The sequence below is a fragment of the Hordeum vulgare genome, chromosome 3H (genome assembly GCF_904849725.1).
Source record: "Hordeum vulgare subsp. vulgare chromosome 3H, MorexV3_pseudomolecules_assembly, whole genome shotgun sequence".
NCBI classification, from domain to species: Eukaryota; Viridiplantae; Streptophyta; class Magnoliopsida; order Poales; family Poaceae; genus Hordeum; species Hordeum vulgare.
The window spans coordinates 110,101,938-110,246,116 of NC_058520.1; positions in this window are offsets into that span (position 1 = coordinate 110,101,938).

The following is a 144,179-nucleotide window of genomic DNA, read 5'->3' on the forward strand; positions in this document are numbered from 1 at the left end:
TATAAAGGTCGAGTCCTTAGGGTTTACAAGGGTCCTTTCCTTTACACAAATCGTGACTCTTCCTGTCTCTAGGTCGCCATCTTTCCAAGACTTGGAGACCTTCTCCACTATGGATTCCTCCCGAAGGTCCTGAACCGCCATACGACTCCCGGCCTTACTGGGCCAAGGCCAAAACCACTTGGAGATGAGTCGCCAGCTTCGGTGACCCGGCCCAACTAGGGCGGGTTACCCAACGGATAATATCCCCAACATTAGGCCCCAGATTGACTTGAATTTCTTTCACGCCAATATCCTCACTCAGTCAGGGGCGATTTATCTTCACTCTTCTTATGCACCATACACTTAAACCGCCATCTGTTGCGGAAAAACTCAAGTCGCCAAATTACCTCTTGTTGGCGCCTTCTTATCCCTTGTATCTCAGAAGAGATGATGACGTAATCTCCAACGGATCCTTCGCTATGGTTATCCCAAAAATTTCGGGGCGCCATCATGGAGAATCTTTATCTTTTGGCAGTTCCTGCTCGTGGCGCCTCGATCCTAGCGCTCGACCTGATAAATAGGCGGGAGGAAGGGACAGGGTACATTTCACCTACCCATCTTGTCCCCCTTCTCTTCCTCGCCGTCGCACCGAAAGCCTTATCACCACCCGAGAGCTCCGCCACCACCCGAAGACTTCGACGTCATCCGAAAACTTCGACGCCGCCCGAAGACTTCGTCGCTGTCGAACATCTCGTCGTGGCCGAGCATTTCATCGCCGTTGAACGCCTCGCCGCCGTCGAGCACCTTGTCGCCCTCGAGCACCTCGTCGCCGCCCGAGATCTTCGCGTCCGTCCGAGATCTTCGCCGCCGTCCGCGCAACGCTCGTGACGAACCCCTCTTCGGATGCCTCCAGCCATATCCACCAGGTCAGCTTCCCGCCATTTAAGGCAGATCCAAGTTTTTCGAGGTTCATGCCTACTGTGTTCTTGGTACATCCCGAATGGCTTTGTAATTCCTGATTAGTTGGCGGTGATGATAGCGAGCACAACAATGTTTTCCATACCTTTAGTTGTTTGGCCTTGATTTGCATACTTTAGAAAAGGTTTCACCAGATCAACAGTACTGTTCCAAACCTTTTTCGCATTCATTTCTGTCTATCCAGTAGATCCATAATCTATCGCTTGTCGAGTGAAATCGGTTTATAATCTCATAATTCACCATCTTGGCAAATACTACTGAAGCTCTGAAACACCTCTCCTTTAAGTAGTAAGAGTTTCATAAGTCGCCCTGGCAGCCTGACTCGGACCTTCATCGGCCGGTCAAAAAACTCCCTCAGTCATCAGGCAAATTGTTTGGCGAGTCAAATGAACTTGTTTCACCATTTTCAGTAGATTCTTGGCATTTTGATTTACCCGTAATTTTATCCCTTTGTAGCGTGGGCACTGTTTTCAAAAGTGATTGGCTCCCAACCAAGGTCAATGATGCTATACTTAACGACTATGTAAAAACGGGGAATCTGGACCCTCAAGAGGTTATCGGTTGGCGCACCGGGTTAGGAGAAGAAGTCCCCAATCCGAAGGAAGGGGAGATAGTTGTTTTTGTTGAACACCTTGAACGGGGCTTTAAGCCGCCCAGATCGAAATTTCTCAGAGATGCCATGACCTTTATGAATGTACGCCTCCAGGATTTAGGGCCCAACTCGATAAGAAATTTATGCCAGTTCCAAGTGTTTTGTGAGGCTTACTTGCGGATGGAACCCTCAGTTCCTTTATTCTGGTTCTTCTTCCATTTGAATCTGCAAACAGAATTTCACAATGGCCCTAGTCTGGAGCTTGGAGGTGTCAATGTTCAGTGCCGCAGGGATAGTTCATTCCCGTCACTCGCCATGCCAAGCCATCCCGAAGGCTGGGGTGAGTCTTGGTTTTACTGCTGGGAGACTTCGCCTGAGGGCGAGAACAAGCTTCTCGGTTATAGGGAAGATCGCCTTCCAACAAATTTCAAACTCCCAGACAAGCTCACCGAAGAAGAGGAGTCAGACTTTATCTCAGTACTGTCCGAGTTAAGATCTCTGACAAACAACGGCCTTACTAGGGTTGACTTGATCCGCTGCTGGGTTGAATGGCGTATCCTCCCCTTAAGTCGCCGGGACGGATTAATGTGTGATTTTGACGGCACCCTGGATCACCCTCAATGCTACTTCCACACGGCTCTGACAGAAAGTCATATTGTAACCATCATCAAGAAGTTGACCGGCGAACCCGCGGCAAAATGCGGCCAAATAGGTCTTAAGCCGTTCTGTAAGATCAACCCGGCACCAAAGGTAAATAACTTAACCCGCCTCTTGTTTTATTCCTTACGTCTTACTTGAACTATGACCTCTTATAAAATATGCCATTTCAGAAAGGTGATAAATTCTGGTCCAAGAGGCCAAAGAAGTCGGCCATGAAGCAAGCTAGGCCGCCTCCAAAGAAAAAGTCCAGGGGCAAGGGCAAAGCCACCATCACTGAGCCATCTGAAGCCGATGAATCCCAAGTTGGTGACGTACTTTCAGAGGTAAAAAATCCATCCTCTTTAACTCGCCATTAATTACTGATAGTTTTGTGTTTACACCTCTATATCTGTTGTGTAGAATGAGGACAATGATAGCTAGGAAGACTCCGTAGAGGTAATTTCTGTTTCCTCCGACTCATCTTCTCCTCCACCTAAGCCGGCCAGGCGAATTTGTGGGAAAGTTCCCTTCTCACACCAAAATGTTTGTTTGGATCCAAATTTCCTTTTGAAGAAAGTGCACCATACTTCAAATCGGAAAACTCGGAGTCATTCTGGAGACTTGGTGTCCGGGTTACCAACAAGAACCAAGAAAAGGCAAAATGAGGTATCTTTTAATAACACTTCTTCATGTCCTTTTGGATCGCGTTTGTAACCTGCTCATATCTTTGAAGTATTTATTTTTGCAGAGTTCTCCTCCCACATCCGGCGACTCAGTGATGTCGGTGCTTCCACCGATGATCCGTGTCCCTGGGTAAGCCTTTGACAACATTTACTTTTGTTCTGATGGTGGTAATATCCATTCCTTTAAACGCACCCCCTTCTCCTTTTAGGGCACATGCAAAGAAAAGGAAGACTGGCGGGGTAACTCCCATTACAGCTTCGGAGCCTATTGAAAAATCGGCGCCGATCTAGGATAACCCGGACCAAGACAAACCTAAAGATCAAGTGGATCTCCCCAGCTCGCCCAAGGAAACCATGGAAGCGCCTAACCCGCCAAGTCCATTGAAAACAGCAGAAGACCCAGGCGGTGTAGTTATCACCGGTACTTGCTTCTCTAAGCCGGCCATAGCGCTTTTATCGAAGCATGTATCATCATCAGCTCAACCTGTTTTTGAGCATGAAATTTCCAAGGCTAAGCTCTCCCAGTATGAGAATCTAGAATTCAAAGAACTTTGCTCTGGCTTTGCAAGTCGCTTGGAGGCGAGTTATGAGATGGAGAAAAGTCTGCTTCGATTGCTGAAGAAAAAACATGAGGTACGTCTTATTGCACACTGTATTATCCTCATTAACCCCGAAGGGCCGGGTCATCAGTAAAAAGATGAGCCAGGTTTTGATAGTAAAAATGAATCTGTCAACCTGTAACCCCAAGGGTCGTGTCATCTATAAAAAGATGAACCGGGTCTTGATACTTGAAGAAAAAACTTTCGACCTGTAACCCCCAAGGGCTGGGTCATTTGTAAAAAGATGAGCCGGGTCTTGATAATTGATGAAAAAACATTCGACCTGTAATCCCCAAGGGCCGGGTCATCTATAAAAAGATGAGCCGGCTCTTGGTAATTGAAGAAAAAACTTTGGACCTGTAACCCCCAAGGGCCGGGTAATCTGTAAAAGGATGACCCGGGTCTTGATACTGTATAATTTTGTCTAAAAAATTATACATTAGCCCCCAAGTGTTAGGGATGTTGCTTCCAATAATTCTGAGACTTGACCCTTGACTATATATTTCGACAGGAATCACTTATCCAAACTGAATATGTGAAAGCAGTGATGGGCGCCAAGGAACCCATAACATCAATAAAGAAGATGCTTCGCTGCTTATCTACTCTTCCTCCTCAAATTGGCGAGCTAACTCAGTCAGCCGCCCGAAAAGGAGCACTGACTACGTTGAGTCGGTGTTTGGCGTATGCTCCAGAAATAAACCCAGAAGAAGTAGCGGCGGGCTTTCCCTTGCTCAAGGATGACGGGTCAGCATTTGCTGAAGAAGACTACCAGCATGTTCTTAAAGAATCCCGTTTGGCGGCGAATCAGCTTGCTGCAAGCTTGGATTTATCAAAATACCAAGCCGCCTATGACAACAAGAACAAGAAAGTTAACCCGCCAACCTTTGTAACGACCAGCTTAACTCCGCGTCGACCCAAGAATCCTTTTGACTTGGAGGCGGATCTCTCATCAGTGCTGAACGATGAAGATGAGTTCGCCGCGTTATCCAAGTGTAAGTGGATACTTGGCGACTTGCAAATTGAAGTCGGCCAGAGCTCGCAGCAGGCTGATCCGAGGACATCAGCAGAATAAAACTTCATAGATTTGGCCATGAGAGCCATGTAATAAGTCTTTTTAGAGATCAAACTGCTTCTGTGATATCTTGAAAAATCCTTATGTCGCCCTTAAGGCGTTTTGAAATGCTTGATCCGCCCTTGAGGCGTTTTTATGATGCTTGACCCGCCATGGCTAGAATGATTTTGATCATCAACCTGTTAAGCTTGAAAACATATATCAAACCATCTCAGTGAGTAATGGGTGATAATAAATAGCAATCGGCCCAAGATATTTGAGGCGAGTCAGGAAAAAAAGTCTGAAAAACCTTGTGGCAGTGCTAGGAAGGTAAAAAATAGCAATTATGTCGGCTAATCGGGTCGCGACAGGATAGGACGAGTTAAGTAAACTCAAGTGCTAACCAAGGGAGACTTTTGTATCAAAAGCTCAAGTATTTAGACCGGCTGATCAGGCACAAGTCAAGCTTCAGTGAAGCGGGTTCAATGAACCAATGGTTTCTCTATTTTCCATGTGAGGCGCTTGTCGGTACCAGACATGTTTTTACCAAGGCGAGTTCATGGTCTATGAGCAGAATAACTCGCCAAGAGTTCACGGGTCCATATGGCGATTCGGCCAACACACAGTCCAGTATAACAATTTGTAATGCGGTAATTTTTCACAGGCCAAGTGGATAGTAAGGCTGATCTCAGTGAGAGGAAGCCCCCAAGTGACCTATGATTAAGGGAAAGACCGTCATACGATTGTAGAAACGTTTACGCTATTACCACAAAACGACTTGAGAACAAATTGTCCTCAAGTAAGCCGGCCTAATCCACATAATCATATAAGGCGCATATATTTGAATCGCGCGCTTGTGGCGACTTCGATCCTCTTTGGCTTATCGATACCCAGTTTTGTAATAAGGGCATCATGGCGACTTAAGCTCTTTGGTATGGATAGCGTCCATGCTTGGACGACTTCTTGATGAAAAAATAAAGATCCATGCCTTTCAATAAGATGAATTAGCAGGAAAGCCCCCAAGTCGGGAGGCGTTAATTTTATTGCTTCATAAGAAATGAAAAAACTTAAAAAACGTAGAGCTAATAGCTCAAGTGTAATAAGGCCGCAAGTGGGCTATATTCCAGGGGCGAGTTGACTCAGCCTCCGTGGTTGGCCGATCAGGCCGTAGATCCACCAGATAGTAGGACCCGTTGCGAAGGTTTTTGCTGACGACGAACGGTCCTTCCCATGGCGATGATAACTTATGCATGCCAGTATGATCTTGTATCAGTCGAAGCACTAAGTCGCCCTCCTGAAAAGTTCGGCTCTTGACCCGGCGGCTGTGATAACGTCGTAAGTCCTGCTGATAAAAGGCCGATCAGGCTGCAGCCAAATCACGTGCTTCCTCCAAGGCGTCCAAAGAGTCCTGACGCGCCAGCTCATTGTCCTGTTCCACATAAGCAGCGACTCTGGGCGAGTCATGCCTAATGTCAGTGGGAAGAACGACTTCTGCTCCACAGACCAGAAAGAAGGGAGTAAAACCCGTAGAACGGTTCGGGGTGGTCCGGATGCTCCATAGTACTGAAGGCAACTCCTCGACCCAACATCCCGGGGTACGTTCCAAGGGAACCATGAGTCGGGGCTTGATTCCTCGCAAAACTTCCTGATTCGCCCGCTCCGCCTGTCAATTAGATTGTGGGTGAGTAACCGCAGAAACATCAAGCCGGATGTGCTCACGATGGCAAAACTCTTGCATCGCTCCGTGAGACAGATTAGTGCCATTATCAGTAATGATGCTGTGTGGATATCCGAACCGGAAGATCAATTTTTTCAAGAATTTGACCGCTGTCTCCGCATCGCAAGCTCCAACAGGCTCTGCTTCAACCCACTTGGTGAACTTATCAACCGCCACCAACAAATGAGTTTTCTTGTTGCACGACATCATAAAGGGGCCAACCATGTATAACCCCCAGACCGCGAAAGGCCAAGTGATGGGTATCATCCTTAGTTCTTGAGCCGGCACATGGGCCAATCGCCCGTAACGCTGGCATCCATCACATCGACGAACTATCTCCTCTGCATCTGCATGGGCTGTCAACCAGAAGAAGCCATGACGGAACGCTTTTGAAACCAAGGAGCGTGACCCGGCGTGATGCCCATAATCTCCGGAATGAATGTCATTTAGAATTATACACCCTTCTTTGGAGGAAACACATCTTTGGAAAACCCCGGAAGTGCTCCGTTTATATAATTCGTCATTGATGATCACCATGGATTTGCTTCGCCAAACGATTTGGTGAGCCAACACTTCATCCGTAGGTAACTCGCCTCGGGCGAGATAGGCCAGATACGGAAGAACCCAATCTGGCATAACATGGAGAGCCGCCACGAACTGGGACTCAGGATCTGGTATTGCCAACTCTTCCTCCGAGGGCAACCTTACGGAAGGATTATGCAGAGTATCCAGAAAAACATTGGGGGGAACCGGCTTACGCTGGGAACCGAGATGTGAAAGGGCATCAGCTGCTTCGTTAAGGCGCCGGTCGATGTGATCGACCTAATAGCCATGGAAATGACCCGCCACATCAGACACAACCCTCCTTTAAGCCGCCATCAAGGGGTCCCAAGAATCCCAAGTACCTGAAACATGCCGAGCCACCAAATCAGAATCGCCAAAACATCTGACCCTCGTAAGGTTCATCTCTTTGGCGAGTCGCAAGCCATGAAGCGAAGCTTCATATTCCGCGGCGTTATTGGTACATGGAAACATGAGTCGGAGGACATAGCAGAATTTGTCTCCTTGAGGCGATATCAGCACCACGCCAGCCCCCGAGCCTTCCAACTGTCTAGATCCGTCAAAATAAATAGTCCAGTATGTAAGGTCAGGCCTGTCTTCCGGGATCTGTAACTCGGTCCAATCATTGACGAAATCAACCAAGGCCTGAGACTTGATAGCCATGTGAGGGGTGTACCGCACGTGGTGCGACCCAAATTCGATCGCCCACTTGGCGATTCGCCCTGTCGCCTCCCGATTCTGGATGATGTCCCCGAGGGGAGCGGAGCTAACAACTATGATGGGCTGCTCTTGGAAATAATGTTTGAGCTTCCGTCTTGCCATAAAGACCCCATAAACTAGTTTCTGCCAGTGTGGGTATCCCTGCTTGGAAAGAGTTAGCACCTCGCTGATAAAATACACCGGGCGCTGCACAGGATATTCCTTCCCTTCCTCCTTCCTTTCGACGACCACCGCCACACTCACCGCTTTGGAGTTTGCCGCAATATATAAAAGCATGGGCTCTTTCTCAGTCGGGGCAGCCAAGACCGGCGGGTTGACCAGCTGCCGTTTTAATGCTTCGAAAGCTTCGTTGGCTTCATCTGTCCAAACAAAATGGTCAGATTTCCTAAGCAATTGATAAAGGGGAATAGCTTTTTCTCCCAGATGGCTTACGAAGCGACTTAAGGCCGCAATACGACCCGCCATCCGTTGGAATTGATTAATATTCACTGGTTTTCCAAGGGAAGTAATCGCCTCGATCTTGTCTGGGTTAGCTTCAATGCCGCGCTCGGATACCAAAAAGCCCAACAATTTCCCTGCAGGAACACAAAAAACACACTTGGCAGGATTAAGCTTCATCTGATATACCCGCAGATTATCAAAAGTTTCCTTGAGATCTCCTAGTAGCGTTTCCTTCCTGTGAGTTTTAACCACAATTTCATCAACATAGGCATGGACGTTGCGTCCGATTTGGCCTCGGAGGCAATTTTGGATGCAGCGTTGATAAATCGCCCCTGCACTCTTGAGCCCGACCGACATGGACACATAGCAAAAGGCCCCAAAGGGGGTTATAAAAGCCGTTTTCTCCTAATCTTCCACGGCCATCTTGATTTGGTGATATCCGGAATAAGCGTCCAAGAAGCACAAACGTTTGCATCCCGCCACTGAATCAATAATTTGATCGATGCGAGGAAGAGCGAAAGGATCCTTTGGACAAGCTCTGTTAAGATCCGTGTAATCAATGCACTTACGGAAGGTACCGTTCTTCTTGAGCACCAGGACCGAGTTAGCCAACCATTTGGGGTGGAAGACCTCTACGATGAATCTGGCAGCCAATAGACGGGCAACTTCCTCCCCGATTGCCTTGCGTCGTTCCTCATTGAACCTACGAAGATATTGCTGAATAGGTTTCGCCTTTGGGTCAACATTAAGATGGTGCTCAGCGAATTCTCTCGGCACACCAGGCATGTCAGAAGGTTTCCATGCGAAGATGTCCCGATTCTCACGGACAAATTCGATGAGCACGCTTTCCTATTTGGGATCCAGACCCGTCCCAATAGTGAACTGCTTGGTTGAGTCGCCAGGGACGAAATCCACTGTCTTAGTGTCATCTGTTGGTTTGAACTTGAGGGGCGGCTCAGCATCTGTCGTTGGCTTCTTTAAAGGTGACATATCAGCCGGATCAACATTGGCCTAGTGATACTTCAGCTCTTCCGCAGCACAGGCGACTTCTGCGTAAGCCGCATCCCCTTCTTCACACTCCCTTGCAATCCTCCTATCGCCATCAACCGTGGTGGGTCCTTTCAGACCAGGCATCTTGAGTTTAAGGTATACATAGCAGGGGCGAGCCATGAACCGGGCGTAAGCCGGTCGCCCAAACAGCGCATGATAGTGGCTCTTTAACTTGACCACCTCAAACATAAGCGACTCACTCCTGTAATTAGACGTTGTTCCAAACGCAACCGTGAGCCTAACTCGGCCTATGGGATACGCCGATTTACCTGGGACAATCCCGTGGAATACCGTGGTTGAGGGCATCAAATCTTTCTCCAACAGGTTCATCCTTTGGAAGGTGTCGAAGTATAATATGTTGATGCTGCTGCCACTATCCATCAGTACCTTGGAAAAAGTATGTCCTCCAACTTGGGGAGCCACGACCAACGCTAAGTCGCCGGGATTGTCCACTCTTGGCGGGTGATCCTCCCTACTCCATGATATAGTCTGCTCGGACCAGTGGAGGTATCTAGGGAGTGCCGGCTCAGATACACTGTTCGGTCGGTGACTCACCTTTTTATCACGCCTGCAGGCATTCGTGGTGAAAACGTGGTACTGCCCATTGCTTAACTGCTTGGGATTATTGCGGAAGCCGCCATTGTCGTCATGCCCCTGCGAAGCCCCCTGTGGGGGTGGTTGCTGAAAAACTCCAGGCAGACTATACCGTCGCTGGTGATGCATCGGATGCTGGCCACTGCTTGGCTGCGAGCCACCCTGAGCCCCGGGTTCGGTGAAACCGCCGAAGGGCTTCTGGCGTTGATTAGGTGCGCCGAACTATTCCTGCCGTTGGTCCGGGTGACCGCCTTGCCCTTTTTTTATCGCCTCCGCCCAAAACTCCCGCATCACGTAACAATCCTCCCAGGAATGAGTCGCCGGTCCATCTTCCATGGCGTGGTGTGGGCAGGGGCCCTTGAGTAACTCATTAGAGTTGCGCGGCTTTTTGCCACTATAACCCCTATTCTTTTTCTGACGCTAGTTGCCATTATTGGTGTTGGTGTTGGCGACTAAGTCCGAAGACTCTTCCTGTTGCCTTCTCTTGCTATTTGCTTCCTGATTATGGCGGGCGCGTCCCTGGAACCGGGTATGATTTTTGGATGACTTGCCCTTCCTTGGAGAGTTAGCTTTACCACCATCCTCGCCGAGATCTTTGGTGTTGTCCGCCTCAGCGTACCTAGTGAGGGTGTCCACTAGCTCCCCCATGTCTTGGACCTTTCGCTTGAGTCACCCCAACTTCTGCACCAAGGGCTCGTAGTGGCAATTCTGCTCGAGGATCAGCATAGCCTGAGCCGCCGTAATACCGTCCGACGAGTGAATGATTTTCGTGACCCGCCGCGACCAGTGGTGGGCCGACTCATCCGGGCGTTGAACGCAGTGCTATAGATAGACCATTGTCATCGGGCGTTTGCAGGTTCCAAGGAAGTTTTGGACGAAACGCTCTTTCAATTCAACCCAAGTCTGGATGGAGTTGGGGGGAAAGTTCTTTAACCAAGTACGCGTTGTTCCTTCGAGCATCATTGTGAAGTACCTAGCGCAGACTGCTTCACTTACATCGAGCATGTCCATGGCGATTTCATAACTCTCGACCCACGACGCCGGCTCAAGGTCCGGAGTGTAGTTAGGCACCTTTCTTGGCCCTTTAAAATTCTTGGGCATTCGCTCGTTGCGAAGGGCGGGGGCCAAACACGGCACCCCCACTTGTCTGCCGCTTCCAACAAGAGGCGCTGGGGCGACTTGAGTGTCCGGGTGGTCCCGACCTGGCGAGTCTCGATGATCAGGCGAGTTGACCTGGGGAAAGGGTCGTGGTCCGCTGGTTATAGCAGTCTGGTCATCCGACCGACTCCTGGTGCGGCTCGCCTGGGGAGTGGAGTGCAGCTGATCTAGGCTGTGTGAGAACTGGGCATTTTGCACCACCGCCGTCTTCAACATCTCAATGGCGTTCCTTGCCTCTATCTCGGCTGGCGTGTTGCCGTGAATCGGAAGGGATTCTAAATGGTGAGTTGCGGCAAGGACATTGTCCACCGGGTTGGAAAAGTGACCTTGAGGTGTCTGGAATAGGGGAACGTGATCCGCAGCTGGCTGAAACGGCGGGTTCGGTGGCTGGCCCTGCCCTCCCCCCGGGGCGACTCCTGCCCCGGGAGTTCGTGGAGTGTCGAACAGGCGGGTCGGGTTGAGATCAGGGGGCAAGCGACCCTGGTGCCTCCGCTGATGGACAACGTCAGATGCGCGCTGGTGCCTTTCGAGCCGCCAGTTGTCGGTATTCAAGCGAGCTATCTCAGCGGTAATTTGAGCCTGTCGGGTCTCGATCCTGGTGGCCTCCACCTTAGCGTCCCGCTGAGCCTTTGCCACCCCTTCTCTTAGCTTCGTCAGTTCTATGTTTACCGCCTCCTGTTTTTCCGGTGTGATGGGGGTCGCCATGAGCCTTGTTATTTCCGCTGCTAACTCCACCAAAATCGCGGCCGGGCTTCTAGACATCTCGCCAGTTCCATCTCCGCCTGTCGGTTTTGGCGAGGGTTCAGTCGCCCGTGCCATGTAAACAGCGATCTCACGGCGAGTCCAGTCAAGAACTTCGGGGTCCATGGCCAGTGACAAGCCCCCAAGGCAGCCCCCGTGTAGAGACTGGATTAAATCTGAATCGCCCATGGACGATTCGTCATCAGTGATGACTGGCGTGGTTTCGTGGGTCGTTGAGTGTTCTGGCTCCTCAGATCCTTGCGTGAATCCAACAAAGACCGAACGGGTTAGGTTTGGCGTCACGACAGGGCAGACGTACCTGGCCGGCTCGACGATGTCGGAGGAGGTGTCCGGCTGAGGCACGGGCGATCCAATCATGCCGATTAAGACGCTGATCTTGCCGAAGGGGACCCTGTAACCGGATTCGATCGAATCGGCCTCTGGTCCCCATTGCAAGTTGTTGATGTAGTACTTCCCGTGGCGGCTCCGAGTCATGAGCCCTGCTGCGTAACTCCAAGACCCTGGTAGGGCTCCCTGCGTAACTCAACTACACCGTGCGCAGGCCCAACGGTGGGCGCCAACTATCGTGGTTTTGTCACGGCAGATGTCCTCGTGAAAGGACTTAGTGTTGGAGCCATCGCACCTTGGTGGCGACTCAAAGGGGTTGAACGGGAGCGAGAGAAAGATTTACCCAGGTTCGGCCCCTCGTGAGGAGGTAAAAGCCTACGTCCTGCTTTGTGTTCTATTGATGGTGTTTTGTTTACAAGGAGGGTGTAACTCGCCTGACCTAGCACTCGATGATATCTAACCTGCCCTCTCCTTCCCTGGGACTCGCCTTTATATACAGGTCGAGTCCTTAGGGTTTACAAGGGTCCTTTCCTTTACACAAATCGTGACTCTTCCTGTCTCTAGGTCGCCATCTTTCCAAGACTTGGAGACCTTCTCCACTATGGACTCCTCCCGAAGGTCCTGAACCGCCATACGAATCCCGGCCTTACTGGGCCAAGGCCAAAACCACTTGGAGATGAGTTGCCAGCTTCGGTGACCCGACCCAACTAGGGCGGGTTACCCAACGGATAATATCCCCAACACCTACCAACCCTTCCCCTCGGAGTATGCGTTTAGCACTTTGTTTCGATTACTAATAAAACCTTTCGCAATAAGTATGTGAGTTCTTCATGACTAATGTGAGCCCATGGTATAGATGCACTTTCACCTTCCACCATTGCTAGACTCTCTAGTGCCGGGCAATTCTCGCCGGTGCACAAACCCACCAAATTCCTTCCTCAAAACAGCCACCATACCTACCTACTATGGCATTTTCATAGCCATTCCGAGATATATTGGCATGCAACTCCCACCATTCCATCTCATGACTTGTGCCATCACTCTGATATTGCAATTGCATGATCGTAAGATAGCTAGCGAGATGTTTCAACGTCATACGCCATGCTAGATTGTTGCACATCCTGGTACACAGCCGGAGGCATTTCCTATGGAGTCATCATCATTGTGATCTTTGAGGTGTGAGTAAATAAAAGTGTGATGATCATCATTATTAGAGCATTGTCCCATGAGAGGAAAAAATAGAGGCCTAAGAGCCCAAATAAAAAAAATAAGAGAAAAAGAGAGAAGGGACAATGCTACTATCTTTCTCCACACTTGTGCTTCATGTTAGTACCTTGTTCTTCATGATTGAGAGCTTCTTGCTTTGTCACTACCATATGCTAGTGGGAATCTTCGTTTTATAACTTGGCTAGTATATTCCAATGATGGGCTTCCTCAAAATTGCCCTAGGTCTTCGTGAGCAAGCAAGTTGGATGCAGACCCACTAGTTTTCCTCTTGAGCTTTCACATACTTATAACTCTAGTGCATCTCTTGTATGGCAATCCCTACTCATTCACATTGATATCCATTAATGGGCATCTTCATAGCCTATTGATATGCCGAGTCAGTGTGACCATATCCTCCTTTTTGTCTCACAACCACCACCACACTCTATTCCACCTATAGTGATATATCCATGGCTCGCGCTCATGTATTGCATGATAATTATAAAAAGTTTGAGAAAGTAAGAGTGCGAAAACAATTACTTGGCCAATTCCGGGGTTGTGCATGATTTACATTAGTTGTGTGAGGATGATGGAGCATAGCCAGACTATATGATTTTGTAGGGATAACTTTCTTTGGCCTTGTTATTTTGAAGTTCATGATTACTTTACTAGTTTGCTTGAAGTATTATTGTTTTCATGTCAATAGCAAACTATTGTTTTGAATCTTACGGATCTGAACATTCATGCCACGTGAAAGAAGTTGCAAAGGACAACTATGCTAGGTAGCATTCCACATCAAAAATTCATTCTTTATCACTTCCCTACTCGAGGACGAGCAGGAGTTAAGCTTGGGGATGCTTGATACGTCTCCAACGTATCTATAGTTTTTGATGGTTTCATGCTATTATCTTGTCAAACTTTGGATGTTTTGCATGCTTTTTATTTATTTTCTGGGACTAACTTATTAACTTAGTGCCAAGTGCCAGTTCCTGTTTTCCATGTTTTTGACCCCTTTTAGAGGAGATTTTGAATCGGAGTCCAAACGGAAGAAAATCCCCGAAAAGATTTTTTTGGAACGGAAGAAGATCAGATAACTTGGGAGCCAAGCCAGAGGAGCTCCAGGGGCCCCACAAGCCCCCACCCCGCAGCCAGGGGGGCCGCGCCATCCAGGCATGTGGCCCCCCTGGAGGTCCCCTGACCTTGATCTTTCGCCTATATAATCTCATAAATTCCAGAAAAAATCAAGATATCATCGCAATCGCTTTTCCGCCGCCACAAGGTTCTGTCTCCGCAAGATCCCATCTGGGGCACATCCTGGTGCCCTGCCGGAGGGGGGATTCGGATACGGAGGGCTTTTCATCAACACCATGACCTCTCCGATGATGCGTGAGTAGTTCACCATAGACCTACGGGTCCATAGCTAGTAGCTAGATGGCTTCTTCTCTCTCTTGGATCTTCAATACAAAGTTCTCGATGATCTTCATGGAGATCTATCCGATGTAATCTTCTTTTGCGGTGTGTTTGTCGAGATCCGATGAATTGTGGATTTATGATAAGATTATCGATGAATCTTATTTGAGTTTCTTCTGATCTCTCTGTGCATGATTTCACATCCTTGTAATTCTCTTTGAGTTGTGGGTTTTCTCTGGCCAACTAGACCTATGATTCTTGCAATGGGAGAAGTTCTTGATTTTGGGTTCATACCGTGCGGTGACCTCACCCAGTGACAGAAGGGGTAGCGAGGCACGCATCATGTTGTTGCCATCAAGGGTAAAAAGATGGGGTTTTCATCATTTGTTTGAGATTATCCCTCTACATCATGTCATCTTGCTTAAAGCATTACTCTGTTCGTCATGAACTCAATACACTAGATGCATGCTGGATAGCGGTCGATGTGTGGAGTAATAGTAGTAGATGCAGAAAGTATCGGTCTACTTGTCTCGGATGTGATGCCTATATGCATGATCATTGCCTTAGATATCGTCATGACTTTGCGCAGTTCTATCAATTGCTCGACAGTAATTTGTTCACCCACCGTGATATTTGCTATTATGAGAGAAACCTCTAGTGAACACTATGGCCCCCAGGTTCTACTCCACTCCATGTTTTCAGCCTTAAACTTTTTACTTCGTTGCACTTTCCACCTTCAGATTTCACTTTGCAAACAATCTTGAAGGGATTGACAACCCCTTTGAAGCGTTGGGTGCAAGCTTGTTTGTGTTTGCGCACGTACTTTGGAATTGACGAGGCCCTCCTTCTGGATCGATACCTTGGTTCTCAAACCGAGGGAAATACTTACTGCTCCTGTGCTGCATCACCCTTTCCTCTTCAAGGGAAAAACCGACGCAAACCAGAGAAGTAACAAGAAGAATTCCTAAGCGCGAGGGAAGGACTTTTGTTGCCGTAGCAACCCACCATTCCTTGCTCCATAAAAATAATTATGTCAGAACTGCTTTATGTGATCTTGGTGCAGGAGTGAGTGTTATTCCTTTCTCTCTTTAAAAACATGCTTTGTTTAGATAACCTAATCCCTACAGATATTTCTCTTCAAATGGATGATAAGTCAACGACCGTTCCTGTTGGTATTTGTGAGGATGTTCCTGTTGAAGTTGCTAATTGTTTGATCCTTACGGACTTTGTTGTGCTTGACATGCCCAAGTATGGGAGCATGTCTATTACTCTTGGTAGACCTTTTCTTAACACTGTAGGTGTTATTATTGATTGCAATAAAGGAAAGGGACTTTCTATGTTAATGAGAAGGAGCACACGGTATATTTTCCGAAGAAGATTTATAAAAGACATGACCTTAATTCTATTGAGAATATTGAGACCGTGAAGGTTGGAGAGTGGGATTATCCTCTACATGTGCACCACAAATACAAAACCATTATGGTGGGTACAATATCCATTAAAATAACGGTACCATGATTGCTTTATAAGAAGTGAAACTTTTTGCTCGATATAACACCTGTTTGCTAGTAAGACTTGATCAACCTTGCTAACAAATATATTTTATATGAGTAAAAGGAGAAGCTTGTTATGTTTTTATGTCTATAATCTTTCATCCTCCTTGCTGCACCAAAGTTTTATGTTTCTGAAGCTTCATATGTTTAACCATTGCTTCGAGCTTTCTCGAAGTTTTCCAGCTTTGGGTACTTAGAATTTTTTTCAAAAGTGAAGTTGTCAGAAAAATTCCAGAAAAATTATAGTAAAAATTTTGATTAAAAAAGAGACGCAGGGGCACCTGGGCCCCCCTGGTCCAGGAGGCCAGGTGGCGCGGCCTAGCCCCTGGCCGCGCCCATAGGTCGCCTGGGCCCACCTAGTCCCCTTTCTAGGTACTTCCTCTTCCCTTCTCTCTCTCTCTCACTCCAAAAATCCTGATTTTTCTCCTGGAGCTCGAGTTCTTGCTGTTCTTGGTGGAAAATATCGATCTCTCTCTACAGCCCATCATTTGCATTGAGAATTTGAGCATTTGCTCCTTGGTATATGACTCCTCCACTCCTCCAATTAGAATTTTTATTGGTAGTCTTATTTGTGAGTATTTAGGAGTTCTTGGTGTTGTTCATATGAGCTTGCATGCATGTTTAGAATTTATTTATGAAGTTTTGCCGCAAGCTTATGCATCGGGGAAGTGAGTAGAATAGTTTGCTCCAACTCATTTTTTGCTTAGACCTTCATTTTTATGGTGCACCAAAAATTTCAGAAATGAGTTTGTTTGGAAAAGCGAAAGGATGGCTTGGGAAGAAGAGACCCGAGCCTACCGATAGACTAACTAGAGCTACAACTTCACCTTCTACTGTGAGGACAAGTTACAATGATGATATCGTGCCACCAGAGTTCCTCCACGAGACGGACACGGCACGTGCCATGGCATACTCGTGTTCAGATTTCCTTACGGTGGCAGGTATTAAGGATGAGTTTGATAACCTCTGTGCAGCTGCAGGTTTGACACGTCTCGTAATACGACGTGTGCCACATTATGCAAAACTCACCTATTATTTTGTCAACTGGTTTAGATATAATGATAAAACTTCCATGATTCAATTCATATTATATGAGGATGTCTTTACCATGTCTTTGGCAGATTTTTTGACGTTATAGGTGTGCGGAATGTCAGGAAGACGACCAAAATGAAAGTTCAGCCCTATGAGCTGAAATCCCTATTCGCTTCCCTTTGCAGCAAGGATCCGCGAGACATTCACCGGGGGAAGATCTCCAACATCTTGTTCCCCCACATCAGGTATTTCACATACTATATTGCTCGAGGGGTGTTAGCTCGTGACAATACGAGCAACATTTCAGCTCCGGATCTTGCTATCTTGGCAGCCGCCCTCTTAGGAGATAACACGTATAATATTGGTGCTTTGATTGCTCATCGCCTCGTTGCTAACAGCGGCAAAGGGCCTCACTTTGGTGGCATTTATGCCATGCTTATCCTCGAGAACCTCGGGCACACTGTACGCACGGATGATACGCCTTTTTCATTCATAGGTTTGATCTTACCACTATGAAGAGGCATGAGTTTGTTACTAGGACTTCTGAGTTTGGTAACCTTGTTTATATTATGAGGTTTGGCGAGCTTACTACTCGCGAGATCTGTCTACCTGCACCACTTTTGTTTGATTACACTAGCAGGAACGGATGGTCCTTCACCTCGATTGAGTTGGACGAGTTCGTGATCCAGCAGCAGTTCCACAACCCCATGGAGGGGGTTGTTCCCGAGAAAGACGAGCCTTCTTCTTGGGAGGACAGTGATTCGTCTCCAACGTATCTATAATTTTTGATGGTTCCATGCTATTATCTTGTCAACTTTGGATGTTTTATATGCATGAATATGCTATTTTATGTCTTTTTTGGGACAAACCTATTAACTCAGTGCCAAGTGCCAGTTTTTGTATTTTCCGTGTTTTTGACCCTTTTTCAGACGGAGTCCAAATGGAATGAAACTTTACGATGATTTTTTTGGGACCAAAAGAGACCCCCGAAGCTTTGGAAGAAGACCAGAAGAGCCACGAGGAAATCACAAGCCCATGGGGCGCGGCCTACCCCACTGGTTGCACCGTGTAGGCTTGTGACCTCCTCGTGGGCCCAAATGACGCAATTCCACCACCATAAATTCCTATAAATTCAGAAAACCCCAGAAAGAATTCTAGATCGGGAGTTCTACCGCCGCAAGCCTCTGTAGCCACCAAAAACCAATCTGGAGCCCGTTCCAGCACCCTGCCGGAGGGGGAATCCATCTCCGGTGGCCATCTTCATCATCCCGGCGATCTCCATGACGAGGAGGGAGTAGTTCTCCCTCGGGGCTGAGGGTATGTACTAGTAGCTATGTGTTTGATCTCTCTCTCTCTCGTTTTCTTGATATGTCTTGATCTCCATGTACCGTGGGCTTTGCTACTATGGTTGGATCTTATGATGTTCTTCCCCCTCTCCCTTCTTGTAATGAATTGAGTTTCCCCTTTGAAGTTATCTTATCGGATTGAGTCTTTGAGAACACTTGATGTATGTCTTGCACGTGTCTATCTGTTGTGATCAACTTGCGGGTTTGTGACAATTGGGAACCTATGCATACTAGTCGTGAACCCGTGCATTCGCACGGTCTAGCCTACAAATGTAAGTTTCTAACTTCAATTTAATGTTTAAATAACTTGGATTCATCAGGTGGCCTGAGTCGACAACATTTCTTCATTATTTTATTCATTATAGAAGGAAAGTTCGGTAAACAAATTAGCATTCAACAACTGAACTAAAAAATGCAATACTTCTTAAATATGACATAACATTGTTGGCCAATTTTCTTTTCTGTGTGTGTTTGTTTTCCAACTGTATGTAATTTGCCTTTCTAGAATGTATTTTCAATTGCCAATTAATTTTTGTTGTGCCGAGCACTTGCAAAAGTTGCTCGTGCACATCAAACCTCTCTGGTTTGTATGTAAAAAAGATTTTATATATGCGGTAGAATAAGGATGGTGAGTGTAAATGTCAAGAAGTCCTCATGTTTTTTTAAGATTTCCACTCTTTGATGGATATTCAAATCCATCGTTACCATCAAAATTAAAAAGGCATACTCTAAAATTATGGAGTATATTTTCCGTCATTAATAATTTGTGTTCATGTAGCAAACTACGTGATCGATTCTTCACCAATTTGTTTAGCGTAATCTATGCGATATATCTTGTCTACATACGGCAACAGTAAAAGTTGTCAGCACCTAATATACACCACTTGTGTTTTAGGACACCCAATTCACAACCTAATTTATCTAATACAATGATGTCTTGTTATAATTGAAGCTTCATTACTATATTACTAAAGTAGCAAATCATGTTAACAATTACAACATACGGAGTCTTGAGCTTTCAAACATCCATGATGCTTATCTCGAACTTTGGCCCCAAGCAAAAGATTTAGTATGATTTCACTTTTGCCCAGAATTACAATAGTTGCCAACATAAATCAAAATATTTCCAATCATGTGTGCCATCATTCCTGTATCTATGGCCAAAATATGCCTCGTGTCTTTTGCAACATCCCATTTCATTATGTCATGTACTCTTGCGACAACCATATGACAAACTTAGAATATATATATATATGTATACTTCTAACTGTATTGCATATTAAAGATTAAACCATAAGTTTCCTACTTGGGATATTGTTGGTAAATATTTTTGAGAGTTACCATGTACAACTTTTTCCCATGTTGTTTTTCAAACAATGTACCGTGGTATCCTGTGCAACAGTAATAATGAAGTAAGAATATATATTTCTCTTTAATTAATACTTCTAGTAGTTACCTATTGATGAAAAACATTTGTTTGTATACTTCAATAACAACCTTAGGCACTTCAATAAAAAATAAAGAATATAATACACAAATCAAATGTCTCCTTCTATTTCATCGGTACCTTGTATGCGTCCAATTTTATAAACTCATGGACAAAAAGATGTCAGAATGGAACAATCGCCAGATCACTTTGTTGTACGTAATTGGACTTGCTCCATCTAGACTCTTGAGGCATGGCTCGATGCGTTATGAGTACAATGATAACGGCGTAGATTAGGACACTTGAAAAACTGCTTTTACGTCTTGGCGTATAACTTTGTGCCCATCTACGTCAAGGTCAAAGAAAGTCAGGTCATGATCATAGTGGAAAATTAATCATATAGGTTAGTAACCGTAGAAGAAACTTCATAAGAATTCTAGTAGGTTCAATTCTTCGACATGAGAAGAAAGAATATGGGAAGAAGAAATAAGCTGCGGTACATCGAATACTTGATAATCACGCGAGGTTCTGAAGGAGACCATATCATGTGCATAAACTAATATTCATGTTCAGATTTTTTTTACATATTAGATTTTATATCATGCATATATGGTGCCACAAATCCATCTCCAAGACTCAATTCAGTATCATAATCACCACACAGATTTTAAATGGATTCCACTTCCTTGTGGTGGAAGATAGATGCCATTGTGAAAGATCTATTGATCAGTAGAAAGATATGATTACAACAATCAATAATAACCTATTGGCGCCAGACGTCCTAGCCTGCTGATCACATTTCACCTGTGTACACATATATGCATGCATCAATGACATGCATGATGGTTCTGCTATGGAGATGGATGTAAGAAAATTGTGTGCAGTTGCGGACGATGGTGGTACTCCTCCTCGAATGGGAGGCAACCACCGCAAGGCAAGAGAAATGAAGATCCGGTAACTGACATGATAAAGCTTGTATGCATGAGCAATTGAGATCAGACAATAGATGGAGGATTAATTAGTAATACCGTGGTAGAGAAAAAAGTTTTTTTAATTTAAAGAAAAGACTGTGATAGACTGCATTATATTTTTCCAAATGCACCAGCGGTACATACAACACAGTGTACCCCAAGTAGAGAAACCGACATATATATGATTCAGATAATGCTTATATATATATGCGCGCTTGCAGCCATGATGGTATAGTACAGTAAAAATTGCTATGTAAATTATGAATCCTATTTGTGTATAACAGATGATTGCATACCTCAACATTTATGTATGAAGATCGTGATTTTCCTGGTCTATTTAAGGGCACGGAAGTAGGCTTGGCTTGTGGAACAACGCATCCGGCAGACGGCAGTGCTTCCTTGAACAATCTGAGGTTGTCTGACGTCTCCATGTCGTATGGCGCCGAGAGTGCTAGGCCTCCGATGCTGTTTCTATCTCATGCTAGAAATTGTTCCTTATAGTGCATATACTTTTCTGCCAATAATAAAGAGACAAAATTCTGCACAAATTTGTTTTATGAAAACTCTGCAATAAATAGAATAATAACATGGGAAAAAAACATCTAATACCTGTTTTTTGTTCCAATTAGAGAATAGCATAGGCTGAACGTGCAGGTGTTTGGGGATGGTTCTTCGGCTGCATCCTAGCCTACCCCGGACCATCACAGATGTCCAGAATGCGGACCAAAGCATGGACGTTGGTATATTGACCTCGTAGTTGGATGCCAGGACGTACTTTCCAACCAGCCTGGACAGAGAGCCTTCCACGGAGTCATTCTCCAATTTTGATCTAGGTCACTACGACGTGGTTTGGTAATTGACTGGTTGATGCATCCTCGTGTCGAGAATTGATCCGTATCGTGAATGCAATTCTGCGCTAGGCTCCGAGCATAAATAAGATCTGCCATTACTACAACGAAATTGGAGGCACGCATAACCTACGATGAGAGAGGCCATAGGAACATAGAGGTCACAACTCCTCCTGGAGCGGAAGAAACGGAGATCAATCAGAGTCTTTGGAAACTGGGTGGCAGCAGGATTAGAACCTATTGCTTATCAAGACTCGAGAGGAGGCGATGGCAGGGGAGATTGGTTTCGCATATTTTCTGGATCCAATCGTGCTTCATGACTTCGTCGGGAGGAAGGAGATAACGGGATGACGTTATGATTATCTTATGGGATCTCATGCTTCATCCAACAGTTATAGATGGATCTATAAATGGCAATTACTTTTTTTGCAACACAGACATGATACGATTATAACCGTTGATCTACATCGTAATAACCCGGTCCCATCAAATTAACGACTCTTAATTACTAATTAATGTAGGATTTTCTAGGGAGTCTAGAATTAGTATAGGTATAGATGCGTTGGCACACGTGGATTCATGTGAGTACTCGATGTATGTTTTGGTGATCAACTTGCGGGTTCGTGACATTGGGAACCTATGCATAGGGGTTGGCACACGTTTTGACTCTCCGGTAGAAACTTTGGGGCACTCTTTGATGTCCTATGTGTTGGTTGAATAGATGATTCTGAGATTGTGTGATGCATATCGTATAATCATGCCCACGGATACTTGAGGTGACAATGGAGTATCTAGGTGACATTAAGGTCTTGGTTGATATGTATCTTAAGGTGTTATTCTAGTACGAACTCTTGAATAGATCGATCAGAAAGAATAACTTTATGGTGGTTTCTTACTCGACAATAATCTCTTGTTTGTTCTCCGCTATTAGTGACTTTGGAGTGACTCTGTGTTGCATGTTGAGGGCTAGTTATCTGATCCAATTATGTTATCATTGTTGAGAGAACTTCACTAGTGAAAGTATGAACCCTAGGCCTTGTTTCCACGCATTGCAATACCGTTCATGCTCACTTTTCTTACTAGTTACCTTGCTGTTTTTGTGATTTCAGATTACAAAAACCTATATCTACCATCCATATTGCACTTGTTTCACCATCTCTTCGCCGAACTAGTGCACCTATACAACTTATCATTGTATTGTATGTGTTGGGGACACAAGAGACTCTTTGCTATTTGGTTGCAGGGTTGCTTGAGAGAGACCATCTTCATCCTACGCCTCCCGCGGATTGATAAACCTTAGGTCACCCACTTGATGGAAAATTTCTACTGTCCTACAAACCTCTGCACTTGGAGGCCCAACAACGTCTACAAGGAGAAGGTTGCGTAGTAGACATCAAGCATTTTTCTGGCGCCGTTGTCGGGGAGGCTAGGTAAGCGGCACTCACCTCCCGTCAGCAAAGCATTTTTCTGGCGCCGTTGCCGGGGAGGTTAGCGCTTGAAGGTATATCTTTAGATCTTGCAATCGAATCTTTTTGTTTCTTGTTCTTTCGCTAGAAAACTGCAAAAAAATGGAATTGAGGATGCCTCATATGCTCCATCTTTTCAATGTCTTTCGTGAGCATGATGGGAAGGACAATTGTGCTCAAGTGCTGAAAGAAGAATTACATAGAATGCTTGGCATAGAATATGTGAATGATGAGAATGATTGCATTGTTGTTAGCATGAATTCCTTGAATACCCATGATGCTAATGATATGCAAAGCCACAAGCTTGGGGATGCTATATTTGACAAATATGATCTTTTTAGTTCTTCCACTTTGAATGATCAAAATCGTTTTGATGAAAGCATGCCCCCTATCTATGATGATTATTGTGAGGATACTTATGCTTTGAAGAAGAGGGATGATAAAACTTATCATACTTTCGAAAACCCCTTTGCTAAACCTTGCTTTTTCATTGTGGACACAATTTGTAGTGCTCAATTCTTTTACGATACTCCTACTACTATTCTTGAGAATAGATTTCCTTATGTGGAGAGTAGTAAAATTCCTATGCTTGTAGATCATGAAAAGAAAGCCTTAGGTGCTGGTTATATTGTTGAATTCATTCATGATGCTACTGAAAATTACTATGAGAGAGGATCATATGCTTCTACTTATTGCAATAGTATCAAGCTTCTTCTCCATGTGTTGAAATTTTTGAAGCTATGCTTGTTTTGCCTTCCTATGCTAGTTGATTCTTGCTCCAATAAATTGTTTGATCACAAAATCCATATGCATAGGAAATGGGTTAGACCTAAATGTGCTAGCCACATGCTCCATGATGCTCTCGTTGTGTTTCAATACTTACCTTTTATGTGAGCATCATTGAAATCATGCCTAGCTAAGGGCGTTAAACAATAGAGCTTGTTGGGAGGCAACCCAATGAATTTATTTTTGCTTTTTTCTTTCTGTTTTGCTTTGTCCACATCGTCATAATTCTGTTACGATTGTGTTTTTTGTGTTTTAATTAGCATTTGTGCCAAGTAAAGCCTTTATGATAGCGTGGGTGATAGTTGTTTGATCATGCTGGAAAAAGACAGAAACTTTCTGCTCACGAAATTATTTTTAATTTTTATTCAGAAAGAGATTTTGAGTTGATTCTTTTTGCTGCAGATTTATATGCTTTTTTCCCAGGCCTTCGTAATTTTTCAGATGTTTTGAGGTAACAGAAGTATACGAAGTATACATATTGCTTCAGACTAGTCTGTTTTTGACAGATTCTGTTTTTGTTGAGTTGGTTGCTTGTTTTGATGAAACTATGGTTAGTATTGGGAGGGTACTAGCCATGAAAAAGTGAGAATACAGTAGCCCATCATCAATATATATAGAATTCAAGTTTGCTACAGTACCAAGATAAGTGGTACTTTGTTTTCTTGTGTTAATGTTATCACGAGTTCTTGTTTAAGTTTTGTGTTGTGAAGTTTTCAAGTTTTGGGTGATGTTCTCATGGACGATGGAATAAGGAGTGGATAGAGCTTAAGCTTGGGGATTCCCAAGGCATACCAAGCCATATTCAAGGATAACAAAAAGCCTAAGCTTGGGGATGCCCCGGGAAGGCATCCCCTCTTTCGTCTTCAATCCATCGGTAACATTACTTGGAGCCATATTTTTATTCACCACATGATATGTGTTTTTATTGGAGCGTCTTGTATCTTAGGAGTATTTTCTTTTTTTTTGGTCACAATAATCCTTGCTGCACACCTTTTTGAGAGAGAGAGACATGCACTCATCGTGATTTTGCTAGAATGCTCATAGTGCTTCACTTATATCTTTTGAGCTAGATACTTTTGCTCTTGTGCTTCACTTATATCTTAAGAGCACGACCGTGCGTGATTTGGTAGTTGGCTTATGCTATGAAAGTAGTCCCAAATATGATAGGTACCCAAAGAGGATGCAAAAACCTCCATCTTCATGTGCATTGAGTAGAAAGAGAAGTCTCGATTCCTCTCAATTAGTTTTGAGACGTGGATTCGGTAATATTATGAGTTATGTTAGTAGGGTGTTGTGAATCTAGAAATATTTGTGTTGAAGTTAGTGCTTCCCTTAGCATGCACGGATGGTGAACCGCTATGTTAAGAATTCGGAGCATAACTGATCTATTGATTTTCATCCTTTGTGTTGAGGTCGGGATCACGCGATGGTTAACACCTACCAACCCTGCCCCTCGGAGTATGCGTTTAGCACTTTGTTTCGATTACTAATAAAAACTTTTGCAACAAGTATGTGAGTTCTTTATGACTAATGTTGAGTCCATGGATTATACGCACTTTCACCCTTCCACCATTGCTAGCTTCTCTAGTACCGCGCAACTCTCGCCGGTGCACAAAACCACCATATGCCTCCCTCAAAACAGCCACCATACCTACCTATTATGGCATTTTCATAGCCATTCGAAGATATATTGCCATGCAACTCCCACCGTTCCGTCTCATGACTTGTGCCGTCACTCTCATATTTCCATTGCATGATCGTAAGACAGCTAGCAAGATGTTTCAACGTCATACGCCATGCTAGATCGTTGCACATCCCGGTACACTGCCGGAGGCATTTCCTATGGAGTCATCATCATTATGATCTTTGAGCTGTGAGTAAATAAAAGTGTGATGATCATCATTATTAGAGATTGTCCCATGTGAGGAAATAAAAAAAGAGAGCCGAAAGATCCCAAAAAAAAAGAGAAAAGGAAAGAAAATAAAAAAGAGGCCTAGGAGCCCAAATGAAAAAGGGAGAGAAAAAGACAGAAGGGACAATGCTACTATCTTTTTCCACACTTGTGCTTCATAATAAGCACCATATTCTTCATGATTGAGAGCCTCTCGTTTTGTCACCACCATATACACTAGTGGGAATGTTCATTATATAACTTGGCTTGTATATTCCAATGATGGGCTTCCTCAAAATTGCCCTAGGTCTTCGTGAGCAAGCAAGTTGGATGCACACCCACTAGTTTTCCTTTTGAGCATTCACATACTTATAGCTCTAGTGCATCCTTTGTATGGAAATCCCTACTCATTCACATTGATATCTATGAATGGGCATCTCCATAGCGTTTTGATACGCTGATTCAATGTGACCATCTCCTCCTTTTTGTCTCACAACCACCACACTCTATTCCACCTATAGTGTTATATCCATGGCTCACGCTCATGTATTGCGTGATAGTTATAAAAGGTTTGAGAAAATAAGAGTGCGAAAACAATTTCTTGGCCAATACCGGGGTTGTGCATGATTTAAATTAGTTGTGTGAGGATGATGGAGCATAGCCAGACTATATGATTTTGTAGGGATAACTTTCATTGGCCTTGTTATTTTGGAAGTTCCTGATTACCTTGCTAGTTTGCTTGAAGTATTACTGTCTTCATCTCAATAGCAAACTATTGTTTTGAATCTTACAGATCTGAACATTCATGTCACGTGAAAGAAGTTGCAAAGGACAACTATGCTAGTTAGCATTCCACATCAAAAATTCATTATTTTTCACTTCCCTACTCGAGGACGAGTAGGAGTTAAGCTTGGGGATGCATGATACTTCTCCAACGTATCTATAATTTTTGATGGTTCCATGCTATTATCTTGTCAACGTTGGATGTTTTTTATGCATGAATATGCTATTTTATATATTTTTTGGGACTAACCTATTAACTTAGTGCCAAGTGCCAGTTTCTGTTTTTTCCGTGTTTTTGACCCTTTTTCAGACGGAGTCCAAATGGAATGAAACTTTACGATGATTTTTTTGGACGAAAAGAGACTCCGGAAGCTTCGGAAGAAGGCCAAAAGAGCCACGAGGAAGTCACATGCCCATGGGGTGCGGCCTACCCCCCTGGTCACACTGTGCAGGCTCGTGACCTCCTCGTGGGCCCAACTGACGCAATTACACCGCCATAAATTCCTATAAGTTCAGAAACCCCGAGAAATAAACCTGGATCGGGAGTTCCTGCTCCGCAAGCCTCTGTAGCCACCAAAAACCAATTTGGAGCCCATTCCGGCACCTTGCCGGAGGGGGAATCCATCTCCGATGGCCATCTTCATCATCCCGGCGATCTCCATGACGAGGAGGGAGTAGTTCTCCCTCGGGGTTGAGGGTATGTACCAATAGCTATGTGTTTGATCTCTCTCTCTCTCGTGTTCTTGAGATGTCTTTATCTTGATGTACCGTGGTCTTTGCTACTATAGTTGGATCTTATGATGTTCTTCGCCCTCTCCTTTCTTGTAATGAATTGAGTTTCCCCTTTGAAGTTATCTTATCGGATTGAGTCTTTGAGAACACTTGATGTATGTCTTGCACGTGTCTATCTGTTGTGATCAACTTGCGGGTTTGTGACAATTGGGAACCTATGCATATGTGTTGGCACACGTGGATTCATGTGAGTACTCGATGTATGTTTTGGTGATCAACTTGCGGGTTCGTGACATTGGGAACCTATGCATAGGGGTTGGCACACGTTTTGACTCTCCGATAGAAACTTTGGGGCACTCTTTGAAGTCCTATGTGTTGGTTGAATAGATGATTCTGAGATTCTATGATGCATATTGTATAATCATGCCCACAGATACTTGAGGTGACAATGGAGTATCTAGGTGACATTAGGGTCTTGGTTGATATGTATATTAAGGTGTTATTCTAGTACAAACTCTTGAATAGATCGATCAGAAAGAATAACTTTATGGTGGTTTCGTACCCGACAATAATCTCTTCGTTTGTTCTCCGCTATTAGTGACTTTGGAGTGACCCTTTGTTGTATGTTGCGGGCTAGTTATATGATCCAATTATGTTGTCATTGTTGAGAGAACTTCACTAGTGAAAGTATGAACCCTAGGCCTTGTTTCCACGCATTGCAATACCGTTCGTGCTCACTTTTGTTACTAGTTACCTTGCTGTTTTTGTAATTTCAGATTACAAAAACCTATATCTTCCATCCATATTGCACATGTTTCACCATCTCTTCGCCGAACTAGTGCACCTATACAACTTATCATTGTATTGGGTGTGTTGGGGACACAAGAGACTCTTTGTTATTTGGTTGCAGGGTTGCTTGAGAGAGACCATCTTCATCCTACGCCTCCTGCGGATTGATAAACCTTAGGTCACCCACTTGAGGGAAAATTGCTACTATCCTACAAACCTCTGCACTTGGAGGACCAACAATGTCTACAAGGAGAAGGTTGCGTAGTAGACATCAGACAGCCGGGCATCAGTCTACGCGCCCGAGGCCCCGTACGATTCTTGGAGCTACCCGTACCACCGAGGAGCCGGACGGAGCTCCTGGAGCCCGCAGTAGCCAAGCCCAATTTAGGCCAAAATCCTAAGCTTGGGGGAGTATGCACCGTTCTCCCCTTTCATTATATCATTCGTGGCTTCCTTTTTAATCTTTTCAGAGTTTTTGCATGTTCTTCTTTGTTCTTTCTTTGCAAAAACAACAAAAAGATTTCTCTTTTCTTTTGCTTTCGTTTAACCTTTGGAAAACCCAAAAAGATTTATTTTCTCGCTTTAGTTTGCTTTGTTTGAAGAGTTCAGAGCACATCCATGGTTGCAATTGCACTTGATTATATCTTTCTACGTTCGATCGTGCAACTGACGATGCAATAATGACGAATATCGACGGAAGGGATGCAACAAGGAAAGCCGGCATGAAATCTATTTGTTTCTCCTTTGGTACATATGCCTATACTTATGATCTAGAGACCGGCTTGTAGCGACATATATGCTTCCCCAGTAGTTCATGCTTTCTTTGTGACTTGTCTCAAATAGATGGAGTGCATAATGTGTTATTGAAATGATTTGGATGCATTGCATTGTTCATGGTTTGGTATATTGGATTGGTATTTCCCTTCGTTGAGTTTTTGGATTGACTTGGCACATGCTTGCACATGTATGACTAGAAGTCTATCAAGCCTTGATGATCTTTTTTATTTTGGAATAGTTATACCACTTTCAGGCCCGATTAAACGTTGCTTTGTCACTCTGCATGATTGTGACCGTTATGGCTCTCTAGCTGGTCGCTTCCCCATCTTTTGCTAGCCTTCGCCTGTACTAAGCGGACTGACTGCTTGTGCATCCAAAATCCTTGGAACTAGTTCCGCCATATGAGTCCACCATACCTACCTATATGCGGTATTTATGTGCCGTCCTAAGTAAATTTGCATGTGCCATACTCTAAATCTTCAAATAAATATTTTGTTTTGTATGCCCGAATCGCTCATGTAGCGACTAGGGGCTATCATTATCTTCCAAGCTAAGTGGGTTATTCTCAAGATATGTGTTGATTCACTATCATTCACGAGAAAGTGGCTGGTAACCGAGATGCCCAGTTCCATGCTCAAAAGTCAAATCAAATTTAATGAAACAAAACTCCCCCAGGATTGTTGTTTGTATGGACGGTACCCGTGGATTCGGCCCACTGTGGAGTGTGATCAATTGGTGGAGGGGGAGTAAAAACTTTACTATTCTGTTTGGGAACCGCCTATAATGTATTTAGCATGGAAGATATTGAGATCTTTTAGTTGTTACGTTGACAATGAAGGCATACCACCCAAATTTTTTATTCATTTCTGTTTTAAAAGCTCAAATTCTGGCACCTGTGCAAATCAATGCTCCCCTCTACGAAGGGTCTATCTATTTTACTTTACTATTGGGTCGTCCTCTTCTTATAAAAAAGGCACCAACTATAGAGAGCATAATTGTCATTGTGAGTGTAATGTGCATTGTCCCAAAGTACCACATTGTCTTCTGCATGATTGTATTATTACTTATTCTGAAATATTTATTTCTAGTCTCCTTTAAGACTCCGAAGGAGTGTCTGCATTTATGTTTTGCTTCACTCTTGGGGGCTAGCGAGATACCACTCTAGTATGTCGGAGTCATGTGCATTGTGATCTCGTCATGATTTTCAGTTGCATATTATTCATTCTTAGTAGTTTGAAACTCTTCACATGATCGAAGGATTGCTTCGTGTATTGTCTTTGTAGCATTGATTCAATACTTGTTGGACCTGTTGGACTTGTTTGTAGCATTGCTTCAATACTTTGTAGCATTCTTTGTGGCCTCTAGTTCGCTGAACTGAATTGCTTGAGGACAAGCAATATGCTAAGCTTGGGGCAGTTGATATGTCTCAAATGTATCGACTTTTCCAAACACTTTTGCTATTAATTTGGCCTCATTTTGCATCATTTGAATGAAACTAATCCGGGCTGATGCTGTTTTCAGTAGAGCTGCCTGTATGGTTTTCTTGTGTGCATTAAAATGGATTTTTAGGCATCCCGTAAAATTCCAATAAAAAATAGAGAAAATCCATGCACCGGGAGGAACCCTTGGCCAGAAGATGGGCCAAAGGGGGCCCACCAGGCCTCCAAGCGACCTGTGGGCGCGGCCTGCCCCTGGCCGTGCCAGGAGGCCGCCTTGGTGGGGCCCACTGATACGTCTCCAACGTATCTACTTTTACAAACTCTTTTGCCCTTGTTTTGGACTATAATTTGCATGATTTGAATGGAACTAACCTGGACTGACGCTTTTTTCAGCAGAATTGCCTTGGTGTTATTTTTGTGCAGAAATCAAAGTTCTCCAAACGTCCTGAAAATTTACGGGGAGCTGTTTTGGAAAATATGAAAAACATCTGCGCCAAGTTCCACCTCAGGGGGTGGGCCAGTAGGCCACAAGCCCCTGCTCTGCCACCTCCTCCCTGGTGGCGGTGGGCAGGCTTGTGGGGCCCACAGGAACCTTCCGCCCCCAACTCCAGCTCTATAAGTTGTCTTTCGTCCCAAAAAAATAAAAAGAGAAGTTTTTGTCGCGTTTTCGATACGGGGGCGCTGCAACCTCCTGTTCTTCATCTAGAGGGAAGATCTGGAGTCTGTCTTGGTCTCCGGAGAGGGGAAATCTTCGCCATCGTCATCATCAACCTTCTTCCCTCTCCAATTCCATGAAGCTCTTCGTCGTTCGTGAGTAATCTATTCGTAGGCTCGCTGGGCGGTGATGAGTAGGATGAGATCTATCATGTAATCGAGTTAGTTTTGATGGGGATTGATCCCTAGTATCCACTATGTTCTGTGATTTGATGTTCCTACTATTTTGCCATGTTTAATGCTTGTCACTAGGTCCCAAGTGCCATGATTTCAGATTTGAAATTATTATGTTGCCACCAATATATGTGTGTTTTAGATCTGATCTTGCAAGTTGTAGTTACCTACTATGTGTTATGATCCGGCAACCCCGGAGTGACAATAACCGGAACCACTCCAGGTGACGATCATAGTTTGAGGAGTTCATGTGTTCACCAAGTGCTAATGCGTTGGTACAGTTCTTTATTAAAAGGAGAACCTTAATATCCCGTAGTTTCCTTTTGGACCCCGCTGCCATGGGAGGGATGGACAATAGATGGCATGCAAGTTCTTTTCCCTAAGCACGTATGACGACACACGGAATGCATGCCTACATCACATTGACGAACGGGAGCTATCCACTTATCTCTCCGTGTTATAGCTGTTGCATGATGAATATCATCCAAACAAATAAATAACCCATTGCCTACGAGTTTGTCCTACTGTTGCTACTGATGTTACTTGTCTTGCTCTGCTGCTTCTACTACTATTGCTACTGCTGTTATTTGTCTTGCTCTGCTGCTGCTACTACTGTTGCTACTGCTGTTACTTTGCTTCCTCTGCTGCTGCTACTACTGTTGCTACTACTGTCGCTTGCTACTATTGCTACTTGCTACTGCTGTTCCTTGCCACTGCTATTGCTCGTTACACTGCCGTTACTCGCTACTTTGTTGTTACTACTGTGCTTGGAGATACTAATCTTTCAGGTGTGGTTCGATCTGACAAATTCAACTGCTAATACTTGAGAGTATACTCTCACCTCCCGTCGTGCGAACCAACAAATTGGGTCGAATACTCTACCCTCGAAAACTATTGCGAACCCATGCGCTGGTGGGCCATCAACAACATTCTTCCAGTCTCATTGCTGGGGAGTGCTATCAGCATTCGTCTGGTGCCGTTGCAGGAGAAGGTTCGTTGTTATAAGCATTCGTCTAGCTAACACTAGAGATTGCAGGATCAACACTTTTCTGGAGCCATTGCCAGGGAAGCACAACTGACGTCAGCATTTTTCTGGCGTCGTTGCCGGGGAGGTATTGCTATATTCTTTGAGTTACTTGGGATTTATATCTGCTGACGACTATGAAGAATCTGAAGGATCCGAAGACCAAAGTCTTTCCCTCAACTACGAGGGGAGGTAAGGAATTGCCATCTAGCTCTGCACTTGATTCACCTTCAGTTATGAGTAAGTTTGCGACATCACCTCCTGCTAGAAATCTTGATATGTTGCCTGTGCTTGATGATGCTTGCGATACTACTGCTAGAGATGCTATGCTTGATACTATGCCTGATGATACTATGCTTGATACTATGCTTTATACTGCTAGAGAAGCTATGCCTGATACTGCTAGAGATGATATGCTTGATACTGCTTTGCCTGATGATGCTAGAGATGCTATTTTGCATGATGATGCTATGCTTGATACTGCTAGAGATGCTCCTTTGCCTGTTCCACTAGGAGTGTTCCTTGATGCTCATATTGCTAGAGTTACTGCCAATGCTCGTGATAGTTCTGAAACTACCGATACTATTGAGATAGAACCTGCTTTTGCTCCTGCTAGATCTAGCTCTCCTAGATATGAATTGCCTGATATACCTGAGGGTTACGTTATGGAGGGAGAGATAGCTGAGGATTTTCTTGCGTGTAAGGATGCCTATGACGCTGAGAAATTAATTCTCAAGTGGAAGGAAAAATCTCGTGAAGCCAGGATGAAAAATGACCCGAAGTTTGCCACTTCGCCTATCTTTGTCACCGATAAGGATTATGAATTCTCTGTCGACCCTGAGATAATCTCTATAGTCGAATCTAATCCTTTTCACGATTATGAGTCTGAGACGGTCATAGCCCATCTTGCCAAACTATCCGAAATAGCCAACCTTTTCACTAATGAGGAGAAGATCCGCCACTACTATATCCTTAAGCCGTTTCCTTTCTCTCTAAAGGATGACGCTAAAGCCTGGTTCACCTCTCTTTCTCCTGGATGTGTGCGTAGTCCCCAGGAGATTGTCTATTACTTCTGTGAGAAATATTTCCCAGCCCATAAGAAGCAATCTGCCTTGCAGGAAATATACAACTTTGCTCAACTCCAAGAAGAGAGTCTTCCACAAGCTTGGGGGAGGCTCGTCCAGCTACAGAATTCTTTGCCTGATCACCCTCTTAAGAAGAACGAGATACTTGATATCCTCTATAACGGACTTACCGATGCCTTTAGAGACCACCTAGATAGTTGTGCTGGTTGTGTTCTTAGGGAACGAATTGTAGAACAAGCTGAGACCCTACTGAATAACCTCTTAATCAGCGATAATGCTTGGACTATTCCCGAACCACCTCCTAAGCCAACTCCTAAGAAAAGAGGTATTCTATTCCTCAGTCCCGAAGATATGCAAGAAGCCAAGAAATCTATGCAAGATAAAGGCATTAGCTCTGAAGATGTCAAAAATGTACCACCTATCGAAGAGATCCATGGTCTCGATAACCCGATACAGGTAGTAGAAGTGAATTCTCTGTGTAGGTTTGACGAGAGTGATATTCCTTTTGATAAACCTGCTAGCCTATCCTTTGATGAATTTGACAACATTGTTGCCAAACAACAGAGTTTCAATGATTATGTTAGCAGACATTTGGAACAAAGTGCTCGTATGCTTAGCCATTTAAGTGCTTGTGTAGACAGAAATGTCAATGCTCTGAAGCTTCTGAGTAAACATGCCTCTATGATTACTACTCCGGTAGAACAAGTACTTAAAGCTCAAAATGACCTGCTCAATGAATTAGTTGACAACTCTATCACATTCATTACTAGAGGAGGCAAAATGACTTAGGAACCTTTGTATCCTGAAGGTCATCCTAAGAGAATTGATCAAGACTCTCAAGGAATCAATGCTGATACACCTAGTCATCCTAAGGAGAAGAAGATGGATGATAGAAACATGCATGCCAGTTCACCAAATACTGTCACACCTGACGAGCCTAATGATATTTCTGCGTCTGATGCGGAAACACAATCAGGTGATGAACATGAACCTGGTGACAATGTGGACAGTGATGTTCATAACAATGCTCAACCTAGCCATGATGAGGATGTGGAGATTGAACCTATGGTTAATCCTGATAATCCACAACCTAAGAGATACGATAAGAATGACTTCACTGCTAGGAAGCATGGTAAAGAAAGAGAGCCATGGGTTGAGAGACCTATGCCCTTTCCACCTAAGCCATCCAAGAAAAAGGATGATGATGATTTTGAGCGCTTCGTTGAGATGATAAGACTCGTCTTTCTGCAGATGCGGTTAACTGATATGCTCAAGATGTCTCCGTATGCCAAGTACATGAAAGATATCGTGACTAATAAACGGAAGATACCAGATCTTGAGATCTCCACCATGCTTTCCAACTACACTTTCAAAGGTGGAACTCCTAAGAAACTTGGTGATCCCGGAGTGCCCACTAAACCTTGCTCCATTAAAGGAAACTACGTAAGAACTGCATTATGTGACCTTGGAGCCGGTGTTAGTGTTATGTCGCTTTCTCTTTATCATAGACTTGAATTGGATAAGTTGACACCCACTGAAATTTCTCTGCAAATGGCCGACAAATCAACTGCTTTCCCTATCGGCATTTGCAAGGATGTGCCTGTTGTGGTCGCTAATACCACTATCTTAACAGACTTTGTTATCTTGGATATCCCCAAGGACGATGCCATGGCTATCATCCTCGGAAGACCCTTTTTAAACACTGCAGGGGCTGTTATAGATTGCAACAAAGGCAATGTCACTTTCCATGTCAACGGTAATGAGCACACAGTGCACTTTCCGAGGAAACGATATCCACTACATTGCATCAATGCTATCGAAAAGACTTCATCGATTCTCATTGGGAGCTTTGAATGCCCTATTCCTCGTGTCAAGATGAATTATGGTTTGCTTGTTGGGGAGATCCATATCCCCATTGAGGTGACTTAGTGGCTATTCGAAAATTCTTCGTTCTCTCTTGCGATTCGAGAAGGTTTTGTCATAAGGACTTGATCAACCCCATTGACGAATTTCTTCCGATGACCATGAAACAGATGAATCAGAGAGTCACATGCCTTTGTTTTGAGTCTTCATTTTCTATTGCTTAGAAGAAAAATGATGGAATTAGTTTAGCTTTTCCTGTTTTCTATTTTAGCGTCCCGGAGAAAAATACGTCGAAAATAAAAGTTCTCCGATGGTCCTGAAAATTTAGTATGATTTTTTCTGGAATTTTTGAAAGTTTCTGGGCCTCAGAGCTCGTTAGGGGGCCTGACCAGTGGCCACAAGCCCCCCCCCCCCACCGCCACCTACCCCCTGGTGGCGGGGTGCAAGCTTGTGGGGCCCACAAGCACCCCCTCCACTTACTCCAGCTCTCAGCCTCTTCTTCCACCTCCAGAAAAAATTGTTTCGCAGATCAAACCCGTGTTCTTGCTCATTTGGCTGTGATTTTCGATCTCCTTCCTCAAAGCACCATTCTCCGAACTGTTTTGGGGAAATTACTCCTTGGTAAGTGACTCCTCCATTGGTCCAATTAGTTTTTGCTCTAGTGCTTTATCCTTCGCGAATTCTTGCTACCTTGGTGACGCTGTTCTTGATCTAGAAAATTTGATTTTAGCTGGTCCCAAGTAGTTTTAGCGCATGATACGGTCTCTAGGCACTAGTAGGAGTAGTTGCTACAAGGTGTGGTGGGTCTTTATTCACTTTTCTCTTGAACTTCAAAAATTTCAGCAAAAGGAAATTATGTTCAGGAGGAAGTTTCATGGTGGTTCCTCAAGTAAGAAGGGTCCTCATCTCTCCTTTCGGGAGCCCGAACCTTTTCAACTAAGGGACACACCGGTTCAACCATGTGAATGGCCTTCCGATGAGTTCATGATCGAAGCAGGCTTCAAGGATGAGTTCGATGCACTTGTCCGCAATGCCGGGTTAGAAGAATTCCTCTCAGATAAATGTGAACAATATGCTATAATCACTGCCTGTTTCGTGCATAGATTTAAATTTTTAGCTGGGCATGAATCATCCATACTGTTTGATATGTATGATAAATCCTATACCGTGGGTCTGGAGGATTTCAATAGGATTTGCAAGATACCCGATGGAGGTAGTGTTATTGATCCTCCTAAGTCTTCGGTCAGAGACTTTGTCTCCAATATAACCGTGGGAGAAACCAGAGATATCACGCAAACCACCATAGGCAGCATCCATTTCCCTGCCTTGCACTACCTTGCCCTCTTCATAGGTAGGTGCATTAACGGCAAGGGTGCACATTGTCACCTATGCGCTTCCGACCTTAGTATCCTTAAGAGCGCAGTAACAGGTGACAGGAGCTTCAATATGGGAGCCATTATAGCAAGGAGGCTGAATAAAAATGCTAGTGAGGGGGATTTCTTTGGTGGAGTTTATGCTACAGGCTTAGGAAATTTTCTTGGGGTATCCATCCGTCCAAAAGACCCTCCTCTTCGTACAACGTACCTTGACCGTGTCGCTCTAACACACTACGAGTTCCTTGGGAGAGATCATGGATCCCTCCTATACCGCTTGATATTTAACCGGCAGCGTGTTTTCCATATTACCCTTCCTGCTCCTGCTTTCTTTGACTTTCAGGTTAAACAAAGATACTACATAACCATAGGAGAGGCTGAGGAGTATGAGAGGGAGGCGACGGCTGCTCGACTTCGTGAGGCAGCTATTCAGGCATTGGCTGCAGCACTCTCGTATAACACCCATTATGACTTTGGGTTTCGCCAAGATCATCCATGGGAGTAGACCAAGCTAGGCCAAAAGCCTAAGCTTGGGGGAGTACGTGTTCTCACCGACTTTACATTCATGCTTATGCTTTCACTTTGTTAGCCGTTGTTTACACTTTGCAACTGTACTATCCATGCTATTTTCTTTTTGTTTTCTTGTTTTCTTGTTTTGTGTCCTTTTGAGAAAACCCAAAAAGATTTTTCTTTCTTCTTTTGCTTGTTGGGAGCTTTCCCGTGTAAATAGCTTTCTTTTTCTTTGTGTCAAGGTAGAAGATATTGGTTACAATGCTTAGTGGTTCTTACATGCTTACCTGTTTAGCTTTCAAAGAGCCATATTATTTTGTCTTCTCCTTTGTGTTTTCCTGTATATTCAGCTTAGTCCAATGCGCTTATTATCGTTTTCATCGTTCGATCGTGCAAATGAAAGGCAACAATGATGATATATGATGAAGTGACTGAGACTGAAAAGCTGGTATGAACTCTATCTATTTTTTTTTGTAAATATGACTAGCTTGTCGAACCAGATTTAGCTTTGTTGTGTGAGAACCATGTTTGCAATGACAACTTAGAGATCATAGTTTCTGATGCCATGCTTATTCAGCTGAGAGCTTATAATGGTTTGTCTTGATTGCCAACATAGATTTTGAGATGACTATGATGTAGTATGATAGGATGGTATTCTCCTTTGAATGTTTCAAGTGGCTTGACTTGGCGCATGTTCATGCATGTAGTTGAAACAAAATCAACATATCCTCTATGATGTTCGTGTTCATGGTGATTTATATCATGTTCATGCTTGCATTTAATGTTAGTCAAACTCATTACATCTTGATGACTGTTGTCGCTCTCTAGTTGGTCGCTTCCTAGTCTTTTGCTGCCTTCACTTGTACTAAGCGCGAAAGCTGCTTGTGCATCCACTTCCATGAACCCAAAAGTTTTTCCATGAGAGTCCACTATACCTACCTATTTGCGGTATCTACCTGCCTTTCCAAGTAAATTTGCATGTGCCATTCTCTAAACCGTCAAGAAATAAATCTATTTTGTTTGCCCGAACCGCTCATGTGGTGACAGAGGGATATTGGTATCTTCCATGCTAGGAGTGTTATCCTCGACATGTGTTTATTCACAGTCCTTCACGAGAAAGGGGCCGGTATTTGGGATGCCCAGTTCCATGCTTAAATCGAAAACATAACTGTAAAACAAGGCTCCCCCCGGATTGATGTTAGTATGGACGGTACCCGAGGATTCGGCTAGCCTTGGAGTGTGATTGATTGGTGGTGGGGTAGTTAAAACTTTACTTTTCTGTTTGGGAACCGCCTATAGCATGAGTAGCGTGGAAGATATTGAGAACTCTTGGTCATTGCGTTGACAATGAAAGCATGCCACCCAAAATTATTATCTCTGTTTTCAAAGCTTGAGCTCTGGCACCTATGCAAATCAATGCTTCCCTCTGCGAAGGTCCTGTCTATTTATTTTCCTGTTGAGTCATCCTCCTCTTATATAAGCACCAATTAGAGAGCACCTCTGTCATTTTTATGCTTTGCTTTTGATTGATATTGAGTATGACTATGACTAGATCTTCGTTGCTATGAATTACAATGTTTAGTCAGCTCTTGAGCTTTGAAAAGTGCTATGCATTTATGTTTTGCGGTCTCAGAAAGAGCTAGCGAGATACCACCTATTCATATTGCTTCATGCTTGTTTTGATTGAAGTGTTGGTATTTGAAACTCATTATGATTTGCTCGTTAGCTGATTATGCCATTGATATTAGTTTACCGTGAGACCTTTGTGTCATTTGCTTATGTGGTTAACTTGTGATCTTGCTGAAATTCTGGTTATGAGTTAGACATAGTTGCCACAACAAGATCAAACAGAGTTTGTCAAAGTTTTTCTTTCTCTCTCAGTTTGTCAACTGAGTTGCTTCAGGACAAGCAAGGTTTTAAGCTTGGTGAGTTGATACGTCTCCAACGTATCTACTTTTCCAAACTCTTTTGCCCTTGTTTTGGACTATAATTTGCATGATTTGAATGGAACTAACCTGGAGTGACGCTGTTTTCAGCAGACTTGCCTTGGTGTTATTTTTGTGCAGAAATCAAAGTTCTCCAAACGTCCTGAAAATTTACAAGGAGCAGTTTTGGAAAATATCAAAAATATATGTGCCAAGTTCCACCTCGGGGGTGGGCCAGTGGGCCACAAGCCCCTGCTCCGCCACCACCCTCCTGGTGGCGGTGGGCAGGCTTGTGGGGCCCACATGCACCTTCCGCCCCCAACTCCAGCTCTATAAGTTGTCTTTCGTCCCAGAAAAAATAAAAAGAGAAGTTTTCGTTGCATTTTCGATACGGAGGCGCCGCCACCTCCCGTTCTTCATTTGGAGGGCAGATCTGGAGTCCGTCTTGGGCTCCGGAGAGGGGAAATCATCGCCATCGTCATCATCAACCTTCTTCCCTCTCCAATTCCATGAAGCTCTTCATCGTTCGTGAGTAATCTATTCGTAGGCTCGCTGGGCGGTGATGAGTAGGATGAGATCTATCATGTAATCGAGTTAGTTTTGATGGGGATTGATCCCTAGTATCTACTATGTTCTGAGATTTGATGCTGCTACTACTTTGCCATGCTTAATGCTTGTCACTACGGCCCGAGTGCCATGATTTCAGATCTGAAATTATTATGTTGCCACCAATATATGTGTGTTTTAGATCCGATCTTGCAAGTTGTAGTTACCTACTATGTGTTATGATTCGGCAACCCCGGAGTGACAATAACTGGAACCACTCCTGGTGATGATCAGAGTTTGAGTAGTTCATGTGTTCACCAAGTGCTAATGCGTTTGTCCGGTTGTTTATTAAAAGGAGAACCTTAATATCCCGTAGTTTCCTTTTGGACCTCGCTACCACGGGAGGGATGGACAATAGATGTCATGCAAGTTCTTTTCCCTAAGCACGTATGACGACACACGGAATGCATGCCTACATCACATTGACGAACGGGAGCTAGCCACTTATATCTCCGTGTTATAGCTGTTGCATGATGAATATCATCCAAACAAATCACTGACCCATTGCCTACGAGTTTGTCCTACTGTTTCTACTGTTGTTACTTGTCTTGCTGTGCTGCTGCTACTACTATTGCTACTGCTGTTACTTGTCTTGCTCTGCTGCTGCTACTACTGTTGCTACTGTTGTTACTTGTCTTGCTCTGCTGCTGCTACTACTGTTGCTACTACTGTCGCTTGCTACTGTTGCTACTTGCTACTGCTGTCACTACTGCTGTTCCTTGCCACTGCTATTGTTCGTTACACTGCCGTTACTCGCTACTTTGCTGTTACTACTATGCTTGCAGATACTAATCTTTCAGGTGTGGTTGAATCTGACAAATTCAGCTGCTAATACTTGAGATTATACTCTCACCTCCCGTCGTGCAAACCAACAAATTGGGTCGAATACTCTACCCTCGAAAACTATTTTTACCCATGACGGAGAAATCCCACAACAGGTGTGGGACATCAACAACATTCTTCCAGTCTCATTGCCGGGGAGTGCTATCAGCATTCTTCTGGTGCCGTTGCAGGAGAAGGTTCGTTTTTATAAGCATTCGTCTAGCTAACACTAGAGATTGCAAGATCAACACTTTTCTGGAGCCATTGCCAGGGAAGCACAACTGACGTCACCCACCTCCTCTTGTTCCCTACCTTGGCTCCTATTTTTACCCATGACGGAGAAATCCCACAAGAGAAGTCGTTTGTCAAGTTCTCGATGCGGAGCCGCCACCACCCTTGGTTCTTCTCAGCGAGAGCTAATATGGAGGTTGCCTTGGCCTCCGGAGAGGGGAAATCGTCGCCATCGTCATCACCATCACCACTCCATCACCCTTCCATGGCTCCCCCCTGCATGTGTGAGTAATTCTCTGCTATAGGAGAAGGGAATGGTAGGGATTGGATGAGTTAGATCATGTAATAGTTCGTGAGATTGTTGGGGGCATGTTGCCTATCATCTACTATGGTGTTTATCATCTTTGCTACTACTTGTTACTCTTAATGCTTGACACTTTGGGCTCGAGTGCCATGATTTCAGATCGGAATACCTTATGTTTTCATGAATATACTTGTGTTCTTGATCCTATCTATGAGTAGTATGCACCTATTATAGTCCAGAACCGGCGATCCCAATGGTGACAACTTGGGACACCAAAGGGGATAGACTATGATTTGAGGATTCCATGTATCCATTGATTGTTAATGCTTTGTTCCGGTGCTCTTTGACACGAGCACCTTAATGTCTGTAAGTTCCTTTTGGCCCCGTTGGTAGCGGGATGGTAGGACAAAAGATGTTGTGCAAGTTCTTATTGCAAGCACACACGACTACCTTGGGATACATGCCTAATGTTTGATATTTTCCTAGATGATCATTACTTTTATATGTGCCTTTCCCCAAGTTAAATACATGATATCTCTCATCCATGACCAACCATCCATCTCCCTAGCCTAGAGTGTTTTAATCCTGCTAGTTACCAGTTGCTCTACTTTAGTTGTTTTACTTTCGTTGCTTTGCACCCATTATTTCCGTTGCCACAATCACTTTCATATCACCGTTGCCACTAATATTTCGTTTCCAAGTAAGTATCTTTTAGGTGCGGTTGAATTGACAACTCAACTGTTAAAGCTTATAAATATTCATTGGCTCCCCTTGTGTCGAATCAATAAATTGGGTTATCTTACCCGCGAAGACTGTTGCGATCCCCTACACTTGTGGGTTATCACTCATCGAGCACGAGCGGGAGGAACTTCGGTGGAGGAGCGATCAAGTTTCGTGCACCCCCATCACCGGGAACACCCCAGAGGAGATCGTACTGGAGAACGCACGTCTGGCGAATCTGGCCGAGCGCGAGCGCCTCGAGTGACTCGACCGTTCGCTTGACGCTCGGGCCGCGAGGGACCAGTCGACCTCGAGCCACAGTTGTAGGCAGTTGTTTTAGAACGACCACTAGCAGCACATTGAGGTGATGCTTACACCTCTGCTGAACCTGGGCGCAGCCACTCGGATCGCTGATTCAATTCAGCCGAGTGACATCACGGTTGGGGAAGGCATTAGACAGATTCTGGATCTGCTGAAGACTGCCATGGAGAAGAATTCCAAAGTGTTGCAATCGCGGCATCACATTCACAACAAGTCCGTCCAGGCACACACCGTGCAGTCAGCTCATAGCTCGCACATGCACACACAATGCCAAAGGTCTCCTTCTATTCTGAGAGGCCCGCATGAAGATTGGAGGCAAGGTCATTGAGACTGAAGTAGGTCAGCCCCCCCGGAGAGTGGCTCACTCGGTTGCCGTCCTCATGACCTCAGCCAAGCCCCAATCGGCGTCAGGGTAATGAGGGAGACGACTATCATGCCCCCGAGGTCAATGCTTGGTCTATAATCACGCAACACATGGTTGATCGATCGCGAGCTGGCCGAGGAGTGTTCGGCCTCGAATTCATAGGCAGACACATCCGAGAGGCCGAAAACCCCTAGAACTACTGATTGGCCATGGGGATCGGCAAGTTAAATGGCGAGTCCAAGCTAGAAACCTGGCTGGAAGATTACCGAGTGGCTGTCCTGATCGGTGGCGACGACGATTCCGTCACTATGAAGCATCTGCCCTCATGTTGGAGGGGTCTGCGAGGGCATGGCTCAACCAGTTGCCCGCCAACAGCATCCACACCTGGGGTGATCTTGCCCGAGTGTTCGTCAAGACCTTCGAGGGCACATACAAGCGCCCTGGCGGCCCGACGGAGCTGCAGAATTGTGTCGAGAAGAGCAAAGAGACTCTTAGGGAGTACATCTAGTGGTGGACCACACTTCACAACACCGTAGAGAATGTCACGGAGCACTAGGCCGTGTGCACTTTCAAAGCGGGCACTCGGTATCGAGAGCACATTCTTAAGTTTGGCTGATCAGGGGACCTGTCCCTCAGTCGGGCCATGGAGATCGCCAATCGGTACGTGAATGGCAAAGAAGAAGATCGCCTCCACAACAGCAAAGGCCGAGCCAGCGAAACCCCTTAGTCGAGCAACGCTGGGAAGAAGTAGAAACGAAAAGGCGACTAATCGGGCAAATCCAGAGTAGTTCTTGTCCCAGGGCAGAGCCAAAATAAATCCAAGAAGGAAAAGGACTCGGCTGGTGATGTCTACTACACAACCTTCTTCTTGTAGAGTCGTGTTGGGCCTCCAAGCGCAGAGTTTTGTAGGACAGTAGAAAATTTCCCCCAATTGGATGACCTAAGGTTTATCAATCCGTGGGAGGGGTAGGATGAAGATGGTCTCTCTCTAGAAACCCTGCAATTAAATAACATAGAGTCTCTTGTGTCCCCAGCACACCCAATACAATGGTAAATTGTATAGGTGCACTAGTTCGGCGAAGAGATGGTGATACAAGTGTAATATGGATGGTAGATATAAGATTTTATAATCTGAAAATATAAAAACAGCAAGCTAACAGATAGTAAAAAACGAGCAAAACATAGTATAAATGCTTGGAAACAAGGCCTAGGGTCCATACTTTCACTAGTGCAAGTTCTCTCAATAATACTAACATAGTTGAATCGTATATAAATCGCTCACGTGCGACAAAGAGTTCACTCCAAAGTGAGAAATAGCGGAGAAGAAACGAAGAAATTTTGTAGAGTACGAAACCACCTCAAAGTTATCTTTTCTGATCAATGTTATAAGCTATCCCTATAAGTCTCATCAACAGCCCTAGAGTTCGTACTAAAATAACACCTTAAGATACACATCAAACAAAACCCTAATGTCACCTAGAGACTGCAATGTCACCACAAGTACCCATGGGCATGATTATACGAAATGCATCACATAATTTCAGATTTATCATGTTCAATCCAACACAAAGAACTTCAAAGAGTGCGCCAAAGTTTCTACCAGAAAGTCAAGACGAAAACATGTGCCAACCCCTATGCATAGATTCCCAAGGTCACGGAACCTGCAAGTTGGTCACCAAAACATACATCAAGTGGATCAATAGAACATCCCATTGTCACCATAGATATCCCATCGCAAGACATACATCGAGTGTTCTAAAATGCTTAAAACTCAATCCGATAAGAAAACTTCAAAGGGAAAACTCAATTGATCACAAGAAGATAGAGAGGGAAAACTCCATATGATTCATCTATATTAATAAAGCTTTCGATACATCAAGATCGTGTCATCTCAAGAACACGAGAAAGAGAGATCAAACAGATAGCTACTAGTACATACCCTCAGCCTCGAGGAGGATGACTCACACATTATGATGGTGAGAAAGCAAGTTTGTTGATGGAGAGGTGCAACCCCGAAGAGATGGAGGTGATGGCGGCCATGATGCCGGCAACGGGCGGTGGCCCGTTGCCCCTCCTTCTTCCTTGGTCTTGGTGATGCAATGGAGGAGCCTCTCCCCTTCTTGGCGGCTACCAAGGTAGAGGCAAATTCGTGGCTCTTGGTGGATCTACCAAAATTATGGTTTCTCTCTCCTTATATGTGCCTCTTTGGTGCTTTGTGGTCCTCCGATGGATGGACCCTTGATCCAGTGGCTCTCTGGCACATGTAGAACCTTCGTAGAGGCTCCTCACAGCCCTCATGAGTCTCCAAAGTCGTGGCTTGGTCGAATAGATCAGATATGTTAAGATTTGGACTTAATCATGTCAATAATTCTCGTGATCCCGTAATCACACATTTTCCTTCAGTAAAACGGGTCTCCAGATCACATACGTACTCCATTTTGGAAGAATTTGTAGTCCAGAATCATTGACATAAAACTTCCCATACTTTCCTAATTTTAGCTTGTTCCATTTGACACTGTCTTCGGGCGTCAAACCGACGATCTCTTAAAACTATTTGTGGACAGATTTCAGGAGAGTCACATTCCTCCTCCAACAAGGCTCCTTTTGCGTGGTTTTTCGAGAATTTCTAATTAATTCCTACAAATCACAGTGTGAAAAAAGAACTTGTGCAATTTTGAAACATTAATAGGTTAGTCCCAAAAAATTATATAAAGTTGCAGTAAAATGATTATAAAACATCCAAGAATGATAATATAACAGCATGAAACAAGCAAACATTATAGATACGTTGGAGACGTATCAGCATCCCCAAGCTTAATTCCTGCTCGTCCTCGAGTAGGTAAATGATAAAAATAGTTTTTTGATCTGGAATGCTGCACCACATGTTCATAAAATTATTTTCTTCTTTGTATAGCATGGACATTTGGACTTGTAAGTGATTCAAAGCAATAGTCGAGTTTTAACATAATGACTTCAATACTCAAGCATGTCAATAAGCAATCGTGTCTTTCAAAATATCAACACTAAAGAAAGTTATCCTAGCCCATCATGATCAATCATTGATCCATTCATGAAACAAACTCAAATATTAGGTATGTCCAATGCTAAAGTACGATCATAATGTTCCCTAGTTGGTGCTTATAAGAGAAGATGGAGACTCAAAGAAAAAACGAAAATCGCATAAAATAAACAGATAGGACCTTCGCACAGGGAAGTAGGGATTTGTAGAGGTGCGAGAGCTCAAGGTTTAAATTGAGAGAGAAAAATTATTTTGAGTAGCATGCTTTTCCTGTCAACGAAAACGACAAAGTAGCCCACAATACTTTCCATGCTAGATACATTATAGGCGGTTCCCAAACAGAATGGTAAAGTTTTTACCCCCCCTCCACCAATCAATCACACTCCACGGTGAGCCGAATCCATGGGTACCGTCCATACCAACAACATTCCTGGGGGAGTTTTGTTTCATTATAATTGATTTGATTTTGGTTTGAGCATGGGATTGGGCATCCCGAATACCAGCCACTTTCTTGTGAATGATAGTGAATCAACACATATCGTGAGAACAACTCACCTAGCATGGAAAAATATTGGATACTCCCCACCGTCTCATGAGCGGTACATGCACACAAAAGAGAACATTTATTTTGGAAATTTAGAGATGGCACATACAAATTTGCTTGGAATGGCATGGAAATACCGCATATAGGTAGGTATGGTGGACTCATGAGGCAAATTTTGGTTTAAGGATTTTGGATGCACAAGTAGTATTTCTACGTAGTAAAAATGAAGGCTAGCAAATAGACTGGGAAGCAATCAAACCAAGAAACTGAAATTCACATAAGTGAGCATTGAGTCGTAACTGACATCGAATAATGCACCACAGTAGGATCTAACTTCATTGCATAACTATTGGCTTTCGCACATGCATAGGGAATTACAAACCTTAACACCAATATTCCTACTTAAAGCATAGTTACTCACTAATATGACTCACATATTACCATCATCATGTTTCAACTCTATTACAAAGAATCAAGTTCAATTTGTCCCATGATCTTCATGAAAGTTTTTATTATATCCCTCTTGGATATCTATTACTTTGGGACTAGCTTTATATATTGCTATTGCTCTTTCGACATGCTCAAACCAATTTAATGGTAGCACAAGCACTATTGGAATCAGAGAATTTGCCATCTGCTGCTTCTTTGCCGTCTGCTGGCTGATGGCAAAGACACTCTTTGCCATCAGCTACCCAAAACCTGATGGCAAAGAGCAGGCTGATGGAAAACATCATCTTTGCCATCTGCTGCTTCTTTGCCGTCTGCCAGCTGACGACAAATCACATGCACGCAGATGGCAAAGTACCCACCCCACACAACCCTCTAACCCATAACGGTCCACCTCTTTGCCGCTAGCCTGTTACCACTTTGCCGTCGGGGGCCGACGGCAAAGAGGCAACTAGACCTAACGTCGTCAACCCCCACCCCACCCCCTCTCTCTCCCCCATAACGTCTCACCACAGCCCCCAACTCTCTCGCTGCGCTGTTGTCGGAGCTCGTCCTCCCTCCTCCCTCCTCCCCGCGACCCGCCGTCGGAGCTCGCCCCTCCTCCTTCATGCGACCCCCTCCTCCACCATCGTGCCCCTGCTCCACCATCGCCCCCTCCTCTCCGTGCCCTGCTCCACCACCGCCCCTCTTCCCTGCGCCCCCCTGCTCCACCACCGCCCCCTCCTCTCCATGCCCCTGGTCCACCTTGCCGCCGGCATTTCCCCCGAGCTCCACCTCGTCGCTGACGTCCTCCCTAGCCCCTTGTAAGTCCTCCGGCCCTCCTTTCCTCTCTTTGCCTCTTTGCTAATGGTAATTTAGTTAAGTTAAGTTACTTACGTTAATTTAGTTAGGTTACTGTTATTAGGTTCTTGTTGCTATTAGGTTCTTACTTTAAGTTGTTTAGGTTAATTTAGTTAAGTTACTTAAGTTAATTTGCTTAAGTTAATTTTTATTAGGTTCTTAGGTTAAGTTACTTAGGTTAATTTTTATTAGGTTGCAAATTTTTCTTCAAGTTTCATATAGGCTATTTAAACAAAAAAATTGAATTGATTAACACTACTTCCAATTATTGCGAAGAAAAAAGACTCCTGCATTTTGCTTCAAGTTTTATATTGTTCTTCCTATTATTTGAAAATTTGAAGTGGACATGTTATATGTGGACATGTGATTTGGACACGTGATATTTGGAATTGAGACATGTCATGCCGAAATTTCTCGTGAAAGGAGAAGAAGAGGAGAGGAGGAGGAGAAAAGGAGAGGAGGAGGAGGAGGAGAAGAGGAGAGGAGGAGGAGGAGGAGAAGAAGAAGAAGAAGAAGAAGAAAAATACCTTCTCCTTCTTCTTCTCCTCCTCCTCCTTCTCCTTCTTATTGATTTCTTCTTCTTCTCCTCCTCCTCTTTCTTCTCCTCTTTATTTTTCTCCTTACATTATTTTCCCCAATAATGAGATAATTATCCCATTTAGCTATAAAATGACATAATTAGCATATTTGTGTTGATCGAGTGGATTTACATCTGAAAGTTGTCTCTTCGCAGTGAGGTCTGCTGTACGAAGACCTCCCCGTGCGTTGTACTAGCTCCGCCCCTGCATTCATGGGTCAGTACACATGTCATCTCCTCCTCACCCTTCATTTACTGTGGGTCGGTTTCCGGATGAAACTTCCTAGATTTAGGTAATTAAATTGATTTATCAGTATGCATGACCAGTATGAGTCTCCCGTTAGAAAGGGCGACATCTATAAATATCATGCCTTTGCATATTTATAACCGCCATCCTTTCGAATTGTCCAACATTATCCATGGACAAACCGAGTATGTGTAGATTGGGTTCGTTTTCCCGTATCTTGTGCTCTGGATCCGATACGGAATTTCGTTAGTGCCTCCCTATTGTTCTTCGGATGCACATCCTCTCTGTTTATTGCGAAGACGTGTATCAGGAGAACAGCGGGGAGGTGCTACCGAAATTTTGCAATTGATCCAGAGCAGAGCATGGGAAAACGAACCCAATCTACACATACTCGGGTGGGATTAGGACCTATCTTTACCTATTAGCGTGTAGGTTGCCTGGATGTAATAAAAATGGCGAACCTGATTAAACGATGAATATAAATGCTAAATTATATATAAATATATTTCTTCTGTCTTTAGTAGCTAGGCAAGATGAGTAATCGTGTGTGGATGTATACCGGTCGCCCTAGTCAGAAAGAGATGACGAAAGAATGGTTTTCAAAAACAAAGGAATTTGTGAAAGCCGCATTCGCAAATGGCCAGGAAAGAAACTATGGCCCATGTCCTGGATGCGACAACTATAAAAAGACGACAGAGGCTGTAATGATTAAACACCTGCAGAGGAGGGGTTTTAAGCCTAATTATGCGGCGTGGACATTTCATGGTGAGTCTATACAACGCACAAGAGCTGAGGTGGTCCGTCATCGCACGGACGAGCATGGTACCGGGATCGAAGACATGGTGCAAGACTTTGATGATGCTCGGGATTCAGAAGATGAGATGGAGGAATCTGCAAAGGCCTTTTATGAAATGTTGGAGTCTTCAAAACGTCCTCTCCATGAGCACACTGAGCTTTGTCAGCTGGATGCAATTGCACAAGTAATGGCTCTGAAGGCTCAGTTCAACTTGCGAAGAGAATGCTACGACGCGATGATGACACTATTTGGACGCTTCCTACCCAAAGGCCATGTCATGCCTGCAAACCTGTACCAGTCGGACAAAATACTTCGTGTACTTAAGATGCCCTATGAGAAGATAGATGCATGTGAGAAAGGATGTGTCTTATTTAGGAAGGAGTATGCACACTTGGACTATTGTCCCAATTGCGAGCCTTGCAGGTATCTTGTGGTAGACAACGGTATGGGTGAGAAGAGGCAGACCAAAATCGCAGTTAGTGTTCTTTGGTATATGCTAGTCGTACCAAGACTTCAACGTCTTTTCATGGTCGAAGAGACACCCAGACAGATGACATGGCACGAATTGGGCAAAAGAACCAAACTAGATGCGGATGGGAATAAGATGATGGTACACACATCGGATTGGGAAGCGTGGAAACATTTCGATGGATTGCATCAGGATAAAGCAGCAGATCCAAGGAATCCTCGAGTCTGCGCCGCCACCGATGGTTTTAATCCCTTCGGCATGTCGGCAACACAATACAGTTGTTGGCCTGTATTTGTCATTCCATTCAATCTCCCCCCCCCCCCGCGCAGATTATGCAAAGAAAGAACATATTTCTGACGTTGATAATTCCTGGGCCCAATTATCCGGGGAAGAATATGAATGTGTACCTGCAACCGCTTAAGGATGAATTGGAAGAATCTTGGGATAATGGGGTCAAGACATACGATGCCGCTAGAAAAGAAAACTTCAAAATGCATGTGTGGTACATGTACTCTATGCATGACTTGCCAGCGTATGCTCTATTCTCTGGATGGTGTGTGCATGGAAGGTTCCCGTGCCCCCAATGCAAGGCAGCTCTTCAGTTTCATTGGTTGTAGGAGGGTCGGAAGTATTCTTGCTTTGACTTGCATAGACACTTCCTGGATCCTGACCATTAGTTCAGAAAAGAAAAGAAGAACTTTACCAAAGGTAAAGTTGTCAAAAACTTGGCACCACCTGCGTTCATAGGCCAACAGATCCTGGATCAGTTAAACGCCCTCGATCCTGATCCGGAGCGACTAGGGTATTTCAAGGGGTATAATTCAAAACATGCCTGGACTCACAAGCCATGCTTCTGGGATCTGCCTTACTTCAAAGACCTCCTTCTTCCACACAATATCGACATGATGCACACTGAAAAGAATATCGGAGAGGCTATTTTTGGTACATTGTTCGACATAGATGGGAAGACAAAGGATAATATTAAGGCTAGAATCGATCAAGAGACACTATGTCATAGACCGTTACAAAACATGCGAGAAGGCAAAGGAAAGCAGAAGTGGTCGAAGCCAAAGGCCTCGTTCAATCTTGGAAGGCAGCTATGAGGGAAATTATCTTGTGGGTCAAAATGCACTTGATGTTCCCCGATGGGTATGCAGCGAATCTAAAGAGGGGAGCGAGTCTTGAAAAATTAAAAATCTTTGGTCTCAAGAGTCATGATTGGCACATATGGCTAGAGCGGGTAATGCCGGTGATGTTACATGGCTTTATTCCTCAGGATGCATGGCTAGTACTGCGGAGCTGAGCTATTTCTTCCGTGTTCTTTGTGCGAAAGAATTGTCGCCTGGCGTGGTAGAAGACATGGAGGAGTTTGCACCGGAGTTGTTGTGCAAGTTATAGAAGATCTTTCCACCGGGCCTCTTTAATCCAATGCAACATTTGATTTTACATCTACGGACCGAGGCAAGATTGGGTGGGCCCGTGCAAGATCGTTGGTGCTATGCAACAGAGAGGATGTAGAAGACCCTTCGAGGTAAATGTAAAACTAAGCGTAGAATTGAAGCATCGATGGCTGAGGCATTCATTACCGAGGAGGTGGCAAACTTTGTGACAGCACACTACGAAGCCAAAAATCATCATTTGCATAATCCGAAGCCTTGGCACAATGATGCAGACCCTAAAAAAGGTGGGTCCAACCTCAGTCTATTCAAAGGGAAGCTCGCACTAGCCGGTGCTTCGAAACCAATAACGTTGGATGTCGAAGAATGGCGGAACATTTCGTTGTATATCTTCAACAACCTAACAGAAGTGCGGCCGTACATCGAGTGAGTTCTCGGCACATTTTCGTGTAACTTCTAATTCATTTGAACTGCTCTTATTCCCGGATATTTCAAACAACCGTTACGTTGCCAAATTCTCGGATGGAGCGGTGATCGAAAATGATTCCGTCGAAGAGTATGAGCTTCTGTCAAAGACATGAGACAGCTATCCCGGTTTCATCTCTTGGTTCAAACAAACGGTAATTATCAATAATGGACCATTTTATTTCTTCGTCTAACTTGCGGCTAATGCAAAAATCATTTTGTATTAAACTTTTAGGCTAATTTAGAGTCTATGGACGCCGAATTGAGACAAGTAGCTAATGGTTTTGACTATAAGGTCCGTTCATTTGAGAAATACAACATCAACGGGTATCTCTTTCGTACCTTTGGTAAAGAGCTATCTATGCTGGACCAGAAATCTACAAATTGTGGTGTCTCTGCTATCGGCGAAGGTGTTATCGAGTATTATGGAAGAGTTGAAGCAATTTATGAACTTCAATTCCATGGTGAAAACCCACCGAATGTCGTAGTCTTGAAATGTTATTGGTTCCAGCCGAAGAAGACTAGAAGGACTCATGAACATATAGGACTAGTCGAGATCAATCCAAACACCCATTTAGATGTCCCCGATGTCTATATTACGGCTCAACAGGCGACCCAAGTTTTCTACATACCGTGGGCATGCCAAACGGATAAGAATCTGGAAGGTTGGTATGTTCTTTATAAAGTGCCGCCACATGTCATACCACCTCTCCCAAATGAACAGGATTATGAACCTCACATTAACCGAGACACATATGATGGAGAATTCTTCCAAGAAACACGTCTTTCCAAGAAATGTTTCAAGAACCGCCGTGCTTCACCCAAGAACATGGAAGTAGACAACGACAATGAATCCGACTCCAGCCCTGAGCCGGAACCAGAAGACCTGGAACTCGTAGAGGTTACTGATGCGGATGACGTGTCAATGCTTCAACGATTAAAGGAAGGCCTTTCACCACTTCACGCCGTTGAACCCGACGAGCACGTCATTCATGAAGACCTGCGTGATAGTGATGATGATGATGCATTTATTGATGATGATTATTAGTTTGTAATATTCACAACTTAAATTATATATTTTTTAATCTTTATTATTCATGTACATATTATTATTCATGTCAGTTATTCAATTTTTTTATGTTGTACTAATTTACTTTAATCTTTATCATGGCAGGTCACCAGGTGTGGAAATATGGTGGGCGCTGGTTCATATCGCTCGACGGGTTCTTCCCAGGCACCTCGCACGAGGGGTGGTACTTCCCTTCCACCCCTATCTCTCCGTAGAGCCTTGGGAGACAGTCTATCGACACCACCCGTGGGTTCTTCTTCGTCGGCGGCATTGCCCACTGGGAGAGGTGCTGGTCGGGTAGGGAAGAAGGGGAAGGGTACATTGATAGGTGGTGGCCGCGGAAGATCCAGGAGGACTGTTGAGCCGTCCTCGCCACCACCACCAGCTTATTCACCCGAGCATAGGCTACTATGGTCGACCCATTTGCGGAGGAGGCTACGGGGACTCCGTTCCAGGAGCCTGGTGTTGACGGGCATTCGTCCCATGAGACTCCGGTCCAGGAGCAGCCTCGGGTCAAGGTGCATTCGCCCACGAGACTACGGTTCCAGAGGCTTCACCCGGCGTGGAGAGGCCCGGATGGGAGACCTGGTCGGATCGTACTGAGTTGCCGGATTGGACCGAGGGTCCGGGTGGCTCAGGGGGCGGGGATGGTGGGGATGAGCTTATGGATAGTGAGGGCGATGTGCAGGTGAACGGGGCCACCGTGTACAAGCGTGGTAGTACACGTCTCCCGGTTGCGCCGGCTACCCGCGAGCTGAGGCCGGTGATTAAACCTGAAGGAGATAGGTAAGTACATTTACTCTTTTTTTAGATTTTGCCTTCAAGTTTGTTCAAATATCTAATGCGTTGACCTTATCATACTACGGGGGATGGGTACACCCTCTTGGTGTCCGCAGGCCGAACTCCGTCCTTGGTGTGCTTTGACGGACAAATTTCCCGGGGTTTGTCATGTTGCCTGGTGAGGGTCAGGTTCCTACACTAGGATTTTCCTGGGAGCACTACCAGGCTGCGCAGGCCCCGCCGAAGGAGATTATAGATGGTGTCTTGTGCCACACGAGGGCCGAGATGGTGATCAAGAGCTTTTGGGTAAATTATCCTTTTACAGAATCTAAAATTAACAGTATAGCTAATTATTGTACTAATCGGCGTTTTCACGTTTGATTGCACACCTTCTATAGGTGTGAGGATGGATATGAGGAGGAGGCGGCCAGGGTTCTCAAGGCCGAGTGTAGGCGGTTACTACAGAACTTGCGCCACGAGGCTCGGCCGTAGGCTATTCGAGATTACTACGCCACGCGTGGTATTAAGAAGCAGAAGAAGGATTGCCACGGAAAGTTTCTGAAGAAGGAGCAATACATGAAGGTAATTACCTATTCTTAAGTCCTTCTACGTAGTTTTCTTGATTTCATTCATAGGCGTAGCGCTGAAAAATATTTTTAATAACTTACAGGTGCCCCGAGATGGTGTGCGGATAAGATGGATTGTTGGGAGGCATTGGTTGATGAGTGGTGCACAGGCAGCTGGCGAGCCGTCCACGAGAATGCGAAGGATCGACGTAGCCAAATGGTTGGTGTGCCACACCATCAAGGCAGCACCAACTTACTTCAGTTTAGACAAAACTTGGTATGTGATTTGCTTCATGATTCATGCAATTCATTCTTGATGCTAATATTTTGTTACTCTCTTTTAGGCGCATCACAATAAGACGGAGTCCGCAGGTGTTTCTCCTCCTTGATGACCACTACGGTAAGTTTCTCTTCTCCTCTTTCATATTCTCCTTACCTTAATTTCCCCAACAATGACATAGTTAGCCCATTTAGCTCCAAAAAGACATAATTAGCCCATTTAGCTCCAAAATGCCATAATAAGCTCAAAATGGCATAAGAACCTTGGTTAGCTCATTAATATTATATACTTAGCTTGTTTTCCTCTATAATGACATAATTAGCCCATTTAGCTCCAAAAAGACATAGTTAGCTAATTTAGCTATAAGAAGAGGAGAAGAGGAGAAGAAATAGGAAAATGAAAAGGAAGAACAAAAAGAAGAAGAGAAGAAAGAGAAGAGAAGGAGAAGGAGAAGAAGGAGGAGGAGAAGAAGGAGAAGGAGGAGGAGGAGGAGAAGGCCAAGGACCTTCTAGTCCTTCTCATCCTTCTCCTTCTCCTCCTTCTTCTTTATTTATTCTTCTTCTCATCCTCCTCTTTCTTCTCCTCTTTCATATTATACTTACCTTAATTTCCCCAAAAATGACATAATTAGCCCATTTAGCTCCAAAATGCCATAATAAGCTCAAAATGGCACAAGAACCTTGGTTAGCTCATTAATATCATATACTTAGCTTGTTTTCCTCTAAAGTGAGATAATTAGCCCATTTAGCTCCGAAAAGACATAGTTAGCTAATTTAGCTCCAAGAAGAGGAGAAGAAATAGGAAAAATGAAAAGAAAGAAGAAGAAGAAGAAGATAAGAAGGAGAAGGAGGAGGAGGAGGAGAAGGCCAAGGACCTTCTAGTCCTTCTCCTCCTCCTCCTCCTTCTTCTTTATCTCTTCTTCTTCTAATCCTCCTCCTCTTTCTTGTCCTAGTTCATATTCTCCTTGCCTTAATTTCCCCAACAATGACATAATTAGCCCATTTAGCTCCAAAATGCCATAATAACCTCAAAATGGCATAATAACCTTGGTTAGCTCACTAATATTATATACTTAGCTTGTTTTCCTCTAAAATGGGATAATTAGCCCATTTAGCTCCAAAAAGATATAATTAGGTAATTTAGCTCCAACAAGAGGAGAACATGAGAAGAAATAGGAAAAATGAAAAGAAAGAAAGAAGAAGAAGAAGAAGAAGAAGAGAAGAAGGAGAAGGAGGAGGAGGAGGAGGAGAAGGAGGAGAAGGCCAAGGGCCTTCTAGTCCTTCTCCTCCTCCTCCTCCTTCTTCTTGATTTCATCTTCTTCTCCTCCTCCTCCTGTTTCTTCTCCTCTTTCATATTATCCTTGCTTTAATTTCCCCAACAATGACATAATTAGCCCATTTAGCTCCAAAATGCCATAATAAGCTCAAAATGGCATAAGAACCTTGGTTAGCTCATGAATATTATATTCTTAGCTTGTTTTCCTATAAAATGGTATAATTAGACCATATAGCTCCAAAAAGACATAATTAGGTAATTTAGCTCCAACAAGAGGAGAAGAGGAGAAGAAATAGGAAAAATGAAAAGAAAGAAGAAGAAGAAGAAGAAGAGAAGAAGGAGAAGGAGGAGGAGGAGAAGGCCAAGGACCTTCTAGTCCTTCTCCTCCTCCTCCTTCTCCTCCTTCTCCTCCTTCTTCTTGATTTCTTCTTCTTCTCCTCCTCCTCCTCTTTCTTCTCCTCTTTAATATCATCCTTGCTTTAATTTCCCCAATAATGACATAATTAGCCCATTTAGCTCCAAAATGCCATAATAAGCTCAAAATGGCATAAGAACCTTGGTTAGCTCATGAATATTATATTCTTAGCTTGTTTTCCTCTAAAATGGCATAATTATCCCATATAGCTCCAAAAAGACATGATTAGGTAATTTAGCTCCAACAAGAGGAGAAGAGGAGAAGAAATAGGAAAAATGAAAAGAAAGAAGAAGAAGAAGAAGAGAAGAAGGAGAAGGAGGAGGAGGAAGAGGAGAAGGAGGAGAAGGCCACGGGCCTTCTCCTCCTTCTCCTCATTCTCCTCCTTCTTCTCCTTGTTCTTGATTTCTTCTTCTTCTCCTCCTCCTCCTCTTTCTTCTCATCTTTCATATTCTCCTTGCTTTAATTTCCCCAAAAATGACGTAATTAACCCATTTAGCTCCAAAATGCCATAATAAGCTAAAAATGGCATAAGAACCTTGGTTAGCTCATGAATATTATATTCTTAGCTTGTTTTCCTCTAAAATGACATAATTAGCTCAAAAACATCATATTTTGTTCTTCTTCTGACTTTCTTATTCACATTTTTGTAGATTGGATATACTACATGCATGGAAGCTGGCATTCATGGAGTTGAACAATGTCGATGGATGAACTTTATATGTATATCATCTAGTTTTCATTTGAGTTGATGAACAATGTCGAACTATATGTATATGTATATGTGGATAAATAGTGCAATACTTTGTATGTTGGTTCTTTCGATATATGGGGATGTACAATGATTTATATGTATATCATATATGTGTGGTGAATTATATATATGTGTTGGCAAGTATATGTGTGGTGAACTATATATCATATATGTGTGGTGAATTATATAAATGTGCTGTCAAATATATATATATGTGCTGTGAAATAATATAAAACAAAAAAAAACAGGTACTGTATGGGCTCTTTGCCGTCTGCCAGCTGATGGCAAAGACCTGTGCCATCAGCTGGCAGACGGCAAAGGTGCCACGTGGCACCCAGCTGTGCATCCTGGGGTGTCTATATAGGCTCTTTGCCGTCTGCTTCCAGGGTGGGCAGACGGCAAAGAAGAGGGCACAGAGGAGCGGGGGGGGGGGGGGGAGGAGGAGGAGGCAGACGACAAAGAGTGGAGGGGGGAGGAGGAGGAGGCAGACTGCAAAGCAGAGGGGGGAGGCAGACAACGAAGAAGGGGGGGAGGCAGACGGCAAAGAAGAGGGGGAGGCAGACGACAAAGCCTCCATTAACCCCTAACGGAGGCAACGCCTCTCGGCTGCCGTCTCGATCACTTTGCCGACTGCTCCTATGAAAAGCTGACGGCAAAGCTCTTTGTCGTCCGCTTTGGGGAGACAGACGACAAAGAAGGTACGATGCCGTCGTAGGATGACGCAAAAATTTTGCCGGCCGTGAGATTCTTTGCTGTCTGTGGTATTCTCTTTGCCGTCGGGGATTTACTCTTTGCCGTCTGTGATGGCGGACGACAAAGAAGCGGATTCATGTAGTGAAGAGCATAAATAATTCATCCCTCAAAAAGGTATAAGTGAAGCATTAGACAAAATGACAAGCTACTTACAAAATAAATAAGTGAAGATCAATGAGTAGTCAAACAATTAAGGAGCTATGTGAGAACTCTCTTTCCCTCAAAAAAAATATTTTCAGATCTTGAGTATTTTATTTAAACAGCAAACAAAAGATAAATATCACTTCAAGAATAGGAAGCATCATGTGAACAAATAAAAATTTAGGTTCAACATAGGCTAACCGATAGTTAACGAAGAGAGGTGGGATGCATAGGATCCCCAAGCTTAGATGCTTGAGAATTCTTGAAATATGTACTTGGGGTGCCTTGGGCATCCCCAACCTTGAGCTTTTGTATGTTTTTCAATCCTCTCGTATCCCGGTTTCACCTATTCTCAAAAACTTCATCCACACAAAACTTGAAAAGAACTCGTAAGATAGGTTAGTGCACATAATAATAAATCAACTCTTTATGTACTACCAAGACAAGTTGCATAATAATTGCAAACATCATCTATTGTTTACTATCATTTCCATAATTTATATCTATCAATATAGGCTATGGAAGCTATAGGATAAGTAGAAAACAAAACTATGACAACAATCTGTCCAAATAGAACAGTTTGTGGAAATTTATGAAAACAGTGTACTTCTATAACTCAAACAATTATGAAAATTTAGGACATGTTATAAAATTTATATTAAAACCCAATGTAAACATTTCATAGACTTTCCAACTTCGAGTAAAATATGAAAATTTAAACACTATAACACCAGTTTCTTTTTTTACACAACACCAATCAAAGAATGAAATGCAAGCATCCTAATGGAATTCTTGGAACTTTTTATTGAAAAATAAGATTATAAATAACACCTAATAGAGAACAAAAAATATAAAATGATGCTCCAAGAAAAACTTATATTATATTACGAATAAAAATATAGCTGCAAGTAAGATATACTGATAATGTTAAAGACGAAAGAGGGGATGCCTTCCGAGAAATCCCCAAGCTTAGGCGCTTGAGTCTTCCTTGGATAATACCTTGGGGGTGCCTTGGGGATCACCAAGCTTAGGTTCTTTTCACAACTTGTTCTCCTCATATCGGTATCTCACCCAAAACTTGTAAACTTCAATCACACCAAATTTAGCGGAACTTGGTGAGATGGGTTAGTATAATAAATAATGATCATTCACTTAGGTACTTTCAAGACAACATTCATAATTGTTCCCACATGATACCTACTATATTCTACCATTCCCATAATTTATATCACTGAATATAAGCTATGGGAACACTAAAAGAAGAAAACTATGCATGCAAAACGAATGTGTCAAAAATAGAAGAGTCTGTGAAAATATGTAGTGTAACCATACTTCTGTGTCTCTAAAAATTCTGAAAAATTAGGACAATCTAGGCAATTTTTATATCAATTATGTGTAAAAATTCAGATCAAAAGCACGTTCTAGTGAATTAACAAAATTCATGGACTGAGAGCGAAAGTTTCTTTTTTTTGCACAAAATCAGCTCAATTATCATCCACACTATCCCAAAGGCTTTACTTGGCACTTTATTGAAACAAAAGCTATAAAAATGATTACTACAGTAGCTTAATCATGTGAACATATCAAAACAGAAAGTAGAAGTGTTGGGTTTGTCTCCCAACAAGTGCTTTTCTTTAAAGCCTTTTAGGTAGGCAGGAGGATTTCAATGATGCTCACATAGGAATAATAATTATAACATGCAAAAGAGCATTATGAATCTAATGACAAGCACATTTTAGTCTAACCCAATTTCTATGCATAGGGATTTTGTGAACAAACAATTTATGGGAGCAAGAATCAACTAGCATAGGAAGGCAAAAATAGCATACCGTCAAAACTTTGAACACATAGAGAGGAAACTTGATATTATTGCAATTCGTACAAGCATATGTTCCTCCCTCATAATAATTTTCAGTAGCATCATGAAGTAATTCCACAAAATAACCAGCACATAAAGCATTCTTTTCATGATCCACAAGCATATAAATTTTACTACTCACCACGTAAACAAAATAACTATCATGTGAAGCATAATCCAATTGAAAATGAAAATCATGATGAGAAGTTTCATGGTTACCATTATTATTTGTAGCATACATGTCATCGCAAGAATCATCATAAATAGGTGGCATGCTTTCATCATAATAAATTTTCTCATCAAAAGTTGGGGGACTAAACATATCATCTTCATCAAACGTAGCATCCCCAAGCTTGTGGCTTTGCATATCATTAGCATCATGAATATTCAACTAATTCATACTAAAAACATTGCAATCATGCTCATCATACAAAGATTTAGTGCCAATCATTTTAATAACTTTTTCTTCTAACACTTGAGCACAATTTCCCGTTCCATCATTTTCACAAAAGACATTGAAAAGATGAACCATATGAGGCAACCTCAATTCCATTTTTTGTAGTTTTATTTTGTAAAACCAAACTAGTGAAAAATAGGAAACTAAAAGATTTAATTGCAAGATCTAAAGATATACCTTCAAACACTCACCTCCCCGACAACAGTGCCGGAAAAGAGCTTCGTTGACGGGATGTGAGTGCCGCTTACCTAGCCTCCCAGGCAACGGCGCCAGAAAAGAGCTTGATGTCTACTGCACAACCTTCTTCTTGTAGACTCGTGCTGGGCCTCCAAGCGCAGAGTTCTGTAGGACAGTACAAAATTTCCCTAAAGTGGATGACCTAAGGTTTATCAATCCGTGGGAGGCGTAGGATGAATATGGTCTCTCTCAAGCAACCCTGCAATCAAATAACAAAGAGTGTCTTGTGTACCCAACACACCCAATACAATTTGTATAGGTGCACTAGTTCGATGCAGAGATGGTGATACAAGTGTAATATGGATGGTATATATAGGTTTTTGTAATTTGAAAATATAAAAAAGCAAGGTAACAAATAGTAAACAACGAGCAAAACGTTGTATAAATGCTTGGAAACAAGGCCCAGGGTCCATACTTTCACTACTGCAAGTTCTCTCAACATACTAACATAGTTGAATCATATATAAATCCCTCACATGCGACAAAGAGTTCACTCCAAAGTCACAAATAGCGAAGAACAAACGAAGAAATTATTGTAGGGTACAAAACCACCTCAAAGTTATATTTTTTGATCAATCTTATGAGCTATCCCTATAAGTGTCACGAACATCCCTAGAGTTCGTACTAAAATAACACCTTAAGATACACATCAACCAAAACCCTAATGTCACCTTGATACTCCAATCTCACCACAAGTACCCATGGGCATGATTATACGATATGCATCACATAATTTCAGATTCACCATGTTCAATCCAACACAAAGAACTTCAAAGAGTGCCCAAAGTTTCTACAGAAAAGTCAAGACGAAAATATGTGCCCACCCCTATGCATAGATTCCCAAGGTCACGGAACCAGCAAGTTGATCACCAAAACATATATCAAGTGGATCAATAGAACATCCCATTATCACCATAGATATCCCATCGCAAGATATACATTAAGTTTTCTCGAATCCTTAAAGACTCAACCTGATAAGAAAACATTAAAGGGAAAACTCAATTCATCACAAGAAGATAGAGAGGGAAAACTTCATATGATTCATCTATATTAATAAAGCTCGCGATACATCAAGATCGTTCCATCTGAAGAAGACGAGAGAGAGAGAGAGAGAGAGATCAAACACATAGGTACTAATACATACCCTCAGCCCCGAGGAGGATAACTCACACATTATCATGGTGAGAAAGAGAGATTTGTTGATGGAGAGGAGCATCCCCGAAGAGATGGAGGCGATGGCGGCCACGACACCGGCAACAGGCGGCGGCGGTGGCGACGGGTGGCGGCCCCTTGCCCCTCCTTCTTCCTTGGTCTTCGTGCTGCAATGGAGGAGCCTCTTCTCTTGTTGGCGTCTGCCAAGGGAGAGGCAAATTCGTGGCTCTTCATGGCTCTACCAAAATTATGGTTTTTCTCTCGTTATATGTGCCTCTGTGGTGCTCTATGGCTCTCTGATGGATGGACCCTTGATCCAATGGCTTTAGGGCCCCTCTAGAACCTCCTAGGGGCTCCTCACAACCCTCATGAGTCTTCAAAGTCGTGGCTTTACCGAATATATCACATATGTTAAGAGTTGGACTCAATCAAATCAACAATTCTCGTGATGCTATAATCAGATAGTTTCTTTCAGTAAAACGGGTCCGCTAATCGCATACGAACCCTGTTTTAGACGGATTTGTAGTCCAGAATCATTCCCATAACATTCCCCACACTTTCGTAGATTTAGCTTTGTCCATTTGACGCCGTCTTTGGGGTCAAACTGATGATCTCTAAAAGATGTTTGTGGACAGATTTCAGGAGAGTGAGAGTCCTCCCTCAACAAGGCTCCTTTTGTGTTTTTTCGACAATTTCTACTTAATTTCTGCAAATCAAAGTGTGAAAGAAGAATTTATGAAATTTTGCAATAATTAGTAGGTTAGTCCCAAACATAATATAAAGTTGTAGGAAAGTAATTGTAAAATATCCAAGAATGATAATATAACAACATGGAACAAGAAAAAATTATAGATACATTGGAGACGTATCAGCTGGCAAAAAGAAGGTAGAGTCCAAGAGCAGCCTTTTGGATCAGCCGTGTCCAATTCAATCTTGCAAGGATGAGGACGGGGAGACCATCCCCGCCAAGCACACAGCTCGCGACTGTCATCTGCTCCGCACGGATATGGGCGGAGAGCCCTTAGGGGACAAGAAGGATGAGGACGACGCAACAGACACCTCCGGGTACCCGAACATTCAGGCGAAGAGAAGATTGAAAGTTATCAATCGGGAGGTGAACATGGGAGCCCCGACTGTCAAAAAGTACCTCGACTGGGCGAAGACACCCGTCACATTTGACCAGTCAGACCACCCGGCTAACATAGCCACCCCCGGAGCCACGTGTTGGTAGTCGATCCCGCTGTCAATTGGTTCCGACTGCGGAAAGTCCTCATGGATGGAGGCGGCGTCCTCAACATCATATACGTCGACACTCTCAAAGCCATGGACATCCCGTTGTCCCGGCTGAGCAAGAGTAACACGCAGTTCCACGGGGTCATCCCCGGGAAGAAGGCCGAATCACTCGGCGAGATCACTTTGAGCATCGTATTCGGCAGCAAGAATGTTTTTGCAAGGAGAGGTTGACCTTCGAAGTGCTCGACTTTTGCAGTGCCTATCCTGGGTAGCCCCTCATATGCTCGTTTCATGGCCCGTTACGAGTATCTTAAGCTTAATATGCCAGGGCCGAAAGGCATGATCATGGTGAGTGGCAATCGGAAGATTACCGAGGAGTGCCTCCAGCATGACTCTAGGATCACCAACGAACAGGTCCTTGCAACCGAGCTTGATGGGTACAAGAAGGCAGTGGACACCGAAAATCTGCTCAACTCGAAGCGGCCAGCTACTGAATCCGTCTTCCAGTCGGCTGGTGAGATGAAGCAGGTCCACGTCCATCCACCAACCCGAATGCTTCTGCGACCAACATCTCCACCTCATTCGAAGAGAAATAGGAAGCCGAGCTCATCCAGTTCCTCCGTGAGAACTCGGATATCTCCGCATGGAAGTCGTGTGACATGCCGGGGTTCCCAGGGAGCTAGCTGAGCATCGCCTTCGAGTGGACCCGAAGATCAAGCCCATCAAGGAACACCTGCGCTGCTCCTCCATGGAGAAGCATAGGGCAATCGGCAAAGAGATTGCTCGGCTCCTAGATGTAGAGTTCATCCATGAGGTCTACCACTCCGAGCTGTTGGCAAACGTGGTCCCGGTGCCAAAGAAGAACAATTCACTCCGAATGTGTATTGACTTCAAGCACCTCAATCGGGCCTGCCCGAACGACAACTTCCCTCTGCCTCGCATAGATCAAATCGTAGATTGCAATACCGGATGTGAACGCCTCTCGTTCCTGGATGCGTACTCCGGGTTCCACTAGATCCGAATGTATGGACCTCACGAAATAAAGACAGCCTTCATCACCCCATTCGGATGTTTTTGTTATATCATGATGCCATTTCGTCTCAAAAACGCTCGAGCTTCATTCCAACGTATGATTCAAAAATGTTTGCAGGAACAGATCACTCAGAATGTCGAAGCGTACATGGATGACATCGTGCTAAAGTCCAGGAAAGGTTCTGACCTGCTGGCCAACCTCTCCGAAACCTTCGCGAACCTTCGACGCTTCGGGATTAAGCTCAATCTGGCCAAATGCACCTTCAGTGTACCTGTTGGTAAGCTACTCGGTTTCCTTGTTTTGGAATGAGGTATCAATGCCAATCCCGACAAGATCGGAGCCATCCTCCAGATGAGAAGGCCAGAGCACATACACGATGTGTAGAGGCTTACGGGCTACCTTGCAACCCTTAGTCGCTTCATCTCAAGACTCGATGAGAAGGCCCTGCCTCTTACCGATTGATGAAGAATTCCAACAGATTCGAGTGGATTGATGAAGCGTAGGTCGCCTTCGACCAACTCAAAGATTTGCTTTCCACCCAGCCGGTGTTGGCTGCTTTGAGCAGCCAGGAGCCCTTGCTCCTGTACATCGCTGCAACTAGCCAAGTGGTTAGCACCGTACTCACCGTAGAGCGAGAAGAAGCGGGCAAAGCATACAAGGTACAAAGGCCCATCTACTATATTTCGGAAGTGCTCACCCCTTCAAAAAAAATGTGTCCACACTAGCAGATGCTGGTCTATGGGATCTACCTAACTGTGAAGAAGATTGTCCACTATTTTCAAGATCACTCGATCACTGTCATCAGCGACGCTCCCCTAGCAGAAATTCTACAAAATCGGGATGCAACCGACCGAGTGGCCAAATGGGCAATTGAGCTCCAACCACTGGAGATCAAGTTTGAAGCCAAGAAAGCTATCATGTCTCATGCCCTGGCAGATTTTCTTGCTGAGTGGGTAGAGTAAGAATAGGCGGCTCCAGTCGTCCCCGAGCATTGGGCCATGTTCTTCGATGGATCCAAGATGCTCCATGGCTCGGGGGCTGGAGTGGTTCTTGTTTCCCCCATGGGAGACTAATTGTGCTACGTGCTCCAAATTCACTTTGATTCGTCCAAAAATGAGGCCGAGTACGAGGCCCTCGTGTATGGGCTCCGCATGACCATCTCACTCGGCATCCGCCGATTGATGGTTTATGGTGACTCGGATATTGTTGTCATCCAATTCATCAAGGAATGGGACATCCAAAGCCGAGCAATGATAGTCTACTGAAACGCGGTCAAAAAGCTGGAGAAAAACTTCAAAGGGTTTGAACTACACCATGTGTCCCGAGCCACGAACCAAGCGGCCGACGACTTGGCCAAGATCGTGTCCACTCGGAAGATCGTTCCAATGGGCGTGTTCCTTGAGCACCTACGCGCCCCCTCGGTCAAGGAGGATGCCTTCATCGAAGAGCCCAAAAGGAATCGGTCCATCTAATTTGCCTGAGATCAACATCCCGGCCGTGGTTGACCTTGTCCACGAGATGGTCACAACCTTATCTAGCTTACTTGCTCCGGCAAGAGCTTCCTGAGGACAAAGTGGAAGCCCGTCATATCGTTCGACAGTCTAAAGCTTTCAAAGTACTCAGAGCCAAGTGATACGCCCATTTTGCATCATGTTTTCATGTTGATATTTATCGCTTCTTGGGCTGTTATTTCACTTCACGGTACAATTCTTATGCCTTTTCTCTCTTGTTTTCCAAGGTTTACATGAAGAGGGAGAATGCCGGCAACTGGAATTCTGGCCTGAAAGTGGAGCAAGTTTGAGATGTCTATTGTGCGCAACTCCAAACACTGTAAAAATCAACGAGGATTTTTTTCTGGATTTATAAAAAATACTGGGCCGAAGAAGAGCCAGAGGGGTGCCAGGGGTTGGCCACAAGCCTGCGCGACGCGGCCACCCCCCAGGCCGTGCCATGAGGGCTTGTGGGCAACCTGCTGGCCCACTTGCCCCCCTCTTCTGCTATATGAAGGGTTTAGTCTGGAAAAAAATCAGAGAGGAGATTTTTCGTGGATTCGCCGAGGCCATGAGGCGGAACTTGAGCAGAACCAATCTAGAGCTCCGGCAGGACGATCCTGCCGGGGAAACTTCCCTCCCGGAGGGGGAAATCGTCTCCATCGTCATCACCAACACTCCTCTCATCGGAGGGGACTCGTCACCATCAACATCTTCATCAGCACCATCTCATCTCCAAATCCTAGTTCATCAGTTGTAACCAATGTCAGTCTCGCGACTCCGATTGGTACTTGTAAGGTTGCTAGTAGTGTAGATTACTCTTTGTAGTTGATGCTAGTTGGATTGTTTGGTGGAAGAGTTTATGTTCAGATCCTTGATGCTACTCATTACCTGTCTGGTCATGAATATGATTATGCTTTGTGAGTAGTTACTATTGTTCCTGAGGACATGGATAAGTCATGCAAATAGTAGTCATGTGAATTTGGTATTCGTTCGGGAATTTGATATGTTGTATGTTGTTTTTCCTCTAGTGGTGTTATGTGAACGTCGACTACATAACACTTCACCATTATTTGCGCCTAGAGGAAGGCATTGGGAAGTAGTAAGTAGATGATGGGTTGCTAGAGTGACACAAGCTTAAACCCTAGTTTATGCATTGCTTCGTAAGGGGCTGATTTGGATCCACGAGTTTAATGCTATGGTTAGACTTTGTCTTAATTCTTCTTTTGTAGTTGCGGATGCTTGAGAGAGGGGTTAATCAGAAGTGGGATGCTTGTAAAAGTAAGGGCAGTACCCAAGCGCAGGTCCACCCACATATCAAACTATCAAAGTAACGAACGCGAATCATATGAACATGATGAAAACTAGCATGACAGAAATTCCCGTGTGTCCTCGGGAGCGTTTTTCCTCCTATAAGACTTGGTCCAGGCTTGTCCCTTGCTAAAAAAGGGATTGGGCCACTTTGGTGCACCATTGCTACTTTTGTTACTTGTTGCTTGCTATGAATCATCTCACCACACAATCACTTGTTACCGATAATTTCAGTGCCTACAGATTTTACCTTGCTGAAAACCACTTGTCAGATCCTTCTGCTCCTCGTTGGGTTCGACACTCTTACTTATCGAAAGGACTACGATTGATGCCCTATACTTGTGGGTCATCAAGACTCTTTTATGGCGCCGTTGCCGGGGAGTGAAGCGCCTTTGGTAAGTGGAACTTGGTAAGGAAATATTCATATAGTGTGCTGAAATTTATTGTCACTTGTCACTATGGATACTAATCCTTTGAGGGGCTTGTTCGGGGTATCTTCACTTCCAATGGAAGCACAAATAGTCGCTCCTCAACCTGCTGCACCTACTGAAAATATTTGCTTTGAATTTCATTCGGGTATTCTTAAGAAACTGCTGGCTAATCCTTTTACAGGAGATGGAACTTCACATCTAGACTTGCATCTAATCTATGTAGATGAAGTTTGTGGTTTATTTAATCTTGCAAGTTTGCCCGAGGATGAGGTCAGGAAGAAGGTCTTTCCTTTATCTTTGAAGGATAAGGCGTTTTCATGGTATAGGCTATGTGATGATACTGGATCATGGGACTACAATCGTTTGAAATTGGAATTTCATCAAAATTTTTATCCTATGCATTTAGTACATCGTGATCAGAATTATATTTATAAGTTTTGGCCTCGTGAAAGAGAAAGCATCGCTCAAGCTTGGGGGAGGCTTAAATCGATGCCATATTCATGCCCCAATCATGAGCTCTCCAGAGAAATTATCATTCATAACTTCTATGCTTGGCTTTCTCATGATGATCGCACCATGCTTGACACTTCTTGTACCGGTTCTTTTATGAAGAGAGATATTGACTTCAAATGGTATTTATTGGAGAGAATTAAATGCAACTCTGAAGATTGGGAGCTTGAAGAAGGTAAGGAGTCAGGTATGAATTTCACGTTTGATTGCGTTAAATCCTTTGTTGAAACAAATACTTTTTGTGACTTTAGCGCTAAGTATGGACTTGACTCTGAGATAGTATCTTCATTGTGTGAATCTTTTGCTGCTCATATTGATCTCCCCAAAGAGAAGTGGTTTGAATATCATCCTCCTTTAGAAGTCAATGTAGTTAAACCCACTCCAGTTGAAGAGAAAGTCATTGCCTATAATGATCCTGTTGTTCCCAGTGCTTACATTGAGAAACCACCTTTCCCTGTTAGGATAAAGGATCAATCTAAAGCTTCAACTGTGACACGTAGAGGCTATATTAGAACACCTACACCCCCTGAGCAAATTAGAGTTGAACCTAGCATTGCTATTGTCAAAGATCTTCTGTCCGACGATGTTGAGGGACATATTATTCACTTCTGTGAAGATGCTGCTAGAATTGCTAAACCTCATGTTAGAGAAAAACATAGCCCTGTTCTTGGCATGCCTGTGGTTTCTGTTAAGATAGGAGATCATTGTTATCATGGTTTAAGTGACGTGGGTGTTAGTGTTAGTGCAATACCTCAATCCTTATACGATGAAATCAAAGATGAGATTGCACCTGTTGAGAAAGAGCTTATTGATGTCTCTATTCAGCTTGCCAATAGAGATACTATCTGTCCTGTGGGAATTGTTAGGGATGTTGAAGTCTTGTGTGGTAAAACAAAGCATCCTGCTGATTTCCTCGTTCTTGCTACCGCACAAGATAGCTTTTGTCCCATCATATTTGGTAGACACTTCCTCAATACCGTCAATGCTCATATTGACTGTGAGAAGTAAACTGTCACTGTTGGCTTTGAAGGTGTGTCACACGAGTTCAATTTCTCCAAGTTTGGTAGACAACCTCATGAAAAGGAGTTGCCTAGTAAGGATGAAACTATTGCCTTAGCTTCTATTGCCGTGCCTCCTACTGATTCCTTAGAGCAATACTTTCTTGAGCATGAAAATGATATGCATATGGATGAAAGGGATGAAATAGATAGAGTTGTCTTAGAACAATATCCTATCCTTAAGAATAACTTGCCTGTTGAACTGCTTGGGGATCCACCCCCACCAAAGGGTGATCCTGTGTTCGAGCTTAAACAGTTGCCTGAAACTCTTAAGTATGCCTATCTTGATGAAAAGGAGATATATCATGTTATTATTAGTGCTAGCCTCTCAGAGCATGAAGAAAAGAAGTTACTAAAAACTCTGAGGAAGCACCGTGCTGCTATTGGATATAATCTTGATGATCTTAAGGGCATTACTCCCACTCTATGCCAGCACATGATCAAAACTGATCCTGATTTCAAACCAGATGTTGATCCGACACACCAAACATAACTAGTAGCCAAATTCTTGAATGAAGGCGTGAACCCATGCCATCTGCCTTAACCTACATGCATTATGACTAGGAAGGGTCCTAGTTCGCGTGTTGATCACCAACGAACTCTTCTCCATATTCTTGCTCTTCTATGCCTGGCCAATTAACTAATTAGTGGCAAGCCAATGAGTAATTTGAATGTACTCGCATGCAACCCATGTCGTGGAACAAGGTAATGACAAAGCATGAAATAACACTAGATCGGTAACTTGCAGAAAGCTAATTTTTAGTAAAATGACATGATGAGTATATTGGGGGGGTATGTATCATAGGGTGGCCAATATCCGTACAGACAAGTTACACATATCAATATCATTTCACGGTTGAACATCCCATCTCCAACTATCATGCCAAGTCGTCTAACTTAGCTCATGAGTCACATTGTCGTCTTCCTCACACAATCATTTTTCCTCACACATGCACACTTAGTTTACGTTAACACTTCTGTACGTAGTTTAAAAGCACCACCCAACTTTCCTTGATAGTGGACACGTCTATTCAAATAGTTTTACAATCTGTAGAGGTTGCGCGCTGTGCCCACAAGACTCAGGGAACTTCCATGTCATCCACGACTCGTGGTATACAACATATCCGAGGTAAGCACCCAAACGATGCCTTTCCCCTAGTGACACTAAACAAAGATTCCACTCGTTGGTGCCATCCCTCATGATGTACATCATACTCATGATGTACATCATACGAGCCTCGCTCTAGATTGTACCATCCATGAGGGCACACAATGGTGTGCCCGGTGCCTGTAAAAATAGCTCATGGTTGCCTTACCAGGCAGAACACCATCTCGAGAGGGTGACCCGGCCCTCCCGCCACTAGTAATGCGGACTCTCTACTAGCATCGACCTAGGTAATCAACAAAGCCCCGTCCCATAAGGGGTATCATGGTCGCACATGAAAGGTTGGGACCGTCGACAAATCTTAAGTCTAATCCCATTTTTGAAGCCACACACACATATTTCCTCGGTACATCACTTCTTTCTCAAGTGGTCACCCAACTCAACACCATCTCCCTCGGGTATTAATGGCACCCGCGAGGTTTTCAAAAATCCTTTGAAATCTTTTCCTTTCCATCACGATGCATATTCACATCCCAATTTGCATAGCATATACATAGCAACCTAACTACTTCCCACCCACACAACCCTCATAGGAAGGTAGGGTGATACCCAAGTGTTAGTTTCCGGGAGACAACCCACCAAGGTGGTCACCGATTCGACATGATTCAATGCATCGGAACAAAGTGCTATATGTCATCCATAAAAAGTTGTTTCTTAGATATGGTAAAAGGGGTGCTTGCGTGGATCAACCAAGTTCTTGGGGTCTCCAAAGTCTTCTGGTCCAAGTCCCTCATCAATAGAACAATCTATTGTCGCAATTGATCGGGCAAAAATAAGAGAACGATAAAAAATAGAGAAAATAAAGTCTTCCTAAAAATATCACACCATTTTGGTAAAATAGTAGGGTACTTATAAGCTTCATAAAAATTATTGAATTTTGTCTTTGAATTGTAAAAGTTTTGAAACCATTTTAATAGATAGCTAATATATTTAAAAGAAGGTTTTTAAATAAAACATTGTGTATCTTTTTGAAAATTACACAAGGTATACCATTAAATAGCTTAAGTTTTTAGAAAAAATTAGGATTTGCATTTACAAAATTTGGACTAATATTTTATCGTGGGAATTTTTTCAAGTATCACATAAATTGGAAAAATGAAAAGCATTGTGACTTCTGGGCTTAAACTGGCGTAAGCACAGCCAACCAAGATGAAATCGGCCCAGGGCGAAGGGGTGCATGTAGCGACTGGGGGGTTCTAAACCCGACAGGGTGGCCCCAACGGCTAGAGAGACAGAGGGAGTGGAGGGGATGACAGGCGGGTGCCTCCTGTCATCTCATACCTCCAACCAGATAAAGGAGGAGCTCACCGCGGGCGCTTCCAGCGAGAGAGATGTGCTTGGGTGGCCCCATAGTGCTTGGGGAGCTACCGCCATTAAGGAGAGGGGGTTTTGGCCGTCGGGGACGCCCATATGGCCGGCTACGCTGATGAAGGGCGGCAGTGCTTTGGGCGGAGATGAATTCCGTCGCCCCGTGCAGCAAACAGAGCGTAGAAGAAATGGGATGGTGTGAGGGAGCTCTGGGGGTCTCAGAGGAGGAATAAGGAGGCCCGGGGATGCCCTTTACCATGCAGTGGTTGGACGACCAGAGCGGCGTACCTCGACCTCGATCTCAAGCTCGGGTGGTTCTGAGGACAGAAGGGTGTTGTAGGGTCGCGATTGGGGTTGTGTCAGTGTGTCGGGCGTGCGACAAATCTCGTGGTCCAGCACTAAGGCTCTGGCGGCGCAGCCACACGTGCAGGCGAGGTCAGTGAGACTGCTGGAACACGCCAGGGGGGAAAGGACAAAGGGGAGGGCCCTGTGGCGCCGCGTGTGTGAGATCACCGGTTCGGGGCTCGGGCGGCAGCGTGCGCACACTGAAGGGTACAATAGGAGGGGCAGGAAAGAGAGGTTTTGTTGCCCTGGCGTCTTGCGGACGTCAGGCGGGTGCTCCTCGTGTGCGGGGGAAGTACGAGGTGGCCGGCTCGCATGGTCAACCCTTAGATTGTCCATGGAGCGCTCTAGAGAGTGACTTTAGCCGGCATGATTGCGCCACTGACGCGCTCTGGTGTGTCCACTTTGTGTCCTAAACATGTAGGGGGAGTAAACTACTAGGAAAGAGCCTTGGGTGCCCTGGATGCCGGCCAAAAGAGAGGGTATGTTGAGAGAGTGGAAGAAAGCTGTTGTCCACGGCGTAGCAAGTGGCTTTCCACCCATGCAATCATGCAGATAGATGTTGGGGTGGCTATTCAAGATGCCTTGGGCCTCAGGGAAGTTGTGGTAAAAAGATGGAGTGAAGGAGAATAGCTTTGGATGCCCTAGCAGTAATTTTGGGATTGTGCCAAAAGGTGTTTGATTCTGTTTTGGGCAAGATCAATTTGACCAATCTCATTGAAACCTAACATGATGTAATTTTGGGTAAAATAAGTAGGGATCACCAAGTTTGAGCTCATTTGAGCAATGTCCGCAATGTAAACATGAAAATCCCTAAAAATAGACAGAATCAGATTCCTGTGGTCCTAGGTGATCAAATCATATCCCACAAATGCACAACTTGGTGTAGCATCCTTATTTTGGGTTAGATCACCTTTGTAAAATTTTGGATCAATTAGATAAACTTGACAATGTAAAGTTGCTCAAATTTGGTTCTCGACAGAGAGGGGTTTGGGGTGTTCAGGTGAACCAAATCCATTTGGATTGATATGAAACTTTAAAGGGTCACCACATACGTCATGTGTGTCTTTCTAGAATGTTCCTGGAATTTATTGAGAATATTTCCTATGGAAATGTTTCAAAAGCTTGAAATAGGTAGAAAGTGGTTTGAGGGTCATTGTCCAATATTTTGAACATGACCATGTGTTGAAACTCTTATATTTGGAAAATATATGTCCAGTCAGTTTCCCTAAATTTTCTCAAATATTTTTGAAGCAAGAAAGTAATTTTTCCCTATGGAATACCATTTCGTGCCTCAGAAAAATGTATTTAAATAAAATAGGAAAATAACTTTTAAAATAATTATTTTGTGGTTTTGGGAAGTCTTCTGAATAATAGGATCCAAGGAAAATCTTTGGGGTAAAACATCCCTCGTAAGGGCCTATTTGGGACAACTCTGCTTCATCAAAACGAGTTCTGCTTCACCAATTCCACTTTAGAGCAGTTTCATATCGGAGTTGCAACCATTTCAAGAGAATGTTTGGCTCTCATTTAGCTTCAGCTTCATGAATGGAAAATTTGGTTAAAAGGATTTGTTTGATTGGATGAGAGCTAAGAAACGAAGGGGTATCCGCTTACTCGTGGCAGTGGTGGGTAATTTTCTTCCAATCCAGCTTCTATAATTTTATAGAGCACCTCCTAGAGAGCTTCACAAAAAACAAAAAGTTGGACCCGAGATTCTAGTTTTTTTTGCGGAGCGGTATAACTTGGAGCTACCCCGTTTGGTTTACATTTTTTTATCGTAGCTGAATTTTCTGGAGTGGAGCAGTCCCAAGCAGGTTCTAAATGGAGGACTTGTAGTACAAATCTCAACACAAGGGTTTTTGAAAGCTTAAAATAAATAAATTCCTTTTTATTGAAATACTATTTTATAAAAATAATTTCTGGTCCCATACACATGGCATGATCATTGGGCAAGGGTTTGGGGTGAAGGAGATGAGTTCTTGAGAGAAAAATAATTTTTGTGATTTAAAACACAATCTAGCACTAAGGCAAGTAGTAACCAAATCAATCATCACACACACAAAAAAGTTTTTAATAGGTTCCAAATTTTGTAAAAACATAATATGGCAAAGTGGCACAAACACACAGTGCGACACCATTTCTAGGGTTTATAAAGTTTACATTGACAACTTTCATCATATAATCCCAAAATGGGTGATGAACCACATTTCCATCTACCCTTTGATCCTATTAAATCAAGGCAAGAAGAACCCTTTTACTTTCCCAAAATAGTATCAAGCACCTTCTCGTGATTTGGTAAAAACCTTGTTTTAACCCCTTTTACTATTCCCCTTGACCTCAAATTCTACCAAAGCTCATCCTAGTTACCTTGCATCTCTAGTAAACTTTGCTTGGCCATAGCTCAATTATTCCTGGGTTAAACCCTTCCCTTACCATCTCTGGACAACAAGAGCAGCTTTGTCCCGCTCCTTAGTGGCCCTTGATCCATTGTAAAATGCATAAAAATTTGAAAAATAAACCAAATGCATAAAAATATAGTATTATTTTGACAGGAAGTTGCATAATTAATTTTGCACTTATTAATTAAATGTTTTAAAGGAGAAAATGCCATAGCTCTTATAAAGATTCCAGCGTCAGTAAGGCATAGAAAAGTGAAACTTTTTTTCTTTGTTGTGTTAAGTAACCCCTAGGAACACCAAAAATATGTATACCCTAACTCTTACAAAATTCCCTCTGATTTGTCTGAAGTGAGACTTTCTATCTATAAGTTTGTAAAATCACTAGAGAGAAAGTGATGCCGGTGAAGCCGGTCACATCGCAGAGTGGGATTTTAGGGTATAAAACTTCTTAACTGCGCGAATGTCCCTTTCTTATGATTGCACCGTAACCATGGAGAATCTTCATTATTTGACCGGATCCTTCGGTTAGTGTTCACTATGAAGGGAGGAATTTAATCAAACTTATTATAATCTTCTAACATGTGTGTCTTCTCCTCCACAACCGCGATGTTTATTTTCCCTAAAAGAACTATGTGGCACTTTGGCTCATCGTATGATGTATTCACTTCCTTATATTTTCTTTTTTCGAGGTTTGGTAGACATGTCCTTCGCATAGAAAACCTGCACTACATCATTGGCTAGGACGGATGGTTCGTTTGTATACCCAAGATTTTTGAAATCCACTATTGTCATTCCGTAGTGTGGTTATACCTTACCCCGCCTTCTGTCAGATTGACCCATTTTCACCAAAACAAAGTGACCTTAAAATCACATCCATAGTCAAGTTCCCATATGTACTCTATGTAACCATAATATGTGTCCTTTCCCTATTGGACTTTGCTGCATCAAAGCGTACACCACTGTTTTGGTTAGTGCTCTTTTTATCTTGGGCGATCATGTAAAATGTATTTCCATTTATCTCGTACCATTTGTAAATCAATATAGTCGAAGATGGTGATTTGGCCAACACATACAACTCATCTTCAACAGTGGTGTTATTCATGAGATGTGTTTGCAAGCAACCGCGAAAATTTGTCATGTGTGTATGTTTAATCTAGGGGTCAGACTACTCCGGGTTCTTGCAATGTACAATATACATGTGTTCCTCTGTATACGGAGCCACCAAGGTGGAGTTTTATAGAACTGTGTAGTGTGCTTGAGTGAAAGAATGCTCGTCCATACATATTACTGCCTTCTTTCCTAGCATGCCTTTTCCACTCAGAGTCCCCTCAGGACATGATTTAGGAACACCAATCAGATTAAGGTCAGGAATAAAGTCAACACAAAACTAATAACCTCTTGTGTTCCATAGCCCTTGGAGATGCATCATTTTGGCCTAGCACGGTTATGAACATATTTCTTTAAGACTCATGTGAACCTCTCAAAGGGGAACACATTGTGTATAAATATAGGACGAAGAATGGTAATCTCTTTGACTAGGTGAACTAGGACCTGCGTCATAATATTGAAGAAGGATGGTAGGAATACCAACTCTATATGGAAAATATATTGGACCAAATCATTATGTAACCTCGGTATGATTTATGGATCTGTTACCTTCTAAGAAATTGCATTGAGGAATGCACATAGATTCACATTGGGTAGTCAAACATTTTCCGCTAGAAGCCCCCTCAATGGAACCGGAAGTAATTGCATCATAATCACGTGGTAGTCATGAGACTTTTGGTTTTGTAATTTTTTCTATGCCATGTTTATTATTACCTTTATATTCAACGAGAGGCCATATGGTACCTTCATACTTCTTAGGCATTCAAAAAAGATTTACTTCTCTTTTTTGGTAAGATCGTAACTAGCAAGACCTTGATACTGCTTTGGATGTATGCCATCTTATTCGTTCATACGTTGCTGGTCCTCCCGTGCCTATGGTGTATCTTTTGTCTCCCCAGACACACACAAGAAGCCTAGTAGGATGACGCGAAGATTATTCGTCATGTGCATCACGTCGATTGCATTGCGGACCTCTAGGACTTTCCAATAGGGTAGCTCCCAAAATATTGATTTGTTCTTCCACGTGGGTTCATGTCTGTTAGCGTCATTCGAAAAGACTGTCCACGAGGACACTTTCCAAAGGTTACTTTTATAATCTTGATAATATCAAATATATCATCACGAGTACGGTGGAGAGGCTTCTTCCGGTGATCTGCCTCACCTATGAAATGCTTGCCTTTCTTTCTTAGGAGATACCTGATGAGAAGAAATAGGCGATGTCCAGGGTACACATTATTCTTACATTTATCGAAATATATACTATCAGTCTCATCTAAAGAGTGCATGCATGCATTGTATTCCTTTTTTGCGTGTCCTTAAAGGTTACTAAGAGTAGGACAATCATCCCACACACGTACACCTTTTGTATCCCACAACTGTAAAAGTTCTTCAACTAATGGCCTTAGGTACACATTAATGTCGTTGTCGGTTCGCTTAGGGCCTTGGATGAGCATTGGCTTCATAATGAAATTTTGCTTCATGCACAACCAAGGAGGAAGGTTATAGATACATAGAGTCAGAGGCCAGGTGTTATGCTTACAGCTTTGGTCCCCAAAAGGATTCACACGATCTGTACTTAAAGCCAACCAAGAGTTCCTTGCGTCATCTTTGATGTCCGGGAACTCTCTCTCGAATTTTCTCTACTGCGACCCATTAGTGGGTACTCTGAGTATCGTGTCTTTCTTACAATCTTCTTTGTGCCATCACAACAACTTGGCATGCTCTTTGTTTTGGAACAAATGTTCCAATGCAGGTATTTTAGGAGCATATAATATCACCTTGGCAGGAACCCTCTAACGGGTTGTACATTAGGGGTAGGCCCACAGACCTGCCTCCTAGGGCCCACCTAAGACCCGACATGAATATCAATGTACCCAAGATCACCGGTGCAGTCATGGTCTCACTCAGGCAAACAGGTTCTCATACCGTTTGCATAAGGCCACTCAGATCATCTTATATTAGTCAGACGTGCCTCGATACTCAGACAAGAGCAAGGCGTGGACGATGAAGGGACTACAACGGCTACGGACTTAAACTACCACATAAGTGGAGTGAAGACGTGTGTTGCCTGTAACGCCAGAGTTAGAGCTGGTGTTACTAGTAACTTTCGTAGTTATTACCATTAACTCAACCTTGTAACGGCGCTCGGCCGGTCGTGGTGCACTCTATATAAGTTGCACTCGAGCTCGTGAACAAGAGTTGATCATTGTGTAATCTTACACCCCCCATAAGCAAATGTTAGCCTCCGGGCTAGAGACGTAGGGTTGTTACCACTCCCGAGTGGGGTCCGAACTCGTACATTCAATTGTATCCACTACGCCATAGCTAGGCTCCACCCCTCAATCCTACCCCTAGTATTATTGTCAGGATAACTCCCACAAAAGTTGGCGCCCACCATGGTGTTGCACATTTTACAAATTTGGTGCAGTTGGAGTTTTCAACTTTTTTGTCATCATGTTGACACTTGGTGGAGAGATCCGCTTTGGCTCCCTCAGCTTCATCATCGATGACTCAGCATGGCTGCAGGACATGCCATTGGACACGAACGCCCTTCCCACTCGAGGTACTTTGCACTTCATCATGGTTGCACACGGAGTCTTAATCCGATAGGAATCGGTACCGTATCACCCGGTGTCCCCACGTCCCACTGTGGTCCGTCGCAATCGCTCCGGGGGCTCCCGACTACAGCGATGGATCAAGCTCCAAGTGGCCCATCAGGCCACATCGGGGCACGTGGCCATGCTCGATTCGGACGAGCCCACCACCAGCCTTTTCCTAATCACTACTGGAATCCAGAAATTTGCCGTCAGCCAGTTCATTACCGTCTGCTGGCTGACGGCAAAGAACCTCTTTGCCATCAGTTGACACAATACAGACGGCAAAGAACTGACACATGGCAAAAATACTATTTGCCATGTGTGGGTCCTTTGCCGTCTGCCAGCGGACGGCAAAGAGCCCCAGGGCAGACGGCAAAGGGGACGCGTGGGCCCCATGCCTGCCGCGTCCGAAATCCGGGCCCTTTGCCGTCCGCGGGCCTTTGCCGTCAGCCGTAAGGCCCTTTGCCGTCTGCCTGACGTCCCTTTGCCGTCGGGGGGCGGACGGCAAAGGGGCCTCCCTATAACGGCCGTTACCCCCCACCTCGCTCACTGTCTCTCTCTCTCTCTCTCACCCCGACCACTCTCACCCCTACCGGCGAGATCCCCTCCCCCCGGCGAGCCCACCCCCCCGGCTACCCCCTTCCCGCGGCGACCCACCCCCGCCCCCTGCCGCCGCCGCCCCCTGCCGCGCGCCGCCCCCTGCCGCCGCCCCCTGCCGCCGCCCCCTGCCGCGCGCCGCCCCCTGCCGCCGCCCCCTGCCGCGCGCCGCCCCCTGCCGCCGCCGCCCCCTGCCGCCGCCCCCTGCCGCGCGCCGCCCCCTGCCGCCGCCCCCCCTGCCGCCGGCCCCTGCCGCTGCCGCCCCCTGCCGCCGCCCCCTGCCGCCGACGCCCCCTGCGGCGAGCCCCCAGCCGCGCGCCCCCGTGCCGCCGGCGCCCCCTGCCGCCGCCCCCTGCCGGTGAGTTTTTTTTGTTTTTTTTAAAAAAGTTAATTACTTTAGTTAGTTTATTAGGTTAGTTTTTTATTATATATAGGGTAATTTAGTTAGTTAGTTAGTTAGTTAGGCTAATTAGGTTAGTTAGTTAGGTTAGAAGAAAAAAAGCAGAAGGAAAAAAAGCAGGAGAAGAAGAAGAAGAAGAAGAAGAAGAAGAAGAAGAAGAGGAGGAGGAGGAGGAGAAAAAAGAAGAAGAAGAAGAAGAAGAAGAAGAAGAAGAAGAAGAAGAAGAAGAAGAAGAGGAGAGGAGGAGGAGGAGAAAGAGGAGGAGAAAGAAGAAGAAGAAGAAAAAGAAGAAGAAGAAGAAGAAGAAAAAGAATAGAAGGAGAAAAAGAGGAGGGGGAGTAGGAGGAGAAAAAAGAAGAAGAAGAAGAAGAAGAAGAAGAAGAAGAAGAAAAAGAGGAGAGAGGAGAAGAAGAAAGAAGAGGAAAAGGGAACCCCGGCACCCCGAAACTGACCCTCGACCCCCGACCCCTGACGCCCGACGCCACTGACCCCCGACCATCGACCTCCGACGCCACTGACCCCCGACCCCCGACCCCCGACGCCACTGACCCCCGACGCCACTAACCCTCGACCCCCGACGCCACTGCCCTCGACCCAGCCCCTCGGCCCACGACTCCCGACCCCCGACGCTCGACGCCACCAACCCCCGACCCCCGAGGCCACTGACACCCGACGTCACTGACCCTGGACCCCCGACGCCACTAACCCTGGACCCCCGACGCCACTAACCCTGGACCCCCGACGCCACTGACCCCCGACCATCGACCTCCGATGCCACTGACCCCCGACCCCCGACCCCGGACGCCACTGACCCCCGACGCCACTAACCCTCGACCCCCGACGCCACTGCCACCGACCCAGCCCCTCGGCCCACGACTCCCGACCCCCGACGCTCGACGCCACCAACCCCCGACCCCCGAGGCCACTGACACCCGACGCCACTAACCCTGGACCCCCGACGCCACTAACCCTGGACCCCCGACGCCACTGACCCCCGACCACCGATGCCACCGACCCTCGACGGCACTGACTCCCGACGCCACTAAGCCCCGACCCCCGACACCTCTTCTGCCTTCTTTTGAACGAGAAGGTGCTTTTCGGCCTTCCAGAGGCCCACGGGGTCATAGTTTTGAAAATTATGAGTTAGGTCACATATTTTCCGATCATGTTAATTATAAAAACATCGTATTTGTGTTGATCGGGTGAATTTCAATGTGCAGTTGTTCGACGACCTCCACGTGCGTTCGACGTTTGTTGGTGAGCACAAATGACTTCTCCTCCTACCCCCTTAATTTGCTCTGTCCCGGTCTTCGTGCCGATGAAACTTGCTATCTATAGGTTTCTTCAATCATGAGTATGCGTGACCAGTATGCGTCTCCCGTTCGAAAGGGCGACATCTATAAATATGCATTTCTTTGCATATTTATAACCGCCATCCTTTCGAATTGTCCAACATTATCCATGGACAGCCCGAGTATGTGTAGATTTGGTTTGTTTTCCCGTATGCTGTGCTCCGGATCCGATGCGGAATTTCGTCAGTGCCTCCCCTGTTGTTCTCCGGGTACACATCCTCTCTGCTTATTGCCGAGACGTGTATCAGGAGAACATCGGGGAGGTGCTGCCGAAATTGTGCGTCGCATCTGGAGCAGAGCATGGGAAAACGAACCCAGTCTACACATACTCGGGTGGGATTAGGACCTATCTTTACCTATTAGCGTGTAGGTTGCATGGACGTAATAAAACTGACAAACTTGATTAGCGTATGAATATAGATGATGAATTATGTATTTATTTCTTGTGCCCCCATAGGTAGCTAGGCAACATGAGTGATCGTGCTTGGATGTACACTGGTCACCCTAGTCAGAAAGACATGACCCATGAATGGTTAACAAAAACCAGGGGGTTTGTGAGAGCCGCATTTGCAAATGGCCAGCAAAAAACATGGTGCCCCTATCCCAACTGCGACAACTGGAAAAAGCAGACAGAGTTTGAAATGGGTAAACACTTGCAGAAGTGGGGTTTTACGCCTAATTATACGGTGTGGACTTTTCATGGTGAGTCTGACCAACGTGCCAGAGCTGAGGTGATTCGTCGTCGCACCGACGAGCATGGTACCGGGATTGAAGACATGGTGCAAGACTTTGATGATGCTCGGGATTCGGACGATGAGATGGAGGAATCTGCAAAGGCCTTCTATGAAATGCTGGAGTCTTCAAAACGTCCTCTCCACGAGCAGACTGAGCTTTGTCAGCTGGATGCCATCGCGCAAGTAATGGCTCTGAAGGCTCAATTCAACCTAGGCAGAGAATGCTACGACGCGATGATGACGATATTTGGACGCTTTCTACCCAAAGGCCATGTACTGCCTGCAAACCTGTACCAGTCAGAGAAAATCCTCCATGTACTAAAGATGCCCTATGAGAAGATACATGACTGTGAGAATGGATGTGCCTTATTTAGGCTTGAGTATGCGGCCTTGAACTATTGCCCCATTTGCAATTCTTCCAGGTATATTGTGGTAGACAACGGCATGGGTGAGAAGAATCAGACCAAAATCCCCATTAGTGTTCTTCGATATCTGCCAATCGTACCAAGACTTCAACGTCTTTTTATGGTCGAAGAGACGGCCAGACAGATGACATGGCACAAATTGGGCAAAAGAACCGAACTAGATGCGGATGGGAACAAGATGCTGGTACACACTTCAGATGGTTTTGCGTGGAGGCACTTCGATGCATTACATAAGGATAAATCGGAAGATCCAAGGCAACCTAGAGTTGCCATCAGCACGGATGGGTTCAATGTGTATGGTATGACGGCAGCACAATACAGTTGTTGGCCTGTATTTGTCATTCCACTAAATTTGCCACCCGGAGAGATTATGAAAAGAAAGAACATTTTCCTGACGTTGATATTTCCAGGGCCCAACTATCCGGGGAAGAATATGAATGTGTACATGCAGCCGCTTAAGGATGAGTTGCAAGAAGCCTGGGATAATGGGATCAAGACCTACGACGCGGCTACCAAAACAAATTTCAAAATGCATGTGTGGTACATGTACTCGACGCATGATTATCCGGCGTTTGCGCTATTCGCTGGCTGGTGTGTGCATGGAAGCTTCCCGTGCACCACATGCAAGGCAGCTCTTCAGTTCCGTTGGCTGCAGGCTGGTCGCAAGTATTCTTGCTTCGACATGCATAGACAATTCCTGGATCCTGACCATAAGTTCAGAAAAGACAAGAAGAATTTCATCAAAGGTAGAGTTGTCAAAAACACTGCACCAGCTGCGTTGACAGGCCAACAGACCCTTGATCAGTTAAACGCTCTCGAGCCCGATCCTTTGCGTCCAGGATACTTCAAAGGGTATAATACGGAACACGCCTGGACTCACAAGTCATGCTTATGGGATCTCCCTTACTTCAAAGACCTCCTTTGCCCACACAACATTGACGTGATGCACACTGAAAAGAATATTGCGGAGGCCATTTTTGGTACATTGTTCGGCATAGAGGGGAAGTCAAAAGATAATCCTAAGGCTAGAATCGACCTGGAGGCTCTATGTGATAGACCGTTGCAAAACTTGCGACAACGGAAAGGAAAGCAAAGCATAGCGAAGCCAAAGGCATGGTTCAATCTTGAAAGGCCAGCTATGAGGGAAATGCTATTGTGGGTGAAAATGCGGTTGATGTTCCCCGATGGGTATGCTGCGAATCTAAAGAGGGGAGCGAGTCTTGAGAAATTGAAAATATTTGGGCTCAAGAGTCATGATTGGCACATATGGATTGAGCGGGTAATGCCGGTGATGTTGCGTGGCTTTATCCCTGAGGATGAATGGATAGTACTGGCAGAGCTGAGCTATTTCTTCCGTTCTCTTTGTGCGAAAGAACTATCGCCTGGCGTGCTAGATGAAATGGAAGAGTTGGCGCCGGAGTTGGTCTGCAAATTAGAAAAGATCTTTCCACCGGGCTTCTTTAATCCAATGCAACATTTGATTTTGCATCTCCCGACCGAGGCAAGAATGGGGGGGCCCATTCAAAATCGATGGTGCTACTCAACTGAGAGGATGCAGAAGACGCTTTGAGCTAAGTGTAAAAATAAACGTAGAATTGAAGCATCGATGGCCGAGGCATTCATTACTGAGGAGGCGGCAAACTTCGTGACAGCACACTACGAAGCCAAAAATTATCATTTGCATAACCCGAAGCCTCGGTACAATGATGGCGATCGAGAAAAAGTTCGATCCAACCTCAGCCTATTCAAAGGTAAGCTCGCACCATCCGGTGCTTCGAAAGGGAAATCGTTGGATGTCGAAGAATGGCGGACCATTTCATTGTATATCTTCACCAACCTAACAGAAGTGCGGCCGTACATCGAGTAAGTTCTCGGTAATTTATTGTTCCGCAACTTCTAATTGCTTTGAACCACTCTTATTCCCGGATATTTGATATAGTCGATACGTCGCCGAATTCTCGGATGGAGCGGTCATCGAAAAGGATTCCGTCGAAGAGTATGAGCTTCTCGCAAAGCATGGAGGCGACTATCCTGGTTTCATCTCTTGGTTCAAACAAAGGGTAATTAATTACCATTAAGGGCCCATTTGACTTATTGGTCTAATTTGCGGCTAATGCATCCATTCTTTCGTATTAAACTTGTAGGCTGATGCAGAGTCTATGGACGCCGAGTTGAGACAAGTCGCTAATGGTTTTGACTATAAGGTCCGTTCATTTGACAAATACAACATCAACGGGTATCACTTTCGTACCTTTGGCAAAGAGTTATCTATGCCCGACCTAAAGACTACAAATTGTTCTGTCTCTGCTATCGGCGAAGGAGACACCGAGTATTATGGAAGGGTTGAAGCAATTTATGAACTTCTATTCTATTGTGAAAACCCACCGACCGTCGTAGTATTCAAATGTTATTGGTTTGAGCCGAGGGAGACTAGAAGGACTCATGAACATATAGGACTAGTCGAAATCAACCAAAACACCCACTTAGATGTTCCCGATGTCTATATTACGGCTCAACAGGCGACACAAGTTTTCTATCTACCGTGGGCCTGCCAAACTGATCCAAATCTCAAAGGTTGGGATGTCGTTTATGAAGTGCCACCATATTTTAGACCACCTACCCTCAATGAAGAGGATTACGAACCTCACATTAACCCAGACACATATGAAGGAGAATTCTTCCAAGAAACACGTATGTCCAAGAAACGTTTCAAGAACCGCTCTACTTCACCCCAGAACATTGAAGTAGACAGCGACAGTGAATCCGTCTTAACCCCTGAGCCCGAACAGGAAGAGCTGGAAGAAGAAGAGGTTACTGCTGGGGATGACCTGTCACTTCTTGATCGATTACATAATGGTGGCCTTCCACATGTTCTTCTAGATAGTGATGATGATGATGCATTTATTGATGATAGTGATGATCATGATGCATTTATTGACCCCGAAGCATATATAGACGAGGACGATTGTTATTAGTTCATGTCAGGTATTCAACTATTATACTATATATAAATTTTGAGTTCATGTTAGGTATTCAATTTTTATTAGTCATGTTGGTATTTATGTTGTACTAATTTCATTTACTCTTTGTCATGACAGGTGTTGAAAGATGGTGGGAAAGGGTCGAAAGCATGCCGCGGCTGCTTCTTCGTCGGCGGGTGATGGGATGGGTACTTCCATTCCTGCCTCGCCTCTTCGGAGAGTGTTGCTCTCTACTATGCAAGGAGCGGCCCCCGTGAGAGGAGGTCGACCACCCGCGAAGCCGAGAGGCACTAAAGGTACACGTTGTATTCATGTTGGTATTTATGTTGTACTCATGTTGTATGCATATTGGTATTTTATTACTCATGTTGGTATTTATGTTGTACTAAAGGTACACGTGGCCGCGGGAGAGGTAGGGCTACACGGTCTCCGCCACCACCCCAAGCTGATTCACCTGAGCACAGGAGGACTTCTAGGGTGGATTCGTCTGAGGTGGAGGCTACACGGTCTCCGGTTCACGAGCCTCGGGTCGACGAGCCTCAGGTCGACGAGCCTTTGGCCCACGAGACTCGTGTCCCAGAGGCTTCCTTCCACACGACTGCGGAGCACAGCAGGGATGAGGGTACGTCCCAAGAGACCCAGTGGGATACCTGGCCTGAGCCAACTGGCCATGCTGGTAGCGACGAGGAGCTGGGTGAGGGGGATACCCAGTGGGATACCGTCTACCAGCGTGGTAGTTCGGGGCTCCCGCTCGTGCCAGCGACCCCCGACCAGAGGTGGTCGATTAGGCCAAATGGGGACAAGTAAGTTAATTTACTCTTATTTAACCTTTTGCCTTCGCGTTTTCTCAAATATCTAACGTTTTGGCTTCAATTTGTCATACTGTAGGGGTTGGATTGTTGCCAAGGGTGTCCGCAAGCCCAACAGCGTCCTCGGTGTTCTTTGCCGTCAAAACTTCCCAGGGTTTGTTACGTTGCCCGGTCGGGAGCGAGAGGTAGGGATGACCTGGGAGCACTACTTGGGTGCCCCGGCCCCGCCGGAGGTGGAGATCGACGGTGTTTTGTGTGACACGAGGGCGGACATGGTGATCCGAAAGTTTTGGGTAATTTCTCTTTCACACAATTATAAATTAACCATAGCTATTTATTGTACTAATCGGTGTTGTCTCGTTTGCAGACCTTCTACAGGTGTGAGGAGGGATACGAGGACGACGCGACAAAGGTTATCGAAACCGAATGTCGCCGCCTACTTCAAAACTTTCGGCACGAGGCTCGGGTGCAGGCTGTTCGAGACTACTATGCCACGCGGCGTATTAGGATTGATAAGGCGAAGTGCCGTGATGCTAAGATGGAGAAGGAGCATTACATGAAGGTAATTACATATTATTAAGGCTTTGTAGTTAGTTTCCTTGATTTGGTTCTTACGCACTCAATTTTCTCTTTATTAACTTAGGTGCCCCCGAGATGGTGTGTGGATAAGATGGATTGTTGGGAGGCCTTGGTGGACCAGTGGTGCTCCGAAACGTGGGAGACCAGCCACAACAACGCCAAGGAGAGGCGTGGCAAAATGGTTGGCGTGCCACACCATCAAGGGAGCGTCAACTTAATCCAATTTGGCGAGAACTGGGTATGTGGTTTGCTTCATGCCTCATGCAATTCATTCTTAATGCTATCTTGAGCCCTTTACCAATACAATTTTGTGCTCTCTCTCTTTTAGGCGCGTCACAATAAGACGGAGGCGCCACAGATGTACGACCTTTATGCGATGGCCCATACTGCCTCGTACAAGAAGGTCAAGGCATTCTCTCAGTCTGACCTCGAGCATCCAGAAAACTTCACCAACATCTCCTCCCACGACAAGCTCGTGAAGTACAGAGATCACGGGAAGGCGAGGAAAGGGGAGGACTTTAACCCGAGCGAGGGGCCTATTGATCCAGAGCTGGTGATGATAGCTGGCAATGGGAGGCCCCATGGCTCGCTCGCCATTGGAGACGGCCTTATACGTTGTCCTAGCACTCTCCGGCAGATAAAGGCACGCCAAACGAGCTCTTGTCCGGAGATAACACGTCGTCCACGGCCAGTCGAGCTCGCCATCGAGGTTAGTTTAATGGACTCAACTATCTTTCCGCATTATGTTGTGCGTTGGAACCAATATGATTACATTGCTAACAATGAGTTGTGTTGCAGGCTGCTATTCAGAAAGAGAGAGCGGCAATGCAGGCGGCTATGGCGGAGAAGGATAAGGAAATTAGGGAGCTGGAGGAGAGGACGACTGCATTGGTGGAGGCGGAGAGGGCACGGAATGAAGCGTCTACCAGGGCCATATACGAGTTCTTCGTGGTAAGTTTCTTCTTCATGTTATTTCAAATCTTGCATTTGAATGTCCGTTTCATTAATAAATAAAAAGTTTGACTTGTCGAAACCAAATGTACAGTCTATGTGCAAGAAGAACGGCCAAGTCCCTCCGCCGATGCCAGTCATTAACGTGGCGGGGACGGTGAGTTTCATTTCAGTGGAGTGATCTTAAGAGTGTCCTCATCCTAACTACACATTGCAAACGATGTTTGGTGCAGAATATGTCCCGAAACGCATCGCACGACCCTTCTACAGTCGAGCCTTCTCCAGGGCGGCCTTCTCCAGGTGAAACAGGCCAGAGCCACCGTGCTTCACCCTAACTTAGGTATGTTATTTCTAGTGTTTTAATAAAAAATAGCTAGACTTCCATCTAATGACATAATTAGCTTAGTTAGCTGCAAAATAGCTAGACTTCCATCTAATGACATAATTAGCTTAGTTAGCTCCAAGAAGGAGGAGAGGGAGGAGGAGAAGAAGAAGGGGACAAAAGGATAAGAAGAAGAAGGAGAAGAAGGAGGAGAGGGAGGAGGAGAAGAAGAAGGGGACAAAAGGATAAGAAGAAGGAGAAGAAGAAGGAGAAGGAGCTCCCGCTCCTTCTCCTTCTTCTTCTCCTTCTTCTTCTCCTTCTTCTCCTTCTCCTCTTCCTTCTCCTTCTCCTCCTCCTCCTCCTCCTCCTTTTTCTTCTTCTTCTCATCTTCCTCCTCCTCCTCCTTCTTTTACTTCTTCTTCTCTTTCTCTTCTCCTATAGTTAGCTAGGGTTCCACCTAAATGACATAATTAGCTTAGTTAGCTCCTAAATGGCCTATTTAATAATAAATGACCTATACTTAGCTAATTATCCTCGAAATGACATAATTAGCTCCAAAAAGGCATTCTTAGCCAATTTAGCCCGAAGAAGGGGACAAGAATAGAAAAAGAGGAAAATGAAAGCAAGGAAGAGGAAAAAGGAGAAGAAGAAGGAGGAGAGGGAGGAGGAGAAGAAGAAGGGGACAAAAGGATAAGCAGAAGAAGGAGAAGAAGGAGAAGGAGAAGGAGAAGGAGCTCCCGCTCCTTCTCCTTCTCCTTCTCCTTCTTCTTCTCCTTCTTCCCCTTCTTCTCCTTCTCCTCTTCCTTCTCCTTCTCCTCCTCCTCCTCCTCCTCCTTTTTCTTCTTCTTCTCCTATTCCTCCTCCTCCTCCTTCTTTTATTTCTTCTTCTCTTTCTCTTCTCCTATAGTTAGCTATGGTTCCACCTAAATGACATAATTAGCTTAGTTAGCTCCTAAATGGCCTATTTAATAAAAAATGACCTATACTTAGCTAATTATCCTCGAAATGACATAATTAGCTCCAAAAAGGCATTCTTAGCCAATTTAGCCCGAAGAAGGGGACAAGAATAGAAAAAGAGGAAAATGAAAGCAAGGAAGAGGAAAAAGGAGAAGAAGAAGGAGGAGAGGGAGGAGGAGAAGAAGAAGGGGACAAAAGGATAAGAAGAAGAAGGAGAAGAAGGAGAAGGAGAAGGAGAAGGAGCTCCCGCTCCTTCTCCTTCTCCTTCACCTTCTTCTTCGCCTTCTTCCCCTTCTTCTCCTTCTCCTCTTCCTTCTCCTTCTCCTCCTCCTCCTCCTCCTCCTTTTTCTTCTTCTTCTCCTCTTCCTCCTCCTCCTCCTTCTTTTATTTCTTCTTCTCTTTCTCTTCTCCTATAGTTAGCTAGGGTTCCACCTAAATGACATAATTAGCTTAGTTAGCTCCAAAATGGCCTATTTAATAATAAATGACCTATACTTAGCTAATTATCCTCGAAATGACCTAATTAGCTCCAAAAAGGCATTCTTAGCCAATTTAGCCCGAAGAAGGGGACAAGAATAGAAAAAGAGGAAAATGAAAGCAAGGAAGAGGAAAAAGGAGAAGAAGAAGGAGGAGAGGGAGGAGGAGAAGAAGAAGGGGACAAAAGGATAAGAAGAAGAAGGAGAAGAAGGAGAAGGAGAAGGAGAAGGAGCTCCCGCTCCTTCTCCTTCTCCTTCTCCTTCTTCTTCTCCTTCTTCCCCTTCTTCTCCTTCTCCTCTTCCTTCTCCTTCTCCTCCTCCTCCTCCTCCTCCTTTTTCTTCTTCTTCTCCTCTTCCTCCTCCTCCTCCTTCTTTTATTTCTTCTTCTCTTTCTATTCTCCTATAGTTAGCTAGGGTTCCACCTAAATGACATAATTAGCTTAGTTAGCTCCTAAATGGCCTATTTAATAATAAATGACCTATACTTAGCTAATTATCCTCGAAATGACATAATTAGCTCCAAAAAGGCATTCTTACCCAATTTAGCCCGAAGAAGGGGACAAGAATAGAAAAAGAGGAAAATGAAAGCAAGGAAGAGGAAAAAGGAGAAGAAGAAGGAGGAGAGGGAGGAGGAGAAGAAGAAGGGGACAAAAGGATAAGAAGAAGAAGGAGAAGAAGGAGAAGGAGAAGGAGAAGGAGCTCCCGCTCCTTCTCCTTCTCCTTCTCCTTCTTCTTCTCCTTCTTCTCCTTCTCCTCTTCCTTCTCCTTCTCCTCCTCCTCCTCCTCCTCCTTTTTCTTCTTCTTCTCCTCTTCCTCCTCCTCCTCCTTCTTTTACTTCTTCTTCTCTTTCTCTTCTCCTATAGTTAGCTAGGGTTCCACCTAAATGACATAATTAGCTTAGTTAGCTCCTAAATGGCCTATTTAATAAAAAATGACCTATACTTAGCTAATTATCCTCGAAATGACATAATTAGCTCCAAAAAGGCATTCTTAGCCAATTTAGCCCGAAGAAGGGGACAAGAATAGAAAAAGAGGAAAATGAAAGCAAGGAAGAGGAAAAAGGAGAAGAAGAAGGAGGAGAGGGAGGAGGAGAAGAAGAAGGGGACAAAAGGATAAGAAGAAGAAGGAGAAGAAGGAGAAGGAGAAGGAGAAGGAGCTCCCGCTCCTTCTCCTTCTCCTTCTCCTTCTTCTTCTCCTTCTTCTCCTTCTCCTCTTCCTTCTCCTTCTCCTCCTCCTCCTCCTCCTCCTTTTTCTTATTCTTCTCCTCTTCCTCCTCCTCCTCCTTCTTTTACTTCTTCTTCTCTTTCTCTTCTCCTATAGTTAGCTAGGGTTCCACCTAAATGACATAATTAGCTTAGTTAGCTCCTAAATGGCCTATTTAATAAAAAATGACCTATACTTAGCTAATTATCCTCGAAATGACATAATTAGCTCCAAAAAGGCATTCTTAGCCAATTTAGCCCGAAGAAGGGGACAAGAATAGAAAAAGAGGAAAATGAAAGCAAGGAAGAGGAAAAAGGAGAAGAAGAAGGAGGAGAGGGAGGAGGAGAAGAAGAAGGGGACAAAAGGATAAGAAGAAGAAGGAGAAGAAGGAGAAGGAGAAGGAGAAGGAGCTCCCGCTCCTTCTCCTTCTCCTTCTCCTTCTTCTTCTCCTTCTTCTCCTTCTCCTCCTTCTCCTCTTCCTTCTCCTTCTCCTCCTCCTCCTCCTCCTCCTTTTTCTTCTTCTTCTCCTCTTCCTCCTCCTCCTCCTTCTTTTATTTCTTCTTCTCTTTCTCTTCTCCTATAGTTAGCTAGGGTTCCACCTAAATGACATAATTAGCTTAGTTAGCTCCTAAATGGCCTATTTAATAAAAAATGACCTATACTTAGCTAATTATCCTCGAAATGACATAATTAGCTCCAAAATGGCATTCTTAGCCAATTTAGCCCGAAGAAGGGGACAAGAATAGAAAAAGAGGAAAATGAAAGCAAGGAAGAGGAAAAAGGAGAAGAAGAAGGAGGAGAGGGAGGAGGAGAAGAAGAAGGGGACAAAAGGATAAGAAGAAGAAGGAGAAGAAGGAGAAGGAGAAGGAGAAGGAGCTCCCGCTCCTTCTCCTTCTCCTTCTCCTTCTTCTTCTCCTTCTTCTCCTTCTCCTCCTTCTCCTCTTCCTTCTCCTTCTCCTCCTCCTCCTCCTCCTCCTTTTTCTTCTTCTTCTCCTCTTCCTCCTCCTCCTCCTTCTTTTATTTCTTCTTCTCTTTCTCTTCTCCTATAGTTAGCTAGGGTTCCACCTAAATGACATAATTAGCTTAGTTAGCTCCTAAATGGCCTATTTAATAAAAAATGACCTATACTTAGCTAATTATCCTCGAAATGACATAATTAGCTCCAAAAAGGCATTCTTAGCCAATTTAGCCCGAAGAAGGGGACAAGAATAGAAAAAGAGGAAAATGAAAGCAAGGAAGAGGAAAAAGGAGAAGAAGAAGGAGGAGAGGGAGGAGGAGAAGAAGAAGGGGACAAAAGGATAAGAAGAAGAAGGAGAAGAAGGAGAAGGAGAAGGATAAGGAGCTCCCGCTCCTTCTCCTTCTCCTTCTCCTTCTTCTTCTCCTTCTTCCCCTTCTTCTCCTTCTCCTCTTCCTTCTCCTTCTCCTCCTCCTCCTCCTCCTCCTTTTTCTTCTTCTTCTCCTCTTCCTCCTCCTCCTCCTTCTTTTATTTCTTCTTCTCTTTCTCTTCTCCTATAGTTAGCTAGGGTTCCACCTAAATGACATAATTAGCTTAGTTAGCTCCAAAATGGCCTATTTAATAACAAATGACCTATACTTAGCTAATTATCCTCGAAATGACCTAATTAGCTCCAAAAAGGCATTCTTAGCCAATTTAGCCCGAAGAAGGGGACAAGAATAGAAAAAGAGGAAAATGAAAGCAAGGAAGAGGAAAAAGGAAAAGAAGAAGGAGGAGAGGGAGGAGGAGAAGAAGAAGGGGACAAAAGGATAAGAAGAAGAAGGAGAAGAAGGAGAAGGAGAAGGAGAAGGAGCTCCCGCTCCTTCTCCTTCTCCTTCTCCTTCTTCTTCTCCTTCTTCCCCTTCTTCTCCTTCTCCTCTTCCTTCTCCTTCTCCTCCTCCTCCTCCTCCTCCTCCTCCTTTTTCTTCTTCTTCTCCTCTTCCTCCTCCTCCTCCTTCTTTTACTTCTTCTTCTCTTTCTCTTCTCCTATAGTTAGCTAGGGGTCCACCTAAATGACATAATTAGCTTAGTTAGCTCCTAAATGGTCTATACTTAGCTAATTTCTCTCCGAAATAACCTATATATACACTACTTCATCTAGTATTATTTTTCTAACTTTCTTATTTGTCATTTTGCAGATTACCTTCACTTCATGGGAAGCTTGGTTGATGGAATGCTTGAAGACGATTTCTTGTACCATGTGTTGTATTGAAACTATTGTAGTATATGAAACTTTGTATGCACGTGGATGAAACTAGTGTAATATATGGTTTGGTACGGATGTAACTTCCATAATATGTATGCACTATGGATGAGAGTTATTTTAATATGGTTATGAGTACGGAAAGATATTTATTTATGTCAAATATATATATATCCTGATTATTGTTAAAAATGCTGGATATAACAAAAAACAAATAAAAAAGGGGCTGGTTCCCCTCTTTGCCGTCTGCCACCACATGGCAAAGGGGGGGAGGCAGACGGCAAAGGGGGGAATCTGCCCCCCTCTCTCCCCTCTTTGCCGTCTGCCTCCACATGGCAAAGGGGGGGAGGCAGACGGCAAAGGGGGGAATCTGCCCCCCTCTCTCCCCTCTTTGCCGTCTGCCTCCACATGGCAAAGGGGGGGGAGGCAGACGGCAAAGGGAGGAATCTGCCCCCCTCTCTCCCCTCTTTGCCGTCTGCCTCCACATGGCAAAGGGGGGGGAGGCAGACGGCAAAGGGGGGAATCTGCCCCCCTCTCTCCCCTCTTTGCCGTCTGCCTCCACATGGCAAAGGGGGGGAAGGCAGACGGCAAAGGGGGGAGGCCTCCGTTAACACTTAACGGGGACGTTGCAATATATGCCGTCCCACTAATTTTGCCGTCCGCCCCCTCATGGCAAAGTTTCTTTGCCGTCCGCTTTGTGAAAGCTGACGGCAAAGAGCCTCTTCACCGGATTTTTTTTTACCGTCTACTTTGCCGTCTGCTGACCGACGGCAAATCCTTTGCCGTCCGTGGTAGCCACCTTTGCCGTCCGCCTTGGCAGACGGCAAATTTCTGAATTTCAGTAGTGAATGTTGCGTTAGGGATCATTTGACGATTCCGACTACAAAAACAACAAAGACATCACAGAGATCTTGACGGCTGACACGGCTAGGAGAGGAGCCCGTGGCTTCGCCATGGAGAACTCTGATGCACATGATGGCGAAGAGCATCGCCACTGCGACAACATCCATCACGTCCCTTAGCCGCTCATGGAGCAGCAGCGGGAGGAACTTCGACGGAGGAGCGATCAAACTTTTCGTACTCCCATCACCGGGAACACCTCGGAGGAGATAGCGCTAGAGAACACGAGGTTGGCCACTCTGGCCGAGTGCGAGCTGCTCGAGCGACTTCGGAAATCACTCGATGCCTGAGCTGCAACAGACCAACCCAGTTCCAGCCGCAATAGCCGGCAGTTGTTTCCGAACGACCGCCAACGCAACATCAGGGTGATGCGGACACCTTTGCAGAACCTAGCCACCACCACTAGGATCGCTGATTTCAATTAGCCGTGTGATTCCGTGGCCGGAGAAGGCATTCGAAAGATCCAGACTCGGTGGAAGACTACCTTGCAACAAAACTCCATAGTATTGATATCGCGGCATCATATCCATAGCAGGTCCATCCAAACGGATATGCTGCAGTCGTCTCACAACCCTCACACGCCCGGAAGATGTCAAAGATCTCCTCCTCCCACGAGAGGCCCGCACGGGTATCTGCGACATGATCATCGGGTTCGTAGCAGGACACCTCCTCTGAGGAGTGGTTCACTCAGACTCCGACGATATGACCGCATGCCAAGCCCCAATCCGCACAAGGGTTATGGGGACAACGGCTACCAAGCTCCCCAGTTCAACATGAGGTCCATAATCACGCAGAACGTGGTTGACCGATCGCGGGCAGGCCGAGGAGTATCTGGCCTCGAGTGCTTCGGCCGATACATCCATGAAGCGAAGATCTCCTCCAACTACCGATTGGCCACACAGATCGACAAGTTCAACGGTGGGTCCAAGTCGGAGATTTGGCTCGAAGATTACCGAGTGGTCGTCCAGATAGGCGGTGGTGACGTCTTCGTCACGATGAAGCACCTACCCTCATGCTAGAGGGATTAGCGAGGGCGTGGCTCAATCAGCTTCCCCGCTAGTAGCATCTATAGCTAGGGGACCTTGCTCGAGTGTTTGTCAAAACTTTTGAAGGCACCTACAAACGCCCAAGTGGTTTGACAGAACTTCAACATTGCGCCCAGAAGAGCAATGAGTCTCTCAGAGAGTACATCCAACGATGGACTATGTTGCATAACAACGTGGAGAACTTCACCGAGCATAAGGCCTTCTACGCCTTCAAGGCCAGTCACTCGATACTGGGAACTCATTCCGAAGTTTGCTCGATCGGGGGACCTGTCCTTCAGTCGGGCCATGGAGATCGCCAATCAAAATGGAAATGGCAAGGAAGAATACCACCTTCGTAGCGGCAAAGGCCAAGCCAACGATGCCCCTCAGTCGGGCAACGCGGGGAAAAAGTAGAAGCAAAAGGACGACCTATCAGGCAAAGAGAAAGTAGTTGTTGTCCCGGGGCAAGGCCAGAGCAAGTCCAAGCAAAAGAAGAAGAAAGATTGGGCAGGCAAAAAGAAATGGGAGTCTAAGAGCCACCTTTTGGACCAACCGTGTCCGATCCACACTAGGAAGGGTGATGACAAAGAGATCGTCCCCGTCAAGCACACGGCTCAAAAGTGTCGCCTGCTCCAACAAGAGATGGGCGGAGAATCCTCCAGGACAATGACGGTGAGGACGACCAAGAGGCTACCCCCGGTTACCCAAATATCGAGAAGGTCCTCTTGATCTTCGCCAACATCGAGAGTAAAAGCCGATTTAATGTTATCAATCAGGAGGTAAACATGGTGGTTCCGACTGTCACGAAGTACCACGATTGGGCTAGGATGCCCGTCACGTTCGATCAGTCGGACCACCCAGCCCACATTGCCACCCTCGGGAGGCAGGCATTGGTTGTTAATCCAACTGTCAACAGGGTCTGACTGCGAAGGGTCCTCATGGATGGCGGCAGCGGCCTCAACATCATCTACGTGGACAAACTCAAGGCCATGGACATCGCAATGTCCCAGCTGAGGAAGAGTAACATGCAGTTCCACGGGGTCTTCCCTGGGAAAAAGGCCGACTCACTCGGCCAAATTGACCTGAATGTCATATTCGTTGGTGGAAAGAATTATAGGAAGGAAAGACTGACCTTCGAGGTGGTTGACTACCAAATCGCCTACCACGCCATCCTGGGTAAGCCTGCCTACGCACATTTCGTGGCCCGTCCATGCTACATATATCTAAAACTTAAGATGCCAGGGTTGAAAGGCGTAATCACAGTGACCGGCAATGAGAAGATCGCTGAGGAGTGCCTCTAGTAGGGCTCCCAGATCCCCAACGAGCAAGTCCAAGCGGTCGAGCAAGAAAGGTACAAGAAGGCGGTGGACACTGTCGACTTGCTCAGGTCGAAACAACCTTCTACCGAGTACGCCTTTCAGTCAGCCAATGAGACCAAGCAGGTCCACATCCATCCGACTGATCCATGTGACTCTAGGACGAACATATCCACTTCAATCGGTGACAAATAGGAACCCGAGCTCATCCAGTCCCTCCTTGAGAAATGGGACATCTTCACATGGAAGCCATCTGACATGTCGGTTGTTCCCAGAGAGCTGGCTGAGCACCGCCTCCGAGATGACTTCAAGGTCAAGCCTGTCAAGGAGTACTTGCATCGCTCCTTGATAACCCACAAGTATAGGGGATCGCAACAGTTTTCGAGGGTAGAGTATTCAACCCAAATTTGTTGATCCGACACAAGGGGAGGCCAAAGAATATTCTCGAGTATTAGCAGTTGAGTTGTCAATTCAACCACACCTGAAAGACTTACTACCTGCAGCGAAGTTCTAGTAGCAAAGTAGTGCGATAGCAACGGTAGCAATGGTAACAGTAGCAATAGTGACAACAATAGCGGTAACAGTAGCAGCAGTGACAGCAGTAGCGACAAAGTAACGTAGCAAGGACCAGTAGGATAAAGCTCGTAGGCATTGGATCGGTGATGGATAATCATGTCGGATGACATTCATAATGTAACAATTATAACATGGGGAGATATGTAACTAGCTCCAGTTCGTCAATGTAATGTAGGCATGCATTATGTACATAGTCATACGTGCTTATGGAAAAGAACTTGCATGACATCTATTGTCCATCCCTCCCGTGGCAGCGGGGTCCTAATGGAAACTATGGGATATTAAGGATCTCCTTTTAATAGAGAACCGGAACAAAGCATTAGCAATTCGTGAATACATGAACTCCTCATACTATGGTCATCTCCGAGAGTGCTTCCGGCTATTGTCACTCCGGGGTTGTCGTGTCATAACACATAGTAGGTGACTACAACTTGCAAGATGGGATGAAGAACACACATATATTGCTGAAAACATAATAGGTTCAGATCTGAAATCATGGCACTCGGGCGCTAGTGACAAGCATTAAGCATATATAGCAAAGTAGTAGCAACATCAATCTCAGAACATAGTAGATACTAGGGATCAATCCCCATCAAAACTAACTCAATTACATGATAGATCTCATCCAACCCATCACCGTCCAGCAAGCCTACGATGAGATTACTCACAAACGCTGAAGAGCATCGTGGAATTGGCAATGAAGGATGGTTGGAGATGACGAAGGTGTCGATTCCCCCTCTCCGGAGCCTAGAACGAACTCCAGATCTGCCCTCCAGAGGAAGAACAGGTGGTGGCGGCGGTTCCATATCGTAAAACGCGATGAACTCTTCTCCTTGATTTTTTTTCCGGTCGAAGGAGGATATATAGAGCTGGAATTGCAGGCGGCGGAACCCCGAGGGGCTCACAAGCCTGCTAGGCCCGGCCAGGGGGGGCCGGGCCTTGTGGGCTTGTGAGCCCCTCGCTCCATCCCTCTAGTTGATTCTTGCACCAGTAATTTTTATATATTCCACAAAAAATCCTCGTAAATTTCCAGGTCATTCCAAGAACTTCTATTTCTGCGCAAAAACAACACCATGGCAATTCTGTTGAAAACAACGTCAGTCCGGGTTAGTTCCATTCAAATCATGCAAATTAGAGACCAAAACAAGGGCCAAATAGTTTGGAAAAGTAGATACGATGGAGACGTATCAACTCCCCCAAGCTTAAAGCCTTGCTTGTCCTTAAGAAATTCAGTTGACAAACTGAAAGAGGCAAAAGAAAAACTTTTACGAACTTTGTTTGATCTTGTTGTAGTAATTATGTCTAACTCATATTCATATTTTCAGCAAGATCATAAGCTAACCACATAAGCAATGACATTTAGGTCTCAAGATGTACTTATTTCAATGGCATAATCCACTAGCGAGCAATAACAATAAGTTTCAAACGTCAACACTTCAATCAAAACAATCATGAAGCAATACGAACAGGTGGTATCTCGCTAGATCTTTCTGAGACCGCAAAACATAAATGCAGAGCACCTTCAAAGACTAAGGGCTGACTGAACATTGTAATTCATGCCAAAGAAGATCCAGTTACAGTCATACTCAATATCAATTAATAGCAAAGCATGAAAATGACAGAGGTGCTCTCTAATTGGTGTCTTTCATAAGAAGAGGATGACTCAACAGAAACGTAAATAGATAGGCCCTTTGCAGAGGGAAGCATTGATTTGCAGAGGTGCAAGAGCTCAAGCTTTTAAAACAGAGATAAATAGTTTTGGGTGGTATGCTTTCATTGTCAACGCAATGACCAAGAGTTTCCACCATCTTCCATAATACACATACTATAGGCGATTCCCAAACAGAAAAGTAAAGTTTTTACTCGCCCACCACCGATCAATCACACTCCACAACTAGCCTAATCCTCGGGTGCCGTCCGTACCAACAACAATCCAGGGGGAGTTTTGTTTGCAATTATCTTTTCGATTTGAGCATGGAAGTAAGAATTCCAATTACCGGCCCCTTTCTCGTGAGTGATAGTGAATAAACACGTATCGAGGATAACATGCCTAGCATGGAACATACTGATTGCCCCTTGTCACCACATGAGCGGTTTGGGCATACAAAACAAATTATTACTTGAAAATTTAGAGAGTGGCACATGCAAATTTACTTGGAATGGCAGGTAGATACCGTGCATAGGTAGGTATGGTGGACTCATATGGAACAACTTTGGGTTTATGGAAGTGGATGCACAAGTAGTATTCCCTCTTAGTACAAGTGAAAGCTAGCAAAAGACTAGGAAGCGACCAACTAGAGAGCAACAACAGTCATCAATATGCATTGAAATTAACCAACGTTGATTGCAAGCATGAGTAGGATATAAATCACCATGAACATGGATATCATAGACGCTATGTTGATTTTGTTTCAACTACATGCGTGAACATGTGCCAAGTCAAGCCACTTGAATCATTCAAAGGAGGATACCATCCTATCATACTACATCATAATCATACTGAAATTCATGTTGTCATCCAAGACAAACCATTATAAGCTCCTAGCTAATTAAGCATGGCATCAGAAACTATGATCTCTAAGTTGTCATTGCAAATATGTTTCTCTCATAACAAAGCTGAATTAGGAACGAAGAGCTAGTCATATTTACAAAAACAAAATAGATCGAGTTCATACCAGCTTTTCCAGGCTCAGTCACTTCATCATATATCGTCATTATTGCCTTTCACTTGCACGACCGAATGATGTGAGTCATAATGAGAGTGTTTGTGCATTGGACTAAGATGGAATCTGCACGCAAACATAGAGGAGAAGACAAAGTAATATGGCTCTTTAACAGATAAACAGATATGCATGCGAGAGCCACTAAACATTTTAACCATGGTCTTCTACCTTCACCCAAAGAAAAAGAAAACTATTTACACGGGAATGCTCCCAACAAGCAAAAGAAGAAAGGAAAATCTTTTTGAGTTTTCCTTCCAAAGACCACTAAGCAAACAGAAAAGTAAACTTACAACTAATTTTTTTTGTTTTTTCTCAATCTAAACAAACACACGAGAAGAAAACGAGAAAAATAAATAAACTAGCATGGATGATACAATGGCAAGGTGTGAAAACCGACTAACAAAGTGAATGTGTGAGCATGAATATAAAGTCGGTGAGAAACACATACTCCCCCAAGCTTAGGCTTTTGGCCTAAGTTGGTTTACTCCCACAGAGGGAAATAACCATCTCCGAGGTACTCCGGAGTGTACTGAGGGTGCCATTGCTGGGTGAGCTCCTCTGGCTCCCACTGATAAACTGGCATCTGGTACTTGACTGGTAGCTCGGTCTGGGGCGCCTGTGGTGGCGCTATGCCCCAATATGTGTAGATGTCCGAGGTCATAATAATGTACCTGCCTAGATGAAGATTGAACAAAGAAGGACCAGGCAAAGTAATTGTATCATGAGTACCCTGGCTAAATACCAAGTAATAAATCATCTTCTTATTATTATCTCTATCAAGAAAGTCATGGAGAACCATGCTATAATAATCTAGATAGCTCTCAGGAAGAAGCATATCTTCTTCCTCTTGCAGTCTCATAGGTATCCCAAAATGTCTAGCAAGACGGGTAGCATAGATACCTCCATAAACAACACCTTTAGTACGGTTTGTGTTCAATCGTTGAGCCACTATAGCGCCCAAGCTATAAGTTTTATCATTATAAAGAGCTTCGCGCAAAACCGCAAGATCTGGGGAGCTAAGAGCCCCAGCTTTCCCACGGCCAATCAAACATTTTCCCACGAATAATGAGAAATACCGAAGCACAGGAAAATGTACGCTAGCAACTCTAGAGCAAGATTCTCCTCTCTCCTCTCCTACACCAATAGTATCAATGAAAGACTCCAAGTCCCGTGGACGAGGTTCATGAATATCCCCAACATAAGGTAATTTGCAAACATTGCAAAAATCCTGAAGTGACATGCGCTGGGGATATCATATAACTTGAACTCAACCATAGGAGGATCCTTCCTAGGATAGAAACTAAACCTTTGCGTCAAAATATCAGTGAGGAGGAGGTATTGTGGACACTTATCTTCAACAAATGCGGTAAGGCATGCATTCTCCACCAAGTAATAAAAATCCTCATAAAGATCGGCGGCACATAAGAACACAACGCTTGGCCACTCGCACGCTCGAACTTCTGCAACTCGGGGGATAGGATACTTGGGTTTCTTCTTCTCATTTTCATCTTCCTTGGGGTTACGGCTTGAAGAGCCTCTTAGGAACCTCCTCATCTTTCCCTTTTTCTTTCTCTGAAAATTTCTAAAATTTTTCGTGACTCAAGAGAAAAGTGAACGAGGCTCAAGAAAACTCATCGCAACTACTCCTGCAAGTGCCTAGAGGCAATATCACGCATCGAAACTACTTGGGACCAACTAAAATGAACATGCAAAGCTGAAGAACAGGGTCGCCAAGGCAGCAAAAATACGCAACGAATAAAGCACTAGAGCAAAAACTAATTGGAGCAATGAAGGAGTCACATACCAAGGAACAATTTCCCCAAAATAGTTTGGTGAATGGGGCTTTGCACAAGGAGATCGAAAAATGCAGCAATTGGAGCAAGAACACGGGTTTGAGCTGTGGAATGAATTTTTCTGTAGGTTGGTGAAGGAGATGGGAGCTGGAATAAGTGGAGGGGGCCACATGGGCCCCACAAGCTTGCCAGGCCCGGCCAGGGGAGTGGCCGGGCCTGATGGGCTTGTGACCCACTCACGCATCCCCCTGACTAGCTCTCTGTCTCAGAATTTTTCAAAAAAATCAAGAAAAAATCATACTTGATTTTAAAGGCATTTTAAGAACTTTTATTTTCGGGACACTTTTCTAAGGGAAGGAGAAAGCAGAAAACAGGAAAATCTAAAGCTAAATTTATCATAGAAATGGAACAGAGGGTTGTGACTCCTAGATTCATCCATCTCATGGTCATCAAAAGAAATCCTTCAATGAGGTTGATCAAGTCTTCTTGACAAACTTTTTTAGAATCTCATAGAACCGGAGATTTTTCGAATAGTCAGTAGGTTACCTCAATGGGGATGTGCATATCCTCAACAAGCAAATCATACTTCATCTTGGTAGTAGGTATAGGGCATTCGAAGCTCCCAATTAGAATTGATGAAGTTTTTTCAATAGCATTGATGCAATGTACTCGATATTGTTTCTTCGGAAATTGCACCGTATGCTCATTACCGTTAACATGGAAAGTGACATTGCCTTTGTTGCAATCAATAACAGCCCCTGCAGGTATTCAAAAGGGTCTTCCAAGGATGACCGCCATGGCATCATCCTCGGGAATATCCAGAATAACAATGTCCCTTAAGATAGTAATGTTAGCAACGACAACATGCACATCCTCGCAAATGCCGATAAGGAAAGCAGTTGATTTGTCGGCCATTTGGAAGGAGATTTCAGTGGGTGTCAACTTATCCAATTCAAGTCTACGATAAAGAGAGAGAGAGGCGTAACACTAACACCAGCTCCAAGATCGCATAAAGCAGTTCTAACGTAGTTTCCTTTAATGGAGCAAGGTATAGTGGGCACTCCGGGATCACCTAGTTTCTTAGGAGTTCCACCCTTGAAGGTGTAGTTGGCAAGCATGGTGGAAAGCTCAACCTTAGGTATCTTCCTTTTGTTGGTCACAATATCTTTCATGTACTTAGCATAAGGAGACATTTTGAGCATATTTGTCAAACGCATTTGCAGAAAGACAGGTCTAATCATTTCAATAAAGCGCTCAAAATCCTCATCATCCTTTTTCTTGGATGGTTTGGGAGGAAAGGGCATGGGTTTCTGAACCCATGGTTCTCATTTCTTTACCATGCTTCCTAGCAATGAAATAGTTCTTATCATATCTCCTATTCTTAGGTTGTGGGTGATACGTCTCCATCGTATCTACTTTTCCAAACTCTTTTGCCCTTGTTTTGGACTCTAATTTGCATGATTTGAATGGAACTAACCTGGACTGCGCTGTTTTCAGCAGAATTGCCTTGGTGTTATTTTTGTGCAGAAATCAAAGTTCTCCAAACGTCCTGAAAATCTACGGGGAGCAGTTTTGGAAAATAAGAAAAATATCTGTGCCAAGTTCCACCTGAGGGGGTGGGCCAGTGGGCCACAAGCCCTGGCTCCGCCACCACCCCCCTGGTGGCGGTGGGCAGGCTTGTGGGGCCCACACGGCTCTGCCGCCCCCAACCTCAGGCCTATAAGTCCCCTTTTGTCCCAGAAAAAGTAAAAAGAGAAGTTTTCATCGCGTTTGCGATATGGAGCCGCCGCCACCACCTGTTCTTCATCTGGAGGGCAGATGTGGAGTCCGTCTTGGGCTCCGGAGAGGGGAAATCGTCGCCATTGTCATCATCAACCTTTTTCCCTCTCCAATTCCATGAAGCTCTTCGTCGTTCGTGAGTAATCTATTCATAGGCTCACTGGGCGGTGATGAGTAGGATGAGATCTATCATGTAATCGAGTTAGTTTTGATGGGGATTGATCGCTAGTATCCACTATGCTCTGAGATTGATGTTGCTACTACTTTGCCATGCTTAATGGTTGTCACTAGGGCCCGAGTGCCATGATTTCAGATCTGAAATTATTATGCTGTCACCAATATATGTGTATTTTAGATCCGATCTTGCAAGTTGTAGTTACCTACTATGTGTTATGATCCGGCAACCCCGGAGTGACGATAATCGGAACCAATCCCGGTGATGACCATAGTTTGAGGAGTTCATGTGTTCACCAAGTGCTAATGCGTTGGTCCGGTTCTTTATTAAAAGGAGAACCTTAATATCCTGTAGTTTCCTTTTAGACCCCGCTGCCACGGGTGGGATGGACAATAGATGTCATGCAAGTTCTTTTCCCTAAGCACGTATGACGACACACGGAATGCATGCCTACATCACATTGACGAATGGGAGCTAGCCACTTATCTCTCCATGTTATAGTTGTTGCATGATGAATATCATCCAAACAAATCACCGACCCATTGCCTACGAGTTTGTCCTACTGTTGCTACTGCTGTTACTTGTCTTGCTCTACTGTTACTACTGTTGCTACTGTTGTTACTTGTCTTGCTCTGCTGCTACTACTGTTGCTCCTACTGTTGCTACTGCTGTTACTTGTCTTGCTCTGCTGCTACTACTGTTGCTACTGATGTTACTTGTCTTGCTCTACTGCTACTACTGTAGCTTGCTACTGTTGTCACTACTGCTATTCCTTGCCACTGATATTGCTCGTTACACTGCTACTACCTGCTACACTTTTGGTTCACCTACCGTTGACGGGAATTGACAACTTCCGTCAACGCGGCAATGAAGGCGCCATTGATACAATTGTTAGGAATAGTTTGCTCTCAACAGATCGTTTCTGACACCGTTGTTATCATACCACTTTGTTGTTACTACTGTGCTTGCAGATACTAATCTTTCAAGTGTGGTTGAATCCGACAAATTCAGCTGCTAATACTCGAGAGTATTCTCTCACCTCCTTTAGGCGATCTACAAATTTAGGTCGAATACTCTACCCTCGAAAACTGCTGCGAACCCACGCGTCGGTGGGCCGTCAACAACATTCTTCTAGTTTCATTGCCGGGGAGTGCTATCAGCATTCTTCTGGTGCCGTTGCAGGAGAAGGTTCATTGTCATAAGCGTTCGTCTAGCTAACGCCAGAGATTGCGCGATCAACATTTTTCTGGCGCCGTTGCCGGGGAGGTATTGCTATATTCTCTCAGTCACTTGGGATTTATATCTGCAGATCACTATGACGAATCTGAAGGATCCTAAGACCAAAGTCTTGCCCTCAAATACGAGGGGAGGTAAGGAATTGCCATCTAGATCTGCACTTGATTCACCTTCAGTTATGAGTAAGTTTGCGACATCACCTCCTGCTAGAAATATTGATATGTCGCCTGTGCTTGATGATGCTTATGATGCTACTGCTAGAGATGTTATGCTATGCTTGAAACTATACCTGATGCTATGCTTGATACTGCTAGAGATGCTATGCTTGATACTGCTTTGCCTGATGATGCTAGAGATGCTATTTTGCGTGATGATGCTAGAGATGCTATTTTGCCTGATGATGCTATGCTTGATACTGCTAGAGATGCTACTTTGCCTGATGTTCCACTAGGAGTGTGCCTTGATGCTCATATTGCTAGAGTTACTGCCAATGCTCGTGATGCTTCTGAAACTGTCGATACTATTGAGATAGAACCTGCTTTTGCTCCTGCTAGATCTAGCTGTCCTAGATATGAATTGCCTGATATACCTAAGGGTTATGTTATGGAGGGAGAGATAGCTGAGGATTTTCTTGTGTGTAAGGATGCCTATGACGCTGAGAAATTACTTCTCAAGTGGAAGGAAAATCTCGGGAAGCTAGGATGTAATATGACCCGAAGTTTGCCACTTCACCTATCTTTATCACCGATAAGGATTATGAATTCTGTGACGATCCTGAGATAATCTCTCTAGTCGAATCTGATCCTTTTCACGGTTATGAGTCTGAGACGGTCATAGCCCGTCTTGCCAAACTACACGATACAACCAACCTTTTCACTAACGAGGAGAAGATCCGCCACTACTATATCCTTAAGCTGTTTCCTTTCTCTCTAAAGGATGACGCTAAAGCCTGGTTCACCTCTCTTGCTCCTGGGTGTGTGCGTAGTCCCCAGGAGATGGTCTATTACTTCTGTGAGAAATATTTCCCTGCCCATAACAAGCAAGCTGCCTTGCACGAAATATACAACTTTGCTCAACTCCAAGAAGAGAGTCTTCCACAAGCTTGGGGGAGGCTCGTCCAGCTACAAAATGCTTTGCCTGAACACCCTCTTAAGAAGAACGAGATACTTGATATCCTCTATAACAGACTTACCGATGCCTCTAGAGACCACCTAGATAGTTGTGCCGGTTGTGTTTTTAGGGAACGAACTGTAGAACAAGCTGAGACCCTACGGAATAACATCTTGATCAACGATAATGCTTGGACTATTCCCGAACCACCTCCTAACCCAACTCCAAAGAAAAGATATGCAAGAAGCTAAGAAATCTATGCAAGAGAAATGCATTAGATCTGAAGATGTCAATATCCAATAGCGGGACCTGCATGCCCATATTGGATCCTACATATTCTATGAAGATCTTATCCTTTGAACCTCAATGCCAAGGATTCATAAAATCCCGTATGTCATTCCCTTTGTCCTTCGGTATGTTACTTGCTTGAGATTCGATCGTCAGTATCCGCATACCTATTTCAATCTCGTTTACCGGCAAGTCTCTTTACTCGTTTCGTAATACAAGATCCCGCAACTTACACTAAGTCACATTGCTTGCAAGGCTTGTGTGTGATGTTGTATTACCGAGTGGGCCCCGAGATACCTCTCCGTCATACGGAGTGACAAATCCCAGTCTTGATCCATACTAACTCAACGAACACCTTCGGAGATACCTGTAGAGCATCTTTATAGTCACCCAGTTACGTTGCGACATTGGATACACACAAAGCATTCCTCCGGTGTTAGTGAGTTATATGATCTCATGGTCATAGGAACAAATACTTGACACGCAGAAAACAGTAGCAACAAAATGACACGATCAACATGCTACGTCTATTAGGTTGGGTCTAGTCCATCACATGATTCTCCTAATGATGTGATCCCATTATCAAGTAACAACACTTGCCTATGGCCAGGAAACCTTGACCATCTTTGATCAACGAGCTAGTCAACTAGAGGCTTACTAGGGACAGTGTTTTGTCTTTGTATCCACACAAGTATTGTGTTTCCAATCAATACAATTATAGCATGGATAATAAACGATTATCATGAACAAAGAAATATAATAATAACTAATTATTATTGGCTCTAGGGCATATTTCCAACAGTCTCCCACTTGCACTAGAGTCAATAATCTAGTTCACATCACCATGTGATTTCAACGAATCCAACACCCATTTAGCTCTGGGGTCTGATCACGTCTTGCTCGTGAGAGAGGTTTTAGTCAACGGTTCTGAATCTTTCAGATCCGTGCATTCTTTACAAATCTTTATGTCATCTTATAGATGCTGCTACTACGTGCTATTCGGAAATGCTCCAAATATCTACTCTACTATACGAATCCGTTTCACTACTCATAGTTATTCGGATTAGTGTCAAAGCTTGCATCGACGTAACCCTTTACGACAAACTTATTAACCACCTCCATAATCGAGAAAAATTCCTTAGTCTATTTAGTTACTAAGGATAACTTTGACCGTTGATCAGTGATTCAGTCATGGAGCACTCTGTGTACCTCTTAACAGACTTGCTGCAAGGCACACATCAGGTGCGGTACTCAGCATGGCATACTTTAGAGTCTACGGCTAAGGCATAGAAGACAACCTTCGTCTATTCTGTTTATTCTGCCGTGGTCGGGTTTTGAGTCTTACTCAAATTCACACCTTACAACACAGTCAAGAACTCCTTCTTTGCTGATCTATTTCGAATTCCTTCAAAAACTTGTCAAGGCATGCATCTTGTTGAAACTTCTATTAAGCGTTTTGATCTATCTCCATAGATCTTGATGCTCAACGTTCAAGTAGCTCAATCCAGGTATTCCTTTGAAAAACTCCTTTCAAACAACCTTTTATGCTTCACAGAAATTCTACATTACTTCTGATCAACAATATGTCAACCACATATACTTATCAGAAATTCTATATTGCTCCCACTCACTTCTTTGGAAATACAAGTTTCTCAATAACCTTGTACAAACCAAAAATCTTTGATCATCTCATCAAAGTGTATATTCCAACTCCGAGATGCTTGCACCAGTCCATTGAAGGATTGCTGGAGCTTGCATACTTTTTAGTATCTTTAGGATCGACAAAACCGTCTGGTTGTATCACATACAATGTTTGCTCAAGGAAACCGTCGAGGAAACAATGTTTTGACATCCCATGTGCAATATTTCAAAAATAATGCAACAACTACTAACATAATTCTAACAGACTTTTAGCATCGCTACGAGTGAGAAAGTCTCACCATAGTCAACTGTTTGACCATGTTGGAAACATCTTTGCGACAAGTCAAGCTTTTCTTAATAGTGACTTATCACCATCGTCGTCTTTCTTCCTTTTAAAGATCCATCTTTACTCAATACTCTTACGACCATCAAGTAGTTCTTCCAAAGTCTACACTTTGTTTTCATACATGGATCCTCTCTCGGATTTCATGGCCTCGAGCCATTTGTCGGAATCCGGGCCCACCATCGCTTCTCCATAGCTCGTAGGTTCATTATTGTTCAACAACATGACCTCCAAGACAAGGTTACCATACCACTCTATAGTAGTATGCGACCTTGTCGACCTATGAGGTTTGTAGTAACTTGATCCGAAGCTCAATGATCACCATCATCAGCTTCCACTTCAATCGGTGTAGGCGCCACAGGAACAACTTCCTGTGCCCTGCTACACACTAGTCGAAGTGATGGTTCAATAACCTCATCAAGTTCTATCACCCTCCCACTCAATTCTTTCGAGAGAAACCTTTCTTCAAGAAAGAACCCGTTTCTAGAAACAAACACTTTGCTTCCGGATCTGAGATAGGAGATGTATCCAACTGTTTTGGATATCTTATGAAGATGCATTTATCCTCTTTGGGTTCGAGCTTATCAGACTGAAACATTTTCACATAAGCATCGCAGCTCCAAACTTTCAAGAAACGACAGCTTAGTTTTCTCTAAACCATAGTCTATACTGTGTCATCTCAACGAAAATACGTGGTGCCCTATTTAATGTGAATGCGGTTGTCTCTAATGCATAACCCATAAACGATAGTGGTAATTTGATAAGAGACATCATAGTATGCACCATATCAAATAGGGTGTAGCTAAGAAGTTCAGACACATCATCACACTATGGTGTTCCAGGTGGCATGAATGGCGAAACAATTTCCACATTGTCTTCACTGCATACCAAAACTCGTAACTCAGATATTCATCTCTATGATCATATCGTAGACTATTTATCCTCTTGTCATGACGGTCTTCACTCTAAAATAGCTTTGAACTTTTCAACATTTCAGACTTGTGATTCATCAAGTAAATACTCGTGTATCTACTCAAATCGTCACTGAAGTAAGAACATAATCATATCCACTGCGTGCCTTATCACTTATTGGACTGCACACATCAAAAATGCATTACTCCCAACAAGTTACTCTACTTGTTTCCTGTGGCATGTTTTGCATGTCTCAAGTGATTCAAAATCAAGTGAGTCGAAACGATCCATCAGCATGGAGCTTCTTCATGCATTTTACACCAACATGACTCAAGATGCAGTGCCACAACTAAGTGGTACTATCATTATTACTTTTTATCTTTTAGCACTAATATTATGAACATGTGCAACACTACGATCGAGATTCAGTAAACCACTGAGGGTAATTATTCAAGCAAATAGAATAACTATTATTCTTTTAAATGAATAATCGTATTGCAACAAACACGATCCAATTATGTTCATGCTCAACACAAACACCAAATAACAATTATTTTGGTTTCACCACCAATCCCGATGATTGAGGGAGCGTGCGACGTTTGATCATATCAACCTTGGAAACACTTCAAACACGTATCCTCACCTTGCCTTTAGCTAGTCTCCATTTATTCCGTAGCTTTCATTTCGTGTTACCAATCACTTAGCAACTGAACCGGTATCCAATACCCTCGTGCTACTAGGAGTACTAGTAAAGTACACATCAACATCATGTATATCAAATATACTTCTTTCGACTTTTGCCAGCCTTCTTATCTACCAAGTATCTAGAGTTCCTCCATCTCAGTCACCGTTCCCCTCATAACAGAAGCACTTAGTCCCGGGCTTGGGTTTAATCTGGGATCTCTTCATTAGTGCAGCAACTGCTTTGTCGTTTCACGAAGTATCCCTTCTAGCCCTTGCCTTTCTCGAAACTTAGTGGTTTTACTAACCACCAACTATTGATGCTCCTTCTTGATTTCTACTTTCGCAGTGTCAAACATCGCGAATTGCTCAAGGATTATTGTATCTATCCTTGATATGTTATAGTTCATCACAAAGCTCTCATAGCTTGGTGGCAGTGACTTTGGAGAACCATCACTATCTTATCTGGAAGATCAACTCCCACTTGATTCAAGCGATTGTCGTACTCAGATAATCTGAGCACACGCTCAATGATTGAGCTTTTCTCCTCTACTTCATGGACAAAGAATCTTGTCGGAGGTCTCATACCTCTTAACAAGGGCACAAGCATGAAATCACAATTTCATCTCTTTAGAACATCTCTTATGTTCCATGACGTTTCGAAATGTCTTCGGCGCCTTGCGTCTAAGCCATTAAGTATTTTGTACTGAACTATCGTGTATTCAATAGAAACGTGTATTTCGGATGTTCATAACATCTACAGACGACGCTCAAGGTACAACACACCGAGTGGTGCATTAAGGACATAAGCCTTATGCGCAGCAACGAGGACAATCCTCGGCTTTACAAACTCAGTCTGCAAAGTTTGCTACCATCAACTTTCAACTAAATTTTCTCTAGGAACATATAAAAACAGTAGATCTATGGTGCAAGCTACATCGTAATTCGCAAAGACCATTGGACTATGTTCATGACAATTAGTTCAATTAATCATATTACTTAAGAACTCCCACTCAAAAAGTACATCTCTCTAGTCATTTGAGTGGTACATGATCCAAATCCACTATCTCATGTCCGATCATCACGTGAGTCGAGAATAGTTTCAGTGGTAAGCATCTCTATGCTAATCATATCAACTATACGATTCATGCTCGACCTTTCGGTCTCATGTGTTCCGAGGCCATGTGTTCACATGCTAGGCTCGTCAAGCTTAACCCGAGTGTTCCGCGTGTGCAACTGTTTTGCACCCGTTGTATGTGAACGTTGAGTCTATCACACCCGATCATCACGTGGTGTCTCGAAACGACGAACTGTAGCAACGGTGCATAGTCGGGGAGAACACAATTTCATCTTGAAATTTTAGTGAGAGATCACCTCATAATGCTACCGTCGTTCTAAGAAAAATAAGGTGCATAAAAGGATTAACATCACATCCAATTCATAAGTGACATGATATGGCCGTCATCATGTGCTTCTTGATCTCCATCACCAAAGCACCGGCACGATTTTATTATCACCGGCGTCACACCATATTCTCCATCAACGTGTCGCCATCGGGGTTGTCGTGCTACTCATGCTATTACTACTAAAGCTACGTCCTAGCAATAAGTAAACGCATCTGCAAGCACAAACGTTAGTTTAAAGACAACCCTATGGCTCCTGCTGGTTGCCGTACCATCGACGTGCAAGTCGATATTAACTATTACAACATGATCATCTCATACATCCAATATATCACATCACATCATTGGCCATATCACATCACAACCATACCCTGCAAAAACAAGTTAGACATCCTCTAATTGTTCTTGCATGTTTTACGTGGTGACCATGGGTATCTAGTAGGATCGCATCTTACTTACGCAAACACCACAACAGAGATATATGAATTGCTATTTAACCTCGTCCAAGGACCTCCTCGGTCAAATCAGATTCAACTAAAGTTGGAGAAACCGACACTCGCCGGTCATCTTTGAGCAACGAAGTTACTCGTAGCGAGGAAACCAGTCTCTCGTAAGCGTACGAGTAATGTCGGTCCGAGCCGCTTCGATCCAACAATACCGCGGAATCAAGAAAAGACTAAGGAGGGAAGCAAAATGCACATCACCGCCCACAAAACATTTTGTGTTCTACTCGAGAAGACATCAACGCATGAACCTAGCTCATGATGCCACTGTTGGGGAACGTCGCATGGGAAAGAACAATTTTCCTACGCGCACGAAGACCAATCATGGTGATGTCCATCTACGAGAGGGGATTTCTGATCTACGTACCCTTGTAGATCACACAGCAGAAGCGTTAGTGAACGCGGTTGATGTAGTGCAATGTCCTCAAGTCCCTCGATCCGCCACGCGAACCGTCCCACGAACCGTCCCGCGAACCGTCCCACGATCCGCTCCGATCTAGTGCCGAATGGACGGCACCTCCGCGTTCAGCACACATATAGCTCGACGATGATCTCGTCCTTCTTGATCCAGCAAGAGAGACGGAGAGGTAGATGAGTTCTTCGGCAGCATGACAGCGCTCCGGAGGTTGGCGGTGATCTAATCTCAGCAGGGCTCCGCCTGAGCTCCGCAGAAATGCGATCTAGAGGTAAAACCGTGGAGGTATGTGGTCGAGCTGCCGTGGAAAAAGTTGTCTCAAATCAGCCCTAAAACCCCACTATATATAGGAGGGAGGGAGGGGAGGAGGCAGCCACAAAACCTAAAGGTTTGGCCGAAATTGGAGGTGGAGGAGTCCTACTCCAATCCTACTTGGAGTAGGATTCCACCTTCCCACTTGGAAACTCTTTCCACCTTGTGGTTTTTTCCTTCTCAAACCTTATGGGCCTTAGTGGGAACTTATTCCAGCCCACTAGGGACTGGTTTATCTCTTCCCATAGCCCATGAGACCCCTTGGGGCGTGACACCCCTCCTCATGGTCCCCGGCACCCCTCCCGGCACTCCCAGTACACTACCGATGAGCCCGAAACTTTTCCGGTAATGCGCGAAAACTGTCCGGTAACCAAATGAGGTCATCCTATATATCAATCTTCGTTTCCGGACCATTCCGGAAACCCTCGTGACTTCCATGATCTCATCCGGGACTCCGAAAAACATTCGGTAACCAACCATATAACTCAAATACGCATAAAACAACGTCGAACCTTAAGTGTGCAGACCCCGCGGGTTCGAGAACTATGTAGACATGACCCGAGAGACTCCTCAGTCAATATCCAATAGCGGGACCTGGGTGCCCATATTGGATCCTACATATTCTACGAAGATCTTATCCTTTGAACCTTAGTGCCAAGGATTCATATAATCCCGTATGTCATTCCCTTTGTCCTTCGGTATGTTACTTGCCTCAGATTTGATCGTCAGTATCCGCATACCTATTTCAATCTCGTTTACCGGCAAGTCTCTCTACTCATTCCGTAATACAAGATCCCGCAACTTACACTAAGTCACATTGCTTGCAAGGCTTGTGTGTGATGTTGTATTACCGAGTGGGCCCCGAGATACCTCTCCGTCATACGGAGTGACAAATCCCAGTCTTGATCCATACTAACTCAACGAACACCTTCGGAGATACCTGTAGAGCATCTATATAGTCACCCAGTTACGTTGCGACGTTTGATACACACAAAGTATTCCTCCGGTGTCAGTGAGTTATATGATCTCATGGTCATAGTAACAAATACTGGACATGCACAAAACAGTAGCAACAAAATGACACGATCAACATGCTACGTGTATTAGTTTGGGTCTAGTCCATCACATGATTCTCCTAATGATGTGATCCCGTTATCAAGTAACAACACTTGCCTATGGCCAGGAAACCTTGACCATCTTTGATCAACGAGCTAGTCAACTAGAGGCTTACTAGGGACAGTGTTTTGTCTATGTATCCACACAAGTATTGTATTTCCAATCAATACAATTATAGCATTGATAATAAACGATTATCATGATCAAAGAAATATAATAATAACTAATTATTATTGCCTCTAGGGCATATTTCCAGCACGTAGCTGGCGTACCTCCGGCGCCCCTCCGGCCACCTAGCTGCCACCAAAAGAAGCCACGCAACCCCAGGAACCCATTCCACCCATCCGCGCCTCAAATGGACGCCGATGCCGCGATTCCGGTGAGCCTCCGTCACTCTGTTGGTCGCCGGCGTCGACCTCGCCGGCCTAAGCAACTGACACGTGGGCCCGATCGGTCAGGGCTTAGTTTAGACCCTAATTAACCACCAATAACCCCCCCCCCAGTCACTGACAGAGGGCCCAGAGGGGGTCAAAGCCTAGTAAGTCTTAGGTTAGACCGGGGATTAGCCCTATTTCTCTCACTGGTGGGCCCTGGCTGTCTGGTTTGACCTGGCCGGCCAGTTGACGTGCTGACGTCAGTGCTGATGCAGTAATAGTATTTTCTATTATAAAATAATTCTGGAAAATTCTGTAAACTTTGAAAGGTCATAGAAAATAAAATATAACTCCAAATTAAATAAATAATATATGAAAAATGATCAGAAAAATTCAAGGAATCTGATTATGGCATTTTCATGCATGTTTGAGAAAGTTAACATCACCAAGTAGGCAAAATGATGATTAGGGTAAATTTAATAAATAGTTTGGAATTGGAATTTGGTATATATTTGAATTCCACTTCAATTAATAAGACCAAACATTGAGCTAGGAAACTCAGTACTTCAATATGCCATCTTCATACATGATAAAACAAGTTATGCCTGAGCATGAGGTCGAATTAATTAAAAGGGTATTTGCAAAATACCTTGTTTGAAGTGATATTTGAATTTTGATACAAACGAGCTTCAACTTAAGAAATGGTAGCTACATTAGCCATGCCACATGTCATTTTCATGTCATGATCATGCATCATAGTGTTGCATTTCCGTGAAGTAAATATTGTCCTTTCTTGTTTTCCCGTGTTGTTCCCCCTGGGAGACGATGTTTTCGACGATGTGGTCGTTGGCACTGATGAAGACTCATTGCTCTTCAGAAATGTCAGCAAGCAAACCCCCTTGAGAATATTCATATTAACCCACTCTCTCAGTCCTGCTCTCCTTCATTGCATTAGGACAAACACGATTCAACTGTTACATGTTCTCGGTAGTTGAACCCATTCCTCTGCATGACTTGATTTTTCCACAGTAAATAGTTGAAACCACTTAGCATGAGTAGCAACTACTTGAGCCTTGTTGTGCTTACTCATCCATGTTTGCTTACAATGACTGCTATGCTTAGAGTCGTGTCGGGTCTGATCCATCTAGATGATGAATCAGAATGGTTGTGTTCATGTCCTATAGTGTGAGAGTAAAGGTGTGAATCCAATTTGGTAAAGGTAGCGATGAAAGGCCATGTAGGAGCACATGGTGGGTTTTCTCATTGGAACCGTCCTTAAGAACTGAGTTCTGTGCATGTTATCCAAGACAAGATACTACCACACATTGGGATACTTAATTGACCCTCTTGGCTTATTAATCGCCTAGATCTCTGTCCAGGAGTTGCAACTAGTTTCTGGTGTTTGTAGGAAAAGTGTTGGCGGTCGTGTTTAGCTGTGCCCGACGGGGTAGGCTTCACTACGATAGATACACAGTGGCACGGTTTACCAAGTGGCACCCGGATGGCGGGCTTGGGAACCCTGCGAACATCGTTTGGGGCCGTAGAGGAAACCCTCGGCCGGACCTCCTTGCGGGTTCAGTCTCAAATAGGAGATAAACCTGGACTAGGGTCTTGTGTGGTTAACGGTCGTGGCTGACACCCACGCCAGTGCTTCCGCTTGAAGGTTGCCGAGATGCATGACGTGCATATGGTGATAAGTGGTGAGAGCGTGTGTGAAGAAGTATACCATTGCAGGGTGAATCAATCTGTTCCAATAGACACGTCCTCAGATATGGACTAATTGGAAACATTACGTGGTACATAGACAATTTAAATGGACACTCTAAAACATGCAAGATAAGTGTGAGTGCTATGGATGGCCTTCTCGTAAGGAGACGAGAGTGGATCCATGATGGTGTATTTATTGGTGAATATGTGGAATCGTGTGCTCTATCCCACCTCAAAGAAAGAATTTGTATTCGTAGTACAGGTTAGCCAAGAGTCAAAGCTGGCTTGCTGCAATCAAATGCCACAATCCTTTCATTGATGCTGATGGATATGTAGATAGTTCTGATGTAAGTCTTGCTGAGTACCTTTGTACTCACGGTTGCTTTATTTATGTTTTTGCAGAGAGGATTTTAGTCTCATTAAAGGTTTCTATGCGATGTGTTCAATGTTGACCGGAATAGCTTGGGAATCCCAGACAGAGATCTGGTTCCTTCGGTAGGGTCATGGTAGCTTTTCAGGCTCCTCCAACCATTTTTAGTAGATGTCTGTATCCACACATGTTTTGCTTCCGCTTGATGTTTGCATGACTTTAGTGTCGGGTCATGAGACCCCTGTTTGTAATATCATACTATGTGGACTCTTATGAGTCTTTAATAAAATCTTGAGTCATAGAGTTATGTTGTGATGCCATGTTGTATCTACACATATCGTGCATATTGTGTGTATGTTATGAAATGCATTATATATGTGGGATTCAACACCTAGTTATGTGCCTTTAGTAGTACTCTTTACAGGGAAATGCCTCTTTGTGCTTTCACCGAGCTTTGGTAGCTTAATACTGCTCCGGACATATTGATTGACTGGCATGTATCCTTATTTGCTGTTGTGTCTGTCCCTTCGGAGAAATGTCACACGGTGTAATGGAGTCCTTGTAGCTTGCTATGATTCGTCTACACACGCCGATGACCGACACCTTCTTTGTTGGGTTATGTATGCCTATCCCTGTACGGATGTACCACTTGTACCTGTTTGAATGCTAGCGACACATTCATATACGTGAGACAAAAGACGCTAACGGTCCCGGCCAAGGTAAGGTGGTAGCTGTGGAGTTTACCGTGCTTGAGGTCACAAAGTGATGGGATCTGTTACAGGCTGAGTTCTTATAAATTAGGATCGAGGTCCCGACATACAACTTTTCCGTATGGCAATAATTAAAAATGCTTATTTTGAGTATTTAGCTCCTGTTAAATTGATTTTAAAAACAATCTCCTACCCAAAAATAGAGACAAATATTTTCAAAATTAGAATATATATTTATCAGAATAGGGTAACATTTTTAATGTGGGTTTGTGCTCTGTTTTTGAGTGAGCTACTTCTTATTTTGTTATTTACTACGACGATAGATTCCACGTTTCACGAAGGAGTTGGACTCTAAGACCCAGAAGACCCCGGATACTTAGGTGATCAAGGCAAGCAGCCCTTTGACCATGTTTGACCAAAATATTAGTTGCATGCCAAGTAGAGCAATTATTCCCGTGTCATATGATCATGAGTATTCGGTAAATCATCGATATGATGTTTCCGATGGCTCCTCCGGAGCACTTGCATTTGAGCATGATCCTACCACCTATGAGGGTCACGGTAATATCATGTTGAAAAGTAGAGCTAAGCATAGTAGAAGCATGAGCATGATGATGATAAATATCAAAGGTTTATGAAAACCCTGTCGGGTGCCACTAATGCCCGAGGGTGATGATGAGTCAGGTGGCCACTTATGAAGAAGTGGTGCACCAGGTAGTTTTGGTGTGAGTGGTTCAGAAATGGGAAGAGATATATGATGTGTCGACCGTCCCAACCTTACATGTGCGACCATGTTACCCCTTTATGGGACAGGACTTTGTTGATTACTCTGGTCGATGCTAGCAAAGAGCCACACTGCTAGTGGCGACAATGATATGTGGTCACTCTCGTTGCGGGGTTGTACTAGGTAGGTCGACTATGCTATTTTTACGTGTTTCGGGCACACCATTGGTCCCCGCATGGATGATATTGTCTAGAGTCGGTGCTCGTAAGACGTACATCATGTGGGCTGGGTACCAATCGAGTGGAACTCTTTTTCTAGTATCGTCAGGGGAAAGTCATTGATCTAGTACTTACCTCGGGTATGTTATATACCGCGAGTCGAAGATGGCACGGAAGTTTCCCGGATCTCGTGGGTACAGCATACAACCTCTACAGAGTGTAAAACTATTCGAATAGTCGTGTCCACGGTCAAGGACAATTGGGTAATCCTGCTTAAACTACGTCCAGTCGTTTCTGGATAAACCAAGTGTGTATGTGTGTGTGTGTGTGTGTTCAAGGAGTTATGTGAAAGAGTTGATATGACCAAGTTTGGTGAATTGATATATTGGGTGAACCCGAAGTGTTCAACCCGAGAAGATAGGTTGATATCTGTAACCTGTAGTTCTCAATGACATCTAGCTTATGTTGCACATCTGTCCATGATCATGTTTAGTTACAACAAGTTGTTATCCACCAATACCGCATATTAGTTGTTATCATACTTACTGCATTATCCATATCATGGGCTGTTTGCGAGTACATTCAAAGTACTCATTGGCTTGCCACTGGTTGTGTTATTGACCAGACATAGAAGGACCGGAGTTTGGAGAAGAATTCGTCGTCGGAGATGGACTTGCGAACTAAGACGCTTCCCAGTCAGAATGCCTGATGGTGTAGACTGATGGCACAGGCACCCGCTTAGCCCCAAGATTTACGCTAGTAGATGTATCGGTGTGAGTTGGCCTTATCGGCCCAACCTTTGTTAACTTGACCTTGATGGTCATTTGATGTATTATATATGTATGTCGGATGGAGGACTCTTAATATTCAGTATCTATGTGTTCGGTGAGCATTGATCTCTGGGATCACTGAGCACGTACATTCGGCGATCTCGACTCGTAAGTCAGGGTCCCAGAGAGATGGTATTAGAGCCAAGTTGACTGTAGGAAGCCTTAGGTAGAATGGATGACAACCGAGACGAGTAGTACACTCAGCCCTTACACTTGAGATTTTCTACACCCACAAAAATTTTCTATCCCTCTCCTACAACCTTGTAGGTGGCCGCCGTACCTGAGATGCTTCTGGAGACGGGCTTTCCCCTACTCTTGGGAGATAGCCTGGAGAAGTGTCAAGTACGCCGCACACCCATTTTTCTCTACCACGAGCACTGGGTGAACGCAGACACAAAAGAATATCATGTGGACATGATAGTGAAGGCAAACGGCTGCCCAACTAGTTGGTTCTTTGAAGGACCACAGATGGAGAATCTCATGATGGCAGTGGAGACAGCTCCACGAGAGGCGCTCGTGCATCTCGGAAACCTCCTTCCCGAGATGGCCAACGAGCCGGCTATTCATCACGTGCCTTTATTAAGGACATGATTGATGGGAGTTGGACGCTTAAGCCATGCTCGGATGACGGAACTCCACTCAGGTTTCAGACCTATTTCAGCCTCTCCGCCGACAGCTTGACGCACCTTCTGATCAAGGAGTCCATGACGCTTTGCCAAGAACTGCACAAAGTCAAGGACCTACCTCGCCTAGAAAAGATGAATACCCGCAAGGCCAAGAAGGAAGGAGCACCCGGAGGACAGTCAACCATTGTGTTTCGAGGAGGGATACCATCGCTCCAGGCCACTCCTATTCAGAGTCGCCGTTTGACCGCGGAAGAATACACTCATCTCCTCACCAGTACACCAAAAATGAGATGTCGTGATGGACCGCTTCCATATCCCACACCTCTTAAGGAGGAAGGTACCGATGAGGATGAAGACGAAGATCCTGCTGAGCCTACGTACGAGACCGAGCAGTCTACCTCTTAGAGGAACGTCTTAGGCAATTAGGAGTCTCCCCATGCGTAGTTGAGTCCATGTATCATTCATGAGAACCATGAGTGTTGTGTGATCACATTTGATGCAAGCCGCATCACTGCCATAGGCAGCTTGTAAGAGACTATATTACTTGTTTCAATTCAATGCATTATATTTCCCAAAAACCTTTGTTCAACTCGCAGACTAGCACAGTACCAACCCCCGTTATTTAGGACCTTGATCCCTCAAGATTCCTGACGAATTCGGCATATTGACATGTCTTCTCCCCCAACAGGATGGTGATTTCAACACGCACCAGCACCTTCGGCAACCCCAGCTCTGCCACTTCTGGCCAGGAGCAGGGAACCGGTGGGACCGCTCAAGCTGGAGATCACCTAGAGCAGCAGGAAGGCGATATCCCCCCGCCACCGCCTCCTGTGGAGAGCCTGACAGTGGCTCAGTTCCTCCAAGATCTCCGAGAGGAACGTCAGGCCAACAATGTCGCCATCCAACATCTGGCTCAAGTCTTGGTGAATAATACGTCGCAAAACGGGAATGACAATAGTCGCTCTACTCTGTCCGAGTTTATGAGGACTACACGTCCTATATTCACGAAGACAACTGAACCATGGGATGCCAATGAATGGATCCACACCATCGAAGACCTCCTCGCGCTGGTCAAGTGCACCGATGATCGCGAGAAAGTCTTTTATGCTTCTCACTATCTTGGAGGCACGACTAGAGCTTGGTGGGATGGGTTCCAAATCATGCGGGGAGGGCAAGCTATCACTTGGGCTATGTTCAAGTAAGGATTCCGTGCCGCTCACATTCCTACTGGAATGATAACTATTAAGAAGCGGGAAATCCGAGACTTGAGGCAAGGCAGTGGAACCGTCAAGGAGTATATTCAGAAATTTAACCTTCTGTCAAAATATAAACCGGAAGACGTCAACACGGAAGTCACAAAGGTGGAACGCTTTATGGAAGGACTGCAGTAGTCGCTTCAGTACCAGCTGGTCATCTGTGAATGCCGGACCTTCTACGATCTGGTGAACAAGGCCCTCATGCTGGAGGATAAGCGCCGTACAATTGACGATACCCGTAAGCGCAAGATGATGGGTAATGGAGGACCTAGTAACCAAAATCCACTCCCATGGCAGTCAGCCCCGACCAGAACCAACTACCAGCAACAACAATACAAGGAACAAATGTTCCACCAGAACTTCCAGCCCCAGTAGCAAGTCAACACCAAGCCAACAATCAACCTGCCCAATAACAGTGGAGTCAAGCCCAACATCCAGGGTATGTTACCTGCTTCGAATGTGGCCAGACTGGACACTACTCCAGGCAGTGCCCCAACAAGAAGCCCGATGCACCGCGCTCCAATGCGCCTAATGAAGGACAAGTTCAAGGAGCGCCATGCACGAACCAAGCACCCCGCAACCAGCAGTACCACAGCAGGGGGCGTATTAATCACATCTCTGTAGAAGAAGCACGGGAAGACCCGGACAACATTCTGGGTACGTTCCTCGTCATCTCCACCCCAGCAACAGTATTTCTTGATTGTGGTGCATCACATTCTTTTGTTACTCGGAAGTTTGCGGAAAAATGTGGTTTCAAGCCTACCCTCCTTAATGGGAAAATGGGAGTACATACACCGAGAGCAGTGCTAAGGACCAACCTAGGATGTAGAGGAGTCTGGATCAACTTTATGGGATAAACTTCATAACAGATCTGATCGTCATTAAGTCGCAAGGCTTGGACGTGATCCTTGGAATGGATTCATTGGCCAAGCACAAAATCATATTGGACTGTGCTAGAAGGGCTATTACCATGACAAGATACCAAGGGGTCAAAGTCAAGTATGTCCTTGAGCCTACATCCACTCAAGTCCCTCAGGTAAATTTCCTATCGGGAGAAGAGTTGGACCGAGTGCTAATACTCCGTGAGTACCCGAACGTCTTGGCTGATGAGCTACCAGGGATGCCTCCTAAACGAGACATTGAGTTCATCATTGACCTCATGCCCGGATCAAGGCCTGTCCATAAGAAGCATTATAGGATGGGATCGGAAGAGCTAGCAGAGCTGAAGAAGTAGTTGGATGAGCAAACAGTTTTTTGCCATGTGCCTAGTCTTTGCCGTCTGCTAGCTGATGGCAAACAGTCTCTTTGCCGTCAGCTTCAGCAAAACAGACGGCAAAGCACAGGCTGATGGCATAGAGTGTTTTTGCCATCAGTCACATTGCTGTCTGCTAGCATACGACAAAGAGTCCGGAGGCAGACGGCAAAGATGTAGATGGGCCCACCTCACCCCGGGGTGGTTAGGTCAAACTGGAGTTCCTTCTTTGCCGTCTGCTAGCGGACGGCAAAGTGTCCGGAGGCAGACGGCAACGGGCTAACTCCGTTAACGGCTCCTTCCCCCCCACCCCGCCCCTCTCTCTCTCTCTAACGGTCACCCCGCGCGCCGCTCTCTCTCTCTCCCAATAGACGATGCCCACCAGCCGCCGCCACCACCGTCGAGCCGCCGCCCCCGTCGCAGCGCCGCTCCTGTAGCCCCCGCTACCGCCCCTGCCACCCCCACCGCCGCCCCCGTCGCGCCACCACCACCGTCCAGCCGCTGCCCCACCTCGCCCCCGCTGCCGCTGCCCCACCACCGTCGCGTCGCCGCTCCTGGCGCCCCCGTCGCCGCCCCGTAACCCCCAACACCCCGGACCCTCCAGAGCCGCCCCTCCCGATGAGCCCCAACACGCCCACCCCGACCCCCACCCGCATTATTTTTTAGTAGTTTTATTATTTTTTAGTAGTTTTAGTAGTTTTAGTAGTTGTTATTGTTAGTAGTTTTAGTGGTAGATTTAGTTAGGTTAGTAGTTTTAGTTAGGTTAGTAGTTTGAGTGGTAGATTTAGTTAGGTTAGTAGTTTTAGTTAGGTTAGTTAGTTAGCTTGGTTAGTTAGGTGGAGGAGGAGAAGAGGAGAAGAGGAGGAGGAGGAGGAGGAGAAGAGGAGAAGAAGAAGAGGAGTAGGAGGAGGAATAGGAGAAGAAAAAGAAGAGGAGAAGAAAAAAATAAGAAGGAGAAGAATAAGAATTATAAGAAGAAGAAGAGAAGAAAAAATATGAAGGAGAAGAAGTAAAGAAGAAGAGAATAAGAAAAAAATAAGAAGGAGAAGAAGAGAAAAAAGAAGAATAAGTTGATTTTTTATTGTTTGGTATTTAGTGGTAGCTAGATTCTTTTTTAGTTACTTAGTGGTAGATTCTGTTTTTGTTATAGTGGTAGATTCTGTTTTTGTTATTTTTTTTGCTGTTTAGTGCTATCTAGGTTTAGCGATAGGTTTAGTTAGCTTGGTTAGTTAGGTAAGTTAGTTAGTTACCTTAATAGAAAGAATAGGAAGAAGAAGAAGAGGAGGAGGAGGAGAAGAGGAGAAGAGGAGGACGAGGAGAAGAAGAAGAAGAAGAAGAAGAAGAGGAGGAGGAGGAGAAGACATAAATAAGAAGGAGAAGAAGAAAAGAAGAAGAGAAGAAGAAGAGAAGAAGAATACCTTCTCCTCTTCCTTCTTCTCCTCCTTCTTCTTCTCCTCCTCCTTCTCCTTCTTCTTCTCCTCCTCCTCTTTCTTCTCCTCTATGTTATTCTCCTTACCTTATTTTCTCGAACAATGAGATAATTAGCCCATTTAGCTACAAAATGGCATAAAAACCTTGGTTAGCTCATGAATAGTTGTCTCGTCGCTGTGAGGTCTGCTGTGCGAAGACCTGCCCGTGCGTTGTACGAGCTCTGCCGCTGCATTCGTGGGTCGGTACAAATTTCATCTCCGCCCCGCCCCTTCATTTATTGTGGCTCGGTTTCCGAATGAAACTTTCTAGATTTAGGTAATTAAATTAATTTATCAGTATGCATGACCAGTATGCGTCTCCCGTTCGAAAGGGCGACATCTATAAATATGCATGTCTTTGCATATTTATAACCGCCATCCTTTTGAATTGTCCAACATTATCCATGGACAGCCCGAGTATGTGTAGATTGGGTTCGTTTTGCCGTGTGCTGTGCTCTGGATCCGATGCGGAATTTCGTCAGTGCCTCCCTGTTGTTCTCCGGATGCACATCCTCTCTGTTTATTGCAGAGACGTGTATCAGGAGAACAGCGGGGAGGTGCTGCCAAAATTTTGCGTTGGATCCGGAGCAGAGCATGGGAAAACGAACCCAATCTACACATACTCGAATGGGATTAGGACCTATCTTTACCTATTAGCGTGTAGGTTGCGTGGACGTAATAAAAATGGCGAACCTGATTAACCGATGAATATACATGCTTAATTATATATAAATATATTTCTTGTGTCTTCAGTAGCTCGGCAAGATGAGTGATCGTGCGTGGATGTATACCGGTCACCCTAGTCAGAAAGAGATGAACAAAGAATGGTTTGTAAAAAGAAAGGAATTTGTGAAAGACGCATTTGCAAATGGCCAGGAAAGAAACTATTGCCCCTGTCCTGGATACGACAACTATAAAAAGACGATAGAGGCTGTAATGATTAAGCACCTGCACAGGAGGGGTTTTAAGCCTAATTATACGATGTGGACATTTCATGGTGAGTCTATACAACGCACAAGAGCTGAGGTGGTCCGTCGTTGCACGGACGAGCATAGTACCGGGATCGAAGACATGGTGCAAGACTTTGATGATGCTCGGGATTCGGAAGATGAGATGGAGGAATCTGCAAAGGCCTTTTATGAAATGTTGGAGTCTTCAAAACATCCTCTCCATGATCACACTGAGCTCTGTCAGCTGGATGCAATTGCACAAGTAATGGCTCTGAAGTCTTAGTTCAACTTGGGAAGAGAATGCTACGATGCGATGATGACACTATTTGGACGCTTCCTACCCAAAGGCCATGTCATGCCTGCAAACCTGTACCAGTCGGACAAAATACTTCGTGTACTTAAGATGCCCTATGAGAAGATAGATGCATGTGAGAAAGGATGTGTCTTATTTAGGAAGGAGTATGCACACTTGGACTATTGTCCCAATTGCGAGCCTTGCAGGTATCTTGTGGTAGACAACGGTATGGGTGAGAAGAGGCAGACCAAAATCGCAATTAGTGTTCTTCGGTATATGCCAATCGTACCAAGACTTCAACGTATTTTCATGGTCGAAGAGACAGCCAGACATATGACATGGCAGAAATTGGGCAAAAGAACCGAACTAGATGCGGATGGGAATAAGATGGTGGTACACACATCGGATGGGGAAGCGTGGAAACATTTCGATGGATTGCATCAGGATAAATTGGCAGATCCAAGGAATCCTCGAGTCTGCGCCGCCACGGATGGTTTTAATCCCTTCGGCATGACGGCAACACAATACAGTTGTTGGCCTGTATTTGTCATTCCACTCAATCTCCCCCCCGGGCAGATTATGCAAAGAAAGAACATATTTCTGACGTTGATAATTCCCGGGCTCAATTATCCGGGGAAGAATATGAATGTGTACCTACAACCGCTTAAGGATGAATTGGAAGAAGCTTGGGATAATGGGGTCAAGACATACGATGCCGCTAGAAAAGAAAACTTCAAAATGCATGTCTGGTACATGTACTCTATGCATGACTTGCAAGCGTATGCGCTATTCTCTGGATGGTGTGTGCATGGAAGGTTCTCGTGCCCCCAATGGAAGGCAGCTCTTCAGTTTCATTGGTTGCAGGAGGGTCGGAAGTATTCTTGCTTGGACTTGCATAGACAGTTCCTTGATCGTGACCATCAGTTCAGAAAAGACAAGAAGAACTTTACCAAAGATAAAGTTGTCAAAAACTTGGCACCACCTCCATTCACAGGCCAACAGATCCTGGATCAGTTAAGCGCCCTCAAGCCTGATCCAGAGCGTCCAAGGTATTTCAAGGGGTATAATTCAAAACACGCCTCGACTCACAAGCCGTGCTTCTAGGCTCTGCCTTACTTCAAAGACCTCCTTCTTCCACACAATATCGACATGATGCACACTGAAAAGAATATCGGAGAGGCTATTTTTGGTACATTGTTCGACATAGATGGGAAGACAAAGGATAATACTAAGGCTAGAGTCGATCAAGAGACACTATGTCATAGACCGTTACAAAACATGCAAGAAGGCAAAGGAAAGCAGAAGTGGTCGAAGCCAAAGGCCTGGTTCAATCTTGGAAGGCCAGCTATGAGGGAAATTATCTTGTGGGTCAAAATGCACTTGATGTTCCCCGATGGGTATGCAGCGAATCTAAAGAGGGGAGCGAGTCTTGAAAAATTAAAAATCTTTGGTCTCAAGAGTCATGATTGGCACATATGGCTAGAGCGGGTAATGCCGGTGATGTTACCTGGCTTTATTCCTAAGGGTGAATGGCTAGTACTGGCGGAGCTGAGCTATTTCCTCTGTGTTCTTTGTGCGAAAGAATTGTGGCTTGGCGTGGTAGAAGACATGGAGGATTTTACACCGGAGTTGTTGTGCAAGTTAGAGCAGATCTTTCCACCGGAGTTTGCACCGGAGTTGTTGTGCAACTTGCAAGTTGTTGCGCAAGTTGTTGTGCTAGTTTATATGGATGCGTTGTCCATGGCAAGTCGATCTTGCCATCGAGGTTAGTTGTATGGATCCATTTCATTATGTGTGTCACCATAAATCATTACTGTGGAAACGAGGAATGGTGTTTCCGGCTGCTCTTCAAAAAGAGAGATTGGCAAACCAGGCTGCTCTTGAGAAAGAGAGATTGGCAAGGCAGGCTGCTCTTGAGAAAGAGAGATTGGGAAGTCAGGATGCTCTTGATGAGAGGGACCAGACCACGGCACGATTGATTGAGGAGGAGAGGTCCCGGAATGAGGCGGGTCAACGGGCCCTTTTTTCATATTAGCCAAATCATGCGTGTAATGTCTGTTTCATTACTAACTAATACGACCCACTCTTTAGGGTCTGTGCGAGAAGAGCGGTCAAGTCCCTCCGCCGATGCCCGTCTTCTCTTCGATTGGCACGGTGAGTTTCATTATAAACTAGTATTAACAATTGAGTGTCATCATGGTAACTGAGACATTGCAAAATACCTATTCTGCATAATAACTCCCGAGCGGTATCGCACGACCCATCTCCAGGTGTTTCTCCCCCTTTATGACCACTACGGTAAGTTTCTCTTCTCCTCTTTCATATTCTCCTTGCCTTAATTTCCCCAACAATGACATAATTAGCCCATTTAGCTCGAAAAAGACATAGTTAGCTAATTTAGCTCCAAGAAGAGGAGAAGAGGAGAAGAAATAGGAAAAATGAAAAGAAAGAAGAAGAAGAAGAAGAGAAGAAGTAGGAGGAGGAGGAGGAGGAGGAGGAGGAGAAGGAGGAGAAGGCCAAGGACCTTCTAGTCCTTCTCCTCCTCCTCCTCCTTCTCCTCCTTCTTCTTTATTTCTTCTTCTTCTCCTCCTCGTCCTCCTCTTTCTTCTCCTCTTTCTTATTCTCATTGCCTTAATTTCCCCATCAATGACATAATTAGCCCAATTAGCTCCAAAATGCCATATTAACCTCAAAATGGCATAAGAACCTTGGTTGGCTCATTAATATTTTTTACTTAGCTTGTTTTCCTCTAAAATGGGATAATTAGCCCATTTAGCTCCAAAAAGACATAGTTAGCTAATTTAGCTCCAAGAAGAGGAGAAGAGGAGAAGAAATAGGAAAAATGAAAAGAAAGAAGAAGAAGAAGAAGAGAAGAAGGAGGAGGAGGAGGAGGAGAAGGAGGAGAAGGCCAAGGACCTTCTAGTCCTTCTCCTCCTCCTCCTCCTTCTCCTCCTTCTTCTTTATTTCTTCTTCTTCTCCTCCTCCTCTTTCTTCTCCTCTTTCATATTCTCCTTGCCTTAATTTCCCCAACAATGACATAATTAGCCAATTTAGCTCCCAAAAGACATTATAATCTCAAAATGGCATAAGAACCTTGGTTAGCTCATTAATATTATATACTTAGCTTGTTTTCCTCTATAATGAGATAATTAGCCCATTTAGCTCCAAAAATATATAGTTAGCTAATTTAGCTCCAAGAAGAGGAGAAAAGGAGAAGAAATAGGAAAAATGAAAAGAAAGAAGAAGAAGAAGAAGAGAAGAAGAAGAAGGAGGAGGAGGAGGAGGAGGAGGAGGAGGAGAAGGACGAGAAGGCCAAGGACCTTCTAGTCCTTCTCCTCCTCCTCCTTCTCCTCCTTCTTCTTTATTGATTCTTCTCCTCCTCCTCCTCTTTCTTCTCCTCTTTCATATTCTCCTTGCCTTAATTTCCCCAACAATGACATAATTAGCCCATTTAGCTCCAAAATGCCATAATAACCTAAAAATGGCATAAGAACCTTGGTTAGCTCATTAATATTATATACTTAGCTTGTTTTCCTATAAAATGGGCTAATTAGCCCATTTAGTTCCAAAAAGACATATTTAGCTAATTTAGCTCCAAGAAGAGGAGAAGAGGAGAAGAAATACGAAAAATGAAAAGAAAGAAGAAGAAGAAGAAGAGAAGGAGGAGGACGAAGAGGACGAGGAGGAGAAGGAGGAGAAGGCCAAGGACCTTCTAGTCCTTATCCTCCTCCTCCTCCTTCTCCTCCTTCTTCTTTATTTCTTCTTCTTCTCCTCCTCCTCCTCTTTCTTCTCCTTTTTCATATTCTCCTTGCCTTAATTTCCCCAACAATGACATAACTAGCCAATTTAGCTCCTAAAAGACATTATAAGCTCAAAATGGCATAAGAACCTTGGTTAGCTCATTAATATTATATACTTAGCTTGTCTTCCTCTATAATGACATAATTAGCCTATTTAGCTCCAAAAATACATAGTTAGCTAATTAAGCTCCAAGAAGAGGAGAAGAGGAGAAATGAAAAGAAGGACGTAGAAGAAGAAGAGAAGAAGAAGAGAAGGAGAAGGAGAAGGAGAAGAAGAAGGAGGAGGAGAACAAGAAGAGAAGGAGGAGAAGGAGGAGAAGAATGAGAAGGATCCCTTCTTCTTCTCCTTCTTCTTCTCTCCTCCTTCTTCTCCTCCTACTTCTCCTTCTTCTTATCTTCTTCTTTTTTCTTCTTCTCCTCCTCCTTCTCCTTCTCCTTCCCCTTCCCCTCCTCCTCCTACTCCTCCTCCTTCTTGTTTTTCTTCTCCTTGTTATCTTCTTGCTTCTTCTCTTTCTTCTTCAATTTAGATTATTTGTCATATATATGTTGTTCTTCTTCTGACTTTCTTATTCCCATTTTGCAGATTGGATGTACTACAATCATGGAAGCTGCCATTGGAGTGCTTTAGTTTCCGTTTTTATTTGAGTTGATGAACAATGTGGAACTATATGTATATGTATATATGGATGAACAATATATGTGCAACTATATGTATGTATATATGGATGAACAATATATGTGCAACTATATGTATGTATATATGGATGAAACTTTGTATGTGTTGGTTCTTTTGATATATGGGATGTACGTTGATGAAAAAATGGCATTGATGAGCTTTATATGTATATCATATATGTGTTGTGACCTATTTATCATATATGTGCTATGAATTATATGTATATGTGCTGTGAAATAGAAAAAATAAACAAAAATGTGACAATATAGGCTCTTTGCCGTCTGCCATCTAAAGGCAAAGGCCTTTGCCATCAGCTGGCCGATGGCAAAGGTGCCACGTGGCGCCCAGCTGTGCAACCTCGGCAGTAGCACCTGGCCATATTGTATCTTTGCCATCTTCTTCCAGCGGGGGCAGACGGCAAGGAAGAGGGCACAGAGGAAGGGGTGGAGGAGGTTGAGGCTGACGGCAAACAAGGGGGGAGGCAGACGGCACAGAAGAGGGGGGAGGCAGACGACAAAGAAGAGGGGGGAGGCGGACGACAAAGAAGTGGGGGGAGGCAGACGGCAAAGCCTCCGTTAGCCCCTAACGGACGCAACGCCTGTCGGCTGCCGTCTCGACCACTTTTCTGACAGCTCCTATGCGAAGCTGACGGCAAAGCTCGTTGCCGTCCGCTTTGGGCAGACACATGGCAAAGAAGCTACAATGCCGTCGTAGGCTGACGCAGAAATTTTGTCGGCCGTGATATTCTTTGCCGTCTGTGATATTCTCTTCGCCGTCCAGGATTTACTCTTTGCCGTCTGTGATGGCAGACGGCAAAGAAGCTAATTCCTATAGTGGGTTGTGCTCAAGTTCCGCCTCGTGGCGGCGGCGAATCCACGAAAAAGTTCCTCCTTGATTTTTTGTCCAGACAAAACCCTTCATATAGCAGAAGAGGGGGGCAAGTTGGTCAGCAGGTTGTCCACAAGCCCTCATGGCGCGACCTGGGGGGTGGCCGCGCCCTACAGGCTTGTGGCCAACCCCTGGCGCCCCTCTGGCGCTTCTTCTGTTGGAATTATGCCCTAGAGGCAATAATAAATATAGTTATTATTATAATTCCTGTATCAAGATAATCGTTTATTATCCATGCTATAATTGTATTGAATGAAGACTCATTTACATGTGTGGATACATAGACAAAACACTGTCCCTAGCAAGCCTCTAGTTGGCTAGCCAGTTGATCAAAGATAGTCAGTGTCTTCTGATTATAAACAAGGTGTTGTTGCTTGATAACTGGATCACGTCATTAGGAGAATCATGTGATGGACTAGACCCAAACTAATAGACGTAGCATGTTGATCGTGTCATTTTGTTGCTACTGTTTTCTGTGTGTCAAGTATTTGTTCCTATGACCATGAGATCATATAACTCACTGACACCGGAGGAATGCTTTATGTGTATCAAACGTCGCAACGTAACTGGGTGACTATAAAGATGCTCTACAGGTATCTCCGAAGGTGTTAGTTGAGTTAGTATGGATCAAGACTGGGATTTGTCACTCCGTGTGACGGAGAGGTATCTCGGGGCCCACTCGGTAATACAACATCACACACAAGCCTTGCAAGCAAAGTAACTTAGTGTAAGTTGCGGGATCTTGTATTACGGAACGAGTAAAGAGACTTGCCAGTAAACGAGATTGAAATAGGTATGCGGATACTGACGATCGAATCTCGGGCAAGTAACATACCGAAGGACAAAGGGAATGACATACGGGATTATATGAATCCTTGGCACTGAGGTTCAAACGATAAGTTCTTCGTAGAATATGTAGGATCCAATATGGGCATCCAGGTCCCACTATTGGATATTGACCGAGGAGTCTCTCGGGTCATGTCTACATAGTTCTCGAACCCGCAGGGTCTGCACACTTAAGGTTCGATGTTGTTTTATGCGTATTTGAGTTATATGGTTGGTTACCGAATGTTGTTCGGAGTCTCGGATGAGATCACGGACGTCACGAGGGTTTACGGAATGGTCCGGAAACGAAGATTGATATATAGGATGACCTCATTTGATTACCGGAAGGTTTTCGAAGTTACCGGGAATGTACCGGGAATGACGAATGGGTTCCGGGAGTTCACCGGGGGGGGGCAACCCACCCCGGGGAAGCCCATAGGCCATGAGGGTGGCGCATCAGCCCTTACTGGGCTGGTGGGACAGCCCAAAAGGGCCCTATGCGCCATAGAAAGAAAATTCAAAGAGAAAGAAAAAAAAGGGAGGTGGGAAGGGAAGGAAGGACTCCCACCCACCAAACCAAGTCCAACTCGGTTTGGGGGGAGCCTTCCCCCTTGGACTCGGCCGACCCCCTTGGGGCTCCTTGAGCCCCAAGGCAAGGTCGCCTCCCTCCCACCTATATATACGGAGGTTTTAGGCCTGATTTGAGACGACTTTTCCACGGCAGCCCGACCACAGACCTCCACGGTTTTTCCTCTAGATCGCGTTTCTGCGGAGCTCGGGCGGAGCCCTGCTGAGACGAGATCATCACCAACCTCCGGAGCGCCATCACGCTGCCGGAGAACTCTTCTACCTCTCTATCTCTCTTGCTGGATCAAGAAGGCCGAGATCATCGTCGAGCTGTACGTGTGCTGAACGCGGAGGTGCCGTCCGTTCGGTACTAGATCGTGGGACTGATCGCGGGATTGTTCACGGGGCGGATCGACGGACGTGAGGACGTTCCACTACATCAACCGCGTTCTCAAATGCTTCTTCTGTACGGTCTACAAGGGTACGTAGATCATTCATCCCCTCTCGTAGATGGACATCACCATGATAGGTCTTCGTGCGCGTAGGAAAATTTTTGTTTCCCATGCGACGTTCCCCAACAGTGGCATCATGAGCTAAGTTCATGCGTAGATGTCTTCTCGAGTAGAACACAAAAGTTTTTGTGGGTGGTGATGTGCGTTTTGCTGCCCTCCTTAGTCCTTTCTTGATTCCGCGGTATTGTTGGATTGAAGCGGCTTGGACCGACATTACTCGTACGCTTACGAGAGACTGGTTTCATCGCTACGAGTAACCCCGTTGCTCAAAGATGACTGGCAAGTTTCAGTTTCTCCAACTTTAGTTGAATCGGATTTGACTGAGGAGGTCCTTGGATGAGGTTAAATAGCAACTCATATATCTCCGTTGTGGTGTTTGCGTAAGTAAGATGCGATCCTACTAGATACCCATTGTCACCACGTAAAACATGCAACAACAAAATTAGAGGACGTCTAACTTGTTTTTTCAGGGTATGCTTGTGATGTGATATGGCCAACGATGTGATGTTATATATTGGATGTATGAGATGATCATGTTGTAACAGAAAATATCGACTTGCACGTCGATGGTACGGCAACCGGCAGGAGCCATAGGGTTGTCTTTATACTAACATTTGTGCTTGCAAATGCGTTTACTATTTTGCTAGGATGTAGCTTTAGTAGTAATAGCATGAGTAGCACGACAACCCCGATGGCAACACGTTGATGGAGATCATGGTGTGGCGCCGGTGACAAGAAGATCGTGCCGGTGCTTTGGTGCTGGAGATCAAGAAGCACGTGATGATGGCCATATCATGTCACTTATGAATTGCATGTGATGTTAATCCTTTTATGCACCTTATTTTGCTTAGAACGACGGTAGCATTATGAGGTGATCTCTCACTAAAATTTCAAGACGAAATTGTGTTCTCCCCGACTGTGCACCGTTGCTACAGTTCATCGTTTCGAGACACCACGTGATGATCGGGTGTGATAGACTCAACGTTCACATACAACGGGTGCAAAACAGTTGCGCACGCGGAACACTCGGGTTAAGCTTGACGAGCCTAGCATGTGCAGACATGGCCTCGGAACACATGAGACCGAAAGGTCGATCATGAATCATATAGATGATATGATTAGCATAGGGATGCTTACCACTGAAACTATACTCAACTCACGTGATGATCGGACTTGAGCTAGTGTAAGTGGATCATGAACCACTCAAATGACTAGAGAGATGTACTTTTTGAGTGGGAGTTTAGCGAATAATTTGATTAAGTTAAACTCTAATTATCTTGAACATAGTCTAAGTCCACTTTGAATATATTTGTGTTGTAGATCATTGCTCACGCGACAGTCACCCTGAATTTTAATACGTTCCTAGAGAAAGCTAAGTTGAAAGATGATGGAAGCAACTTTGTAGACTGGGCTCGTAATCTTAAGCTAATCTTACAAGCTGGGAAGAAGGATTTTGTCCTTAATGCTGCGCTAGGAGATGAACCACCCGCTACGGCTGATCAGGATGTTAAGAATGCTTGGTTAGCACGTAAGGAGGACTACTCAGTAGTTCAATGTGCAGTCTTGTATGGCTTAGAACTAGGACTTCAACGTCGCTTTGAGCGTCATGGAGCATTTGAGATGTTCCAAGAGTTGAAGTTTATCTTTCAGAAGAACGCCCGGATCGAGAGGTATGAGACCTCCGATAAATTCTATGCTTGCAAGATGGAGGAGAACTCGTCTGTCAGTGAACATGTGCTCAAAATGTGTGGGTACACAAACCGTCTAGCTGAGCTGGGTATTGAACTCCCGCAAGAGGCTATCACTGACAGAATCCTTCAATCACTGCCACCAAGCTATAAAGGCTTTGTGTTGAACTACAACATGCAAGGGATGAACAAGTCACCCGGCGAGTTGTTTGCGATGCTGAAAGTCGCAGAGTCTGAACTCCGTAAAGAACATCAAGTGTTGATGGTGAATAAGACCACTAGTTTCAAGAGAAACGGCAAAGGCAAGAAGGGTAATTCAAAGAAGAGCGGCAAGCCTGTTGCCAATCCGGCGAAGAAACCCAAAGCTGGACCTAAGCCTGAAACGGAGTGTTACTATTGCAAGGGTATGGGTCACTGGAAGCGCAATTGCCCCAAGTATCTGGCAGATAAGAAGGCGGCCAAAGAAAAATCAGGTATATTTGATATACATGTTATTGATGTGTACTTAACCGGATCTCGTAGTAGTACCTGGGTATTCGATACCGGTTCTGTTGCTCATATTTGCAACTCGAAACATGAACTTCGGAATAGACGAAGGCTGGCGAAAGATGAAGTGACGATGCGCGTAGGAAATGGTTCCAAGGTTGATGCAATCGCCGTCGGCACAGTTTCACTTCAGTTACCATTAGGATTAGTGATGAACTTAAATCATTGTTATTAAGTGCCTGCGTTGAGCATGAACATTATATCTGGATCTTGTTTATTGCGAGACGGTTACTCTTTTAAGTCAGAGAATAATGGTTGTTCTATTTCTACGAGTAACATCTTATATGGTCATGCACCCAATGTGAGAGGATTGTTCATATTGAATCTTGATAGCGATACACACATACATAACATTGAGACCAAAAGAGTTAGAGTTAACAATGATAGCGCCATATTTTTGTGGCACTTCCGCTTAAGTCATATTGGTGTAAAGCGCATGAAGAAACTCCATGCTGATGGACTTTTGGAGTCACTTGACACGTGCGAACCATGCCTCATGGGCAAGATGACTAAGACTCCGTTCTCCGGAACTATGGAGCGTGCAAGTGACTTGTTGGAAATCATACATACCGATGTGTGTGGTCCGATGAGCGTAGAGGCGCGCGGCGGATATCGTTATTTTCTCACCTTCACTGACGATTTGAGTAGATATGGTTATGTCTACTTGATGAAGCACAAGTCTGAAACATTTGAAAAGTTCAAGCAATTTCAGAGTGAAGTGGAAAATCATTCTAACAAGAAGATCAAGTTCCTACGGTCCGATCGTGGGGGTGAATATCTGAGTTTCGAGTTTGGTGCTCACTTAAGACAATGTGGAATTGTTTCACAGTTAACACCGCCTGGAACACCACAGCGTAATGGTGTGTCCGAACGTCGTAATCGTACTTTATTAGAGATGGTGCAATCTATGATGTCTCTTACTGATTTGCCGTTATCGTTTTGGGGTTATGCATTAGAAACAACTGCATTCACTTTAAATAGGGTCCCATCAAAATCCGTTGAGACGACACCATACGAACTGTGGTATGGCAAAAGGCCAAAGTTGTCGTTTCTTAAAGTTTGGGGATGTGATGCTTATGTCAAAAAGCTTCAGCCTGGAAAGCTGGAACCCAAAGCGGAAAAGTGCGTCTTCATAGGTTACCCAAAAGAGACAGTTGGGTACACCTTCTATCTCAAAACCGACGGCAAACTGTTTGTTGCTAAAAATGGATCTTTTCTCGAGAAGGAGTTTCTCTCGAGAGAATTGAGTGGGAGGAAGATAGAACTTGACGAGGTTGTCGAACCTCTCATCCCTCTAGATGGTGGCGCAGGGCAAGGGGAAACCTCTGTCGTTGCAACGCCGGTTGAGGAGGAAGTTAATGATGATGATCATGAAACTCCGGTTCAAGTTTCTGTCGAACCACGCAGGTCGATGAGACCACGTGCTGCTCCAGAGTGGTACGGTAATCCCTTCTTATCGATCATGTTGTTGGACAACAATGAACCTGCAAATTATGAAGAAGCAATGGTGGGCCCAGATTCCAACAAATGGCTAGAAGCCATGAAGTCCGAGATAGGATCCATGTATGAGAACAAAGTGTGGACTTTGGAGGTACTACCTGAGGGCCGCAAGGCTATTCAGAACAAATGGATTTTTAAGAGGAAGACGGACGCTGACGGCAATGTGACCGTTTATAAAGCTCGACTTGTGGCAAAGGATTTTTCACAAGTTCAAGGAGTTGACTACGATGAGACTTTCTCACCCGTAGCGACGCTTAAGTCCGTCAGAATCATGTTAGCAATAGCTGCATTTTTCGATTATGAAATCTGGCAGATGGATGTCAAAACGGCGTTCCTTAACGGTTTCCTTAAGGAAGAATTGTATATGATGCAACCCGAAGGTTTTGTCGATCCTAAGAATGCGAACAAGGTGTGCAAGCTCCAGCGATCCATTTATGGACTGGTGCAAGCATCTCGGAGTTGGAACAAACTCTTTGATGAGGTGATCAAAGCATTTGGGTTTATACAAGTGGTTGGAGAATCTTGTATTTACAAGAAAGTGAGTGGGAGCTCTGTGGCGTTCCTAATATTATATGTGGATGACATATTGCTGATTGGAAACAACGTGGAGTTTTTAGAGAGCATAAAGGATTACTTGAATAAAAGTTTCTCTATGAAGGACCTAGGAGAAGCTTCTTACATTCTAGGCATTAAGATCTATAGGGATAGATCAAAACGCCTGATAGGACTTTCACAAAGCACATACCTTGATAAAGTTTTGAAGAGGTTCAAAATGAAACAGTCCAAGAAAGGGTTCTTGCCTGTTTTACAAGGTACGAGATTGACTAATACTTAGTGCCCAGCAACTAATGAAGGTAGAGAGCATATGCGCTCCGTCCCCTATGCTTCAACCATAGGTTCTATCATGTATGCAATGCTATGCACTAGACCGGATGTTAGCCTGGCCATAAGTATGGCAGGTAGGTTCCAGTGTAATCCAGGAGTGGATCACTGGACAGCGGTCAAGAATATCATGAAGTACCTGAAAAGGACTAAGGAGATGTTTCTCGTATATGGAGGTGACGAAGAGCTCACCGTAAAAGGTTACGTCGATGCAAGCTTTGACATAGATCCGGATGACTCTTTGTCACAAACCGGATACGTATTTATTCTTAATGGGGTGCGGTAAGCTGGTGCAGTTCCAAGCAAAGCGTCGTAGCAGATTCTACATGTGAAGCGGAGTACATGGCTGCCTCGGAGGCAGCTAAGGAGGGTGTCTGGATGAAGCAGTTCATGACGGATCTTGGAGTGGTGCCAAGCGCACTGAATCCGATAACCTTGTTCTGTGACAACACGGGTGCCATTGCCTTAGCAAAGGAACCACAGTTTCACAAGAAGTCCAGACACATCAAATGACGCTTCAACCTCATCCGCGACTACGTCGAAGGAGAGGACGTGAATATATGCAAAGTGCACAAGGATCTGAATGTAGCAGACCCGCTGACTAAACCTCTTCCACGGCCAAAGCATGATCAACACCAGAACTGTATGGGTGTTAGATTTATTACAATGTAATTCGCATGATGATGTGAGGGCTAGATTATTGACTCTAGTGCAAGTGGGAGACTGTTGGAATTATGCCCTAGAGGCAATAATAAATATAGTTATTATTATAATTCCTGTATCAAGATAATCGTTTATTATCCATGCTATAATTGTATTGAATGAAGACTCATTTAAATGTGTGGATACATAGACAAAACACTGTCCCTAGCAAGCCTCTAGTTGGCTAGCCAGTTGATCAAAGATAGTTAGTGTCTTCTGTTTATAAACAAGGTGTTGTTGCTTGATAACTGGATCACGCCATTAGGAGAATCACGTGATGGACTAGACCCAAACTAATAGACGTAGCATGTTGATCGTGTCATTTTGTTGCTACTGTTTTCTGCGTGTCAAGTATTTGTTCCTATGACCATGAGATCATATAACTCACTGACACCGGAGGAATGCTTTATGTGTATCAAACGTCGTAACGTAACTGGGTGACTATAAAGATGCTCTACAGGTATCTCCGAAGGTGTTAGTTGAGTTAGTATGGATCAAGACTGGGATTTGTCACTCCGTGTGACGGAGAGGTATCTCGGGGCCCACTCGGTAATACAACATCACACACAAGCCTTGCAAGCAAAGTAACTTAGTGTAAGTTGCGGGATCTTGTCTTACGAAACGAGTAAAGAGACTAGCCGGTAAACGAGATTGAAATAGGTATGCGGATACTGACGATCGAATCTCGGGCAAGTAACATACCGAAGGACAAAGGGAATGACATACGGGATTATATGAATCCTTGGCACTAAGGTTCAAACGATAAGTTCTTCGTAGAATATGTAGGATCCAATATGGGCATCCAGGTCCAGCTATTGGATATTGATCAAGGAGTCTCTCGGGTCATGTCTACATAGTTCTCGAACCCGCAGGGTCTGCACACTTAAGGTTCGACGTTGTTTTATGCGTATTTGAGTTATATGGTTGGTTACCGAATGTTGTTCGGAGTCCCGGATGAGATCACGGACGTCACGAGGGTTTCCGGAATGATCCGGAAACGAATATTGATATATAGGATGACCTCATTTGATTACCGGAAGGTTTTCGGAGTTACCGGGAATGTACCGGGAATAATGAATGGGTTCCGGGAGTTCACCGGGGGGGGGGGCAACTTACCCCGGGGAAGCCCATAGGCCATGAGGGTGGTGCATCAGCCCTTAGTGGGCTGGTGGGACAGCCCAAAAGGGCCCTATGCGCCATAGAAAGAAAAATCAAAGAGAAAGAAAAAAAAAGGGAGGTGGGAAGGGAAGGAAGGACTCCCACCCACCAAACCAAGTCCAACTCGGTTTGGGGGGGAGCCTTCCCCCTTGGACTCGGCGGACCCCCTTGGGGCTCCTTGAGCCCCAAGGCAAGGTCCCCTCCCTCCCACCTATATATACGGAGGTCTTAGGGCTGATTTGAGACGACTTTTTCACGACAGCCCGACCACATACCTCCACGGTTTTTCCTCTAGATCGCGTTTCTGCGGAGCTCGGGCGGAGCCCTGCTGAGACGAGATCATCACCAACCTCCGGAGCGCCGTCACGCTGCCGGAGAACTCTTCTACCTCTCCGTCTCTCTTGCTGGATCAAGAAGGCCGAGATCATCGTCGAGTTGTACGTGTGCTGAACGCGGAGGTGCCGTCCGTTCGGTACTAGATCGTGGGACTGATCGCGGGATTGTTCGCGGGGCGGATCGAGGGACATGAGGACATTCCACTACATCAACCGCGTTCTCTAACGCTTCTGCTGTACGGTCTACAAGGGTACGTAGATCACTCATCCCCTCTCGTAGATGGACATTACCATGATAGGTCTTCGTGCGCGTAGGAAATTTTTTGTTTCCCATGCGACGTTCCCCAACATCTTCTGCCCAGTATTTTTTATAAATCCGGAAAAAAGTCCTCGTTGATTTTATGGGTTTGGAGTTGCGCAGAATAGGTATCTCAAACTTGGTCCACTTTAAGGCCAGAATTCCAGTTGCCGACATTCTCCCTCTTCATGTAAACCTTGCAAAATAAGAGAGAAAAGGCATAAGAATTGTACCGTGAAGTGAAATAACAGCCCAAGAAGCTATAAATATCAATATGAAAACATGATGCAAAATGGACGTATCAACTCCCCCAAGCTTAGACCTCGCTTGTCCTCAAGCGAAAGCCTAGCTCAATAAATATGTCCACATGTTTAGGAAGAGAGGTGTCGGCAAAACAAGATACGAACATGCATGCATCATGATTAAGATGAGAACATCAATACCAACATATAATCTCTCATGCTAAAGTGATAATTCCTTCACAAAGTAAAGCATGGATCAAGAACCTTACCGAGAAGTAACAACCAATAGCCTTTAGTCATTGAAGCAATTGCAATTTGTCACAACATCATAAAGAGTCAAATAAGAGCTTGTAAAGCAAATCCACATACTCGATCAATTTCGTTCTCTACAATTCCTACAACTCATGTGGTACTCATGAGATCAAAGTTTCAGTTCGACACAAAGAAAGATAGGGGCTTACAGTTTTGCCTCCCAACTGCTTACCTCAAGGGTAATGTCAATAATAATAATTCATGAATACTTACCTCCAAGCTGACATATGAATATAGACCTTTCCCAAGCATATGACGTTAGCCAAGATAAAGGCGAGATAGGGGATTGGTGAAGATCACCATGACTCTTTGAAGCGCAAAAAAGTAAAGGTACAAGATAGGCCCTTCGTAGAGGGAAGCAGAGGTTGTCATGCGCTTTTGAGGTTTGGATGCGTGTCCTCTTAGTGCGGAGGAACATCACTTTATATTGCCTCCTGTGATAAAGAACTTTATTATACAGTTTGTCGCTTTTATGTCTTCCTCGTCAAAGGTTCGTACAAAGCTTATTTTTCACACACTAATAGATCATACATATTAGAGAGCAATTTTTATTGCTTTCACCGATGACAACTTACTTGAAGGATCTTATTCAATCCAAAGGTAGGTATGGTGGACACTGATGGCAAAACTGGGTTGATGGTTTATGGATGCACAACTAGTATCTCTACTTAGTGTGGAAGGTTTGTCTATTGTGAGGTGGAAGCAATCGTCACACGCTATGGGATCTCTAATCATATAACATTGTTCGGAGAAAAGCAAAGACAATTCATTATGTTGTCTTCCTTGTCCAACATCTACTTCTAGGCATGCAATAGTTTAGTGAGTGTTCACAATCATGGATGGTGTCAGAGATGATATATTTATATGTGAACCTCTCCTTCTTTATCACTTCCTATTAATTGCAACCATGACAAAGGTCTACGTTTGCCTACCCTCAACAAGTTTCAATCCTTATTCTTTTTATATGTGAAGGGGTCACTTTCCATAAGATCATTACATGATCTTTCATGCTTTTGTTCTCTTCTCAGTTTTCATGGTGATACGATACCGGGGCAACTCCCCCAAGCTTGGCACAAGCCAAGGGGATTGCCCATACCAATGCTCAGTTGTCTTCCTTTGGTGGTGAAGGTGGAGGAGTTGTTGCAACATGAGTTTGATCCTCCGTCTTCCAAGGCATAGGTGCTCCATCATGGAAAGATGAATGAGTCTCCGGAATCCTCAAATCTGCAGCCAACCGTATTAATTTGAATCTATACTCATACTTGCAGTTTTGGTTCTAGAGGTCATAGATCTGGGCCTGGAGTTGAACAATCCTGCCATAGAGCCTGGAGAGGTGCTTCCCAATGTCATTGGCATCAATCATGTACTTGTTGCTGAACTCCGTGATCATCATGTGGTTGGCGTTGAGTCCATGCTCCACCATCCCTTGGCACTTGAAGACTTGTTGCTCCATTGCTTCAAGCCTCGTCTCCATGCTTTTGGTCTTCTTAGGCCCCTCAACATCACGGATGTGCAACATCCCCTCATGCATCTCGATAGATTGAGGGTGTGGCAACACTCCTGTGAGGTAGGGATTGATGACCTTCTCGAAGAACTTGTCCTTCGGAGCTTTTGGGGAAGTCATAGCGATCTAGATCTGCAATAGAAACAGGCTTGACACGAAAAACAGGGGAAATCTGCATGATGCAGGGGTTAGACCAAACAGGAGTATATATAATGATTTTTTCAGACCAGAAGAAGTACCCCACACGAAAACGGAGTCCGGGAGGCGCACGAGGTGGCCACAAGCCCTCACGGCGCGGCCAGGGGGTGGGCCCGCGCCGTGCAGGCTTGTCGCCTCCTCGCGCACTTTTCGGACTACTTTCAATTTTTGTATTTTTTCAAATATTCCATAACGGAGAAAATTTCCTACTGGAAAAACTTTGGATTCTGTTTTCTTACCGAATCACATATCTCTTCGTTTTCGAAGTCTGAAACAGGCTGATAAATATCCCTTAGGTATTCTTTCGGAGTTATGGTATTGATAATATTGCTTTCAACATTTATGGGAGTACCTGAGATATAATGCATGATTCGCTACCCATTTTCCACTCTCATACAATTTCCTTCCGTGTTGTTGATCTTGATAGCACCGGAACGATATACTTCCTCAACAACATAGGGACCTTCCCATTTAGAGAGAAGTTTGCCTCCAAAGAATCTTAAACGAGAGTTATATAGCAAGACATAATCACCTACATTGAACTCTCGCTTTTGTATCCTCTTATCATGCCTCCTCTTAACCTTCTCCTTGAACAGCTTGGCATTCTCATATGCCTGAGCTCTCCACTCATCAAGCGAGCTAATGTCAAATAACCTCTTCTCACCGGCAAGTTTGAAATCAAAGTTGAGCTCTTTGATTGCCCAATAAGCTTTATGCTCTAGCTCAAGAGGTAAATGACATGCTTTACCGTACACCATTTTGTACGGAGACATGCCCATGGGATTCTTATAGGCAGTTCTATAAGCCCACAGTGCATCATCGCGGTTCTTTGACCAATTCTTTCTAGACCTGCTGACAGTCTTTTGCAGAATTAGTTTCATCTCTCTATTACTTAGTTCTACTTGACCACTGGACTGCGGGTGATAGGGAGACGCAATTCTATGGTTGACATCGTACTTAGCAAGCGTTTTACGGAAAGCACCATGAATGAAGTGTGAACCACCGTCGGCCATTAGATATCTAGGGACTCCAAATCTAGGGAAGATAACTTGTTTCAACATAGTGATAGAGGTAGTGTGATTAGCACTACTAGTGGGGATAGCTTCTACCCACTTAGTGACATAATCAATAGCAACTAGGATATGAGTATACCCGTTGGATTTTGGAAAAGGTCCCGTATAATCAAAGCCCCAAACATCAAATGGTTCAACGATAAGTGAATAGTTCATAGGCATTTCCTGACGTTTACCAATATTACCTATTCTTTCACATTCCTCACAAGACAAGACAAACTTACGGGCATCCTTGAAGAGAGTGGGACAATAGAAACCTGATTGCAATACCTTGTGTGCGATTCTATCTCCCGCATGGTGTCCTCCGTAGGCCTCGGAGTGACACTTCTGTAGGATCTCCCCCTGTTCATGTTCAGGTACACAACGTCTAATAACACCATCTACTCCTTCCTTATAAAGGTGAGGATCATCCCAAAAGTAATGTCTCAAGTCAAAGAAGAATTTCTTCTTTTGCTGGTACGTGAAACTAGGTGGTATGTATTTGGCAACGATATAGTTTGCATAATCGGAATACCACGGTGCACTATGTGAAGCATTGATGACATTCAATTGCTCATCGGGAAAGCTATCATCAATAGGTTGTGGGTCATCAAGAACATTATCCAACCTAGACAAGTTATCTGCTAGTCGGTTATCAGCACCCTTTCGGTCGACAACATGCAAATCAAATTCTTGTAGCAAGAGAACCCATCTAATAAGTCTAGGTTTAGCGTCCTTCTTCTCCATGAGGTACTTAATAGCAGCATGATCAGTGTGAATAGTGACTTTGGAATCGACTATGTAAGACCTGAACTTTTCAGATGCAAACACTACTGCTAAAAATTCCTTTTCCGTAGTGGCATAGTTTCTCTGGGCACTGTCTAGAGTTTTACTAGCGTAGTGAATAACATTCAACATCTTATTGACTCTTTGCCCTAGAACAACACCAACAGCACTTTGAAAGGTAAGTTCCAATCAGATGGTCGAACAATAGCTGCAGTTATCAAAGCCCTCTTAAGTATTTCGAAGGCTTCCTCACAATTATCGTCAAAAACAAAAGGCATATCCTTTTGCAAGAGATTGGTAAGAGGCCTAGAAATCTTAGAGAATTCTTTAATGAACCTTCTATAGAAACCACACTACTAGGAAAAGGGCTATAGATGATATAGATACTAATGGCGCACCACACAAGCAGTGCGCCACTACTATATAGTAATGGCGCACCATGTGAGGTGTGCCATTAGTGTGGTGGATACTAATGCCGAACCACACTCTCGGTGTGCCACTACTATATATTTTTTTTATTTTTTTTGCAAAACTAGTAATGGCGCACCAGCACCTGGTGCGCCATTAGTAACCTGGTTACTAATGGCGCATCTGTTAGTAGTGCGCCACTACTATAAAAAAAATTGGTTTTTTTTTGCAAACTACTAATGGCGCACCAAAGCTAGTGCGCCATTAGTAACCAGTGTTACTAATGGCGCATCTGTTGGTGGTGCGCCACTACTATTTTTGTTTACAGAACTACTAATGGCGCACCAGAGGAGGTGCGCCATTAGTAACCAGGGTTATTAATGGCGCATTTATAGGTGGTGCGCCATTAGTAGTTTTGCAAAATATCACGCGGGCTCTCACCCAAATCGACCGCGCGCTCACATTTTTCCCCCAAATCTTGCCGCCGTCACTCACCTCCCCTAGAGCCGCCTCCCTCCCGCGGCAGATCCCGCGCCCTGAGCAGCTCTCCCCTCCATCGGCACCCCCACCGCCCCCTCCACCGGCGCCCTCCACCGGCACCCCCACCGTCCGCTCCATCGGCGTCCCTCCACCGGGGCCCCCCACCGTCCGCTCCACCGGCGCTTCCAACATCCCCTCCACCGGCGCCACCGCCGTCTCCTCCACCGGCGCCCCGACCGTCCCCCCGCCGTCGTCCCTCCATCGGTGCTTCCCACCATCCCCTCCACCGGCGCCCCCCACCATCTCCTCCACCGGCGCCCCCCACCATCTCCTCCACCCACGCCATCCGCGTCCGCGTGCCTCTGTAATCTCCCTCCTTCTCCCCGCTGGTGGAGGAGAAGCAGGAGGACGAGGTGTGTGTGGAGGAGCCCGACGAGGAAGAGCTGGCACTCGGTGAGAGATGGCCGCCTCAGGGGAGCACCAGCAGGCGGCGCACGCGGATCCGTCCTCCCCTTCTTCCGCGAGCAGCCAAGGTGCCCGCCTTCTTCCCAAGAGCTTCTATCACGACGGCCGGTCGCTCTCAACTTCTCCCGCCGCTGCGAAGGACGAGCTGCGGCGAGCAGCAGAGGAGGCATGCCACTGTTGCCTGGTCTAGGACATTCTTCGCAGCAGCAGCACCACCACCATCAGATGCAGTGAAGACCTACAGCTCTAGCCATCGTACAACCATGGCCCCAGCCATCTCCAGCGAGCTCAGTCCCCTGCACCACAAGAAGCACCACGACGTCAACTGCTACATCAATTTCTACGACAGTGGTAAAGCGATGACCTTTCCTTCCTCCCATCCATGCTTGCAGCGCTTTAATTTTCCCATGGCTAGCTCATTTGGGTCTGGGGTTGCTCCTATCCATGTACGTGGTTGGGTGGTGAATGAACCCCAATTAACTGATGATATGAAAAAAATATTATTGTTCAATGTTGATGTATATCAGATGATTCTCATGCAGTTACGAGTTTTTTGCTACCATATTTTCTTAAACATTGGACTTCCTTGACTTGGTTGCGCTTTGTTATGTGCAAATTGTAGTCACGGTGATGCGCAGACCAGCCATGTCAGCAAGGACAAAGCAAGATAGTTGAAGGAGATCTTGCGGTGTAAGGAAAAGTAAATGCTACAATCTCTCTTTCGGCAAGTATCATTCAGTTTTACTGTGGCTCGATGTTTTCTTCAGTTCTTTCGATGAGAGGATCAGTGTGTGTATATAGAAACTAATAGAGGGAGAAAGTTGAAGACATGTTATGGAAAATTATAATTAGATTTGATTAAGAATTATCTTTTGTATTATTTGATTGCTTAACATGCTTACTGGATGACGGTGAGAAGGAAGAGCATGGCTACCGATGCCGCACCACACGATGGTTGGATGGTGTGCTACTACGAAGGTAGTTTCTGCTAAGATTAATTGGGTTATTAGCATTAAATAACCACCCCTCGTGGATAACCACAGTAAGCGTCAGAATCTGATTGGAAAAAGTTACATGTCTTCTATTAAGTTTGAATGATTCACCATTGCTTCTTACTGCTTCATGGCTAAAAATGCGGAACTTCATTGAGGCTTGCTAATTGATCATGCGATTAAGAATTTTAGCTATGTAGTATTGATCTAATATTGCAGCACTGCGAACTGTTTGAACTGTAATATTGTTTAGAAATGGATGTATCTAAATAGTAAATAATGACTAGATACATTCATATTTAGACAAGTCTAAGACATAAATTTTGGGACGGAGGGAGTATTACTCGATGTAAAGTTTATGCTTCAATGCCTACTCTAAGACCATGTGATCCATTTTTCTATGATTTTGCTGATGATCCACCTGGTTAAGCATATAGCCTTCTGTTTCTTCTGCAGAAGAATCACAATCCACTTTCTCCTTGAACCCTCTCTTGCTTTATATGTTTAACCATTTATTTTACGTGATGCTTAATGCCTTGTATGATAAATTGCTGAAACAACCAACATACAGCCGGTACGTTTGTGTTTCCTCGTCTTACCTTGATCTTCTGAATATAAGATTGGTTATCCCTATTTTGCTAATGATGTGTGTGGTCATTCCATTCGTGTGTTTTATTAGTTGCCTTTCGCGTCCCTGTGACCCTTTGTATTCTCTACTATGTAGCCATTTCATTCCAATTTTTTTCCACATTAGCCGTCCAAGGACTTCTTAAATATCCATGAAAAGACAAATCTTATGTTCTTGCTGCTATAGCTGACAGGCACCATTTTATTTGATGCAGGTCCCCATGCCAATGTCGTCTCCTCGACCCTGCTGATGACAGGCTGCCGCCGCATCTCATGCCTGTCTCCTCCGCCCAGCCGACCACCCATCCTCTGCGTGCCTCCCTCCTCGTTCCCATCGAGATCGGGCAAAGGGATGATCGTGGGCCTCTTCCCATCGAGTCGGGTGCAAGGCTTGGGCGTAGTGGGGCTAGCGGGGTGCTAGCCCCGCGCGACGGCTGTTCCTTGTGCTATCCCCGTGCGGCCATGATGGGTGGCGGTGGAGGGCTGATGCGGACGCGACTGCGGACTCGACATGCGAGCAGCGGTAGCGACGAGCTCACCAGACACTCCTATTGTGCCTCCGCTGCAGCCTCCTCGCGAGATCCTGACCATGGTGAGAGCCCCTCCCTTCGTTCGTACCCCTTGTCCATCCTCCTCCCCCTATCAGTGTTCTTATGTTCTGAAGATAGTGGATAAGCAATTAGCATTCTCTGATTTCTAATGAGTATATCTAGGTGCATACAAAATATATACGATTATTTCTGTTCTAGGTTACATGGGAGGTGTATACCGAGTGTTTTTGCTATGGCTCTTGGCTTACACCCGATAGCCCAGTCCCTAGTAAGCCGTGTGGTGTAAACCGGGGAAAACACTCGGTTTAT